This window comes from Saccopteryx leptura, chromosome 5 (genome assembly GCF_036850995.1).
Source record: "Saccopteryx leptura isolate mSacLep1 chromosome 5, mSacLep1_pri_phased_curated, whole genome shotgun sequence".
Taxonomy (NCBI): domain Eukaryota; kingdom Metazoa; phylum Chordata; class Mammalia; order Chiroptera; family Emballonuridae; genus Saccopteryx; species Saccopteryx leptura.
The window spans coordinates 83,454-210,448 of record NC_089507.1 but is presented as its reverse complement, the minus strand read 5'-3'; the positions used below and the strand labels follow the sequence as shown (position 1 = coordinate 210,448).

Below are 126,995 nucleotides of genomic sequence, written 5' to 3'. Positions count from 1 at the left end.
CCCAGCTCCGTTCTAGGCACTGAGGCTCACTGAGGTGCCCTTTTTCCTTAGAGTGGTTTGTTCCAGCGGCAGGAGGCAGATTATAACTACAAAAGCCACGGGGTGATTTCTTCTGTGGAGCACAGCATGCAGGAAAAGGGGTCAGAGAGGAGGGTGAGGCGCTGTTTGATCTGAGGGGTGATGTGTGCAGACAGCCTCTGGGAGAGAGAGAACTCCGGGCAGAAAAACAGACACTCCAGGGTCCTTAGGCAGAGGTGGCCATGGCCCCCGCTGACCACGATGGCCTTGTCCTGGAGACGTGCTTTGGGCCGCACTGAAGCTGGCAGTTTCCTTCCTTTCTGGGCATTTAACTATTGTGACGAAGCCGAGCCCACTGCGTCCTGGCGCCCTCCAGAGCCGTCCTCACTGCGCAGACAGGTTCCCAGCCCTCTGAGGACCTCGCCAGCCGCGGGGCGCAGCCAGCCCCAGGCAGGGCTGCTCAGGAGACCTGTGAGCTGCTTGAGCCACAAGTCACTCACCATCAAGGTGTCAGGACACATTTTTAAAGGTCTGGCAATTAAGAACCATTTGTCTAGTTTTGCTAATCCGCAGCTAGACGAAACCTGCTATCCACAGTCGCAGCCAGCGGGGTGGGCGAACCCCGGGTCCGCGCCACCTGTCCGCATTGGAAACGGCTGCACTCGCTCCTCGGCCGGTGCCCGCGGCTCGGGCACCCGCTTGGTCCCCGGGAGCCAGGCTCGGCTCAGGCAGGGCCGGGGAGGCTGCCGCGGGGCTCAGCTAGTGTCGGCCCGGTCTCGTGGCCCCCAGGACGGAATGGCCTCAGGACAGGACCCCAGACCAGAGCCACCATGCTGGGCGCCGAGAGGAGGTATCCGGGCCTGCGGGCCCGAGGACGCGCTGGGGTCCCCAGACCCGGCAGTCCCCCCAGGCCCCGCCCCTCCCGCCTGAGCCAATCAGCATCTGCGAGATAGACCACCGTGATTGGCTCCGAGCGGGCCACGTGGAGGGAGCCTGGCCAATCGGAACCGGGAAGACGCCAAGCCGGGCGGGTAGCACGCGGAGGGTCTCGCGGCGTTCTCTGTGTCTCCCGAGAGCTTTAGATTCCAGTGTCTGTCCGCCAGAAGTCAGCCTGTCCATACCTCCAGGCCCTGGCCATGGAGCCTGAGGAGGAGAGGGCACACCTCTTGGCCCCCTCCCTCCCTCAGCTGTCCAGGACTGGGGCCCGGGAAGAGAGGCTGGGCCTGCCTGGCTGGGTGGACAGGGCAACACGGGTGGGTCATGTGCTCTTCCTCCCCCAAACCCATGACCCCATCTTAACTATGAAAACAAGTATCAGAGTAGCAACAACTGAAGGACGTTCTACAAAATAACTGATCAGCACTGCCTAACATTATCAAGGTCATTAAAAACAAAGGATGTGGGAGAAACTGTCACATCCAGTGCCTAAGGAGATAGGATGACTATGTCATGTGAAATCCCAGGACAAAAGAAATCGCAATAAGAATGGACCTTATTTAATAAAAAAGGTACCTGTGTTAGTGCATTTGTTGCGACACTGCCATTGTAATGGGAGATGATCGTGTCGGGGAAATTGGTGCAGGGTACATTGGGAACACTACACTGTAAATTTAAAACTGCTAAAATTTTACTTAAAATTCAGCTGGAAAAGGCACAATCCAACTCAACTAACATTAAAAACAGCAGCTAATGGAAGATACAAGAAAGAGGGACCTGCGGGTTCAGCCCCTACGCAGTCCAGCCGCAGAGCCTCAGAGCCACGTGGGAGCGTGGACGGTGCTGGGCTGCTGCCTGAGCCCTGTCCCTTTCCCACCTCCTACTGGTAGATGGGAGCTGCTCAGGGGGAGGGACACAGGCTGACACCTGGTAGAAGGAAGGCTCCGAATTCCTGCTCCAGCAGTGAGTTGTACCTGACAGCTGAGGCTGCCCCCTGGCCCAGGGGAGCTCTGTCCAGCCCCTGCCATTCTCTCAAGCCACAGAGGGGAGCAGGATTGTCAAAACCCCTGCAGTGCTCCTACCAGTGCAAAAGAAAGAGCAAGTGGAGCTTAGAAATTGTGGGAAGAGGGTAAAACCTCACCACACACTATCACAGAGGAGTCTAGCAGGGGCTGAATGGGGAGAGCCAGTAAGTCTTCACATGGACGTTTGCTTCCATTTTTCTGGGTAAGCGTCTTGGATGGCATTGCTGGGTCCTCCGTTGGCGTTCATGTAACTGTAGAGGAAACCGCCAAACTTTCCCAAAGTGTTCATAGCTGCAAAACATGAATAATAAGCAAAATACCTTCAGCAAACACTTGGTGTTAGTGTCTGTCTCAGTCCGTTTGGGCTGAGAAAAATACCACAGGTTGGGGGAGGGAGGTGCTTAAACAGCAGACATTTATTTCTCATGGTCTAGACTGGCAGTCTGTGATCAAGGTGCTGGCATGTTCGGTGTCTGGTGAGGCTCCTTCCTGGTTCCTAGACGGCATCTTCTCACAGTGCCCTCACAAGGTACAAGGGGTGAGGGGCCTCTCTGGGGTCTCTTTTATAGTCAGGCATACTAGTCCCATTCATGACTTAACTACCTTCCGAAAGACCCCTACCTCTTACTTTTTAAACATGTGAATTTTTTTTTTTGGGGGGGGGGATGCAAAGACTCAGTCCATAGTCCTTCATTTCAGTCATTCACGTCTGCAGTGGAATCTCATCTTGGCTTATTTGCGTTTCCCTAACGGTGAGCCCTTCTTCCGGTGCTGGGGTGGCCACTGCCAATCTTCAGTTCGAATCTTTTGTAGTCTTAACAAGTTGGGTTATTATCTTTTTTTAAATTAATAGACTTTATTTTTTAGCATAAAGATCATGACTTCTGCCCGCCAGAAGTCAGCCTGTCCATACCTCCAGGCCCTGGCCATGGGGCCTGAGGAGGAGAGGGCACACCTCTTGGCCCCCTCCCTCCCTCAGCTGTCCAGGACTGGGGCCCGGGAAGAGAGGCTGGGCCTGCCTGGATGGCACTTCCAGGCTGGGTGGACAGGGCAGTTTTAGGTTCACAGAAAAATTGAGTGGAAAGCACATAGCATTTGCATAGACCATGCCCATCCCCCTCTGGCTTCCCCTATTATTGACATTTAGCATTAGTGTGCTACATTTTATAAATTGTGAACTGTCACTGATACCTGGTTACTAACTAAAGTTCATAGATTAGAGTTCATTCTTTTTCTTGTACATTCTATGAGTTGGACAAACCTGTAACGACATGGATCCATAAGATAGTGTCAGGTAGACTAGTTCCACTGCCCTAAAATTCTCGTGCTCCTCCTGTTCAAATCCTTCCAACCACCTGCTCTTTTCACTGCATTCGTAGTTTCGCCTTTTCCAAGATGTCACATAATTGGAACCACACATTGTGCAGCCTTTTCAGATTGGCTTCTGTCACTCGGTAATATGCATTTAAAGTTCCTCCATGTCTTTTCATAGCTTGGTAGCGCATGTCATTTTTACTGCTGAATAATATTCTATTGTCTGGATGTAACACAAGCTGCAGAGGGACAGCTTGGTTGCATCCAAGTTCTTCATAGCTACGAATAAAATTTTTCTAAACACTTATGAAGTTTGTGTGGATGTAAGTTTTCAACTTTATGATTGTATGGTAAGAGTATGTTTAGTTTTCTAAGAAATTGCCAAACTGTCTTTCAGTGTGGCTGCACCATTTTGCATTCCCACAGGCAATGGATGAAAAGGTCCTGTTGCTTCCATGCCCTCGTCAGCGCTTGGTGTTGTCAGTGTTTTGGATTCTGACCATTCTGATAGGTGTCTCTGTTTGAGCAGTTATTCATATACTATTTGCCATCTGTATGTCTTTTTTGGCAAGGTGTCTGTTTAGGTCTTTTGCACACATTTTAATTGAGTTGTTTTCTTATTGTTGAATTTTAACAGTTCTTTGTATATTTTGGATAATAGTCCTTTAATAGATGTCAGTGATTTGCAAATATTTTCTGCCAGTCTGAGGCTTGTCTTTTCATTCTCTTAACAGTGTCTTTCCCAGAGCCGAAGTTTAAATTTTTAATGAAGTCCAATTTACTAATTTTTTCTTTCACACTTTTGGGATTGTACCTCATTGCCAAACCCAAGGTGATCTATATTTTCTCCAGTTATCTATTAGGAATTTTATAATTTTGCATTCTACACTTAGGCCTATAACCCATTTTGAGTAAACTATTGAGAAAGGGAGTAAGGTCTGTGTTTGTTGTTTGTTTATTTATTTATTTATTTGTATGTACTGTCAGCTCTGCTCTCTTCTGTTCCACTGATCTGTTTGTTTTGTTACCAATACCACACTGCTTTCACTACTGACCCTTCACAGGAAGTCTGGAAGCCAGTCAGTGTTCATCAGTCCTCTTTCTTATTCTTTTTCTTTTTTGACAGAGAGAGTCAGAGCAAGGGACAGATAGACAGGAAGGGAGAGAGATAAGAGGCATCAATTCTTCTTTGCAGCTCCTTAGTTGTTCAGTGATCACTTTCTCATATGTGCCTTGACCAGGGGGGTACAGCAGAGCGAGTGACCCCTTGCTCAAGCCAGCGACCTTGGGCTTCAAGCCAGCGACCTTTGGGCTCAAGTCAGTAACCGTGGGGTCATGTCTATGATCCCATGCTCAAGCCAGCAACCGCTTGCTCAAGCAGGATGAGCCCATGCTCAAGCTGGCGACCTTGGGGTTTCTAACCTGGGTCCATTGCATCCCAGTCCAATGCTCTATCCACTGCGCCACTGCCTGGTCAGGCTAACTTTCTTCTTATCCTTCATTTTGTGTTGACTGTTCTGGGTCTTCTGCTGTCAGATAAAGTTTCAAATCAGCTTGTTGATATCCACAAAATTACCTGCTGGGCTTTTTGACTGGGATTGCATTTAACTAATAGATCAAATTAGGAAGAACTGACATCTTGACAATATTGAGTCTTCCTGTCCATGAACATGGAGTCTCTCCATTCTTCCAGTTCGCCTTTGATATTTCATTGGAGTTTTATAGTTTGCCTCTTACAGATTTTGTAACCTTATATCTAAGTATTTCAATTCTTTTTAATGTTAATGTAAATGATTTTGTGTTTTAAATTTCACATTCCAATTGTTCATTGCTGGTAGTTTTTTTAAACATATTATACATTAAGACAGACTTTTATTTTTAGTTTACAGATCTATAAATTTTAACATATAGAACTATGTAACTGTATAATATTAATGTATAGAACTGTGTAACTAAATAATACTAATGGTGAAATACTGAATGCTTTCCCCCTGAGACCAGAACCAAGGTAAACATGCCCTCTCTCATGACTCTTATTCAATGCTGGAAGTTATAGCCAGTGCAATAAGGCAGGAAAAATTATAACAGTAACATAGATTGGGAAGGGAGAAATAAACATTCCTTGTTCACACACCACATGATTATTTACGTAGAAAATGCCAGACTAACTTAAAACTATAACAACAAGGTCACAGAATAACATATAAATATCAGTCTTATTACTATATGCAAACAATAAAAAATTGGAAATTAAAATAGAATATAATAGCCTTCTTAGAAGAGAGAAATAAAGAAAGATATAAATCTAACCAAATGTATTCATGATCTTTATGCTAAAAACTACAACATGCTGATAAAAGAGAGTAAAGACTTAAATAAATGGATACATCACATGCTCACGGATTGGAAGACTTCCCAAAGTTCCAAAAACTCCAGCAGGACAGTTTTTAGAGATGATTCGAAACTTAATATGGAAGGGTAAAGGAGCTCAGACAGCTAAAATAAATCCTACAGAAGAAAACAATTTTAATGCTTTCTATAAAACAACAATGAAGACAGTGTGGTTGAAATGGAGAGTCCAGAAGTAGTCCTACAGAAATATGGTCGTTTGATCTGTGACCACTGGGCTAAAGCAATCCAGTGAAGAAAGGACAGGTCTTCTCAACAAATGGCGAACCTCAACCTGAACCTGGACCCTGCCAATGAACTTAATATAAATGAAAAACATAAAACTATAAAATGTATGCAAGAACACAGAACAACGTCTTTGTGACTCAGCATTTGGCGAAGAGTTCTAGACTTAACCACCAAAAGTATAATCCATAAATGAAAAAACATGACAAACTGGACTTCATCAAAATTAAAAACCTTTCCTCTGCCAAAGACAGTGAATGTCTAGAGAATGAAAACAAGCTACAGACTGGGAGAAATACACACAAACCATACATCCTACTTATGATATGTGTCCAGAGTATATAAAGAATCTCAAACAGTGCCTGCCCAATGGTGGTAGAGTGGATGGAGCATGGACCTGGGGTGCTGAGGTCCCAAGTTCGAAACCCCAAGGTTGCCAGCTTGAGCATAGGGTTGTTGCCTTAAGTGTGGGATCATTGACATGATCCCATGGTCACTGGCTTGAGTCCAAAGTTGCTGGCTTGAGCAAGGGATCACTGGTTTGGCTTGAGTCCCCCTCCCCCCAGTCAAGGCACATATAAAACGCAATCAATGAACAACTAAAGTGATACAACTATGTGTTGATGTTTCTCATCTCTCTCCATTCCTATCTCTCTCTCTCAAAAAAAAAAAATCTCAAATGCAACTGTAAGAAAACTCAATTTCATGAAAATATTAACAAATGAAAAAAGCTGGGGTAGCAATAATTATACCAAAGTAGACTTTATAACAAGCAGCAAAGAGGGACCCAGTAATTCCAGTTCTGGATATTTATCTGAAAAAAAAACCCAACCAGAATATTAATTAAAAAAGACATATGCAACTATATGTTCACTGCAGCAGCCAAGAAACGGAAGCAACTAAGTGTCCATCTGTAGAGGAGTGGATAAAGAAGCTTTGGTACCATCTATAATGGAAGATCTGTCAACTACAAAAAAGAATGAAATCGTGCCATCTTCAACAACATGGATGGACCAAGACCAAGAGGGTATTACACTAAGTGAAATAAGTCAGACAGAGGAAGGCAAATACCATATGATTTCACTCACATGTGGAATCTAAAAAACAATGCAAATTAACAAAACAGAAACAAACTCATAGATACAGAGGACATTTTGACGATTGGGAGGTAGGAGGGGGGTTGGTGGCTCGGTGAAAAAGGTGGAGGGATTAAGAAATGCAGATTGAGAGTGGCCTGGTGTGTGGAAGTCCCGGGTTCAATTCTCAGCCAGGGCACATAGAAGTGCCCATCTGCTTCTCCATTCTTCCCCTTCTCCTTTCTCTCTGTCTCTCTCTTCCCCTCCTGCATCCAAGGCTCCACTGGAGCAGAGTTGGCCCGGGGGCTGAGGATGGCTTCATGGCCTCCGCCTCAGGCGCTAGAATGGCTCTGGTTGAAACAGAGCAATGCCCCAGATGGGCTGAGCATCTCCCCTGGTTGGGCGTATGCGGGAGTCTGTCTGTCTGCCGCCCCCCCCCCCACGTCTCACTTGGCGGGGGCAGGGGAGGAGGAGAGAAGTGCAGATTAGAAGTGATTGGCCCTGGCCGGTTGGCTCAGCGGTAGAGCATCGGCCTAGCGTGCAGAGGACCCGGGTTCGATTCCCGGCCAGGGCACACAGGAGAAGCGCCCATTTGCTTCTCCACCCCTCCGCCGCGCTTTCCTCTCTGTCTCTCTCTTCCCCTCCCGCAGCCAAGGCTCCATTGGAGCAAAGATGGCCCGGGCGCTGGGGATGGCTCTGTGGCCTCTGCCTCAGGCGCTAGAGTGGCTCTGGTCGCAACATGGCGACGCCCAGGATGGGCAGAGCATCGCCCCCTGGTGGGCAGAGCGTCGCCCCTGGTGGGCGTGCCGGGTGGATCCCGGTCGGGCGCATGCGGGAGTCTGTCTGACTGTCTCTCCCCGTTTCCAGCTTCAGAAAAATGAAAAAAAAAAAAAAAAAAGAAGTGCAGATTGGCTCTGGATGAGTAGCTCAACTGGTTAGAGTATCCTCCTGATACCACCAAGGTTGCAGGTTCAGTCCCTGGTCAGGGCACATACAAGAACCAACCAATGAATGCATAAATAAGTGGAACAAGTCGATGTTTTTCACTATTTCCCTTTCCCTCTTTCTCTAAAATCAATTTAATAAATAGTTTTAAAGTACAGATTGGTAATTACAGAAGAGTCACAGGAATATAGTCAATAATATTGTTTTTTTTTTAAATTTTTTTATTTTATTTATTCATTTTTAGAGAGGAGAGAGACAGGAGAGAGAGACAGAGAGAGAGAAGGGGGGAGGAGCTGGAAGCATCAACTCCCATATGTGCCTTGACCAGGCAAGCCCAGGGTTTCGAACCGGCGACCTCAGCATTTCCAGGTCGACGCTTTATCCACTGCGCCACCACAGGTCAGGCAATAATATTGTAATAAGTATATATGGTTCCAGGCGGGTACTAGACTTTGGAACAATCACTTCATAAGTTATTTAAATGTCTACAATCACTAGGTTGTTGAAATTAATATAATATTGTACATCAAATGTAATTGAAAAATATAATAAAAATTATTTAAAAAAATTAAGGTTTGGAGCATAGTGCTATATTTCCCCTCCAAATGGTCTGTGATGGTTAATTTCATGTGTCAACTACACTGGGCCCCTTGGGCGCCCAGGTTAAAACGATTCTGGGTTTGTGTGGGGCTGTTTTGGATGAGATGAGCATTTCAATCTGAGTCTTGCCCAGGACATCACTGAACTCCTCCAGTACCTGAATAGAATGAAAAGCCTGAGTTAGAGGGAATGCTGTCTGCCCGAGTGCCTCAGCTAGACCTGATCTTCTCGTCCCTGGCCTGCACTGCCTGGGCCGCCTGGGCCTCTCCTGGGCAGATGTGAGACCACGGGGCTCCAGCCTCCACAATCCTGTGAGCAAACTCCTCAGGGCCAGTCTGTGTGGACAGACCTCTGAATGTGATCTACAGTCTCCTGTTGGGTCTGGTCTTCTGCAGGACGCTAACACGCTACCAGAGCGAAACACAGCCAGCCCGTCCGTCAGCCCCCCGCGGGGTTCAGCAGGTTCCAGGTGGTGTCACTGGCACCTGCAGCTCTGAAGCCCAGCAAGCTCCCTCCAAGCAAACACAGGCGCAGGGACTTGACGACAGTTCCTGCCAAACCCCTTGCACCAAACACTGGACCAACTGATGACGCTTTGCATCCAAGGTGGCACTCACAAATGCCACGTGGAGCAGCGTGATGACGGTGTGGACCTGTGAGGGTCCAGGCCAGGGTGTGCGCGGGCTGGGCTCTCATTAGAACATTAGGCTCCTACAAATATTTTAGATGATAAACTTCCAGCCTGAGAGAAGTTAAGTTTTTCTTTTGCTTTTATTACAAGCATATAATATTAATTGGCAAAACACTGAATACAAGCTTCACTGTCATAAAATCAAAACATTTAAGCAATATTCCAAAAAAGATTTTAGACAAAAACTAGCCACCAATAGTACAAAAATTACACACCAACACAAAGCATAAAAAATGTAAACTTTCAAATTAAACAGTCAAAAATATGTATCTGCATTGCCATCTCCATAACCCACAACGGCGTTGTTGTCGCCTCACGGGGCAGCCACCGAGCCCGACCCCACCCGGGAAAACGTGGTTTTCTTACACCTGATAAGGCGTTGGAACAGACATCTGCACCAGTGCTACACACTTCAGGGGGCACCTCGTGTGCGGGGACACGGCGGCCGTCCTCCCTGCCTGGCAGGCACGGGCTAAGGTTACGGTGTGGCCTGACCGTTGTCTCGTCGACTTATCCCAACTCCCTCTGTTTTCTTCAAACCGAGGCAGACACACTGTTCATGGGGCTAAGGTCACAGGTGATGTGTGGGGTGCATGTGGGTTCCTGAGGAAACAGAGAAACTGACTTTATCTGCACTAAAGTTCCTTTTGATGTTCTGAGATCACGTCAAAATATTGACATACAATGTAGAAATCGGCTGGCTTATTCCTAGAATATTCACACCAATGACACGTGTAAGTCAGTGGAGACGCCTGTGTGCTCTGAGAAAATGGAGTGGTTCCTAGAGGCTTCTAACAAGGCTGCCCTGGGGGGCTTGGAGGCCTGGCAACGTGTCACTGTCACCCCTGTGGTCGACACAGGGGTGGTGTCCGGGCCCAAGCACGCAGGATCCGAGGCCACAAGACCCCCGGGGGGCCACAAGGCTGATCTAGTACTCTAGGATGGTGCCACACGTCACCTCATGGCTGCCTGCCGGGTCACTTTATTTGTAAATATTGCTGACAGGCACACGCACAATCCCAGGAATAGCATTCTCAGAATAACAATGGAAAAGGAAAAACCAAATAGCTTAATGTACAGATTTTGAAATTCCACTTGCATTCCTTTTCAATGTAGCAAAAGAGATGCTACTTACAACTTAAAACAGATGTCTAATAACGCATGTTGGAGCCTATTGCACAAAAGCATAAAAAGCATGAACAATGCTCTTCATCCATATAAACAAAAACATACAGGTTGAAACTACTCAAAGTAAAAAGAAGAAGCTTGCAAAACATCTCACAATTTCATTTTATATGCCCGTAAATAAAGCCGACCACTGAAACCGAACAACTGGATGGGAAAATAGGATAGAAGGCTTAAAATAGAATAAATAATTTTATAAAGTTTTCTTTTTTTTAATCCCCCAAATCTTAAATTCCATATTATATATCTATCTGAATTTTCTGTGTTCATGAAAACTGTACGGTGAGTCCCACTGCCGCTGGAGGGGCGCAGGTCCCTGCACGCCCCGAGAGCCAGCGGCACAAGCACATGTGAAACGACTTCACAGTAACTCCACCTGTTAAAAACCTAACAGGATTCAGTCACTAACCGACCCTGACTTTCATGCTGGAAAAAAAATGAAATTCAGCCTTTTGATGTAAACTGAAAGGAGCCCCGAGCGCCCCTCCACGGTGGGGCTCCCGCTGCTATGACGCGGCTGCAGTCGGACCAGAGGCAGGTCACCAGGGACCACCCTGCATGAACAGTCTGCACGAGGAAATCTTAGAAAAATAGGTACTTCTGCTGCTGAGGTTTCATCCGGTTTACGCGGTTACAAAGGCGGGATCACACCAGAGCGGTCGGCAGCCTACCTCCATCTCTCTGTATGTTTAAATGTATCAACTTAGCACCATAGCAAATTCAAGTGATTTCAAAGAGAGCTACAAAGTTACAAATGTACATCAGGAGATTGTTACAGACCTTCCGGTGAGTCTGAGCTGGAACCAGTTTTGTTTGAATTTGGATGCTCACACTGTTCACCCCCCCTCGCTTCACCACACGGGAAACCCCACATCCTCACGTCACACGGAGACCACACTGTGGTCCTCTGTGGTTTGACAGACGCATCAGCAGTAATGTGCGTTTTGAGGTAGACAGGTCATATTTACTCATACACATCTACTCGATAAACCCTCAGAGAGTAACAAAAACGATTTGGATGAATAGCAAGCACTGGGAGTTAAGGAGTGAAATAAAGAGTGAATTTTGACCAATTCCTAACAAAGTATTTTGACATTTTCAAAAGGCCTTACATTAAAATCACTTGGACTGAATTAACTTGTTTTTTCTCCATGATCGGGGCGTGTTCCTGGTGCCTCTGACATTTAAGAACATGAAACAGGAAGAAGCACAAGCAGAGCTTCTGGATCTAAACCGAGAAAGCACTCTTGTCACTAAAGTGAAATACTCAGGGAAACCCAGTCCTGGGCCCAGCAGGCCGAGTGCAGAGGTCACCAAGGGACCAGCGGGGACAGAGGGGAGCTCCAGGACAACACTGTCACCACCGGAAAACGAGCCTTTCTCCTGATCTCGCCTTCACGCGTTTCAAGGTGCTGTTTTAAAGGAACACGTTTATGTGCTGGCAAAACGTTTATTCTCTAATGCCACAAAATGTTAACACGTGGGAGGAGAAAGTGTGTGTTACCTGTGGCTGGTTTTAGGTCATTCAGTAACTGAAGAAGCCACCTCAGCACAGGGGCCCCGTCCTGTGACGCTCGGTGGGACCCTTCCTGGTGAGCGTCAGAGCAGAAAATGGGATGGTGCTGCCCCTTTAAGGGTGGACGGCTGTGGCAGGGACCTGGGGTCTGCAGGGACCCACAGGCTCTGGACCTTCTCTGATGTACGGGCCTTCTCAGGAAACGTCCCAGAGGTTACCAGCTCCCTCTTCAGCAAAACAAGAATGGGGAAGAATAAGTAGGAAATTAAATGGTGGCACTGAATTATTGGTGCCCTATTTAATAATGAAAGTGATTTCAACAAGAGTGTTCTGCAAACCAGCATCAGTTCCCGGTGTCCCAGGGCCACCAACGCCCAAAGGACCAGCAGGTCAGAGAGCTGTGGCTTCATCAGGTTTCACAAGGGGACATTAAACACCATGGTTAACGCATAGTATGAATGGCAACCTCTTTTGGTATTATTCCTTTAAATTAAATTTTTATACATCTTCTAAGTCTTCAGGAAGCTAAAGGCAACATAAATATCGTCATTCACCATGAAAAGATAATTTTTTTCAATAACTTAGGAAGGATTTAATAAACAAAAAAGTATTTTTGAGGCTTACGAAACCTAATTCATAAACGAAACCAAAAAGATGAGATCTGAAGACCTGAAAAGCAGGCGCAGGCTGTGCACGAGGGACAGGTGCCCTGCTGTGCCCTCTGGTCTGCGAAGCCGAGGACAGGATGGACGGCCAGCCGCGTGAGCCTGTGAAGTGTGTCACCACCTTGTCACCGTGCTGCTGGTAGTGTCTTGATGAGTGTGAATTCTCTCGTACAAAAGTGATAAATATTCTCTATTCAGAAGTCTGGTCCCCAGGACACCCAAGGCCCCTCCCAGGGCGCCATGGTCCTGCGCCCGTGCCCCAGGGCTCGGGCCAGTCTGCGGCGTCACAGCAGGTCCATCTTGGGTCTGTAGTGCAGCAGGAGCGGTGCCTTCTGTAAGACAGTCCGGGCATGAGGACGGGGTGCAGACACCCAGCAGGAACCAGACACTGCGCCTACTGTCACGGCCGGGACCCAGGGAACCTACACCCTGCTCCTCACCGCCCCTCAGACCTTGCCCCGGCCCCACTTCCCTGAGGACAGGGTTCCACCCATCTGTCCCACCTTCACAAAGAGCCACTCAAAGGCTGAAGGCAATGGCCACTCCCACCCCAGTGAATAGCCCACCACCAGGAGTGGGGAGAGGGAGCTGGCCTTGGGGCTGATTTCAGGGTGACTGTGCTTGAAGTCCTTATTTCTAGACTCTCAGATAAAAATGTGCACAGAAAAGTGTTGTCATTCGTAGCAGAGTCTGAAAATCAAACACATTGCAGAGTGACTGACGTGTCTCACCTTGAATCTCCATCTCGTAACAACCACAAACTTGAGTGTGTGGTCCTTGCCCAGGATTTCTTCGTTGCATAAAATGTCCAGCTGGTGGGAGAAGAAGCTTTGGTCAGTGGGGCCGAGGGGAAGACCTCTGTCTACACCAACAAGGCTGCGTGGGTCCCAACGCCTCAGTCGGGAGGCACAGGCGCCTCGTTTCCGGCTGTGCAGGTGGAGGGAGCCTGAGGAAGCCCGTCACTGGGCTCAGTCCACACCCCTGCGGCAGCCCCCAGCGTGCCCTCACCCACAGCACCCTGTCCCCCATCCCTGGACTCCTTGGCCAAGCTTGTCCCTCTCTCCTCAGTAGAAAAACATAATGGGCTCCACAGTATTTTAACTTTTTTATTTTTGTATTTTGGAAGAGAGAAAGGGGAAGGGGGAGCAGAGGAGGAAGGGGAGGGAGACAGAAAGAAGCATCAACTTACTCCACTCAGTTGTGCCACTGATTGCTTCTCATGTGTACCCTGACTGGGTCTCAAACTAGCAACCTCCAATCAAGCCAGCGCCTTTGGGGTCGAGCTCCAAGCAGGGCTTGAACCAGTGACTTCAGGGTAAAGCCTGTGCCATCTGGATGGAGCTGGCACCCTTGGGTTGGAGCCAGCGACCTCAGGATTGAGCCAGCGACCTCGGTGCTATGGGACGACACTATCCACTGCGTGGGCCAGGGCATTCCTCTCTCTTTCTCTCTTTAAAGATTATATTTTTAGAGCAGTTATAGGTTCAGAGCAAAATTGAGCAGAAGGTACAGGCATTTCCCACGGAGCGCCATGCTGCCCCTGTCAGCACCCCCCCCCCACACACACACACTATCAACATCTCCACCGGCGGGACACTTGTTACTGTCATTGAACCTATACTGTCACGTCGTCACCCAGAGTCCACAGTGCACATCAGGGTCACTCTGCTGTGGCACATCCAGTGGGTCTAGACGGAAGTGTAACGGCGTGTAGCCACTACGGACTGTCACACAGAGAAGGTGCACTGCCCTGAGGTCTTCTGTACTCCTCCTCCCCCCTCCCCCCCAATCCCTGGCACCACCGAGATGGTCAGTTGCCACAGTGTGCCATGTCCAGGACGTCACACAGCTGGGATCAGTGTGCAGCCTTTCAGATGGGCCTCTGTCACTTAGTAACATGCACTTATGTTCCTCCATGTCTCTCCACGGCTTCACAGCTTATTTCCTGTTAGAGCTGAGTAATATTCCACTGTCTGGATGGACCATGGTGTGCTTATCCAACACCTACTGAAGGACATTTCTCTTGCTTCCAAGTTTTGGTAACTGTGAATAAAGCTGCTGTAAACCTCTGTGCAGGTTTTGTGTGTTTAAGAAGCTACCAAACCACCTTCCAAAGTCACTGCACCAGTTCACCTCCCCCAGCCCTGAGGGAGCGTTCCTACTGCCCCCACCCCCGCCAGCACTTGATGCTGTCTGGATCCAATTTCGGCCCTTCTGATAGGAGTGCAGTGGTGTCTCACCCTTGTCTCAGTTTGCATTTCCCTGATGTGATATGACGTCACCCAGATGGTCTTTTAAACGTCTCGTTAGGGCCAGGGTCTGAAGAAGGGTTCTGAGTCTGGGTGAAAAGCCGGTCACCTGCCCCAGACCCCCAGACGACACACAGGCAGACCTCAGAGCTCTGCATGCTGGGCTACACGCTGGGTTCAGCGAGTTGTAACCCTTCTGTGGGTGGAGGGTTCACCCTCAGTCTGTAAGAAACACTGTCTTACACCCCTCTGCCTCCTTGGTGTGTATCCACTTTTTATTGCTTTAAAAAAATGCAGTAAAATACAGATAAAATTCACCATTGTAACCATTATAAATGCAGTGTGGTGGCATTAAGGACACCCACACTATTGTGCAGCTGTCACCTACACTCGGCTCCAATTCTTTCATCTTGTAAAACCTGTCAGAATTTATGGCAGACCTCACCTGGGGGGGGGGCTCGCCACCTTCACCACTGAGATCCCTCCGCCCTCAGTGGGCTCACCTTGTCAGCACATGCCCATCACAGTCCTTCCCGTTTCCTGAATACACCTTTTTGGTGACGGAACAGCTGGGTGACTCTGCTCATAGTCCACTTGCTGGGGCTTGTCCAGCAGCCAGAGAGCCCCCCATGGCCATGGGCTGGGAACTGGCAGGGCCGGTGCCACAGCCGCTCAGCGCAGCCAGCTGCCCAGTCCCGAGCTGGAGGCAAGTCTCCCAGAACCAAGTTTCTGCCTCTTGTGCTCTGAAGCTCGTGGGGTGAACTGGGAACCATGTAGAGGGGTCTTTCGGTTGTTAAGAGGCTGTTTGTTCAAGAGCTTGGACAGCAACTGGCCTGACTCCGTGGGAGCCGCTGCTGCAAGCTTCCTGTCTGACCCTACTGGGACCGGGTTGTTCCCATGGTGATGGATGGCTGCTGGTCCGATTCTGGCTGGAACCAGACTGCTCCATGCAGCCTGTGCTCGCCATTGGCTGACCCCAGCATTGGTCTCTCCTCAGGGACGCTGGCTGGCTCTGAGCCAGCATGGCTTGGGCTGTTTTAGGTCACCTGGGTTCCTGTGCCAGACAGAAGCCTTGAGGAATGGGGCTCCAGTTGTCTGAGTGTTTTCAGATGTCCCTCCTAAAGGGACCCCATATTTATGTCTAAAACTGTGATCTCTCCTCAGGTGTATTTTAAATTTTTATTGAGTTTTAAAATATATCTCATTTTAAAAATTTATTTATTGAATTTAGAGAGAGAAAGGGAGGGAGGGAGAGAGAGAGAGAGAGAAGAAGAAGAAGAAGAAGAAGAAGAAGAAGAAGAAGAAGAAGAAGAAGAAAGAAGAAGAAGAAAGAAGAAGGAAGAAGAAGAAGGAAGAAGGAGAAGGAAGAAGGAGAAGGAAGGGGAGGAGGAGGAGGAGGAGGAGGAATAGAGATAGAAATAGAGATAGAGGTATCTATCTTTTCCTGTGTGTGCCCTGACCAGGGATTGAATCAGCAACCTCTGCGTATCAGGACGATGCTCTAACCAACCGAGCCATCTGACCAGGGCTCGTGTATTTTTAACTAAATGGACTGATCTGACCAAAAGTAATTTAATGTCAATAGCCATTATAGGATCCCCAAACTTACCTTTTTAAAAACCAAACTGGACAACCTTTACACTGAATCACAATGCTGAACAGACTGCCTGTTTCAAGAGGCACCCTGAAGCTTCCAGACAGGACTGGGGAGTCGGGTGCCTCTTTGCAAACAGTAAGAGTTAACTGAGGCTACTGGACCTCCAAGGACAGAGCAGACATCCATGGAACCCTCCTGCCCCCGCTGCCTGTTCCGCCACACGTGGCTCCCTGCCCCTGGCTCCCTGCCCCTGGCTCCGCCCCTGGGGCCACCCCGAGTCCTCTCTACTGCCTTCTAGAGTGAAGCCTTGGAATACCCTATTAGACCCCAAGCTGTGTATGTTCCCTGCACTGAAGCTGAACTGCGAGCCTTGTTAGGGGTTCACGCAGAGACGCCGGCATGTCCGACAGTCACCGGCCGGCCAGCGGTGCTCTGCTTCCCATCAGCTGGTTCTTAAGCCTGTCGCTGAGGGCAGCGCAGCACTGGAAGAGACTTGCCTGATGAGACCGTCCCGAAACGGGTTTAAAGAAACAAACCTCAGGATTTGGGGAAATGTTAGAATTCTCCCTGGAGACCTCCCCTGAGAAGGTACAGTAGCTTTCCCAAAGCCTGTTGATTGGAGCAAAGTTCAGACCTGCTCAGAGACGGCAGTCAAGCCTGGTCATGACTGTGGTGACTTCAGACTTTTCAAAAGCAATTCTGGTCTTCCTTCGGTGGGCGACTCCACCCGGGGAGCCTGCCCCTCTGTGTTTATCAGAGGCTGAACTGAGACCTTCCTGTTAGTTAAAAGTGATCAGGATGGAGGGGAAACCATGCCCACTCAGGATTTGGGTCACTTGGCAAATCAGCTGGCTTGCACCCTCCACGAGCACCTAGAAGTGAAACTCTTGAGATACCTGATTTTCAGGCTCAGAATTATTATTGCAACGCTTCTGCCATTATTACCAAGAGCCAGGACACTAGAAAAGAGATCGCCTCAAATGTAAGCACTTCAGGGGCCCTCAGCCATCAGACCAGCTTCCCAAGGTCCCCTGATCCCAGTGACGGGGCTCTGAGATCCAGCGACACCTCCAGTCCTCCCTCTTCACCGGCTTGGAGAAACTTTTCTCCAAACTGGGAATGCTCTCTGTCCTGAGTGACACAGGGCCACTTGGTACTCAGCAGCACGGCCGGCAGTTCACACACTGGGGATTGCAGGCTCCCGTCTCTGAACCCACCCCCTCTGTTCAGGTCCCCGGAGAGGTCACCACCTTCTTCTCCTCAGTTATTAATCTGAGACTTACAGACACGTGTCATGCTGGAGTTTCTTTCTGCTAAAAGGGGGCTAAGTCCTAGAATTTGACAGTAGCAGTCAGAAAAGCCGATTGGTTCCTCACAGATGTTTAACACCGACAGGTCACCTCCTGCATCCGGCGACTCCTCAGACAATGCTGATTTCTCTTGGTTCACAATGGTCCACAGTTAAAGAGTGAATGTGGTGAGTACCATGCTGTAACCCTCTGGAAGTAGAGAGAATCTTCACGTAGGCTACGTGGCCCAGCGTATATGGGCTGACATATGCGCTCGCACCGGGATGTATTTTGTCCAAGGCCAAAGCGGCCACCTTCTCACTGAGTAGCCCAGCTTCAGAGAAGCACACAACTTTGGGAAGATGTGGGGCCACGTGGCTTCCTCACCTCCAGTGGAGACAGTTAGGAACGGCCTGTGCGTTGGGGAATCACTGGACGCAGTACTTGTACCTGCTGGGTCGGCTGCTCGCAGAGGCCCAGCACATTCTAGATGTGAGTTCCTGGAAGCTAAGCGAAGTCACCTTGTGACACTTCTGCTAAGAAAGCTGCCCTTCGCGAACCAGCAGCAGTCACACCTCTGTTGTTGTCCAAACGGATATCTTTCCAAATGATAATTTAGAAAAATTGTCCAGAGACACCCAACAATTGGTTCCAGGAAAGGGAAGCAAGACTGGAAAGCCAGCAGCTGGTCTGATGAAAAGAGAAAGCTGCCCCCCAGGAGACGCCAGGGTCCTTCCTGACAGCTGCACGCGCACCAGCCACGGCCCACCGACAGGACGGCACACTCGCGAGTCTGCCGTGGGGGGAGCTGGAACACGGCCACAACAGGCACCCACCTCACTGTCCACCTGTGCAAAGCACAGCCCAGGGAAGCCTGCTCACATGGCCCTGGACACTTCCTATTGCCTCCTGGACCATTGGAGGTTTGGCCAATAGACTTCAAACAGCTTCCTCATCTCATGGATGGAATGTGACTTAGATGTGGTCGGTATGTCCCCTCGCTGGCTGGACACTTTCAGGGGAGATGGTCCCACCTGGGGAGCCCCTGGGACGGCACAGCAGTCCCACTTTACTGGTCAGGTGCTTCAATACGCCTGGGCTGTTTGGCCAGTTTTTCATTTTCATGGCACTAACCATAGTCCTCAGGTTTAGTCAAAGGCACCAAAGGCATCATGAAGATTCAACTGGCAAAGTTTGTCGAGACCCTCCACACACCTCAGCCAGAAGACCGCCAGATCCCGCTCTGGGCTTGTGAGTTCTTGCCTTTGAGGTAACTCCAGGGCACCTCCTGCGTCTGGCTGCCGCTTCTTCCCATCACAGCTGATGACAGAACACACATCGCTGTTGTCACAGCCCAGCCACTTCTACTGAAGACAACCATGTTCTGGTCGAGCAATCCTGTGGCTGTGCTCCACAGAGATGACCACCTGACCTCACTCTGCAACCTGGGGACACTGTTACCACAGCACACGCCCCGGGTCTGGGGACACTGTTACCGAGGCACACGCCCCCGGCCTGGGGACACCGTTCCCGCAGCACACGCCCCCGGCCTGGGGACACCGTTCCCGCAGCACACGCCCCCGGCCTGGGGACACCGTTCCCCGTTCCCCGCAGCACACGCCTCCTGTTCCCGCAGCACACGCCCCCCAGTCTGGGGACACTGTTCCCGCAGCACACGCCCCCCAGTCTGGGGACACTGTTCCCGCAGCACACACCCCCGGCCTGGGGACACTGTTCCCGCAGCACACGCCCCCCAGTCTGGGGACACTGTTCCCAGCACACGCCCCCGGCCCGGGGACACTGTTCCCGCAGCACACGCCCCCCAGTCTGGGGACACCGTTCCCGCAGCACACGCCCCCCAGTCTGGGGACACTGTTCCCAGCACACGCCCCCGGCCCGGGGACACCGTTCCCGCAGCACACGCCCCCCAGCCTGGGGACACCGTTCCCGCAGCACACGCCCCCCAGTCTGGGGACACTGTTCCCAGCACACGCCCTCCAGCCTGGGGACACCGTTCCCGCAGCACACGCCCCCGGCCTGGGGACACTGTTCCCAGCACACGCCCTCCAGCCTGGGGACACCGTTCCCGCAGCACACGCCCCCGGCCTGGGGACACTGTTCCCGCAGCACACACCTCCAGTCTGGGGACACTGTTCCCGCAGCACACGCCCCCCAGTCTGGGGACACTGTTCGCAGCACACGCCCCCCAGCCTGGGGACACCGTTCCCGCAGCACACGCCCCCGGCCTGGGGACACTGTTCCCGCAGCACACGCCCCCCAGTCTGGGGACACTGTTCCCAGCACACGCCTCCAGTCTGGGGACACCGTTCCCGCAGCACACGCCTCCAGCCTGGGGACACTGTTCCCGCAGCACACGCCCCTGGCCTGGGGACACTGTTCCCAGCACACGCCTCCAGCCTGGGGACACTGTTCCCGCAGCATACGCCTCAGGTCTGCCTGGAAGGGTCCTTCGGTGTTGGATGCACCCTGGTTGCTGAACTCCAGGGAGCCGACTCTTGGATGCACGTGTCACATCCCAGGAAGTCACCAAACCCCAACTGGAGCTGCACATGTCCTGGTGACCTGACTCCACAGCTGTCTCAAGACCGAGGCAGGTGGCTCTCCCAAATGACCAGAGCTGGTGGGACAGCCCTTCTTATGGAAGCTTCTTACTTCATTTCCCTTTCTCCTTCTTGGGAGGGAAATGCCCTTCTCCACATTTCCCAACCTACTGTGGAAGGGGACCTCTGTGCTTGCTGGATCTGTGATCAGGAGCTCCAATCTGGCCAAGACAGCAAGTCCTATGTCACCACCGACTGGTCTGGGCTCCTGGTTTAGAGTCAACATATTGACTAACTGCTGAGCATTCTTGCTGTTAAGCTGCACACCTGTCGTTGTCAAACCTGGACACCAGCTGTTGATGTCCCTGTGTCTTCCCTCTCACGTGAGACTCAACACCCAGAAGAGGCCCTGCTGTTATCCAAGAACAAAAGGCTGCTGAAACCGGAGGACCTGACTGTTGGTGACACTTTTAGAGCAATATTTTGATCAAAGGGAGGAAAATGTCAAAATTCATGACAGAGATCTTGACCTGGACAGCAGTCAAGAGGGCCCGTGGGAGGGCCTCTCACGGCATGTGGCATGTTTACAACAGGGCTCGATTTCAGAGCAGCCCAGCCCCCAACTTCCTCTCCCCCTCAAGGGGCTTCCCCTGCAGCACAGGGCTGGGGCGAGCTTTCTTTTTCCCCAATTCACCCTTTCTGGTGATGGAATACCTAGACAAGTCCTGTTTATGGCTGACAAACGGAAACTCTCTCCATTAACCACGAACCCCTCATCCACCCTGGCAGCATCACCGGCTTCCTATTTCTGCAACTTCACAGCTAAGGACCTTCTCACGGGAGACCACACAGTGTTCTGTGCCTGGCTTATCTCACTCAGCGCAAGGTCCTTAAGGGTCATCCAAGGCATTGCAGGTGTCAAAATTGCCTTCCTTTTCCTTTCCTTTTTAATTTATTTATTGATTTGAGAGAGAGAGAGAGGGAGGGGGGTAGAGAGAGAGACAGACACACAGACAGACAGAAACATCAATCTGTTCCTGTTTGTGCCCTGAGCAGGGATCAAACTGGGAACCACTGTGCTTCAGGACAAAGCTCTAACTAACTGAGCTACCGGCCAGGGCAGAATTCCTTTCCTTTTTAAGTATCCGCTGCATGGATTGACCACATTTTGCTTGTCCATCCTTCCATGGAGACTTGGGCTGCTTCCTGTTTTAGCTACTGTGAATAACGCTGCTATGAACATTTGTGTTCAATATTGCTTTCAGACCCTGCTTCCTATTTTTTTTATAAATACCCAGAAGTGGAGTTGCCAGCTCAGATGTCAGATGATAACTGTTTAATTTTTGAGCTCTTCCACACGTTTTCCACAGTGGCTGCACCATTTTACAATCCCACCAACAGTGCACAGGGTTCCAATTCCTCCACGTCCTCGCCAGCTCTTGTCACTTATTTTTAGTAGCCATCCCAATAGTTCTCGCTGTGACTCTGGTTTGCATTTCCTAATGACTGGTGATGCTGAGCACGTCGCCCAGTGTACACCTTGGGAAAATGTCTATTCAGACCCTCTGCCCATTTTTTAACTGGGTTGTATTTTGTGTTGAGTTTTAGGAATTCTCCATGTATTCTGGATAGTAATCCCTTCTCTGATATATGACTTGTAAATACTTTTTTCCTATTCTCTACAAAATTTTAAAATTTTTGTTAAATCCAATTTTTCTCTCTCTTTCTTTGTTGCCACCTTTGGTGTCATGTCCAAAAAATTACAGCCAAGTCCAATGTTGTGATGGTTTTGTCCTGTGTTTTCTTCTCAGAGATTTAGTTTTAGCTCTTACATTTATGTGTTTTGAGTCAAGTTTTGAGTATCTTGCACGTGGTATGGGTAAGGGTCCCACCCACTTCAGTCTCTCTAAGGGGATCTCCAGTTTCCCCAGCACCATCTATTGCAGCGGTTCTCAACCTGTGGGTCGTGACCCGGCGGGGGTCGAACGACCAAAACACGGGTTGCCTAAAGCCATAAATATGTATTTCCGATGGCTTTAGGCGACCCCTGTGTTTTGGTCGTTCGACCCCCGCCGGGTCACGACCCACAGGTTGAGAACCGCTGATCTACTGGAAAGCCTCTCTTTCACCCTGGCCACATACGCAAGGGCTTATTTCTCGCCGTTCCACTCGAGTCTGCAGGTCCTTCTTAATAGTACACACGTTTGGGTTACAGTGAGTTCTGTAGTAAGTTTTGATATCAGAAAGTGAGACCTCCAGTTTTCTTCTTTTAAGGATTTTTTTTTTTTTTTTTTTTTGCTATTTCGGTCCTTTGAGATTTAGAATGAGTTTTTTATTTCTGCAAAAAATGTCAATGGGATTTCGATAGGGAATGCGTTGACTCTGCAGTTCAGTTTAGGCAGCACTGGCCTCTTAACAATATGATGTCTGTCAGCCCAAGAGCATGGGCCTCCACTCACGTGTGTTGTCTTCAACTTCTCTCACAACTGCTGTAGTTTTCCTGTACAAGGCTCCCACCTCCTTTGTCAATTCCTAGGCATTTTAGTCTTTTTGATGCCACTCTAAGCGGAACTGTTTTGTAATTTCCTTTTCATGTTGTTCATTGTTTGAGCTTAGAAATAAAACTGATTTTTTTATAAAAAGAGAAAGAAATGCTAGTGATTTTTGTGTGTTGATTTTGTATTCTGCTACCTTGCTGAACTCATGTATTAGTTCTAACAGGGTTTTGTGTGTGTGTGTGGAATCTTTAGGGTTTTCTATATATATGATCGTATCATTTGGAAACAGAGATCATTTCAATCCTTCCTCTTCAATTTGCATGTGTCTTACTTCTTTTTGCCAATGGTTCTGGCCAGGACTCCAGTGCCATGTGGGATAGAGGGCGCCCTCCCCTTATTCCTCATCTTAGAGAAGAAGCTTTCAATCTTCACTGAGAATAATGCTCATAGTGGGTTTGTCATACATGCTTTTGTTTTATGTTAATTTCACCTGGCTTCTATTCTTAGTTTGTTGAGTGTTATCATGAAAGGTGTTGAATTCTGTCAAATGTTTTTTTCTGCATCAATTGAGAGGATCATGTTCTTCTTCCTTTGTTCCATTGATGTGACAAATTAGTTATTGATTTTCTTATGTTGACCCACCCTTGCATTTCAGGAATAAATCCAGTTAGTCATGGAGTATAACCCTTTTAACACACTAGCATTTTGTTGAGAATTTTGCATCAATGTTCATAAAGGATGTTGACCTAGAGTTTTCTTGTAGTGTCTTTGACTGGTATTAGGGTAATGCTGGCCTCATAAAATGAGTTGAGAAGTGCTCCCTTTTCTTCAAGTCTCTGGAGATGTTTAAGAAGGGCAAGTATTGGTTCTTCTTAAAAGTTCAGTAGAATTTACCAGGGAAGCCATCAGGACGGCATCCCATGACTGTTGGTGCATTGTGGCCTCATATTCAACCAACTCGAAGTATTTTCTAATTCTCTTTGATTTCTTGTTTCACCCACTGATTGTTTAAAAGTGTGTTGCTTTCAGGCCCTAGCCAGTTGGCTCAGTAGAGCATCAGCTTGGCGTGCAGGAGTCCCAGGTTCGATTCCCAGCTAGGGCACACAGGAAAAGCACTCATCTGCTTCTCCACCCCTTCCCCTCTACTTCCTCTCTGTCTCTCCCTTCCCCTCCCGCAGCCAAGGCTCCACTGGAACAAAGTTGGCCCGGGCGCTGAGGATGGCTCTATGGCCTCTGCCTCAGGCGTTAGAATGGCCCTGGTTGCAACAGACGCCCCAGATGGGCAGAGTATCACCCCCTGGTGGGCGTGCCGGATGAATCCCGGTGGGGCGCATGCGGGAGTCTGTCTGCCTCCCCGTTTCCAACTTCAGAAAAAAAAAAAGTGTGTTGCTTCATTTCCACAGTGTTGTGAATTTTCCTATTTCCCTTCTGGGCTCTCATTGGAAGGGTCTCTACTATTCCTGTTTCTACCAACACTGCTTGTGGTGATGTGCGCCCTCTGCAAAGCCCCTGTGACCGCACTCTGCACCTGCTTCTGGGCTGTCACCAGCATCATCTTTAAAGGCCATTTTCCCACTAACTGTCTCTTCAAGGTGCTTGGGGCTTTTTGAATTTTCTCAAAATTCTCCCAGCTTCTGTTACCCTATTCCAAAACCACATCCATACTTTTCACTTGTTAAGCAGCATTCCACTTTCTTGTACCAAAACCTATTTTGGTTTCCTGTGACAACTGACAAAGAACCACAAACTTGGTGGCTGAGAATAACTGAAATGTACTCTTTCACAATGAGGAGAACAGGGGTCCAGAGTCACGGTGCTGGCAGGCAGCGCTCGCTCGACAGGCTCTGGGGAAGCCTTCCTGTCTCTCCCAGCTCCTGGTGGCCCCAGGCATCCCCGGGCTGTGGCCACACCACTTCAGCCTCTGTCTCTGTCTTCACATAACCTTCTGTGTGTCTCAAATTTCCATTTGTCTCACTCTTGTGAGGATACTTGTTGTTGGATTAGGGGTCCACCAGATAATCCAGGATTATTTATCTTGAGATCCTAAGTTGATGACACCTGAAAAGATCCTTTTCCCAAAACAGGAAAACAGGTCACCTTTACAAGTTCTGGGGGTTAGGATATGGACATACCTTTGCTGGGGCCACTGTTAAACCCACTGCTCTAAAGAGTAAGTTGTCTGTCCCCTCCTCATCCTCATCACCATGACACCCTGATGAGTCTCTCCTGATACTCTTTTTTTTTTTTTTTTAAAGTTTTTTTTTTTTTGTATTTTTCTGAAGCTGGAAACGGGGATAGACAGCCAGACAAACTCCCGCATGCGCCCGACCGGGATCCACCCGGCACGCCCACCAGGGGCGACGCTCTGCCCACCAGGGGGCGATGCTCTGCCCCTCCAGGGCGTCGCTCTGCTGTGACCCCCGCGGCAGAGGCCAAGGAGCCATCCCCAGCGCCCGGGCCATCTCCGCTCCAATGGAGCCCTGGCTGCGGGAGGGGAAGAGAAAGACAGAGAGGAAGGAGGGGGGATGAGGGGTGGAGAAGCAAATGGGCGCTTCTCCTGTGTGCCCTGGCCGGGAATCGAACCCGGGTCCCCCGCACACCAGGCCGACGCTCTACCGCTGAGCCAACCGGCCAGGGCCTCTCCTGATACTCTTCCACAGACACCCCACGGCTCTTCTGGCTTCCATCTCTGTACCCCAACAGTCCAGTTTTCTCAGCTGGGGGACTATTTTAAACTACAGCTCAGGTCACGTACCCTGAGGACAAGGCCTGTCGACCTCCCTGCTCTCATTCACGCATAGCCAGCTCCTATGACCCTCTCCACCTCTGCACAGGGCTGCACCTCGGGGCTCCTGATATGCCCCACTCACCCCGCTGAGCATGCCAGGTCACAGGCTTTATCCTCAGCACTTGTTACAACCTGTGTACCCGCCCACCCATCCCTCTGTGAGATGAAATAATTCTCCAAGATGAACGCCTTTAACACATGCTAACAATCTCGTCACCCCCTGGCCCTTCAGCATTCTCCCGTCAATAGTGGGTCCCCCTGTGCATGGCCCCTGGACTGTCCACTACCTCATGGCTGTTTCCTATTATACATTTTAGGGGCAGGCAGAACCAGCGGAGGGTTTTTTCCTAATTTAAACTCTCCAAAGAAAATTGTAAAAAAAAAAAAAAAATCGAAAAATTCAGAAACATCACTTTATAAACAAGAAGTGGTTTGTTGTAGTTCCTACTTATGGTGAATGGTTACCTCATTGAAAGACGAAAGGTTTAGCTTTTTGGCGATGAACTTCTTCAGGTGCAGGACGGTGGCCTGGGCGGAGCAGCGGATCCACTTCCGTTTGAGGCCGCGCAGCTTGCTGCTGTTACACTCCAGGCAGATGCTCACCTTCGGGGGAAAGACAACGCTGGGCCGCCTCGCCACCAGGCGGCAGGGGCTGGCTCACCAACCCTGTTAAGTCCAAGAGGGCTGACAGCTGTGGCAGTGAGGCTGTGCCAAGCACTCGGGGCGGGGCCGCCCCAACCAGCACGACACGGCAGGTGTTGTACAGGGAGGGGTGTCCTGCGCCCTGAGAGAGGAAAAGGTGGTCTGGGCAGTCTGTCGTTCACGTTATCTTTGAACCGTCAACAGTACAGTGGGATCAGAGTACGTGGTGGGCAACAGGAACCACAGGAAACAGAATAAGTAAAATTGATTCTGGGGTCCTGGGTGGCCATCTGAGGAGGGACGACCCCAGGCCACACAGGGAGGCTGAAAAAGCCCCACCCGAGACACGGAGCTTATAGCACAGACTTCTCCAGCACCTGCCACAAACAAGGGCCCAATCACACCCTGAAATTCAGATGAGAGAATCGACAAGTGAACTAACTGAAATATGTACATGTCTAAAATTACTAGGGACACAGCCCTGGCCGGTTGGCTCAGTGGTAGAGCGTCGGCCTAGCGTGCGGAGGACCCGGGTTCGATTCCCGGCCAGGGCACACAGAAGCACCCATTTGCTTCTCCACCCCTCCGCCGCGCTTTCCTCTCTGTCTCTCTCTTCCCCTCCCGCAGCCAAGGCTCCACTGGAGCAAAGATGGCCCGGGCGCTGGGGATGGCTCCTTGGCCTCTGCCCCAGGCGCTAGAGTGGCTCTGGTCGCAATATGGCGACGCCCAGGATGGGCAGAGCATCGCCCCCTGGTGGGCAGAGCGTCGCCCCATGGTGGGCGAGCCGGGTGGATCCCGGTCGGGCGCATGCGGGAGTCTGTCTGACTGTCTCTCCCTGTTTCCAGCTTCAGAAAAATGAAAAAAAAAAAGAAAGAAAAAATAAATAAAATTACTAGGGACACAAAAGAATTACTTAAAAGCATAACACACTATGAATAAAGAAAAGCAAGATACAAGATTACCCAACATAACTTCAAAAATAAAAACATGTATTTACTTAAACTGAAAGCTCAGCAGATGGCTGAACTACAGGTGAATCTCAGCTCAGGCAGATCAACTTTCTAAAAGACTGACTGGAAGAAATCACACAAAGACATCGATCAAAGTCATGACCGATGGAGAGACACGAAGACTGGGGGTCTGACGAGCACGTGAGACAGACAGGTCCTGGAGGAAAGAAAAGGAAACACGGGAAAGGCAAATTTAAGAGAGAATGCCTCAGGGTCTGCCCACAATAATGAGAAACATCAACCCTCAAATTCAGGAAGTGGAAGAATCCAAAACAAAAGAAATAAAAGAGAACCTGCACTGAGACAGACTGTGCCACCTCGGGGCCCCTTCTGCTGCAAGGGGCCGACCTCCCTCAGCAAGCTGCTCTGGGACGCACCTGCAGGGGACCTGCCAGTGGCCATCCGGCCCTGCGCGGGGGCCAGTTCTGTCTGTCCAGCTGTCCTGGTGGGTGTGTGTGTTGCTCCAGATTTGTATTGTGAATATGCTGTGTGAACAGTCACGTATAACCTGACACAGCTAGGAAGAGAGCTGCCAGGGTGTATGGTTCATTTATTAACCCTTTGTATGCTTGGTGAATTGTCTGCTAAAATCTTTCACTCGAGAATAACTGGATTATCTTCTTACTGAGTTATAAGAATTTCACATTCTAGATACAAGTCCTTTATCAGAAATATGACTGCAAATATTTTCTCCCAGTCTGTGGCCTATCTCTGCATTTTCTTTCTTTTTTTTTTTTTTTTTGTATTTTTCTGAAGCTGGAAACGGGGAGGCAGTCAGACAGACTCCCGCATGCGCCTGACCGGGATCCATCTGGCATGCCCACCAGGGGGTGATGCTCTGCCCATCTGGGGCGTCGCTCTGCTGCAACCAGAGCCATTCTAGCGCCTGAGGCAGAGGCCCCAGAGCCATCCTCAGCGCCCGGGCCAACTTTGCTCCAGTGGAGCCTTGGCTGCGGGAGGGGAAGAGAGAGACAGAGAGGAAGGAGAGGGGAAGGGTGGAGAAGCAGATGAGTGCTTCTCCTGTGTGCCCTGGCCGGGAATCGAACCCGGGATTCCTGCACACCAGGCCAATGCTCTACCACTGAGCCAACCGGCCAGGGCTGTATTTTCTTAATGGTGTCTTTGCAATGCATCATTTTTCTTTCATGGGCTGGCTCTTGGTGTTCAATCTGAGAACTCCAGGCCTAACCAAGGGTCCTAGAGATTTTCTCTTGTGTCTTCTTGTAGAAGTTTTAAAGTTCTAGCTCTTACATTTTGAGTTAACTTTTGTATATGGTGTGAGATAAGGACATAAATTCATCTTTTTGCATGTGGATGTACCCACTGCATCTGTTAAAACACTACCCTTTCCCAGTGAAGAGCCTTTGCACATTTGCTAAAAACCAAATGGTCACAAATCTAAGGATTATGTCTAGACGCTAGAGTGTGCTCCATTGATGAAAAGTCTCCCTGAAAGCCTGCTATACAATGTTTTGATAACTGTAACTTTTTAGTAAGATTGAATGTTTACAATTTTCAATACACACTTTTAAAAATAACCTGTGGGTGAAAAAAATCATAATGAAAACTTTAAAAGATTTAGAACCAAGAGGTATAGTCAGAAAATACTCAAGAAGTTAGAAAAGGAACAGATAATCTCAACTTTCCTGGAAAATAAAAAATGGGAAAAGAGGGACTCCTGCCGGCCATGAGACTTATGTGACCTTGACACCAAACACACACGGAGAAAATAAACCACGACCAGTCCCCGTCTGAACACACAGACACACTCTTACGTAAATACTAGCAAACCCAGAAGTATATTTCAAAATCATGATCAAATTTAGCTTATCCCAGGAATGATTATAAGGATGGTTTTAACAACAAAAAAACATTCATGCAATTTATTATCAACTGTACAACAGATGCAGAAAAGCATCAGATAAAACGGAATCCCCACTCACAGTAAAAACTCTCAGGACACTGGGGATGGAGAGGAAGCTGGGACCTCACAGCCTAGTGTCAGGAACCTTCCCTTCTCTCTGTGGACCAGAACTGTCACCACCCTGCCCTGAGCCTGGGGGTCCACAGAACAGTGAACCAGACAGAGAGGGCTGTCAGGTCGCCGGCTGCCAACCTGGGCACCGACCTATCAGTCTGAGCTTTGCAGAGGGGCACACCCAGTCCCCACAGAGCAGCTGTGCCTGTCTGACCCCCAACTCTCAGCCCAAGCACGCACTCGCAGCCTGTGGACCTGGGCAGCAGAGAGGCAGGCAGTTTTCTGTGGGGGACACTGCAGCTGTAGGGTGGAGGGGCAGGGACAGTGGGTGCACAGCCCTGCAGCCACCAGCTGACGGTGCTGCTACTCAGCTGACAGGGAGCCCAGGAAGGCACGTGAGCCGTGGGCCCTGGAGGTGCCGTGCCCTTAGAGGTTCGTTCTTTTCTCCACTGACCTGAAACTGAACTTACGTCTCCACACAGACACGCTCATGTTTTTGCAATGCTCACGGTAACTGTTCTAACAATACAGAAGTATATAGACTGGGAAGTTAAGATTCTGTTATTCTGTAATTGTACCCAAACAACACTAATTTAATGATGTCTTTAATAAATATACACATACACATATTTATGTGTATATTTTAGTTATTACATCTGTAGGTATGTATAAGAACACATGTGTAGCAAATACTTGTGTGTTCCATACATACTCTAACATGACCCATCCCCCAGTTCTCACGGCTGTCCTAGTTCTTGACCTTGTCCTCTCCCAGGTGAGCTTCAGAAGCAGCTGGTTAAAATCCCTAACAAAGTGAGAACTACAACCACTGAGATGAACTTGGGGAGAACCGAAACCTTCCCATCCAGAAACATCCAGTTACGCAGACCTGCCTCCACGTACTCTCTCTGTGAACCTCACAGGTCTCCTGCTAGGGTATTTTAGCATTCTTGTTAGTTCTGAGCATAAGGTACCCACTGATTACTGCACACTGACCTCATCACCCTGTGAGCGACCATGAAAGCCAACAGCTGACACATCCTAGGTCTGACCTGAAGACGTGGTGTGTCTCACAGGCATCTCATTAAGTTTCTCAGTTGCCTGGGAGCTAGATTTTCAAACTCAGGCTGAGGAACACCTTTAATGGACATCTCCTTTGTCTATATTCTTGAGAATGATTCTGTTTCAACATAAAGAGTGAAGGCCGTTACAGCTTCCAAGTTACTAAGAGTTCAACAGACGTGGACATGGGATTTTATCAAACTCCTTTAAAGCATCTCTGTGACTGCTCACCTTTCCCGCGGTAAGCGATGCAACAGGCTCCTCAGTGTGACCTGTCGCGTTTCCTCGCCCTGCGCACTGGGCTTCACGGCCCTGTGTGAGCCGCGAGCACTGACAACACCCGCACCACCGTCCACAGGGCCCTGGGCCTGGGCTGCGCAGACCCATGCTGGGTGCGAGGCGAACTTCACTTCTTTACGTTTAAAATGTTTTACAATGAGTTTATATTACTTTGATCATTAAAAAAGAAAGAAAAATGAGCTGGCAGAAGAATAAGAAAATCTATTAGCACTTTATATCTCTCGTTTCTTTCCCTCGTGGCCTTTTTTTTTAAACAGGCAATCATGCCACAGAAGTCTGGAAACACGTCTCCGCTCCTCTAGGAAGCGCGGCAGCACGCAGGGCCCGAGCCACCGACCTGCTCGTCGCTCCGGTGGTAGTCGTTGTCCTCCTCCTGCCGCTCCTCGGCCGTCTCCTTGTTGGAACTCTCGTCTGCTTTGGTTTCACCTTTTGGCAAAAAAAAGGAATACACTGTGTTATTAAATCCATTATTTTTAACCCTACAGTCTACATGAAATGCTATAAAAGTCCGGGTAAAGAGCGTGCACCATACGTGCACCTGTCAGGGTGAAGACTAGCACCTGTTAGATGTGCTCCCAGTCAGACCCGGAGAAGACTCCACACGTGGTCTGTGGTGGTGAAGGCACAGAAGGCCACAACGGGGACAGCTGAAAGGGCCACACAGCAGCTATAGCCACCCCAACGCTACTCAACACTGAACACCCCACCTCTGATGCCTAGCCCACACAGCACCTAGAACTGGAACTGCTCAACGTCACTTTTAAAATGAAGATGGCACTGTGGGTGACTCAGCTGGGACAGACTCCTTGATTCCTCAGCACGTTCCCCAGGGGCCTGGTGACTCCAGCAGAGCTGCAGGTGACCACAGGGCCACCCTTTCTCCTCAAATGGTTCAAAATGCACAGGCTGGTCTTAAGTTTCTTAGGAATTTGTTTGGTCCACCAGAAAAATACCATGGCTTCAAAGATTTCAGTAATTTGTTATAATATGTACAGATTTAAAACTCCATTAATGTTACATCAAAGCCAAAATGTTACTTTGCCATTCTACAACAAAAAACACAGAGCACAGTCAACGCCTTCCTTGTCTACCCCTCCCCCCCTTCCCGAAACTGGGCCGCTGGGGGCGCCCCCAGGACAAGGCCGACGGAGTAGAGCTCACCGTTCCGATGGGGGTCAGAGTGCTGCTTCGCAGAGCCAGTCTCCCCCTTGATGTCTCCAGGCACCTCCATGCCCAATTTGTGGTAGAATTCCCTCTGTTTTCTCATTTCCGCTATTAAAAATTAATATATAGCCTTTAATCATAAGTAGGTAATGAGTTATATTCACGTTCTGTGCAAAAACATCCCATGAAGAACACAGATGATGATTACAAAATTTATAAGCTGCTACAAAAAGAAATAAACTTGAACTGTGGTTCCTAGAACTTCCGAGCAGTTCCCAGCTCTGGAGGCAAACGGGGTTCTTGACATGACTTGATTCTTCCTACGTTTAAACATTTAAAATATTCTATAGTAACTCTTACAGGCATCGGTATTCCATTCTGATGCATTCTTCACCTTTCCCAGGACTGAACACTTGTCTACATTTACTCAGGAAACTTCAGTTCCCATGTGAAGGAACCCTGAGCAGCAAAAGACTTGAACAAGGTGTCCCCAAGTTATACATATAGTAAAGGCCAGACACAAGCTCTCCTGATCGAACACAGTAGCTTTATTTTATGTTGTAACCCTCTCCTGAAACTTAACAGATAAAACACAGAATTCCTAACCTCGTCTTGGACAGAGCACCCAAGTGTCACCAGCAGGCAGCACCTGCCAGTCTACCGCCCACAGGAAACGGAGTTCTGACCCGTGTTCCTCCTCCCCCAACAGGGGCAGTGACAGTCTCAGTGTTCAGAACTGCACGAAACTTTTAAAAGAAAGGCCATTTCCACTTTCAGGATATGTGTAGTACATAATGTTTCTTTTAAATTCTCAGGGAGATTTGACTTTTTCTAAACAGTTACACTTACTGGCATCCTTGTGCCCCCAGCCCAGACAAAGTGCTGGCACACAGGATACCCACACCAGGGCTTCCAGATGAAGACACAGACAAGGGACAGACAACGGATGAGACCAGCCCTGAGATGCCAGTGAGCTCGGAGCAGGGACAAGCGATGGCGTTTCAGCCAAAGGAGCCTCTTGTCCAAACCAGACCACTGCAAGGAAAGGCACTCTGAGTCCAGAGTGGGCATTCTGACACATACCTTCCTGCAGGCCGGGAACCAACTTGTAAACAATGTCCTGCATGGTTCTGTCATGACTGGCAATGAAAAACAGAACAGGGGCATCAGCCAGAAAGGCCGTTCCATAATTCTTGCACATTTTCCACTTAAAGACGAATTAATTCACCATCTGAATCTGTGTTCTAGCTGCTTACAGAGATTTCAAATGGCAACACAGACAGGATCATTTTGGTGACCAATGCTCTCTGCCTGATGGACTTCTCAAGGTCTGGTGGATAGCAGGCTTTAAAGTTCCCAGGACAGCTGACCCCGTGCTGCGCAGACCAGAGCAGGGCTCGCACACTTTCCCGCCCACGACCCACCCAGCGCACTGCTGGCGACTCGGGCGACAGCCCCTGCGGCCAGGCCCCCGGGCGAGGAGGCTGCAGGCTCACCCGATGTACTGCAGCGGGTGGCTCTGGTGGATGACGATCCTGCACGTGGGGCAGGTGTTGTTCTCCTCCAAGTACTTGACCAGGCAGCTGCGGCAGACTGGGGTCAGAAGCACACGCACGTCAGCACACGAACCCAGGTCAGGGCCCTGAGGGGTGCCTCCCTGCAGGCTGGGGAGACCAAGGAGGGGACGAGGACCAGGGCCAGGAAAGCCCTGAGCACGTCTGACCTCGGGGCTAAAGGTCAAACGTTCCGTCACTCAGCCTGAAAGACCACAGGGTTTTCTTTGTACACCAAAATTCAGTGCAAGGCCTTGGCCGGTTGGCTCAGTGGTAGAGCGTTGGCCTGGCGTGCAGAAGTCCCGGGTTCGATTCCCGGCCAGGGCACACAGGAGAGGCGCCCATCTGCTTCTCCACCCTTCCCCCTCTCCTTCCTCTCTGTCTCTCTCTTCCCCTCCCGCAGCCGAGGCTCCACTGGAGCAAAGATGGCCCGGGCGCTGGGGATGGCTCCTCGGCCTCTGCCCCAGGTGCTAGAGTGGCTCTGGTCACAACAGAGCAACGCCCCGGAGGGGCAGAGCATCGCCCCCTGATGGGCAGAGCATTGCCCCTGGTGGGCGTGCCGGGTGGATCCCGGTCGGGCGCATGCGGGAGTCTGTCTGTCTCTCCCCATTTCCAGCTTCAGAAAAATACAGAAAAAAAAAAAATTCAGTGAAAATAACATATACTATGCTCACCATTACCTAAAAATACAATTAACTTTAAAATAAAAATCCTATTAAAATTGGAAAATATTTTCTGAAGTGGAAAGCACAGGATGAACACTTACAGGTGTGACAGGTTTTGTTTAGCTTAGAGACCCTGCTAAAGACAGAGCTTGTCTCAACAGCTTTACAATTAGGTTTTGAGGTAAACCACGAAGTCTACTTTTCAGTTGAGACTATGCTTAAAAAATAAAAAAATCCAAGTTCAGCACAAACCAAGACTCTTCTAAAAATCAAAACACAGAAGGAGTGAACCATCAGAGCCCTCGGTGTAAAAGTCTAAGGCAGGGGTCCCCAAACTTTTTACACAGGGGGCCAGTTCACTGTCCCTCAGACCGTTGGAGGGCCAGACTATAAAAAAAACTATGAATAAATTCCTATGCACACTGCACATATCTTATTTTAAAGTAAAAAAAACAAAACGGGAACAAATACAATATTTAAAATAAAGAACAAGTAAATTTAAATCAACAAACTGACCAGTATTTCAATGGGAACTATGGGCCTGCTTTTGGCTAATGAGATGGTCAATGTGCTCCTCTCACTGACCATCAATGAAAGAGGTGACCCTTCTGGAAGTCGGCGGGGGCCAGATAAATGGCCTCAGGGGGCCACATGTGGCCCGCGGGCCGTAGTTTGGGGACCCCTGGTTTAAGGAGATGAGCATTTCTGCCCAGCAGCAATAAATACTCTGTCACACCACAGTCCCTAGTTTAGCTGTTCTATGCAAATAACTAAATTATTCTCGTGTTTAGTTTGCTTCAATGATATCTCTATTGAAATTAACCACATAATTTTTAATTTGAAATGATTCTCATTTATCTTCAAGATCGTTTTATTCCTGCTTCTGTGTTTTGCCCTGTGCTTGAGCTAAAAGCTTTTAGTAAAAATAAAAGCCAAAGTATCAAAGAGCAGACAGCTAGAAACTGGCAAAGACCATGTTCCAGAACATTTTCACATGCACACAGATGCGGACACTTGGTCAGACAGTCCCACATGCACACGGCTTTCTGGAACATTCTCACATACACGTGTGCAGACACTCGGTCACCGTGGTCGCGTCGATGAGATACCCGCTGCACAGGCGGCAGGTGATGTGGGCGTTTATGTCCCAGAGTTTAATCTTTCTGGTCAACATCTTTGGCTTCTGAAAGAGAAAAATGCACATTAATCAATATCTGAAATACTCGGGTGTATTTCATCAAAGGTTCAGGATCAAGGTAAATGAAGTCACAGGACGTCCCTCCAGGAGACCTCCACGGAAGGTGGGGGCTGGCACCACACCTGAGCCGGGCGCTGCCCAACCTTCCACTCTATGGGCATGGTGGCAACTCAGCTGGTCCATGGGGGACGGGCTGCCCCATCAAGCACCCCAGGGGGCAGCACTTGGCTGCAAACACACTGCCCGCTCTTCCTGTGCAGGACTGAGCAGGGAGTGGCTGGTGAGCGGGACAGCGCAGGTGAGGGGAGCAGGCGAGGGGAGCAGGCGGGCTGGGCCCGGGGAGGGAAGCTGAGGGGACAGATGACTGCAGTGGAGGTGAGGCCCCTCTTCCACTTCGGCCTCCAGATCCCTGGAGCCGAGTAACACTACCGAGGGCAGCAGAGCCTCCCAAACTGAAGCTGAATGCCGATGTGAGGTCACAGCAGGTGTCACTGCCATTAAAAAAGATGGAGAAGAGGGCGGGACGGAGGGCTGCCAGCTCGAGGTGCCACGGCTGGAAATGTAACACCTGGATGATTTCGAAAGACGTTCACTGCAGTTGTTCAAAGTGGAAAACACAGAAACGCACCCTGGCGAGGGGCGGGGGAGCTGCAACACTGGCTCACTGAACCAGCAGGGGCTCTAACCATCCTCCCCGGGACCAGGACCCAAGCGCCCCAGGACCCTGCCCTCACTGGGGCCGCAGCAACCCTTGGCCTGGGGGCACCACTGTCCCTGTCACTTATCCCATGGGACACCAGTGCAGCATACAACGTGAGCTGGAAAGCCCAGATATCTGTGCACCCAGGTGTTGGCACGTTCTGCCTCAGGGGAGGTGCTGTCTCTCCTGCCGGGCCCCAGGGTCCACGAGGCGGGGTCTGTCAACACATCCCGAGGCCGCAGGAAAAAAGCCCCGAAGTTGTTCAGGTCTTACTCCAAACCTGCACATCACTTCACATGGCAAGAGGTCCTCGAGATAGCACATGACCTGGTCACTCGGATGGACCCCATGTCATCACAGGGTACTTTTCAGGGGAGGCAGGAGGGCCACACAGAGACCCTGAGACGTGGCACTGCTGGCTGGAAGGTGGGGCCGTAAGCCAGGGATGTGAGCGCTCCAAGGCTGGAGCCTCCAGGAGCCAGCCCACAATACCTGGACCTTGGCCAGTGAGGCCCCTTTTGGACTCTGCCCTGTAGAACAGCCACAAGCTTATGGTGATTTGTAGTGGCAGCAGGTAGGAACCAACACAGATGCCTCCCAGGGAGCAGGGCTGCAGGGACACTCACTGAATGACTGCTCTGAAAACAAGCATTACTAGTAGAATTCTGTACAAAAAGACCAAAACAGATAATGCAGGCTGTCAGAGTCAAAGGCCAAAAGGGCTAGTGATGTCACCAAGGGCAGCTGGCTGCACAGCACTCACGGGAGGGACGGCAGCCAGAGAGCACACCCTCACGCACCGGCCACAGTGCCCACGCTCACTGTGCAATGCCACTGAGAAGAGAGACAAGAAAACAAACCGCCCAGAGAACAACAAACACTTCCGTTCAGATGAGGTATGAGGGGAAAACCTGGCTGTGCCCAGCACGGGGCAGCATGTCAGGGAAGCGGAGGCAGGGCCCCAGCGCCAGAGGAGGAGGCAGGACCCAGAGGAAGGAAGTCTGGAGACAGCTGTCCCTACACTCAAACCTGTGGGAATCAACGAGCCACCAGTGAAGCAAGCTCTCAGCAAGACCGCCCGACTACCTCTACTCACAAAACAAAGTGCCTGCAACCAGCAATAACACTGTCAACTGTGCACAGAAGGCAGGTCACAAGAGCGACACTGTTGGTGGGTCACCCTCATTTCTCCTCCTTCCCAAAATGGCCCTGGGAGTTGAGCCTGCCCGCCACGCTGGAGGCAGGCACGGCCGTGGGACAGGGTTCCTGCTCTGGTGGCATCTCAGTAAAAACTGCATGGAGTCAGCCAAGGCTCCTGCTACACTAACGCCACAGGAAGCGACGTGTCGGCCGCTGCAGCTGCTCTGAGCCCTCCTGGGTTTGCATGTCGTCTCCACCAAGTGCTTGCAAGAGCCTCGGCCAGGTAACTCTGACCTTCCGGGAAGTGGCCCACTGAAGAGGGACCCAGCACCACCTTGGAGAGCTGGAAGGAAAGGAGACAACTCCCTAAGAGAAGATCACCCTCAAACATTCCCAAGCACAGCCCTGGCCGGTTGGCTCAGCGGTAGAGCGTCGGTCTGGCGTGCAGGGGACCCGGGTTCGATTCCCGGCCAGGGCACACAGGAGAAGCGCCCATCTGCTTCTCCACCCCTCCCCCTCTCCTTCCTCTCTGTCTCTCTCTTCCCCTCCCGCAGCCAAGGCTACATTGAAGCAAAGATGGCCCGGGCGCTGGGGATGGCTCCTTGGCCTCTGCCCCAGGCGCTAGAGTGGCTCTGGTCACGGCAGAGCGATGCCCCAGAGGGGCAGAGCATCGCCCCCTGGTGAACAGAGCTTGGCCCCTGGTGGGCGTGCCGGGTGGATCCCGGTTGGGCGCATGCGGGAGTCTGTCTGACTGTCTTTCCCTGTTTCCAGCTTCAGAAAAATACAAAAAAACAAACAAACAAACAAAAAAAACATTCCTAGGCAGAAACGGGAGTGCTGACTTGCAGATACTGTCCTCTGACACTGCCCAGGCGTGAGGTCCACTAGCTGGCCTGGTCTTTACGTGCTGGCCACAGAGAACACCAGGACATGCTCAGCAATGTGCAGATATTCCGCCCACACAGCAGTACACTCAGCAACAGATGTCTCCCCAACACCAACCGACCAAACTGCCAACAAAAACTTAAAGCCAGAAACAAAGTCCGCAATCACACCGACACAAGGGGGCCTCTGGCCTCAGCGGGGAGCAGGGTCCGCGCCTTCTTTGCCGGGGTTGGTGTTCATGTCTCCTTTGCTGGGATCGGGGTTTGTGTCTCCTTTGCTAGGGTTGGGATCCGTGCCTACTTTATGGGGTCGGGGCCCCATCTCCTTTACTGGGAGCAGAGACCGCGTCTTCTTTGTAGACAGCAGCGTGCATGTCTTTTCTGGGGACATGGCCAGGGGATAGTGGTCAATAGATCCACGTACTCAGCCTCCATTATCCAGCTGTCTGCACCCAGTCCTGTGTGTACACACCACTGTCCACCCTGAGGAACGGGGTGGCTGGCCATGCAGCTGACCCTAGGCTGGGCAGGAAGGCAGGACCTAGAGAGCCCTGTGCTCAGAGCATAGGGGACCTGAGCATGAAGATGAGCAGTGACTACCGCCTGGGGTGAGGGTCAGCGTCAGAATAAATCAGACTATAATCTCGAGAACAACACAGAAGCCAGGAGTCCACACGGAGACAGAGAAGAAGTGACAGACTTCCTAGAGGGAGAACACCGCTGATAAACGTGGACGAAGCAGAAAGTCACGGCCCACGACAGTGAGTGCAGACACAGCATTCAGGAGTCCTCAACGGTGCTCTCAGCGCGAGACCTTGCTGAGCAAGAGAAGACTTGTAATCTCACGGTGCCCCCGCCAAAGAGCCACAAAGGCAGAGGGGGCACAGGGGGGAGGAACCCCACAGAATCACTTACTGAATGTCCAAGTGACACCCAGGCAGGGACCAGATGGAGGGCAGGTCTGCCTCCTGACGTCACAACCCGAAGAACACAGTGCCCGTGACGGGACTCCTGCTGAAAGCACACAGCCGAGTCTCACCGCCAGGAAACACAGGATAAGCTCTGAGTGAGGAAGGTCACCTTCAATACCATCAGGGTCATAAAGGGCAAGAAAAGAGGGAGGGAGAGGGAAGCCCTGTGCAGTGCCCGGCTGAGGCCCAGTCCAGAGCAGCCTTGAAAAGAGGCCCTGTGCCCACTGACCACCCACATGTGGAGACAAGACCAGCCTGTCTCCAGGTCCAGGCTGGGTCCTGCAGGCTGGGCCCCATGACCAGCTGCCCTCTTGCCCTCAGGAAGTGCAAAGGCCACCAGTGTGGCAGATGCGGCCCCTGAGCAGCACTGCATGCTGGACACCTGACCCCAGCTGGGCCTGCCCACCTGGACCAGGGGGCTGGGGGGGGGGGGAGTGACACGAGGCTCTGGTCCCTGTGCCCGTCCGAATGTCTGAATGTCCGAAGCACCCGCCTGGCGGCAGGTTCACAGGCGCTTCCCAGGGTGGAGACGGGAAACCCCAGCAGGGACTGAACTCAGCCCCTCGAGTGCTGACGCCCCCTCTCCTCACCTCCTCTAGACGCCGTCTGTCCCCTCCCTCCGCCTCCGCATTGGCGTTCAGGCTTCAGCTGTGACGCTGTGACCCCCTGGCAGCCGCGTCTCCACACTCCACGTCCCTGCTTCTGCGCCTCCCTTCTGTCCTTTGCTGATTTTCCATTTTCTAGCACAGAAACACACCTGTTACTTCATTTCATGTCATTTACATGGGACACAGTCCCATAATTAAGTTCTTACTAGAATTTCCAGAGTCCCACCAAGCCAACAAACAGCAGGACAATCAAAACTACTGACCAGGAGGAAATGTGAACTTATGTGGCTCGCTGAGCCCAATCAGCTCTGGAGCACTCAGAAATATGCTTTAAAGGCGTTCTAAAGAGCTGACTTTGTCTCAGGCTACAATATGCTCACAAAAAATAAATCGAGGTAAGAGAAAGATCAGAGTTTAAGCTGCATTTACCTGGATGTGGCAGCCAGGAACCCTCTGCTACATTTTGAGGCCTGTGGAGACAGAAGACAGGAGAGTGTCACCCAAAGATGCTGCCCAGAGCCCATGTCCCTGCCACAACAATGGCTTTGGCCTCGCTCACTGAACATCTCTGTTCCTTGACTTGCTTAAAACCAAAAGGAAAACAAGAATTAATGGCAGTGAAGAGCCAGCATTGAGCAGAGAGACACAAGTAGGTCTTTGGGGCAGTTGGTGTCACTGAAGCCCAGGGGCTGCTGGGTGGGGGAGATAAGGGTGTGCATGGGGGTCCGTGGATAGGGATAGGCTCCATCACATGCTTTGGTGTCCCAGGAGGCAGGATGGAGGTCTGTGAAAACTCCAGAGGAGGGAAGAATTTCAGAGATGACTTGGTGGGAGGCTGGTGCCTTGGGCAGGGACAGGGAAGAGCTAACTGTATTATTTAACTTCTGGGTAAAGAGCAGGGTGTCTCTCAGGGCCACTCGCCTAATGACCACGTACCAGGGTCCCTTCCTCGTAGGCTCCAAGTCAGGCTCTGGGCCACCGTGGGGATGAGGGCAGGCAGCTCTGACTGGAGACAGACAACAGACACAGCAACAAGCACACGACGTGTGTCGGGACCTGGGAGGGGCCTCTGCGAGGCTCACGTGGGGCCTGGGGTCTCACCGAGCAGGAGCCACGTGAGTGCCGATGGGGGTGAGGGCGAGGGGCAGCCACACGGCAGCGGAAAGGGCAGTGGGTGCTCACGTGGGGCCTGGGGTCTCGCTGAGCAGGAGCCACGTGAGTGCCGATGAGGGTGAGGGCGAGGGGCAGCCACACGGCAGCGGAAAGGGCAGTGGGTGCTCACGTGGGGCCTGGGGTCTCGCTGAGCAGGAGCCACGTGAGTGCCGATGGGGGTGAGGGCGAGGGGCAGCCACACGGCAGCGGAAAGGGCAGTGGGTGCTCACGTGGGGCCTGGGGTCTCGCTGAGCAGGAGCCACGTGAGTGCCGATGGGGGTGAGGGCGAGGGGCAGCCACAAAGCAGCAGAAAGGGCAGTGGGTGGGAGGGTGGGTCGTCTGAGGCTCTGGAAGGTGCATGTATTGAAGTCAAGGCCCTGAACGCCACAGGAAATGCTTGTGGTTTAACTGCAGTGGACAAATAAAACCTGGAAGCAATGGGCCACAAAACACCTAAATGATATTCTTATAATACCCAGTTTATACCATGTCTACTCCAAGTTTTTCCATAATTGCATTTTTACAATAAACTAACTACTCTTTGAAGTTCAATTAACTTTTGCAGAACAGGCGGGAGGGAGGGAGGCTGGCCAGGGAGTCAGCTGTGGGGAGTCAGCAGGCTGCTGCCCTCCCAGAGGGCTGTACAGAGGCGGCTGCTACATACCCACTGCCCCCCGTGGCAGCCACGTGCTCGTGCACCCCGGCTGGGGTGGCGGCAGCTTAGCCATCACAGTTACGGACCCCATAGCAGTGGGCGCACAGGGAGCCCTGACGAGGGGGCACAGTGTGTCCATGCAGGAGGTGGCAAGTGCTCAGAGTGAGAGCGGGGATGGTGTGCAGCAAGTGCTTCCCTGAGGAAGTGACATGTGAGCAACGGGAGAGTATAAGCACCTTTATGCCAACAGGTTGCCAATTTGTATAAAATTGATACATCCCTAGAAAAATAACGTTAGAATCGAGGCTGTAAACACATAAAACCAAGAACACCTGTAATATTGTCAACTTATCAGCAAAGCACTCAGGTTTTGGGTCTCAAGGGCAGCCCCTCTGAATAACCTGGGATCGACCCAACCTCAAAGAGCACTCTCAGAGAAGCCATAAAGTATTTCCCAACTTGTTTCATGAGGCTGTCGTAACACACCCACCAGACCAGACTGGGATGGGGAGCATGTGCCTCGCTCCCTGCCCGACAAGTGTGAGAATCGGGAACAGTCTCTATAGCAGCTCAGGTGACAGCCCAGTTGTGCTCGTCAAACCAGGTTTATCCCTAAAGTACAAGGGGGTTAACAGAAGCAGTAAATGTAATTTATGACAAAAAAGGAAAAAAAAAGATAAGATCTTCCCCCAGATGCATAAAAATCGTTTGATAAAATTAATTTTCCATTCCAGGTTTTTAAAAAACTTAGCAAATTGGCCCTGGCCAGGTGGCACAGTGGATCAAGCGTGGCTTCAACCCTGGTCGGGGCACACAGGGGAGGCAACCAATGAGTACACGACTAAACGGAACTAACGAGAACAAGGAGTTGATGCTTCTCTCTCTCCCTCTTACACCCCCTCTTTCTCTCTCTCTCTCAAATCAATGGTGGGAAAAAAACCTTTGCAAATTAAGAATGGAAGGAAATGTCTTTAACCTAATAAAAGATCTGTTTAGGAGGAGCAGCTTCCCCAGGAGCCATGTGGAGACAGGCTACGGACAGCTGATAGGAGACAGGAGCAGACCATCGTCCATCAGGGACCATCGTCCATCAGGGGGGCACGGGACACGGATGCTCTGAGCTGGAGAGGAGCCTGGTGCACAGCCCGTGCCGTGCACATGCCCTGGACACAGTCCAGGAAGCAGCTTGGGCTGTGTGGGAACTGGCAAGGAGGCTCGTGGGGCTGCTGAGGGGACAGAGAGCTCTGGGTCAGGACTGCGGCCTGGTCACATGACCAAACACTCACCAAAGGACACCATCCGAACTATAAAACTCTAACTTCAGGTTGTGACAACTGTATCTCCAAAAAAGGGGTATTTTACAATTTAAAAAGTACAGTGAAAATTATTCCTTGAGATGAAATTGGGGGGAAAAGTGCTAAACTCCTACCTTATAGCAGTGTCTGGCCCACCCTTACCCCAGATGATCAAATCCAGGTAGGTGAAGACCAATGTAGAGGTGCAGTTTTAAACCTTTAGAGCAGTGGTAGTCAACCTGGTCCCTACCACCCACTAGTGGGCGTCCCAGCTTTCATGGTGGGCGGTAGCGGAGCAACCAAAGTATAAATAAAAGACAGATTTAATTATAATAAGTTGTTTTATAAAGATTTATTCTGCCAAACTTAGTGAAAATCTGACATAAAGTACTTGGTAAGTAATTATCATTATATGCTTTAACTTGCTATAACTCTGCTTTATAAATTTTATAAAGTAACGTGACTTCCCTACTTTATAAATCACCATTACTGTGGAACCAGTGGACGGTTAGAAAATTTTTCTACTAACAGAGATACAAAAGTGGGCGGTAGGTATAAAAAGGTTGACTACCCCTGCTTTAGAAGATAGTAGGGGGTCTCATCATGACCTCGGCGAGGAAGACAGAAAACAAAAAAGAAGAGGCACACACACCGGAGATCGCTAGTAAAATCAACTTGTAAAGACAAGTACATCAACCATCAGAACCCTGGGCGCAGAAAGCCACAGCATGGCAGGGCGTGCCCACACACCAAGGACAGCAGTCCCCGGCTTGGCTGAGCGCCCACACCTGTGTCCTGCCTGCTTTGGAACGAAGGCATTTCAACATCGCATGGCCACCAAGCTGCAATCTGCTGCTGGCCCTTTAGAGAAGAGGGCTGCCAACCCTGCTCCAGCTGTAAAAGGAACGGGACAGGCACTTCACAGGAGAGAAACCCAAATAAGCATAGTGTAGCCTGTTCACTTTTGTCAGTGACCCACCAGGAGACACATGAGAGCCTGACCACGCTACCCAGAAAGTCTGCTGCGAGACCAGACCCTCCTTCTGGGGCAGCAGTTGGCTTGATCGGCCTTCCACTGCACGGCTGCAGTCCACCGGGGTGCATGCACTACGGAAACTCTTGCACACATGTGCGCGTCTACGTTTCAGACACACAGGTGCTCCCAGCATTCTGCTTGAACAACCCCAAAGTGAAAACACTGTGCCCCCAACAACAGAGGAAGGAGTATGAGTAATGTGTACGGCTCAGCAATGAGCTGGAGCCTACAACCAGCTCCTGGAGGTGGAGTGTCACAAAAGGCCGCACGCGGGAAGGGCCACAGCACCCCCCACACGGAGCCGTTCACCTTGGGGCACACACACCCTTGGGGCACACACACCTTGGCCGTCAGAGCAAGGGAGCCCCCCATCTTCTGCTTGGCCTCCAGGAGGGGTGCATTTCCCTGACCTGAGGTTTATACACTCAAGTCTTGTCAACACCTTCTCACTGAGTCTTAATTTGTCAATTTCCTAATTTGCATAAATTTACATGAAATTTTAAAATGGGAAAAGAAACATTATAAACAGAACTTGGTCCCATACTGCTAACAGTGGACACTCCCCTCAGTCCTCCCTCTTATGCAGCCTCCAGTCTCATGCTGGAGACTCAGTTTGCTAGGCTGCTGTCCTCATTAAGATAAACTGAAGACGTGGCCTCATGTGGCCACAGTGAAAATGACCCTGCATCAGACCCCTGCCTGTCCAGACACCACCAATCAGAGCTGACCAAAGAGGTAAAATGCCACAGACCCATTACATACTCATTGCCAAACAGGCCAGGGTGATTTTTCATTGAACATAACTGTGTATGTGTACAAAAAAATATTTAATTTTATCAACACTAAAGAACAATTTCTAATAAAAATAAAAAACTGGAAACAAAATAGAACATTTTGGACACCGCCAGACTTTGCACCAGTTGGCAGTCTGTCCCCTCCCCAAACCTGTTACCTTGATACCAGTGCTGGCCATGGGTGCGGCCCAGCACGGTGGCCAGTGTGGTGAGGCACTGAATCCCACCCTCCCTGGATGACAACCAGGTCCTGTCCTTGGAGAAGCCAGCAAGTGGCCCTGGGCTGGCACCTGGGAACCTGGCTGGTGACAGTTCCCCAGGTCGGCTGAAAACCTCCCCGAATGGCAGGAGTCGCCCGCTGTAACTAGACATTGGAAGGGACAACCAGCATGCCTCTGCGAGCGGCTTTCTTCCAGCCTGGAGTCCGGAGGGAGCCAGGCAGGGCGCATCCAGGACACACGTGGGACACACACGGGAGCCAGGCCTCCACACATGCTGGCTGCAGCTCGGCAGGGAATTCACAGGACTGTGGAGGCAGCACCTGGTTCCCCCCACCTCGCCCAAATGCCTTTTCCTTTGCTGTGTCCTCTGTTGAGGACACAATGTAGCCATAACTTGAACAGTCATTCTGGCAGGGCACAACCAGAGTGCTCAGTGCCTAGGATGTTACCTGCAAACCCCCACTGCCCAAAGTCCACCCCCCACCCCTCTGACTCTTGGACGCCCTGGGCCTGCAGGCCCCCAACCCACAGCCCCCGGCCCAGGCCTCAGCCCCGTGATGGCCATGCTGCCTGCCCTGACACGCCCATCCCCAGTCCTTCGGTTGGCCTTGGCCAGAGTGACCGCGGCCGGGCCTCCCCCGAGAGGCCCCAACCCTGACCCCTGACGCTGCTTGGCGGCCTTCCAGTCTTTCCCAGTCACCCACCCGCTCCTGGTGACCCTGCAATCACTCAGCCCAGGCTTTCCACAGGGACCTGCTCCCTCCGCCCTGGGGGCCAGGACAGCAGCTTCGATAACCCCTTCTCTGGTCTGCCTGGGCTGATGAGGCCCCCACTCTGGACAGCCAGATGAGGCTTCGAGATGGAATGGAGGGACGGGGACAAGGACAAGGACAAGGACAGGGGATGAAGAGGCACAGGCTCAGACGTGATCCTTGTGAATTTGGAACAGGAGGCAACATAAGGAGAAAGGGGAGGGGAGGTTAGAATGAAGTGAGCAACAGAACGTTTACATAATCACAGTGATTCTCAACTCTCAGACTCAACCTTGGGGGAAGCATGAAAAACACGCAGTGAAAGGGCTGTCGGACCCCAAGATCATACTGGTGGCTGTGGACACACGCCCTCCATGAAAAAGGCTGACGTGGGGTGGAAGCAAAAGCCCAGAGGGCAAAGCTGACAGCCAGCGGGTCATCCCGACTGGAACGCACTGGGTTCCAGCACTGTGCTGGACAGTGACTCCCTGTCACCCCACCTCTCTTCTGGAACTGCGGGTGACACTTGCTGCCCTGCCTGCTCTGTGGCGCTGGGCACAGGAAGGCCCCCTCTCCAGGTCTGCAGGTACCTAGGAGCTGCGTCTCAAGGAGAACACTGACCAGGTAACCAGGGGCTCCTCGGGAGCAAGGGGCAAGTGTGCTGGGGCTGGGGAGTAGGCCAGGGGACAGGGTTCAGGGGTGGCCAAGACTGTGGGCCTCATATACACCCCTCTGCATCCTTGTTACCTAGCAACTGTGGCAAAGGGGCTTTTGAAGAGGGAATGAAGGTTCCAAATCAAATGACCTTAAAACAAGGCAAGTTTCCAGTGGCCCAACCCAATCGCTTGGCTTTCAAAGCAGAGCCCTCTGTAGCTGGTGTCAGGGGAGCAGTCAGAGGGCTGAGTCCGGCTGGCCCGGCAAAAAGCAGTATGCCATGTCAACTGCCCACAGCACTGGGGCCTCTAGCAGCTGAGGGTGTCCCCAGCAAAGGGACTCCACTAACAGCCAGTGAGCTTGGGAGAGGACTGGAGCTGCAGACAAGAGCCACAGCCCAGCTGACACGCTCCTTCAGCCTCTCAGGCCCAAGCCAGCCACACTGTGCCCACCCCAGAAGTGTGACTAATGAGGGGGTGTTGTTTTAAGCCCACAGGCTTGTAGCGGTTTGTTATGCAGCTGTAGAAAACGAACATAATGTTATCTAAAAAATGGCAGTTACTAGCAGCAGAGCCAGTTTCCCAACCATGTAAAATACAGAGTAGCTACCAACTCTGGAAAAGCTTTCATTAGGCAACAATCCTCCCAAGTCTAGAGACAAGAAACAGGTTAATAAACAGGTGGCAGAAGTTGGAGCCCCTTGGTACAGACTGAACTGTGCCCCTAAGCACAGGGCCTTTGGGGGTGATTAGGCTTAGATTCATCGTGAGACTGGAGAGGGGGTCCCGTGACAGGATCGGTGCCCTGTGAGCACACAGCGAGAAGTGGGTCCTCCCCGGGAGCCACACTGACTGGCACCTGGACCTTGGACTCAGCCTCCCATCAAGGTCTGTGGCACTGTGCTAGGGCAGCTGAGCTGCCTAACACACCCTCTTCTGATCTCTGATGGCCACCTCCTCACCAGGTGCCTTTTAACGAAAGGCCAGGGAAAATTAACCACCTCTAGCCGGGCCCATCTCTGTGGAAGAAAGGCACTTACTTGGTCTGAAAGCAAAAGTCATCTTTCCACAAACAATTTCAAACACTTTCTACCCACTAAACCATTTATAAAGTCTGCTAAAAGCATCAAAGCCAATGGGAGTGGGACTCACCCTTGTGCCCATTAGGAACGACGAAACAGCCTGTGGATGCCCCGCACAGAAATGTAACAGTGGGCATGTGGGTCTGCCCTCAGCCAGGACAAAGGCCTGCCCCTAGCCTCCTGTGCTGGACTCCAGGGCTCTCCTGCGTTGACTCCCTGGCAGACCCATCCAGCCCATAGGGCCCTGGAAACCAGGGTTGGACAGCTGTGCCCAGCAGCACTGACCCAAGGGACACCCAAAGGTGACGCAATGTTCCAGCAGCACGGCACGAAGCACCCCACACTCTACTCCGTCCACAGAGCACACTGGGGACAGCAGCACAGTGAAGCATCAGAAAAATCCAGACAGGCGGTCTTCAAAGTCCATGGTGGGGGGCGGAAGTGGGAGCCCAATACGAAAAGACAGGAAGGAAGTATGGCCCCCCAGTGCCATGCCAGGATCTGCCTGTGTCTGGTGAAGGGAAAGTCACCGTGGAAGATGTTCTGGAGACACCCAGCCAGAAGATTTAAATTGGACAGGATATTAGCAAACATGAGAAAAAGTGCCCACTTCCCAGGTGTCACAATGGCTTGCAGCCATGTGGAGACCACCCCATTCCTGGGTCCTGGTGCTCTGGAAATGTGCAGGTCAGCTGCAGCCACTGTCATGACTCAACAACAATAACTATGTATTTAGAAAGACATGAAGCAAATATGGCAACACAAACAATTATGGGAACTAGGAGAGGTGTAAGGGTGCTTGTTGTATCATTCATTGTTTTTCTCCATTCCTTTTTCCCAAATAAAGCATGGATAGAAAAGTAAAATGACATCACTTGAAATAAAAGAAGAGGAAAGCTTAACCACCCTCCTCTGCCCCTCGCTTCCTACCTGTGACTGTGCTTCCCGTGATGGGCAAAGGTGCTCAGAGCAGTCCTGCAGGCTGCAAGAATCAGGACACCCTGGCCCTGGCCGGTTGGCTCAGTGGTAGAGTGTCGGCCTGGTGTGCAGAAGTCCTGGGTTCGATTCCCGGCCAGGGCACACAGGAGAAGCGCCCATCTGCTTCTCCACCCCTCCCCCTCTCCTTCCTCTCTGTCTCTCTCTTCCCCTCCCGCAGCCGAGGCTCCATTGGAGCAAAGATGGCCTGGGCGCTGGGGATGGCTCCTTGGCCTCTGCCCCAGGCACTAGAGTGGCTCTGGTCACAACAGAGCGATGCCCCGGAGGGGCAGAGCATTGCCCCCTGGTGGGCAGAGCTTCGCCCCTGGTGGGCGTGCCGGGTGGATCCCAGTCGGGCGCATACAGGAGTCTGTCTGACTGTCTCTCCCCGTTTCCAGCTTCAGAAAAATACAAAAAAAAAAAAAAAAAAAAAAAAAAAAGGATCAGGACACCCTCAAACAGGGCCAGCAAGGGCATCCACGAACAGCGGCGTCTAGTTATCCTTTGCTGAGCACCTACTACTGGCCAGGCCTTGCTGCTAATCAGGAGCTGAAGCAGCTGACAGGACCCACAACACCCACAAGTTATCAGGGGGCTTCAGGGAGGTCTTCTGACAGCTTCTTACTGTTTGTGTTATTTCTTGCTAAACATCTGGAATCTGCTGTTAATGTAGTAAAGTCCACCAAATACTGATGTATTTAAAAAAAGAAAAAAAATTCACTGAACCTCCACTGCCTGAATTCACCTATATGTTTGTTCTCTTTAAAAAAAAAATCAACCTAAGAATCAGTTTTTAAGAACTCTATTTTCTAGTAAGTTTTAGTTCTTATCAATGACAGTTTTGCTTAATTCAATGGACAATTCTGCAAATGCACCTAAAGCAAAGGTCACACCTTAACCCTCTTGTCATATGTTGTTTCATCAGTGTTCTTTGTAATCCTGTCCTTCATACAATTCAGCTCCATAGGGAGAAACACAACTCGTCAGGAAGAGAGCCTTGTTATTTCCAAAGGTCTCACCTTTCAAAATTTAATGATAAACTATCAACTTGTAGAAGTGAAGAATAATAGTTTCACTTTTTGAAGCACAACGATTATGCAGCATTTTTGAAATACTAACAGCAAACAGCAGAAAGGTAATAAGAGACTCTTCCCAAACCTCAACATATTTCAGCAGTAAATGAAAATTACATTTTCAGCTTTAAATTCTATTCCAGCCATTAACCAAATAAAGGTCCAAATGAAATAACAAATCCTGCCATTTAACAGATTAAAGAGTAAAAGTGTAGACCAAAACAAACCCTGCTTAAATCAAACAACTCAAATAGGTAGTTTCTCCCACCAGTGGGTCCAGAGAACAGGGTGGCAGAAAGGGGTGCCTTCCGTGTCAGCCCCGGGTAGGTGCCCTTCACACCCCTGGGTTCAGCCCCAGCCCAGAACGCCAGAAAGAGGCATCGGAGTCCAACAGCCCGAGCGTCGCAACACCTAGACACAGGTTCCGGGAGCATCCTTTATTTACAAAGGCCAAACACCCAAAACATTTTGGAATCTTACATCTTATAAAAACTTCTTACAAAGGTCAGTTTACAATTTTTGGAGCAATATCATTGGCAGGAATAAAATGATGCTCTGGAAACATCTAAAGTCATTGCACTTGAAGCTATCAAAGAGTTCAACATCACTGACACCTATGGTTCAATTTGCAGGGGGACGTAGGCTTTGCTACAGGGAAATTCCAAAACTCTTTCCTATCTATAACGTACCTTCCCTCACATGTGAGCTCCAAGTACCAGTAGTTTCAGTCTTTATGGTGACATCAGAGGAACCTTGCAATTAAAGAGACGGCTGGCTCTTTAACACTTTCCTCTGCACACTATTTTGTTACTGTACCTCTGGAGTACTTACTCCTCAGGTAGAGGCCCTATATTAACTGAAACCTACCAAGTACCAGGCTTTACGATGGCCCCAGCGACCCACACCCCTTCCCAGCACACACATCCTTGTGGAGTTCCTCCCTGTCAAGTGTGGGCTGGGCTCAGTGATTCTAACAAACAGAATATGGCAAAAGGGGTGAATGTCACTGCCAAGATTAGGTCATGAAGACTGGCCTCCCTCTTGTTCACTCCCGTTCTGTAGCTGGCTCTTCTGAGAGCCGGATGGAGAGCCCCAGGGAGAGAGGAGCTACGTGGGAAGGAGCTGGCCCCTCCTGAGGGAGCCTGGAAGCTGACTCCTCCCCAATGGGGCCCCCATCAATACCCTGGCTGCAGCCTGAGAACCCCAGTCAGGAGACCCAGCTAAGTAAGTGGTGCCCAGACTCCTGAGCCACAGAAAGTGATGTTTTTTAAGGTACTAAGTTTTGGGGCAATTTGCTGGACAGTAATATATAAATAATACAACCACTCAGCATAATCACACCTTTAAAGTTCAGAAAGTGGGAAAATAGAGAACCTAACCAAACCAAAAGCCCAGTTTTACAAATCTTTTCCAAAGCATAACAGAGAAAATTAAGTTTTAAATAAAGTATTTAAAAAAAAATCAGAAGTAAACATTAAGTAAGAAGTGTAGTTATACTTGGCAAATAAAAGTTTTGAACCTGGACTGCTTGGGGACTCCGTTGGTTAAGATTTGGTCCTAGGAAACATCAGATTGAAAATCTAAAGTGCTTTCTCCGACGTAACCAAGTGATGCCGTGGCACAAGATGCCACACCGAACTGACTAGTTCGAGTGTTTCCCCTGGGAGACCATACCGCTTGGAGTTAGATGTGTATCTCATCCTACTGCCCGAGTGCTGGGTAAGTTTGCAAGCCTAAGGCAACCGATCTTTCTAAAAGTACTGCTCTCATCTGTTGGTTCACACACTCACTCAGTAAGAGTGCTGCTTGCTGACCTCGTGCCAGGAGGCCAGTCCGGGCTGGGCTGCCTTCCCTTCTCTCAAGCCCCCCAGAAGCGTCTAACTGGACACACTAGAGCCTTTCCCCAGGCAAAGTACAGAACTCACCACGCCCTGCTTTTTCATCATTTCTGAATTTAAGGAACACACAAGCAAGTTCTAGAAGAAAGTCAGAGAAGCAAAGGCCCCATCCCAAGGCCCTCTGAGATGTCCTTTTCCTGGAGTGGAGAAGGTGCCCAAGTCACCAGACATGCACCCTTGCCTGCTCCAACTTTCCTGCACTGGGCCCACTGCCCCCAAAACACACCCCGAAGCCCACACTCCCCGCTTGGACCCACCCCTCCTGGGACCTCCTGGACACTGAAAACACCTCTCAACTCTGGATAAAGGGTGGAGAATGGGGCTAGTTTGGTGACACCACCAGAGGGAGAGCAGGGCAGCAGCCGAAGGTGCCACACACTGATCACAGGGCCAAGGTAAGGCTGGCAGCCCGGGAGCATGAGCTGGGAAAATAGCAGAGTTTCCTGGGTCTGGGGAGTGGGCACACTGCTGGCCTGAGAGCCAGCGTGGACTAGGAGCCCCTCTTGAATACCCAGAGCCAGGAGGATGGGCCCCAGCCCTGCCTCACATCTGCCTCCACATCCCAGCCATATCCAGCCAGGAGGCATCTGCTGAAGGTCAGAATGTCTGTGGGGCTGGCCCTGCTGCTCAGATGTCAGGGTGCTCTGGGGCCTCATGGAAGGGGGTGCACCTGTGGGGCTGAGGTGACCAGGATCCCTGATGCCCCAGAGCTTTTATAGCATGGGGGTCCAGTTGAGTGGCCTGGGGAGATTCAGGGCACCCCTGGATCCTGTCCCAGGGCTCCAACTCCTGGGGGCCTAGCTTGGGTCCCAGTACTCCTTATGGTCAACTCGTGAGGCCTGAGTGCTTCTCAGAGACTTGTCAGGAGTCCTGGCCTCCCTGGAGACCTGTCTGGAAGTTCAGCTCTTTTCAGGGTCCTGGTCCTCCCCTGTGCGCCCGGCCTTCTTCATGGCCCTGCCCCAGCATCCTGACCCTAAGGACCTAGCTGTTCATCCTTGGAGCCTGTCACATGGCACAAGCCCTGCCTCCTGGTACAATCCCGGGGTCCCAAGCTCGCGGGAGGGGCTGTCTCAGGTCCCAGAAGGGCCCACAGGATGGTTCCAGCATCCCAGCCCTCTTTGGATCTAGGGTCCCAGTCCTCCCTGGTGGGTGTATCCCCGAGTCCTGACCTTTCCATTGGCCTGTCTCAGGGTCCCGGCCCTCCCTGGACCCAGCCCGGTCCTGGAGTCTGACCCTCCTCAGTGACGGGTCTCAGGGTCTGACCAGTGTTAGGCTCCCAGCCCTCCTTGGTGACCCGTAGTGGTCTCGGACCCTCCTCGATGCCCCCTCCCACGGCTGGACGCTGCTCAGGGACCTGTCTCAGAGTCCAGCACTTGCTGGTCCCTGCCTGCTGGGTCCCGGGGTCGGCCTTCATCGGCGCCCGTCCTGGGGTCGGTACTCCCGGTCCCTCCCCGGTGGCCGGTCGTGGGGTCCGGTCCCGAGGGTCTGTGGGTCGGTGTCGGGCACTGCGGACCGGGCCGACGAGGGCGCAGGGCACGGGCCGGGTTCGGAGCCTCCGGGGCCCGGACACGGGCCGAGGCCGCGGCCTGAGCAGCGGGCGCCGCGGGCCAGGCCGGGCGGGGCGCGGACTCACTGACCTGCCGTCTCGGCTGCGGACGAGCGGGGCGCACGCGGGGGCAGCGCCGGGAGGGGAGGGGGCGCCGCTCCCTCCGGGTTCCCCCCCAAGAGCCGGAGAAAAAAACCCGTCCGGAGTTTAAAACAAAGAGGCGGAAATGCCCGAACAGAGCCGAGCGCCGAGTCGGGGGCGCCGCACTTGGAGCATGCGCGCTGCGCGGCCCGGCTCCCACCCCGCAGCAGGGTGGGGGCGGAGCCCAGCGGGGCCGGGGCGTGGTCATAGGGCGCAGGCGTGTTCGGCCGGGACCCGGAGAGAGAAGGGTACTGGGGCCGGTACTGGGGCCGGGCCTGGGGCGGGGACTTGGTCAGAGGGTGTGGACCGACCCAGAAAGGGACGTGGTCAGTGGGAGCATCGGGACGGGGCTCTGCGGAGGGACTAGACTGGACCCTGGCGACCCGCAAAAGGAGTGAGGCGGAGGGCGGGGCCTGGCAGGGGCGGGCGCAGGTAGAGGCGGAGCCTGGCCGTGGCTGGAAGGCGGGGCCAGGCGGAGGCGGGGCCAGGGAGAGGCGGGGCCAGTGGGACCGGGTGGGCGGACAGGTGCTGCACCAGCCTTCCCGGGGCCTCTGGGACCCTGCATCCCGCTGGCAGCTCGCGGTGATTCCTGCTGTTCTTGGACCAGGGTTTCTGCTGGCCGAGGCAGTGTCGTTCTTGCATTCCTGTCCTTCCTGGGAAGTAGCACCGAGCGTCCCCCGTGCACTAGTCAGAAGCCCTGTGGACAGAGAGGAGCCCTGTTCTGTGTTCCCGGACATTCGGCTGCAGGTTTGACACCACAACTAGTTCCTGTGTCCACCTTTACGCAGGCCACGTCCTAGATCTGTAAGCAGTGACCGTGACATGTACACCCTTGTGGGGTCCATACTGTGGAGGGGACAATAACAGAGGGAAACAGCTGGATGGGGAGGCAGAGGCTGTCCCCATTTAGCTGCATTAGGGTGGATGAGAACAGAAGGGACGCAGAAGGAGCCAGCCCTGCAAATATGAATAACAAAAGAGTGCGATACTTAGCTCTGATCAGGTAGCTCAGTTAGTTAGAGAGTAGTACCAATACGCCAAGGTTGTGGGTTCTGTCTCCTGTCAGGGCACATGCAAAAATCAACCAATGAATGCATGAATAAGTAGAACAACAAATCAATCCAGCACCCAGCCAGGGCCTTGAAATATTCTTAAAAAACAGATCCTGTTGGGAAGCAGTTGTCTGTGGATATCTCCTGATTTTGTGTCTACATGTCCCAGTCTTTAGAGCAAAGTCATTCACAGCTACATTTAGAATGTTTGGGAGACGGTCCAGGGTAGACAGAAAAAAGACTCTCCCTCCCTGAAGCTTTGCTTACGATCCTGAGTAAAGAGAAGGTTTCTCTCTGTAGAAGGCAGATGGGCCTGACCAGGCGGTGGTGTAGTGGATAGAGCGTTGGGACATGGAAGACCCAGGTTCAAGGTCGCCAGCTTGAGCGCGGGGTCGTTGGCTTGAGCGTGGGATCATAGATGTGACCCTAAGGTCTCTGGTTTGAGCAAGGGGTCACTTGCTCTGCTGTAAAGCCACCCCCGCCTCTAGTCAAGGCACATGAAAATAAACAACTAAGATGCTGCAACAAAGAATTGATGCTTCTCATTTCTCTCCCTTCCTGTTTGTCTGTTCCTATCTGACTCTCTGTCTCTGTCAAAAATTAAAAAAAAAAATAAAAAAGAAGGCAGATGGATGAGTCTCCTAATGTGAGTGTTCTGAAACACTACTGTACAGGCAGGTGCCACCGGCACGCCCGTGTTGATGGGGGTGGAGGAACCAGTTGCAGGAATGACTGTTGAGTAACAGATGTTCTTTGCCTCTGGCCTGGCCTTGTGTGTCCCTGGAATGCACACATGGAGACTGTGAGTTTACCTTTCTAGCTTGCAATAGAATGAAATCTCACACCCTTCACAGTTTCTGATTTAACACACACGTTTCACACCAGACACACACATGGTGGACACAGTTCACACACTATATACCAAAGAATTAGGTATGTACTCTTTCATAATTTTGTCTAATTCAGAAAAAAGAATTAGGTAATTATTTCACCCATACATACACAAAAGATAGAGACCCATTTCACACCACACATACCAATAACCCATACAGACTTACATAACACACCCTGACACACACTAGATACCCTCTCACACCAGACACATACACAAATAGGTGACTATCGGGACTAGCATGACGATAGATACTCCTTCATCTTCTCTCCCACCCTCTCTCTCTCACAGACACACATCCCAGATAGTCCTCATACCATGCCCATTTCACACCACACACACGCACGTGCATGCATGCACACACAAAAGTGAGAAAACCAGCTATTTCCATGTTCACAGGCTGAATAGTTCTGAGCAGTAGAGATGGAATTGGTACAGTAGGGTCCCTGATGGGAGGGGACAGCAATCTGGGTCCCAGGTACTTGTCACAACTTTGGGGTGTATGTGAGCCCTTCTGTTGGCTTTCCCCTATGTAGGAGGGAAACAGAGGAGTGGGGTGACCCCAAGGGCTGCCCTCTGGTGGGGAGCACAAGTCACAATGAGCAGAGCCATGTTCTCTACTACTGGCCAGCCATGTAAACTGTTTTTGGTAGATGAGTCCCTGATTGGCCTTCTGTACAGAGAAGGAGGGAGTCATATGTCCTCTTAGAGGAGCCTGAGAGTCCAGATTCTGACCTGCTTACTCAGCTCCCTGCTGTAGGTGGTGTTGGGGTGTGTGGGCTTTCAGCAGCCATGACCTTGAGGCAAGCAGCACATGCAGGCAGGAGTGAAGGCCTGGATACTGAGAGGGCAGGTGTGCTTCTGGAATCAGGTATGCTCTGGCCTAGAATGTGTGTGGAGAGGGATGGGTCACTTGTGGAGAAACCACCAAGTAGGAGAGTGGGGCCCTAGAGGCACAAGGCAGAAAGGTCACACACCTGGCTCCTGTCCCATATAGCTAACATTCTTTTGACAGAAACAGATAAAAACCAAATGAAAGCCAACAAACAGGATGAGGCTGCGAGCATCTCCTACGTATGGTGAGGTTTCTTCCCTGACATTATCCTCAGCAAAGAAGATGTTGCCTTTGCACCAGCCTTGGCAAAGTGATGGCTCTCAGTTGCTTAATTTTAAGCAGATTCTGTTTAGGGAAGACAGCCTGAAAAAGCCACAGTTGGTGCTAGTTTGGGGTGCTGATAGGAGTCTATATTTGGTTAAGTAAAAAGGAGGTAGGCCCTGGCCAGTTGGCTCAGTGGTAGAGCGTCGGCCTGGCGTGCAGGAGCCCTGGGTTCGATTCCCAGCCAGGGCACACAGGAGAAGCGCCCATCTGCTTCTCCACCCCTCCCCCTCTCCTTCCTCTCTGTCTCTCTCTTCCCCTCCCGCAGCCAAGGTTCCATTGGAGCAAAGTTGGCCCAGGTGCTGAGGATAGCTCTGTGGCCTCTGCCTCAGGCGCTAGAGTGGCTCTGGTCTCGGCAGAGCGACGCCTCGGATGGGCAGAGCATCGCCCCCTGGTGGGCGTGCCCGGTGGATCCCGGTCGGGCGCATGCAGGAGTCTGTCTGACTGCCTCCCTGTTTCTGGCTTCGGAAAAATACAAAAAATAATAATAAAAAAAAAAGAAAAAAAGGGAGGTAAAGAAGTTGAAACAAAAACAGACAAAAAAAGAAACTGAAAGATTTAGTCATAATTGTGCATACTCAATGCTATTTTAAATAAGCCTTTAAAGACAAGTTGAAAAGCAAGACATAGGTGTTTTTTGTGTGGAGATCGCCAAAAGATCTCCTCAAGGTGTGCTGATTTCAAAGATGTGCACATGGACCTGGGCTCAGGTGAGGCGCAGGTGTGCCACCTGTATTTGAAACATGAGCAACTGAGATGCTTATGGTGAGATATTCATCCAGAATTTAAATAAGACAGTTTCACTAAAGGTAGAAAAGTTATTGTTTCCAAATGAATGTACTTTTCACATTATGTGAGTTTTAAATTTTTTATTTTCCACGGTGGCTGTAACATTTTACAGTGTTACCCACATGACATGAGTGACCAAGTTACAGCCTCACCAGCATTTGATGCGTTTTTTTACCCATTCTGAAAAGTGTGTGGTGATATCTTATTGTGGTTTTAATTTGCATTTTCCTAAAGGCTAATGATGTTAGCCATTTGTCACCATGTGCCATCTGTATATCTTCTTCAGTGACACGTTTCTTCATGTCTTTTGCCCATATTCTAATTGAACTTTTTTGTTGTTTTTACTGTGAGTTCTTATTTTATTTTTTTTTTAAGTGAGAGGAGGGGAGATAGACAGACTCCCACATGTGCCCCAACCTGGATCCACCCAGCAACCCCTGTCTGGGGCCGATGCTCAAATCAACCAAGCTATCCTCAGTGCCTGAGGCTACCGCCTGAACAATCGAGCCACTGTCTATAGAGGGGAAGAGAGAAAGAAGGGGAAGAGGGAAGGGAAGAGAAGCAAATGGTCACTTCTCATCTGTGCTCTGACCAGAAATTAAGCCCAGGATGTTCCCATGCTGGGCCAACACTCTATCCACTGAGATAACCTGCCAGGGTCTTACTGTTGAGTTTTGAGGCCTCTTTATATCTTCGAGGTACCCATCCTTTGCTGGATATGTGGTTTGTGAATGGTTTCGCCCAGTCTGTGCCCACAAAAACCTCTGGTTAGGAATTAGTGTTAAACCTATAGCTCAATCTAGGGAGAACCGACATCTGGACTACTTTGAATCTCCAGGTCCATGAGCATGGTATGCTTCCATTTTTAGTGTTTTATTGTGTCATTTGTAGCATAAAGTCCTGTGTACATTTTGCTAACTTTATATGCAAGGATTTAATTCTCTCTGAAGTAACTGTAAATGACATGTATCATTAACTTGGGTTTCCACATCCTGTTATTGGTGTATAGAAATGCCATTGTGGCCCTGGCAGGTTGGCTCAGTGGTAGAGCATTGCCTGATGTGTGGATGTCCCAGGTTCGATTCCCTGACAGGGCACACAGGAGAAGTGCCCATCTGCTTCTCTACCCCCCCCCCCCTTGATTCTCTCTCTCTCTCTCTCTCTCTCTTTTCTCCTCCTTCAGCCATGGCTCTATTGGAGCGAGTTGGCCCTAGGCACAGGATGGTTCCATGGCCTCCGCCTCAGGCGCTGGAATGCTGAAATGGCTTGGTTGTTGAGGAACAGAGCAGAGACCCCAGATGGGCAGAGCATCACCCCCTAGTGGGCTTGCTGGATGGATCCCTGTTGGGGGTCATGCGGGAGCCTGTCTCTGCCTCCCCTCCTCTCACTGAATAAAAAAAAGGAGAAAAATACCATTTATTGTCATGTTGCCTTTGCATTCTGTGACTTTGCTGACCTGTGTGCTCCACCTAAGAGTCCAAGGTCTGGGGAGGAGGCCCAGCGTTTGAGCAGGAGGGTCCCAGGTGGTGACCCCAGGAGTACAAGGCAGAGCAGTGTCCACTTATGTAAGCCCTGGGGACATCACCGGTGACCTCAGGAAGAGTTACACTGGGGTAGAAGGGAGATACGTCCTAAGAAGAGAATGCCGCCCACAGAGACAAGCTGACATTCTCTCCTCTCTGTCTTCCGGCCCACAGGTCTCTAAAACAAACAGAATACCGTGTCTCCTCCTCTGCCTCAGCTGTTTTCTCAGCTGTAAGCGCAGATAATCACCGGGTGGGGGAGGCTGTCCCTCCACCCCCACCCCTCTCTCCTGGCCGTGGTTCAGAACTTGGCACCGCCCTTGCCCTGCGCAGGACAGGCTCACCAGGCCTCCCTCTTCCTCCCGCGCCAGCGCCACTTCTGCACTCCGCCCCTAGTTCCTGCTTTCCTGCACGAGTCTGAGGACTAGTCTGGATTCCACGCTCTTCGAAAACGGACCCCAGTCTCCTCTTGCAGGCTGGCCTCTGGCTGCTTCCTGTGACTTGTTTGGACGTCAGGAATCGGGGCTGAAGGATGGCAAAGGGGACCTTTCCATGCCCCTTTCAGGAAATGCGGACCATCTGCAGGGCAGTGACTTCTCGGCGCCTCTCCTGCCGCCACCCACGTAGGCGTGTCCACCGCAGGAACCAGAGGCCGTGACCCGGCTGGTTCCCTGCGAGGAGACTCTGTCCCTGTTTTGTGGCAGAAACTTCCACCCTGTCGGACGGGGAAGGGTCTAGCTTCACTACCGGCCCCTTTCCCACTTGGCTGTGCCGTGACCCCTGACCCTCGGGCGGGGACTGATCCGGAATTCCCGCCCCTGCAGCCCCGGTCCCACCTCTGAAGGCTGCCCGAGCCCTCGCGCCGCAACTTAAACCGGCAGGCAGATGATGGCAGGGCCGGCGGGGGACGGACAGTGGGCCGCCGCGACCCCGGCTCTGGCCGCGCTGCGGGTCTACCGCGTCTACGCGCGCCGCTGGGTCTTCCTGCTGGTGGTCAGTCTGCTCAGCTGCTCCAATGCCACGGTACAGGCTCGGGCTCCTCGGGGCGGGGGGCGGGGGGTGGTGTCTCTTCAGGGCGGGAGCCGAGGCTGGAAACCAGCATGGAGCCCCTACCCGCCCTTGCCGGTGCCTTGGTGCGCCCTGTGGGCGCGTCTGCTGTGGGGCTCGAGTTTGCGGGACCCGAAGGGGCAGTGGAGCCGCAGGGGCGGGGGTGTCCTGCCACCACGCAGGTGCGGAGGCACCGGGACGGGAGCTCCTCCTGGCTGTGGCGGCGCGAGAGAAAAGGGCTGGTGTCCCCTTGCCAGCTGAGCGCAGGTCCTGTGATCTATGGTGGTTTCCAACTGTAGACAGATGAAAGGCATCCTCCAGACGTCCCCACTCCCTCCGAGAAAGTCCGCACGTGGGACAGGCTTTCACGACCTGGCTCCTGCCCAGCCCCCTTCCTAATCCTCTTCTTCTACCTGTGCCCTGACCTGGGTGTCTGATTCAATTCTGGGCTCCCTCAAGAGGCCTTCCTTACCCACCCCCCTCCTCCATAGCTCCCCAGTGGCCCCATCACCTATTCTATAACTGTCCCCACTGCTGGCAGGGAACTCAGCCTCAGACTAGGGATCAGCCAGTGAGAGTGGTCAGCCCGTTCCTGGGGCCCAGCCCCCCAGCATGCTCCTCTCTCCAGTCTATCCTTACGCTCCCAGATGCTCTGCCCAAGGCCTGTGCTCCTCTTTCCCCAGCCCATCAGTCAGATAGGAGAGAGAGCTTTTCTCCACCTGCCCTCCCCCTGCTGGGCCGCCTTCCCCCTGTTAGGCCACCCTCCTGTCCCTTGAACAGGCATCTAAGGCCCTTGAGCAGAGGGGGTGTGTAGGGGAGATCTTTCTTCTCCCTTATAGGTTTTTCTGGCTGGTCTACTAATTGACATGAGAGGTTAACAAGATAAAACAACCACACTTAATTACTCAGGTATCTGTGGGAACCCCACATACCTGAGAGAGTCGGAGACAGACAGATGCAATGAGGTAGGGAGGGCTCTTCACCGGGGGCCTCAGCGGAGAGGAAGGTCTCCACAGGGTATGCTGAGAAGAGCAGATGTCCAGCAATGGAAGTTAGCCCTGGACTACAGGTAGGGCATAAAGTTGTTTCTGGTGATAACTCATTATGGGCAATTCCCCTAATCTAAGCCCTTTAAGGAAGAAGTAAAATTTCTCTTGAGCCCACAGGGTCTCCATTGCCTTCAGCTCAAAGTAATTCACGTGACAAGTCTTGGGGAGGCCTGACTAAAAGGCCTCCAGGGGCTTGGAGCCAACCTTTTCGCCCCTGACCCTCACATGGCCACCTGCGCACGGGCCAGGCTGCACGGGCCACCACACATCTCGCCTCCCCAGTGTGCCTGGGGACCCTGTGTGCGATCCCTCAGCCTCCCCCGGAACCATGGGAACTGGTTGGGCAGAGTTTGCCACGGTGTAATTATGTAACACAAAGCAGGACCCACAGCTTGGGGAGGCCCAGTGGCCATGGGACGGTCAGAAGCACAGACTGGTGAGTAGGGATGGGGCAGGCAGGTGTGGACACAGCCTTGGGGAGGCTCTCCAGCAGCAGCATTCTTGGGAGTCATTTCACATTCCTTTTCTTCCCTTTCTTGCTGGCTGGGGTATGGAGAGCCGGCCCTGTACTGGGACAAACAGCAGGGCAGCTCAGGCCCTGGGTCTGCCATGGCCCTGATGCCTTTTTTCTCTGTGGGACGCATGGCTGTGGCTTGGTCCCAGGTCCCTGTGTCTGGGAAGCTGGAACTGGCTTTGGGGACAGTGGTATGAGGTGCAGAGCAGGGGCCTCCTCGTCTCCTGGAGCTGCTTCAATGAATCCAAGGGTGGACAGGCATCCTAAGTGACCTTGAGAAGTTCCCTGGACACTGAGTCAGAGATCTGCTGCACCCGCTTTTATGCACAAGTCGTTACAGAGCAAACAGAATTTCACCGGGAATAGCCACAATCCCTGCCCTGGTCGGCACTGTGAGCACTGACCATCAGGAGTACCCTGGCTGAGCCCACTTAGCCCCTCACTTACTCTGTGTGCAGCGGGGTGACTGAGGGGTGGGTGCAGCAGTGCTTGGAGTGAGGTCTGGGCTGGCCTTGGAGTGGTTCAAAGGGAGCCCGATGATCTGGAGAGCTGGCATGTGGGCGGCTGCCTTCGCTCAAAGGGACATCAGGAGCATCTGGCAAGGTTGGGCAGGAAAAAGAGAATTCTCGTGCAGTGGGGACAGGTGTCGTTGCCACGTTGACTTGAACATTTCAGAGGCATCTCTGCTCTGCCAGCCACGAGCTCTGGAGATGAAAATGCTGAGAGGTGGGCTCTGCTCAGCAGGGCTGGGCTGGGAGACAGACACCGTGGGGTCTCTCGCTGGATCAGGCTGGGCAGAAGGCAGCTAGGCCTGCTTAGGGGCTCTTTCTGAACCTGGGGGATCTGTCCCCTGCTCTGTCCTTTAAAAAAAGGAAGAGAGGCAGCTGTTGCCAAGGCTTGCTGTCATGTGAGGCTCTGCGGTCAGACTGTCGAGAAAGCTATGTCTCTGACCTCTGCCACGGGAGAGTGTGGCCTGAGGAGTGTGGCCTCCTAAGTCCTCTGTGAGCTGGAAGATCCTTCACTTAGATTTGTGACACTTTGGGCTTGGTACTTGCCTGGCCCGCTTCGCTCCTTGTCCCTGAAGTAAGCCTCAGGGTGAGGTGAACTCCTCCTCTCTTGGCCCACATACCTTTCAGGGACCAGATGGTGTCTCACTTCCTCCCGGAAGCCTTCCCCACTGACCCAGCCACCCACTTTGCGCTGGAGGTCTGCTGTGTGAAGAGTCCCAGAGCGTGATAACGCCTACAGCTGGGAAACGTCTCCTGCTCCCAGGGGCTCTCGCCTCCTAAACACCTGGGTCCCCTGTGGGGGAGGTGGGGCTGGCCTTGGGCAGGGCTCCCACGCAGTCCAGGTGTTTTCACCTGGGACCAAGTTTGCGGACAGGCTGGAGGTGCCTTTTGGGCTTGTCTTCTGTTCCCCCCCCACCCCTGGTATCCCTCCCATGGTCTCTTCAACTGAACCTGTCCACGGCTTTTGGTCCACCGTACCTCCTGCCTTTGTCCACCTGGGCATCTGCCGCAGGCACTGAGTATCTCCCCAGAGGTGCTCCTTCGCCCAGCCCTGCCATGAACCTGGGGGGCCACTGGCTCCCCCATCCTGACCCCTCTTCCCGGTCCTGTGCTCCAGCCATGCCTAGTGCCCACCTGCCACAGTGCACCACACATGGAGGTCCACCTCCCACTGACAGCCCTTGGGCCTTTTCCTTGGAGTGTCGGTCCTGGTGGAGCCAATTGTCCTGCAGGCTCTGGCCAGGTTGTCGGTCCCCTTCGGCCCCCAGGACCATGCCTGTAAGGATGGCACTGTCCACCGTTCAGGCATGCTGTCTGACCTCCTTCATCTGGAAACTTTCCTGGGGTTGACCAGGAGAAGACCCTGGCCATTATGGACTGCAGGACACTTTCTCTTCGGCCGGCTGGACAGGCCTAGGACAGCAGGTGGGTGTGGGGACTGTGGAGCTGCCCCTGGGCTAACGCCAGCCTTGTCTGCCCCACAGCTGTGGCTCAGCTTTGCGCCCGTGGCCGACACCATTGCCCAGCACTTCCTTCTGTCCACGGACCAGGTTAACTGGCTCTCGCTGGTCTACCTGGTGGTGTCCATCCCGTCTGGCATGGTAGCCATCTGGGTTCTGGACTCAGTCGGGCTCCGCTGGGCGGTGAGTTAGACCCACACCAGGGCACGCTCTGGGATGGGGTAGGGACCCCAGGTGTGGGCTGGAGAGCCATGGCCCCCTCCCCAGACCAGGGTCCCCAGGCAGAGCATCCAGCTGCCTGGACAGAGTGTCTGACCTTGTCCCCACAGACCATCCTGTGCGCATGGCTGAACTTTGCTGGGAGTGTGCTCCGCACCCTGCCCTACATGATCCTCGAGATTCAGGACCCGTTTGCCTTCCTCATGGGTGGCCAGAGCCTCTGTGCCCTGGCCCAGACCCTGGTCATCTTCTCTCCAGCCAAGCTGGCTGCCTTGTGGTTCCCTGAGCACCAGCGAGCTACGGCCAACATGATCGGCACCATGGGTAACTCGAGGGGACGAGGCGGAGGTCTCCTCTGGCTCAGTGTCCAGGTCCTGGCACCTGGGCACTCCTAGCTCGTAGAGGGTGGAGGGCTGCACTGGTGGGCTGGGGACCAGGCCAGGCCATGGCTGACCTGACATATGTCTCTGGCTGTCCAGCAAACCCTCTGGGGATCCTGATGGCCAACGTGCTGTCGCCTGCCCTGGTACAGAAGGAGGACGACATCCCTATAATGGTGAGGGATCTCAGGAGTGGCACCCACACACATGTGTATGTTTGTGTGGTGTGTTTGCGTGTGCACGCGTGTGTGTTTGTGCGCATGCTTGGTGGGCTCTAGTGTGCATGATGGTGTCCACACCTGTTGGAGAGAGTGTGTACCAGCGCCTCCCTGTGGCCACATGGTGCATGCAGTATTTCTCCCAGTGGGCAAGTCCTGGGCACCTTCTCAGTGTCCGGCATGGTTCTAGGGACCAGGGTGTAGGGCGAATTCCTTGGTGGGGAGAGACCTTGGTGAGGGGCGAGGCTGGCCTGACCAGAGGGCGTTTGTGGGAGGGCCAAGGCGGGAGATGAGCTCAAGCGGAGAAAGTGAGGTTTCTGTGAGGAAGAGTGTTTCTATCGGGTCCAGAAGCACTCAAGACATGAAGGGTGTGGCTGAAGTGTCCGAGAGCCCAGGGCTTTGCTCCGGTGGAGGCATGGGGCAGGCTGTGGCTGAGGGCTTGAGGCGAGAGGGATGAGGGACTTCCAGCTATGTTGTGGGTGACTGTTGGGGACATTCACAAAGGTTGGAAGAGGCCGTGCGGAAGGCAGTTGGCTGGGTGAGTCTGGAGCTGCAGGAGAGGCTGGGGTGTCTGTCCCCGTGGAGTCATCCTTGAGTGTTACTTTTTTTTTTTTTAATGTTTTATTTTTTTTATTTTTATTTTTTTCTGTATTTTTTCTGAAGCCAGAAATGGGGAGAGACAGTCAGATAGACTCCTGCATGCGCCCCACCGGGATGCACCCGGCACGCCCACCAGGGGGCGATGCTCTGCCCCTCCGGGGCGTCACTCTGTTGCGACCAGAGCCACTCTAGCGCCTGGGGCAGAGGCCAAGGAGCCATCCCCAGTGCCCGGGCCATCTTTGCTCCAGTGGAGCCTCGGCTGCGGGAGGGGAAGAGAGAGACAGAGAGGAAGGAGAGGGGGAGGGGTGGAGAAGCAGATGGGCGCTTCTCCTGTGTGCCCTGGCCGGGAATCGAACCCGGGACTCCTGCACGCCAGGCCAACTGCACGCCAGGCCGATGCTCTACCACTGAGCCAACCGGCCAGGGCCTCTTGAGTGTTACTTTGAAAGCTGGGGTTCCAGATGCAGCAGAACTGTGGGCTCACTGATGTCCACCTAGGGATGGTGAGTGAGGGTGGTCTGGAGCCCGGAGTGGCAGGCCTGAGGAGCTTGTGTGTATGTGTGTGTCTGCGAAGTCCTGTGTGTCCATCCGCAGAGCCTTGCGTGTGCATGCACACACACGTGCCTGCATGCATACCCTCTCCCCAGCTGACCAGCTACATCATCCCTGCTGGCCTTGCCTGCCTGCTGGCCACCGCATGCCTCTGGGAGAGTGTGCCCCCCACCCCGCCCTCCGCTGGAGCCGCCCACTCCACCTCGGAGAAGTTCCTGGATGGGCTGAAGCTGGTCGGTTTAGTGGGATCTGGGTCTGGGGAGGGTCTGGGGCAAGGGGTAGGCCCGGAGGGGAAGGAGCTGGGCTGGGCTCTGTGGAGGCCCTGCCTGTGCTGCGGGAGCTCCTAGGCTGAGCGGCCCTTCCCCTCCAGCTCGTGAGGAACAAGGCCTACGTCATCCTGGCTGTGTGCTTTGGGGGCGGCATCGGCATTTTCTCCAGCTTCTCAGCCCTCCTGGAGCAGGTCCTCTGCGTGAATGGCTATTCCAATGTGAGTGCCCGCCTGTCCTGGGGCCCCCAACAAGGACGGGGCTTTGGGAGCCCATCACCCTGCAGGCTTTCTGCTTCTCTGGCTCCTGTGTGTGGCTATGGAGTGGCCCATGGTCTCCCTAAGCCCTACGTGTCCACTCTTAGACAGAGTGACTTCCTGTTATGGGCACTGTTGAAATGCTCTTTGTGAAGAGTGGTCAGGTGCCAAACACGACCTGCAGATGGGGGGCTGTGGGCTGTGGGGAGGTGGCGGCTGTGCTCAGGGTAGAAAATCGGGTGGTGCTTTTCACTCTCTCCCAATGCCCCAACCAGGATGACCCCAACCCTGTAGTCTCCAAAGCAGGGTCCTCCTCTGATACTGGATGTGCAGAGTGAAGGGCCTTGGTCTGCTCACAGCATCTGTGGCTGTGCCCTCTGCTGTCTGGCATTGGCCCTGGGGGTGGGCTTGGGGCTCTGCATGTTCCCAACTCCTCACTCAAGGACCGAGGGGTGTTTGCAGTGACTGGGTCCTTCCCTTTAGCAATTGTTGAGTTCCCGGATGAGGTGACACAGGGAAGAGGCACCTGCAGGGGAGTATATGCCACCCCCTACCCCCCACATCCTACACACAACCGACAGTACAGGACGCCAGTGGTATGGCCCTGCCTGGGCCCCTGCATGGCTCAGTGACCTTGCTGTGTGCTCCCTGGTGACAGCCTATGTCCTACGGGTGGGTGTCGCCTCCTGGGTCCCTGGTGGTATGGCACCCTGATGATGAGTACCCTTGGCCTCCTGTCTTCCCCCAGGAGTTTGCGGGCCTCTGTGGGGCTCTTTTCATCGTGTTCGGGATCCTGGGGGCGCTGGTTCTCGGCCTGTATGTAGACCGGACCAAGCATTTCACCGAAGCCATCAAGATCGGCTTTTGTCTCACCTCTGTGGTCTGTGTGGCCTTTGCCCTGGTGAGTGTCCCCTCGAACCAAGGCCACCTGCAGGGGGCAGTGGGTGCTCCCGGGGTGGGCAGCTGGCAGCCCAGCCAGAACGGACATGCAGGCCTTGCCCACTCAGTCCTGCCACGCTCGGCCAGCCAGTGCTGCTGCCAGGCCCGGTGGAGCTGGCGTCCGGGGCTGCGGTGCATCTGACTGCCATCTCCTGTACGCTTGCTGCCCAGGTGTCCCAGCTGAGGGGACAGAACATTGCACTGGCAGCCATCTGCTCACTGTTCGGGCTCTTCGGCTTCTCGGTGGCGCCTGTTGCCATGGAGCTGGCAGTTGAGTGCTCCTTCCCTGTGGGTGAGGGAGCGGCTGCCGGCCTGGTCTTCGTGCTGGGGTAAGCACACACAACCCCTGCAGTGTTCCTGGGGACCCCTCACCCATCCCAGGCCACGCAGCCGTGACCTGCCTGCTCTGGCAAGGCTGGTGTGTTCCGATCACCTCCTGTGTGCAGGTGTGGACAGGCCGCCGGAGCCACGCTGACCAGAGCGCCTGGCACTGTGGGTGGGGAGCAGTGTCTGGGCAGGGAGTAGGGTCTGGGCGGGGCTCAGGGCCGCGTGGCTGTCCAGGCAGGCCGAGGGCGTGTTGATCATGGTGCTGCTGACTGCCCTGACTGTGCGCCGCACGGAGCCGTCCTTCTCCACCTGCCGGGGTGCCCAGGACACCCTGGACTGGAAGGGTGAGTGTTCCAGCCCACGGGAGCCCCGAGAGCACAGGCACGGAGAGCAGGCCTGGGTCCCCACCCCCTCCAGCCCTGGGGACCTCCCTCCAGGGACCCTTTTGCTGTCTTCGGTGGGTGGGTGCTGGGCACCCACAGAGTGAGCACAAAATGGTGTCAGAGGGCAACAGGCAGAACCCGCGGCTCAGCATGGTGGGAGCAGCCCTGAGACTCTTACAGAGCCCAACCTAAACCCTGTGTGAGTTGTTTTAAAATGAGATCAGGAAAAGAAAAAGAGACGGACAGAGAGAGAGAGAGGAAGATAAAGACAGGCAGAGGGAGAGAGAAGTGAAGTGTTGCACGTCAGGCCCCAGGGCCGGCCCAGTGACTGTGATACTGTGCTCTCGGGCCGGGGGGGCCTGGAACGGGATCTGCCCCTGGCGTCACTCTGTGGTCGTGGCTGGTGGGGTCCCCTGGGACTCTGCTGGCTCCATGGCCACACTGGGTCCCGTGGGGCGTCACTCTGTGGTCGTGGCTAGTGGGGTCCGCTGGGACTCTGCTGGCTCCATGGCCACACTGGGTCCCGTGGGGTGAGCCTCGGGCAGAACTGGTTGTGTCCTCCCAGTGTCCATGCTGCTGATGGCCGGCCTGAGCACCCTCTTCAGCTGCTGCTTGGTGCTCTTCTTCCACACCCCGTACCGGCGCCTGCAGGCCGAGGCCGGCACGAGCCCCTCCGTCCAGGAGCACCAGTGCCCGGCTGCTGCAGACCTCACGCCCCCCCAGCAGGCCCCCCCTGAGGCCCTGCCCAAGCACTCCCTCGGCCAGGACACTGCAGGAAACCCAGGGGCAGCTCATTCCCAGAGCTTCTCCTGACCTTGAGAGGACATCACAGGTGGCCCTGCTAGGCCCGTGGACTGAAAAGCCAGCCTAGGGGTGTAGAGGGACCTGGGAAAGCCGGGCTCTAGTCACCGGGGCTGTGGCAGCCACCTCCGAGACTGGGCAGGGCACTAGTGTCCCACACGTGCCTCAGGGACTATAGCAGGGCGCAGCAGGACGGCCAATGATCACACCAGACCAAGGGCAGCTGGTGCAGGGGAAGCACATGGGGGCGTGGCTGATGGGAAGATGGACAGGTGGGGTGTTTCTGAGTGCCCCCAGATGTCTGTGTCTGGATTGCACAGGTTTGGGGAGAGCCTTCCTTGAAGAGTCCATCCCAGAGCCTCTCGCAGCCTCTGGCCACCAAGTGACCAGATCCCAGCCTAGGTGCTGACAGGTGGGGCCGGGCTGGGCGGGGGGGGGGGGCAGGGGCAGAGGAAGAGCTTCACAGGAAGATGTCCCCCCAGGCCCTCCCTCCACAGACACAGGCAGGTTTGCGGGCTCAGGTTTATTGGACTGGTGGCAGCCAGGGTGGGGGAGGCACCCCTCAGTCCTCCTTCTCTTCCCCGTGGGTGAGCACATAGCTCAGGGCCTTGTAGTCCAGGTTGCCTGCAGCATCGATTTTTGCAAACTGGAACATCTGGTCAACCTGCATGCAGGGTGGTGAGGGGTCAAACCCAGGCAGGAGAGGAAAAGCAAAGGGTCCCCGAGGGCTGTAACCCAAGGGTGAATTATAGGCCCTGAACTCCAGCTGGCTCCAGTCTTGTTTCTGCGCTTGGGGCGGGGGTCACTGCAGAGTGAGGGGTGAGCTGGGGCTCAGTCTCTGGGTGTCCTACCCACACCAGTACTACATACAGCTTCTTGGGGCCAGAGCATCCCCAGCCCATCCCTGGAGTCCCAGGAGCCATGGGGCAGGAGGTGGTGGGTGCTGAGGGCCTAACCTCGTCTGCAGTCATCTTGTCTGCCTGGGACATGAGCAGCCGCTTGATGCTGAGGACGAGAAGGGAGGCACTGAGTTAGGCTGCTCTGAAGAAAGGGTCGGCACCAGAGAGCTGAACAGTGGCGAGGGAGGGGGGGCGGCTGTGTGTTCACACCACACTCCTCTGTGGGGTGGGGCTGAGTCCTGGGCACCAGGAGCCTTTCTCGACACACATGCAGGGGTCACCTCCCCTGTGGGGTGGAGACTTAGGGCAATCGGAGGCAAGTGCCCAGCGCACCAGACATGCCCATTCCCAGTGCTCGGCCGAGGGGGCCCTCAGACCCAGTGCTGGGCAGACGGATTTACCCTCAGTTACCTTGAGGGATTCAGGGTCTTAGGGGATGGGGGAGGAGGGTGACCTTGATGTCCCTCACTCTGTGGTCACACTCACTAGTCCTTGTTGATGCTGCCTTTGCCATCAGGGTCCAGCATCTTGAAGGCATTTAGGATGGTCTCCTCAGCATCCGTACCTGCCCACAAGATTCCAGTCCTGTTCCAGCCGCCCCGTGGTCCCTCCATTCTGTGCCCTCAGCCTGAATGGCCCTCCTGCTCCTGAGCACCTAGGGGACCCTGCAGCTCCTGTCCTGGGGGATATTCTCAGGGTCCCCAGGGTCCTGCCGAGGCCCGGAGTTGGGGCAAGTGCTCAGTGAGTGAGGGACAAAGACCTCCAGGGGGCAGACAGGAGGCAAGGGTGACACTGAATGTCAAGTTCACAGGCTTTGGGGTGGAGGGCATGCGAGACGTGGGAGGGCCACAGATGTGGGTCCCAGAATGCTGGTTCCTAGAGCTTTTCAAGAGATCTGAAAACTTGGATTTTTCTGTGAAACATCTGGATTTCTAAATAAATACACACTGCACTGGGCTTGGCCAGCTTGAGCGCGGGGTCACTGAAATGATCCCAAGGTCACTGGCTTGGCTGGAGCCCCCCAGTAAAGACATGTATGAGAAAGCAGTGAGCAACTACAGGTTGATGCCTCTTATCTCCCTCCCTGTCTGTCTGTCTGTCTGTCTCCCTCTGTCTCACCAGAACAAACAGAAACATGCACTGGCTGATGGCCAGAGAGCTCACCGGTCAGTTTTTCCCCAAACATGTTCAAGAACATGGTAAAGTTGATGGGACCTGTGGCTTCCTTGAGCATGGCATCCAGCTCATCATCCTTGACGTTGGTTTTGCCTGTCACAGACGGGGTTATGGGGCAAGAATGCCCCCATCCTTGTTGATGCATGTGTTGTACCCACTGGCAAGTGCCCTAGGGGGCTGCCCACCTCCATTGTTCTCCCAGTGACCCCAGAACAAAGTCGGGGAGACTGGAGAGGGAGGCCAGCAAAAGGGGGGACACCTGGCCTCCCAGGTGTGGTGGGTACAGGTTCTGCATGTCAGTAGGACCCCAAACCCTGAGCGCCGGGGAGGTAGACTGCTAAGGGGGTGAGGCCGTTTGGAGCCAGGAAGGTCTGTGATGTGCTCACCTGGCCTGAGGGGGCCTAGAGGGAGGGTGTGTCTGTGCAAACACACCCAGGTAGAAACCAGCTTATCCTCTCTGGCTTCAGGGACAGGACCACCTCAGGCTGAGAAAAGCATGTCCCCAGAGGGGGAGTAGAGGGGAGGGCCAGATGCCAGGCTGCACTGTGCTGGGGACAGGACCCACCTCAGGCTCCTGCTCCTTCTGGGAAGTAGTGTCCCTCCCTGGACCCGGTCCCAGCCTCCCCCTTGCCCGTCTGGGCTGTCTACCCACCCCAGCACGCCCTGGTGACTCCCCTGCCAGCCCCAATCAAACCAGAAGGCCATTTCTCCTCGCAGCCTGTGGGATGTCAGCTCAGACGTTAAGGCTGAGGACCAGGTGGGCCGTTACAGAGTTCTTCCCGGGCACCTACCCAGGGAGGCGTAGGTGTCTTTCAGGTCCTCCTTGTCAATGAAACCATCTCGGTTCTGATCCATTAGTGTGAAGGCCTGGAATGAGGCCACCCCACTTGAGGATAGGCACCCACCCCTACTGGCCCGGGAGCGAGGCTCATGCAGGGTCACCTGTGCTAGGGTCCCCAGGGAACCCCTGGAGCAGGAACTGTAGGGTAGGGGGCTCTTAGTAGAAGAGCAGAGCCTTACCTCCTTGAACTCCTGGATCTGGGTCTGTTCAAAGTTGGAGAAGACATTGGAGGAGGCCCTCTGTGCCCTGAGGGCTCCCCCTTCCTTCTTCTTGGTCTTCCTGCTGGCCTGAGATGAGAACACTGAGGCTGAGGGTCCCCCAAACCAAGCGCTTGGGAGATTTACTGCAGAGGATGGGTGGATCACTGCACGCAGGTCCTGGGTCCCCAGGCTGGAACTGCTTGGTGAGCTCAGGGGCCCTGAAAAGTCCCTGACCACACAGTGGCCAGGGTTCACCTTACAGGGATCCCCAGACTTTTTACACGGGGGGCCAGTTCACTGTCCCTCAGACCGTTGGAGGGCCACCACATACAGTACTCCAGTACACTGACCACCAATGAAAGAGGTGCCCCTTCCGGAAGTGTGGCGGGGGCCGATAAATGGCCTCACGTGAGGGGCCGCATGCAGCCCGCGGGCCATAGTTTGGGGATGCCCGATGAACCTTGCCCTGCTAGATCTACAGTTCGGCCAGGGGCCAACTGGGTGTCCAAGGAGCAAATGGACTGTGTAGGCGGCCAGCAGGCATGCAGGCTTGTTCTGGGTGTCCTGCTGTGAAGGCCAGGACCCTCTCCCACTCCAGATTGTCACTGGGGCAGCCACGGGGCATGGATCTCCCCTGGCCCCCAGCACACACACATAAATCTGCACGCATGTGCACAAACTGACCTCGTGTGCACGTGCACTCTCACACAGTCACACTTGTGAGGACACACATGCACACTCACACGCCCCCGCCCAGCTGCCTGTCTGGGGCACACTCACCATGCTGGATCTGCCTGGTGTGATGGTCTGTGCTCTCCTTGCCCAGGTCGTCTGTCTTAAGTTCCTGCCCAGTCCCCCAGGACGGCTCTCACTCTGTCTGTCACTCCCTACAAGGACAGGCTCAGGACCCCCCAAGGGATGAGACAACTGCAGAATGAACTTTGGCAGTCAGCAGTGACTCAGATGCCCCATTCTGTCCTACCCAGCAGGGCCCTCAACCTCCCAGGGACCTCCCACCAGCCCGTTACCCAGGAGCCCTTGTTATCCTGAATTCTGTGCATCTCCTGGGCCACCTGCATGTGGGCTGAGGGCCTGGTGGCCTGCAGGAGCCAGAAAAAAGGAGTGCTTTTCCCAGATTTTCACAAGGGCCCTGTAAGTGGACCTAGTAACCAGTCACCATGCATTACCCAACTATACTCCGTGTGCCCTCACTTCCCTGCCTTGGTGGCAAAGAGATCCCAGGCCTCCAACCCTGGTGCTGGGGCCACCCCTCCTGTCCTCACTGCAGGAGGGGACAGAGGGCCCGATGGGACAGCTGGGGCCAGCACTCAGCCTGGTCTTCCCACTGTGCCATGGTCCTGTGGGTCCCTTTCACCACAAAGTCTTAGTCTGGGTGCTCTGGTCCTGGGTAGGAGCAGCAGCTGCAGCTATTGGTGTGCAAGGATGAGGATGTTGTGGAGGGTCTGTACAGCCACAATAGCTAGGTAGGTGACTCTGGAGCCACGTCTCTGAGTCCTCACCTCTGCTGCAACTGTAGCAGGGGTCCAGCTCTCGGGGGCACACCAAGTGAGTGGGACAGCAGGCACCCTGAGGAACCTGGGGAGGTGTGATCCACCTGCCACGACTCGGGGGTTCCCAGTGTGCTCTGCCTAGAGGACTACTAGAGGAAGAACGCATGACTGATGTGGGAGACCTGGCCTGGGCTGCACCTCGAACAGGGACTCCACTGCCCCCAGCGGAGCAGGGTCGAGCTGGGCCTGGAGGGGCCCTGGCTGGGCGGCAGGAGCGGGGAGTGCCACACCAAGAGGGCAAGGCATGTGGAACCTGTGCTCACAGGCCCCTGAAGGGGAGGGCCAGCAGCGCCCCTCGGGAGGGTTCCTGGCGCCAGCCAGGGCTGACTCCATCACTAAAGATAGTCTTGGAACCTGGCTCCCTGGAGAAGATCGGGATTCGGCATGGACAGCTGGCCTTGACAGGTGCAGGGAGTTAGCAGGCGGTGCTGGTGTCCTGAGCCAGGTGGGACCCCATCCCTCCAGGCCCCAGAAAGGGCAGTGGGCCAGGGTGAGTGTCCTTTGGCTTCAGGGGTCTTCCCTGGGTGGTGGTGGTGGTGGTGTGGGTGGGTGCCTGTGTGGGTGCTCCCTGGGTTACCACCTTCCACCCAGTGGGAGCTACTGGTATGTGGTCCCCCACCAGCACTCTGGCCCCACCTTTGGTCCCAGAGACACTTATTTTTGATTCTGGAAGCAGCAGTTGCTGAGGAGTCTGGTTTATTTTAAAGTCCAAGGAAGGGTAAAGACGTTTGTCACCTGAGGTCATCTGCCCAACTGCTCAAGGGAAGAACGTGTGTATGCCTATGTATGAGGCACACTCAGCATGACCATGCAGTCTGTTGGCACAGGGAGTTTATCTTGTACCTTGTGGTCAGTGAGTGCTTACACCTTCCTCTGGTGCTCAGAGAGGCCTGCCCGGACCCCAGACCCTCCACTTAGGAAAGGGCCCATGACCTATAGGACAGGCCTCGATGTTCCTGCCCCAGCCCAGAAAATAGTTAGGTGATTTTCCAGTTTTCCAGCTGAGACACTTAGAGCCAGGACTGCAGAGAAAGCCAGGAGAAAGCATCTTCTGCCCAGGCCCCTGGAGGTGGGCCTCCCTGTCTTCCCTCCACAGATACAATGATTACTGAGCCTTCAGAGCCCTGCATTCTACTCTCTTTAGGCTCAGATCCATTCTGAAACACATGGGTTTGGTGAGGAGCAAGAAGTGGGCTCCCCCTGCAGCAAGGCAGGGACCCTAGTGAGTCCCAAGCCTGGTTCTTAGGGACCTTCTCCTAGGCAGCACGGGGCCAAGGGGTGGAGGGTCCACTGGACAGGTGCCTAGCAGGCAAGGTTGAGAGGCTGTCTGGCCACTATGCACCATTTCTTTCTTTTTTTTTTTATTTTTGTATTTTTCTGAAGCTGAAAACGGGGAGAGACAGTCAGACTCCCGCATGACCCCGACCGGGATCCACCCGGCACGCCACCAGGGGGCGATGCTCTGCCCCTGGGGGAGGGTCGCTCTGTTGCGACCAGAGCCACTCAAGCGCCTGGGGCAGAGGCCAAGGAGCCATCCCCAGCGCCCGGGCCATCTTTGCTCCAGTGGAGCCTTGGCTGCGGGAGGGGAAGAGAGAGACAGAGAGGAAGGAGAGGGGGAGGGGTGGAGAAGCAGATGGGCGCTTCTCCTGTGTGCCCTGGCCGGGAATCGAACCCCGGGACTTCTGCACGCCAGGCTGACGCTCTACCACTGAGCCAACCGGCCAGGGCTCTTTTAATTCTTTTTTAAAAATTCATTTCTAGAGAGAGGAGAGAGAGAGAGAGAGAAGGGTGGGGGGAGGAGCAGGAAGCATCAACTTCCGTATGTGCCTTGACCAGGCAAGCCCAGGGTTTCCAACTGGTGACTTCAGCATTCCAGGTGGACACTTTATCCACTGCGCCACCACAGGTCAGGCATCCACTGCCCCATCTCTGGGCAGCCCCTCTGCACATCTGGATGTGGCCTGGTGGTGTTTTCAGCAGTGCTGACCAGAGATCTGGGGGAAGACAGGTGGCTACTCCGAGGGGGGTACAGAGGTGGGGTGGGGTAGGGTGGGGTAGGGTGGAGGTGCTGGTGGTGGTGGTGATGGTTTACTCCAGGGCCAAGGGTATGGGGTGGGACCCCAGCAGGTGTGACCACGTCTGTCCTTTTCTTCTGCACATGAGGTATGGGGGTCAGCGGTCCCTGACTGAGGTGGACCTTGGAGCTTGGACTCTGCAGGATTCTGAGGGCAGGAGTCAGGAGAAGCAGCAAGCAGGTTCCACTGGGAGCGGGGAAGGCGTCTTCCCTGGAGGACCCCAGTCCCTCCGCCGGAGAGGCTTCTGGGATGAGGAGACTCTCTCTGCTGGGGGACTGGACGGCGGTAGGCTGGAGACGTCACCCGAGGGAGCGCGGTCGCAGAAGAGTGGACCAGCCACTGCCTCCCGCCTCCACTATCCGAGGGGCCTGGGGGTAAGGGGACCTGCCCAGGGGGAGCCGGCCTGCATTCAGGACACTCAGTACCCGGACCCCGGACTCCCTTCCCGGGCCGTCCTCGGGGCTGCGGACACGCCGGTCTGCGGCAGCGGCTCCCTCCTCGACTTTCCCGCAGAGATGGGAGCCCCCGGTCAGGGGGGAGCGCGCTCTTTGCGCACTTTGTCAACTTGACTTAAACTTTTCAAATGTTTGGACCAATGATGTGCGGCCCTCGATTTCTGCTCGATCTCGCCTGGAGACGTTGCGGCCGCAGATAGTTGCTCATCCACCCGCGCCCACCCGCGCCGCGGGCCAGCCTCGCTTCAGCCGGTCACCGCGCACGCGCAGCCGGTCGCGAGCCGCGCTCCGCGGGCCTCGCGCGCGCTAGGTGACGTCATACACGACCCGTGCGGGCGCGCGCCGTTTCCCCTCCAGCCGCCAGGGGCGCTGCACTCACTCGTCGCCGACAGCGCATGCGCTCGCCTCGTACACTTTCGTGACTCTACGGCTCTCCCCGGCCTGTGGCGTCCTTGTCCGCCCAGGATTGTGCTTCCGGTGCGAAGGTCACGGACAAGATGGTGCCGCCGGTGCAGGTCTCTCCGCTCATCAAGGTGAACTAGGGTCCGCGGATGCTTGCCGGGGCTCGGGTCCGCGTGGGCCCCGCGTGTGCGACCCTGCGGAGCCAGGGACCCCCGCCCCACGCCCCTGACTCCTTACCCCGTCCACCGCGCCCCCGCCCCGCGCATTGATTCCCGGACCCTGACCCCCCCGCCTCTGACCGCCCTCTCCCTGCAGCTCGGCCGCTACTCCGCCCTGTTCCTCGGCGTGGCCTACGGAGCCAAGCGCTACAGTGAGTGTCCTCCGGCGCCGGGGGCTTGTCGGGCCCCTCAGGGCCCCGCAGTGCCGTCCAGTAAACCCGGCGGAGTAATCGCGCCGAGGGCAGGAGGGCGGGTGCAGGCGCGGGCCCAGAGGCCCAGGGCCGGCGTGTGGGTCGACCCGGGAGCAGCTCCGGCGGGCGGGACCGAAGTACGTTCCGGTGTCTGCACCGCCCCGGGAACTGGGCAACGGGTGGTGGTTGTCGGCTGGTGCGAGCAGGTGTGCGGGAGCCGCCGTCTGAACCGAGACCCCGGGCAGCGCGACCCGGCACCGCTCGCTGGGTGGGGCTCTCTGTTGACGGTGATCTGGACCTACATCCAGGTAAAAGGGAATTAACAGCAGGGACGATGGGGTTCGCAGGGACGATGGGGTTCGCAGGGCATCCGCAGGTAACCCTGCGTGTGGACGGAATTGCTCTGTGCAACGTTTCAGTAGAGAAGTTCATTGACAGCACCTCCCTTGCCGCGGTTCCTTACAGGTTACCTGAAACCTCGGGCAGAAGAGGAAAGGAGAATAGCGGCGGAGGAGAAAAAGAAGCAGGATGAACTGAAACGGATTGAGAGAGAATTAGCAGAAGGTACTGGTGTTTGTGAATCTTACAGATTTGTCCTCCACCCAGATTTTTAGGAAATCTGCTCCTGGTGACCCACAGTGGAGGAGAGGGGCCACCCCTTTTATCCAGCGCTGGCCAGAGGGGTGGTCCAGGGGGCACATGGTGACATCTTACTTTTAGTGAGGCCCAGGTCCCTAAGCCTTGCAGGTTAATTGTCTGGGAGTGTGAACTGGCCAGGCCTCCCTTAGAGAGGCCCCAGGAGCAGCACCTGCACACTTCTCCCGCTGACGTGGAGGGATAAGGACCGCCAAGGATGGGAGTTTAGGCAGAGCATAGTTGGACTCTAGTGGAACTAGACGTGGAATGTTGAACACCAAAAATCTGAAGTGCTCCTTTTGAGTTGGTTGAACAGGTAATAATGCATGTTTTCCTTTAACCTTTCAGCCCGAGATGACAGCATACTGAAGTGAGCCGGCCTTTCTCCAAGCATTGTGCATGAATAAAGTTTTCTGTGTTGTATGATGCTCCGGTTCCTCACTGTCCTCCATTTGTGTGGGGTGGGAATGGGAAGGGCTTTCAGAAGAATTATCACCCACTACAGATGCAGGATGTTTGTATGAGGGGAAGCACAGTTACTCTGTCACCTGTTCTCTGGGGCATCCAGGTGGGAGCCCCAAAGGGTGCAGTTTGTAATGGAGACACAGTTAGACTGGACATCATGGTGCTATGTGACCTTTTGTTCTCTAATGTGGCCTAGTCCTGGAGGTGCAGGGCTGGGGGTTGAGGGGGCCACAGTGCAAATATGGGGGTGGGGTTGGGCTGATACCCTTAGAATTAAGAAGTGGATTTCCAGCCTCCCCTTCATGATACTTTCCTTTTTTTTTCTTTTTTGTGACAGAGAGAGGGACAGGCAGACAGGAAGGGAGAGAGATGAGAAGCATCAATTCTTCGTTGCGGTGCCTTAGTTGTTTATTGCCCGCTCATATGCACCTTGACCGGGGGGCTACAGCAGGCTGAGTGACCCCTTGCTCAAGCCAGTGACCTTGGGCTCAAGCTGGTGAGCCTTGCTTGAACCAGATGAGTCTGCACTCAAGCTGGCGACCTTGAGGTTTTGAACCTGGGTCCTCCCAAGTCCCAGTACGACACTGTATCCACTGCACCACTGCCTGGTCAGGCCCCTTCATGATACTTTTCTTTGATCCCAGGGAGGGAATGTGGCCCAAGAACCAGGACAGGGTGCTGCTTGGGCCCTGGTACCTGAGGGGACAGTCAGGTTCTGCTTTTTCTCACCCAGTTTCATTGTAAAGTGAGTTCACATGCAAGTGTAAAAGAACATAGGAAGTAGTGTGCCAGCACTTCAAAGCTCTGGTTTGGTTAGGGTGCTGAGTGAGTCCACCTGTGAGGCTGGTGAGTTCCAGCCTAGAGCAGCCAACTGGTGCCGAGTTCCTCTGTGAACCTGGAGTGGCCTGGGCCCCAGTCACAACCTTGTCAGCAGGTATCACTGACCATTGAGACAAACTGAAACGCTCTGTCCTGTGAGGCTGGGCTGTGTAGTGCCTGTCCTCTACCCCATCCTGTCCCTGCAGGAATCATGGAGGGAGGTCCTGAGTGGCATCTGAATTGGCCTTGTAAGAACTGGCCTAAACCCCTGCTGAAGAGTTAACCATGAGGTTAAGTGTCATCCAGTGTTGGGGGCAGGAGGAGATGTTTGGAACTCGCATTAGGTGTTAAAAGTCCTTAATTTCGGCCCTGGCCGGTTGGCTCAGTGGTAGAGCGTTAGCCTGGCATGCAGGAGTCCTGGGTTTGATTCCTGGTGAAGGCACAGGAGAAGCACCCATCTGCTTCTCCACCCCTCCCCCTCTCTTTCCTCTGTCTCTCTCCCCCTCCCGCAGCCATTGGAGCAAAGTTGGCCCGAGTGCTGAGGATGGCTCTGTGGCCTCTGCCTCAGGCACTAGAATGGCTCTGATTGTGGCAGAGTGACGCCCCAGATGGGCAGAGCGTCGCCCCTGGTGGGCGTGCCGGGTGGATCCCGGTCGGGCGCATGCGGGAGTCTGTCTGACTGCCTCCCCGTTTCCAACTTCAGAAAAGAAAAAAAAAGTCCTTAATTTCTGCCAGATAATTAGTGCCTGTCTCAAGTATGTCCTGTCTCCTAGTTTGGAAATGACTATGCCTTTCTTTCTGGTTCAGACATTAAGCCATTGGAGGCATGTGATGTTGCAGTAAGGGGACTGCAGATGACATGAACTGGAAGGCCTGCTCTGACCTCTGGGTCCATGAGCAACAACATACAGAGCCTTTATTACAGATTATCTCTGCACAGCTCACTAATTGCTGGGCTACTCACAGCCTCCACGTTTCAGCCAGAATTCTGTAATTGGTTGTATACTATGTGCCCTCTGCTGTCATTTCCACCACAGAAAAAAAAGGGCAACTTGTTTTCATTTTATTCTAAATTTCTGGTCATATATGTTTCCTAAATTAGACGGGAAACAGTGTCTGTATCTATCTACCTACCCATATACACATAAATACATGTGCAGAGGTTCTCATACACCCAGTGCTTCAGATACACGCACAGACTTTCAAAGGTTGCTGGTATTACTATGTATCCAAAGGTGGATGAGTGAAAGTGTAGGTTAGGCTACACTGTAATTTGTAGTTGGCTTTAGTTTATAAAAACAAACACCTTAAAAATATTTAAAACACCCCAAATTGTCTCCGGTCATTCTCTCAGGTTTCCTAACCTCTTGTATCAAGTGGTTAGAGACCGAGTCCCAGTGGGCACAGGGATATGAGGGAGCCATCAGATCCCACGAGTGGCTCACAGGATGCAGCAGGTCGAGGACTTGGGTGCTGGGCCACCATTGCAGATTTCTGTGCCTCCTGCAAGAGAAGACAGTACGGTTAGTGGGAGCTGTGTGAGTGCCAGCCAGGCTCCTTGTTGGCTCCTGTGTCCTCTACCAGCCCTGCAGGAGAAAGGGCAGAGCCAGGCATCTATGGTCAGCCTAAGCCGATTAACTGGGGCTTGGCCTTCTTTATCTTAGCCCTCGGTGGCACTTCAGCCCTGGCCTCCCACAACCCTGAAACTGTCTTATTTATGTTGATTCCCTCCCCATCCGAGGAATTGTAGGGAACAGCAAAAAAAAGTCCCGGCATTGAGGTGGCCGAGTGGAAACAAGGCGCCACTGTCACGGATGCCAGTCTGGGGTGCGCTGAGCTGCTCCAGTGCAGCCACACTCCCACAGCGTAGCACGAGCAGGTAAACACACACTTGACACAGCACAGGGAGATGTTATGAGCACTCGACACCTCGCTCTTATTTTCCTCTGTGTGTGTAGTATAGATAGATTTTCTGAATTACTTGGGAGGGAACTGTTCTTTGAACAAAAAATCTGTTAAGAGTTCATGATATTTTAGTAGGACTTTCTCCTGTTCATAAAGGAATGAACACTCAGTTATTACTTCCTTGGAGAAGATGAGATAGTTTTCTGGCTAGGACCAAGAGGAAGTCCTTTCCATCCAGGCTTAGGAGCTGCTCTATCAGCAGGCCCATTCAGTGGACGGGCCTCCCCCTGTGGCTGCCTCTGCAGTGAGGAACCCAGGAGCATTAACCACAGGGCTGTCTGAAGTCTGCCTCTTCTCCAAATTCAGTCCTGTTGTCTAATTGTCTCTTCACACACTCTGACCATGGATTAGCTAAGTGCCCAACCCGCCATCTGCATCCTGAGTCACATGGACCCAGACCTTTCTTGGCTGCTGTCTTCTCCTCCTGCTTCTTCTTCTCCTCCTCCAGGGCCTTCACTTTCTCCTCATATTCATCAGCCAGGGCCTTCCATTCTTTCCTGTTGTTCTGCAGTCGCTCTAACATGGGCAGGATCTCCTCGTGAAAGCGGGAGAACTCCTAGAGAGGGAACCGAGATGTTGGGCTGCACCTCCCGACTGCTCCTGGGCAGATGGGATGGGTCATGTCCCCATGCCTCAGCCCTTGGTTTGCGCTGAGGAGAACCCTGAGGGGGCCTGCCTGGCGGAGGAGGAAGGGCCACTGAAATGCCACTTCCCAGCAGAGCTGTGAAAAAGGAGAAGGCGTCTGCGTTCTTGAAATCAGAATGGGAGCTGCGGGTGTAAATGCTTATGACACATGCAGTTGTAGTGGGGCAAGGATCCCAAGAATAGAGTAGAAAATGTCAGTTACAAGGGACATGGGCAGACATGCAAGTCCTGTGCTCCTGTCTCATACATGCAGCACACACAAGCACACACCACACACAACACACACACATCACACATGCACATGGACACACAAGCTGTGCGTGTGTGGGTGCAGTTGGGTAAGGGATGCCACAGTGGGGCTGTGACCTGTGATGTCAGGACTGCAGTGCATATCCTGGTCCTGCCCCCCACACCCACCCTGGCACTTCAGCTGTGGAGGCAGGAAAAGCGGCTAGAGTTTCAGTGAAGGGAAGTGTGGTGACATGGGGGCCAAGATGTGGGTGGGAATGGCCCAGTCAGGGATGACGTCACTCAGAACCAGAGAGCATCCTCCTCAGAATATGGGGTTTGCCCTGCAGCCTCTTAGATGGCAGGGTGGAGCCCCCGGGCATGCTGGGTGTCATTGGGAAGGGGCTGGGCAGTCACATTTCCCATGTCCTTGGCCAGTCCCCTGAGCTGTGACATCACAGCTCCATGTCTTTGGTGTCCAATTGTTGCCTGTCAGTTATGCAACAAGTGTTTGCTGGGTGCAGCACACTCAGCTGTGAGGGGGACCCGCCCCTGTTCCAGGGTTCACAGACGCCAGCAAATGAGGCCACAGACGCACTGTGGTCAGAGCTCCGAGAACAATGTTCAGGCCCTGGGAGGTGCCCAGGTGGGTTTTGGGGAAGGGACATTTGAGGCAAGACCTTGAGGTGACTGAGAGGACATCAAAAGGGAGAACGCCTGGCGAGAGCTGAGGAGCTGGCCGGGCGAGGTGAAGGTGGGAGGGATTCAGTTGGGCTGATACTGAAGATTTCGGATTTTAAGTGAAGAGGTGAGGAGGGTGGCACTGAGCAATTGGTGACCCCACAAAGGCCTTGTCCTCTTGGAGCCGGCTGGCCCTGTGCCGCCCACTCACCTTGTACACGAAGGTGCACACGAAGTCGATGAAGCCAACCTGCAGCTTGGGGAGCTCGGCCGCCTTGTTCCGGTCCATCATCGGCTTTGGGGGGAAAGGGACACAGTGCAGGGCTGGGGGCAGTTGTGCCAGACACATCCTCAAGCACCAGGACAGCCCCACCCCACTCAGATGAACATCTTCACCAAGACACACTGGAAGGAGCTGCACCCTCTGGCCCCAGGGCCCAGCCTGCCTGACAGACGCTGGCCCTAGGAAGGGGAAAGCCAGGAGGCCCCATGCCTTTTTGAGCCATCAGACCCTGGACACTCCTGTCAGCGTCCACAGTGCTGGCTTGTCCTATGTCACCCATTGTCCAGGAGAACTGCCCTTCCCTCCAGCTCCCCGGGAGCTCTCCATGGTGCTGAGCCAAGACCCGCAGTTCCCGGAGGGGAACCCCAGGCAAACTTCGAGGAGCTGTCCTTGGTGTTCACACACTCCGGACCCACCAAGTCGCTTCCTGTCAGTCTCTTCTTCACAGCTACCCGTGGTCTGGAGCTTGGCCTGGTGAGGGTGAGCTCAGGAAGGATCCTGAAGGACCGGCCCAGAGGGGACACCCAGCTACTTGTCCTTCCCCCAGGAGACTTTGCTAGTTGGTCAGCACACCCTTTCCTGCCACCTGTACCTGGCCCAAGGCCTTCTCAAGCCTGTTCTCAGATAGCTGTTCACTGACTGGAGTTGATTTGTGAGACAAACCCTCTTTCCATCCCTTTCATATTGTTGCTAGACACCACTATGCTGTGCTTATCCCTTTGGTTCCTATGCAGGTGACATCGTGGTTGATCAGCATATTCCTGACTCCACAGTGGTGACCTATAGACACCAGCATAATCCATCTACCATGGTATGGGCCCCTGGACTCTAGCCCCTGGCTCTCTTGCCCAGCACTCTCTCATGGGCCAGGTCTGTCCTGCCCAACTGTGTTCACTGCAGAACTGTCCGGGCTAATGGAGCCTCTAAGTTATAAGCCACAGCTTGGTTCTGCCAATTTCTATCTCTACATGGGCATTACAGCTTTACCCGTATCCTCAGCCACCTAAATTTATATGACCCACATAGTGAGATCAAGGCCCTAGGACCTCAGGAGGCTCAGGGTTCCCCTGTCTGCACCAAGCCAGGACTGAGGCTCTCAAGGGCCACAAGGGGGACAGAGGGTTCTGGAAGCAACACTCACAATGGGCTGCTGATCCAAAACTGTCCTTTCTAAGTCACCTTGTTCCCAGAACTCAGCTGCTACCAGCAGAGCGACCTGGGGGGTAGAGAAAAGGCAGTCATCCCATGGAGTTCAGCATTGATCAGAAACTGTCCTGAGAACCTGCCAGGAGGCTCCAGACCCTTGGGCTCCTCCACCCTGGACCCTCTGGGAGCCCGGCTGTGTGGGCTGGCCCAACCCACGGCTAGAGCAGAGGCCCCTTCCACAATGGCAGCCATTGATGACCAGCCCCAGAGCAGGGCAGTGCCCTCAACACTGCTTGCAAACCAGGGGTCTGACCCCACGTCAGGCTCCCCCTAGGTGCAGTCCCATGAAGGAGGGAGGTCGCGCCCCACGTGACTTCTGACCTTGCTCTGGACTTCCCAGGGCTTGGTGATGGCAGACAGGTCACACGCCGTCATCATCATGGCCCTGTGAGCAGATGGAGCTACAAGAAGGCCCAGATTTGGCCTCCCTCCCTCTCCATTCTGGTTCCTTCCTGCCTGCATGGCCTGGTGACCATGGGGCAGAGGTCCAAGCCCCGTGTCCTTCCAGAAGTGATCAGCCAGGGCACACCCTCTCCACCTCTGCCTCCTGTCCCCTCCCCCTTGCGCCACAAACTGATGTCAGCAAGTATTTATCTGGTGCCTTTTAAGTGCCTGGTTCACACACACACACACACACACACACACACACACACTTCCTTATCAGATTTCTGGGACAGGCCTGAGGGAGAAGCTGAGTCTCCACCTTGCAGATGAAGTAACGAAGGCTCCTAAAGTGAGTCAACTTTTGCCAAAGTCCACAAATTAAGGAGCTGGCCTGTCTGACCCCAAATCTCAGTGTTTCCCTGAAAATAAGGACCAAGATGGAGCATCTGTTTTGAGGCCTCAAGGCCAGCAAGAGAGGTATTGTTCTTACTAAAGAACGTGAGAGGACCTTTGGTGTCTGGGTCCTGTAGGAGGTTTGCAGGAGTAACCAGCTGCCCCTCCCGCGACTGCTCACATGACTATCTCCTTCCGTGTTGTCTCCAGGGACAGGTACTCCGTCCAGCTCTTCCTGTCCTCGTAGTTCTTAGACTCGTCCACTATCTTCTGGAACATTGTCCTTTTCCTGAACCCCAAGAACAAGTGGAGAGAGTCGACCTCACCCCCTCACCCCAGGCAGGACACCCGCCCACACGCGTGTTCCTGACCCCCCCACTCCCACCCTTCCAGCAGAGGAACCAGGCAGAGTCCGGGCCGCCTGGGGCCGCAGGAGTTTTCCTGGATGCCCCGGCCCTGGACGGGGTCCCGCGGGGCGGAGCCCACTTGAAGTAGAGAGCCAGGTCTGTGGCGATGATGGCGATGTCCATGAGGTGGATCACGTGCTCGTGCTGCCTCCGGTTCAGGTTTTGGTAGATGTTCAAGCTCTGCGGGAGGGGTGTGGTCTCAGGTCGGTCCTGGGACCGTCTTCCAAACCCGGGGTGCGGGCGTGGCTGGCCGACTTCTACTCGTGGGTCATGAGCACCAGACCTAGGTGACCTCCTACTGGACAGAGCCCACCCACCGCGTGAGAGCCTTCCGAACGCGAATCTCGTGCTGCACTGGAGCTGGGCCTGCCCCCCTCTCCGGCCTACGGGCCTCTGGCACACGGTCGGACCTCCTGTCCGGCGAGGAGGCCGCGGGGCGCTGCCCGCTGCCCAGGGTGCGCGCTGCAGTCACCCGCCAGGAGATGCCACCCTGAGTAATGCGGGGACACGAACCTCCTCCGCCAGCAGGAACTTCCCGAACTCCAGGTGATGTCGTTCCAGAATCGAGGAGCCGTGCAGCTTGGCTAAGGGGTTCTGGGACCTGTCACAGTTTCATGAAGAAACAAGCAGGGGTCAGAAGTCTCCAGCGTGGCCGAGAGAGGGTGCCCCTCAGAGAGTCCCGCGTCCCCAGCCTGGCTGCACCGAGGCCCCTCCCTAACACACCCCTGTGCGCGCGCAGGGGCGCGCGCGTCCCTAGCCACCTACTTCATCTGGTACAAGTTGTTGGTGCCGCGGTGGTCAATGTCGTGGCACAAGCCGGCCGTCACCATGGCGAAGGCCTCCAGGTCTGTGTAGTAGCTCTTCAGTTTCCCCGTCTGCGGAGACAGATGCCCACGTTCCTGCCACCTGGCCAGCACCCTCGCCCACCCTCCTGTGGCCGCTCCAGGGGGCGGGGGTGATGGGGTAGGCGTGGGGGCTCGGCCTCACCCAATGCCCCTCTCAACCCTCCATCTGCTTTCTTGCGTGGGCGGGCACAACCCCTGCTCTGCCCTGGAAGGCCCCACGTCCTACACGAGGAGCCCCCACCTCTAGCGCCCTGGGCCTGTCCTTGGAACAAGGAGGTTTTCACAACCCTGGTTGGGTGGATGTAGTTTGTGTGTATGTGTGTGTGTGGGGGGGACCTGCCGCCCACCCTGGCTCCGGGGCGCTGCGCCCCTGCCCACCCACGCACCATGAGCAGCGTGAACATGGTCTGGGCCACGTTGAAGCCGTGGCGCCAGTTGTGGTAGGTGATCCTCCGGTACCCTTTGCTCACGGAGAACAGGAACCTCACCAGGGCCTGCAGAGGTAGAGACGTGAGTCACGCCAACACGTTAATTGAAGGTCACCCCACATTCAGTCTCCTCAGCCCCCTGGACAAGCCCCCCCCCCCCCCGCCCAGTGGATGAGGGCTACCACAGTCTGACGAGTCCATGCTCAGTTCAGAAGGGCTCCAGCATTCCTGGGGACGTCTGGAGTCTCCCTTCTATTTCTAGCCCAGTTTGGGAAGAGGACTCTAGCCAGGGGGTTGGGGTATTTTAGAAGAAAAGGTCCACAGAAAGCATAGGTATTTGAGTGGGGCAAGATTTGTGGGCACCTGGTACAGGTGAGGAGAAATAAGATGGAGGCTAAAGGTCCAGAGAGGGATGGGGGGCCGGGAGGTGAAGGGCAGTTATCTCTGGACAGCAGAATGTAGGCCCAGGCGAGCCTTTTAGTGTTCTGTGATTTTCAGGGCCAGAAAATTATTGAAAATAAGTTTGTTTCTGTTAATATTTTCTATATGTTTTTTCTTTTGGGTTTTTCTTTAGTATTTGATCAGATGTCTCCTGAAAATGCCACCTGCTGCCCTGATGTAGGGGCATGAGGAAAGATGGTCCCCTTATGTGGGCGGTGGGAGCAGATGCTCTGGGTGTGAAGGAGAAAGCGCAGGACAGTAACAGAGCTTTGGCAGCGTGGGCCACCCCCCACACCAGGTGTTGGCAAAGGCCTGCATTCCGGCTGAAAGGATCGCATGTCCTCACAGGTGATGGGCTGCTTCTGTTCCCTCTCTGCCCAGCCGAACCCCCACTATTGCCCAGTGATGTATTCAATGATCAAATTGCCTGGAACTCCTATTTAGCAAATGTTCTGTCCAGTCATCCAGCCATCTGTCCATCATGCAGTCCTTCCTTCCAGGCAATTCCAACTATTCACTGCCCGTGTGACCTGCCTGCACTGTCCGTTCTGTAATTAACATGCCGGCCCCAAACTTTCTGCAGAACCTGGGACCGTGACCACATGTCTCCCACCTCTGGTGGTTCTGGGAAACCTGACTATGTCGCCATACTGCAAGGGGAAGCTGGGACCCCTGACCAGGCCCCTCCATACTTCCTGGGGGCCTGGGGCCCCCACCAGGCCCTTCCACCTCTCGGGGGATCTGAGACCCCCGATTGTGTCCCTCCACCTCCTGACCACGACCCTCACCTCTTGGGGGAATCTGAGGCCCCTGGTTGTGTCCCTCCACCTCCTGACCACGACCCTCACCTCTCGGGGGATCTGAGACCCCTGGTTGTGTCCCTCCACCTCCTGACCACGACCCTCACCTCTCGGGGGATCTGAGACCCCTGGTTGTGTCCCTCCACCTCCTGACCACGACCCTCACCTCTCAGGGGATCTGAGACCCCTGGTTGTGTCCCTCCACCTCCTGACCACGACCCTCACCTCTTGAGGGATCTGGAACTTCCGGACCACGCCCAGCTCGTAGTACATCTGGATCCCACATTTGACCAACTCCAGCTCAGTGCACTCCAGGTCGGAGAAGTGGAACTCGTAGATGTCAAACTTGGTGGGCCCCGGCAGTATTTCCTTCTGTGGGAGGGAGTGTGGGCCTGAGAGAGGCAGGCCCACCAGGCCCCCCTGGTTCCTCGTCTCTTCTCCTCCCACGACCCTCCAGGGACGCCTGCCTCCAGGTCGCTCTGGCCTGTAGCCTGGAACACGGGTTCCCTGATGGCTCAGCCCTTTCCTTACAACCTGCGGCCCAACAACAAGAACCTGCCCAACTGGCCAGACACAGTGATGTTGTCAGGAAGACAAGTGCAAAGATGTGCATGTACATGACAGGTGCACACACACGACAGCAGCCGACATCACAGGACAACACTGCGCTTAAGCACACACAGCGTCCTGGGAATAAAGAAATCCGCCCCCCACCCTCAGGCCCTTCCAGCCTCCACCTCTGGGTGGGGGTCAGATTCTGACCAATATTTTCCCCAGCTCCTCTTCCTCACAGTCGGCCGGCTCCTTCCCCAGGCGTTCTCTTGTTGGCTGACAGAGAAAACAGATGTGTTATGAAACAGTGTTATCTGTACCCTTGTGTAGGCTCACATTCCTGTGCATCCTGACTAATGGAGTCCTCACAGCACAGCCAGGAAGGTGCTGGTCACCCCCTGCTTACAGCCAAGGAGACTGGACACCAGGAAGGGACCCGCCATGGGGACTCGAGGATGGGCCACAGCTCCTGGGTGCATGTGTCCCCACGGGGCAGGGAGGAGCCCAGGAGGGAGGGGGGCAGTACCAGGACCAGCTGGATCTCGTCCTTGTCGCATTTCACGTGGTACAGAACCATGTCCTGGGCGATGTCCTTGCGGTTTTCCAACTTGTTCATCTTGTCATAGGTGTCAGTGTTCAGCACTGACCAGCCCAGGAACTGTGTGAGGGACTGCAGACAGAGCAGTGTGTCACCCAACTGAAGAGTATCCACTATCCAGGTGTTCAGGCTCCCAGTGCCATGAGTGCTTCTAACAGGGCAAGCGGGGTACCCACCAGAGACCCCCTGGCTCCAGGATGGGGCCTCACACTCCGCCTGGTCCCCACCCTCCTCGGACCCAGTGCTGGGTCAGGGGGTGAGAGCAGGTGGGGTGTCCGGTGCTGTCACACAAGCATCATGGTCAGAGCGGCACCAGGGACAGGTGTTTACCTCCATGAGGACTTCGTCCTGTTCATCAAAAGGCTTCCCGTCTTTCCTGTTGTAAAATGTGGCAACCCCCACAATCTCTTCCTTCTTGTTGACGATGGGCATGGACAGGACATTTTTGATGACCCAGCCAGAGTCGTCCAGGGGGCCTTCCTGCGGGGACAGGAGTCCAGAGGTGACTGCTGCTCGGGGTTTGGCCCTGGCCTCTCAAACTGCAGAGTCTTGGTCATTGCTCCTCTGGAGTCCGACCAGTCCCCTCCCCTGCCCGCATAAAAACTGTCCGTCCACGTTCGGGTTGTGCCCTGTGCCACAGAGGCAGCGTGCATTGTCCCAGCGTCGGTCACACAAGGTCCCACTTACAAGGCTCTCGTGCCCCACAATCACACAGCTGGTTTTACCTCAATGCTGCTGGTTGGTGTCTGGCCAGTGAAATATGGACATATTTCATATAAAAGCTCCTGGAGGAGCCTTTAGAGACAAAGCCTACTTCAGCCAGGGCACTGGACCCTCAGCCTCTTCCAGAAAAGAGCCTTGGTCATGTGTGCCCAGGGGGGAAGACACGGGAAGGAGCCCTGAACCCTTGCTGGGGTCCAGCTGTACCCAGCTAACCCACAGACACATGAGCCTGGGATATGTGTTTGCTGTTGTCACCGAGACTTTGAGGTTGTTAAGTAGCAAAAAAAACAATTTAGACCATCATTTCTGAATCACACTGTCTTCTTTCCTAAGTGCAATGCATTTTTCTCTTAACAAATAGATACCTGAAATTTGAACATTTCATCAGCAGGGGCATTCATAATGTTGCAGATCTGAAAGCAGAAAGCAATTTCAGCTGAAGCAGCCAAATAGTGTGATTCTGAAAACACTGTTCACCCTGGGGGTTTCTACATGGGCCAAGCCAAGCGCAGGGAGCTGGCAGAGACACACGGGCTGGTGGGAAGGCCGGGGTGCAAGGGCGGGGCCCCAGGGAACTCACAAAGCCACTTTCTGCCACGTAGGTTGGAAGGCCACTGGCCAAGGCCCAGTGATCAGCCGGGGGTGTGCTGGGGAGAGAAGCAGAGGCTCAGATGGACCAGACACCGGGGTTGTGAAGGGTGTGTGTGTCTGTGATTGTGGTGCAGTGTGTGTGTTCACACTTGTTCCATTCCCTGAGCTCTGGGTGGAACAGGGATTTTGGGGTGGTGGGGTGGGGCGGGGGAAGTAGGGGAGGCCCTAGGGAAGGGAGGAGGGGGGCTGGGACATCTGTTTTGCCTCATTCCTCCTTCTCTGCCTAAGCTGAGGCCCTTTGTCCTTCCCTACAGAGGCCACATCCCAGACTCTGGAACTGAGTGTTGGTCGCCTGCTCTGTGGGCCTGGCCCTGACTCAGGAACCCCAGGTCCCCTGTGTGGGACCTGCTGGCTAGGGGCCTGACAGGTGGGGCCTGGGACCACATGGCCAGGTGGCTGTAGGGCTGGGACTCAGTCTCTCTGGAGTGGAGTCCTGTCCTGAGCTCCACCGGGCTGTACTGCTCACTGAGCCGGATGTCGCCTCCTGTCCCATCGCAGCTAGGTACACAAAATCGGCGCTTCCGTTCCAGGATCTCCACCTGCCCAGGGTGGCTGGGCAAGCCACGATGAGACCCTGAGGTTCTCCAAGGTTACTTGCTGCTGACAGGGTCAGCTGAACAGCTCTCCTGACCCCCTGGACATCCACCGCTGATGTTCATGGTGCCTCTGCCATCACCACCTTCCTCTCCCCCTATCCACTTTCTCCCAGGTCAGTGAGTCAGCCCCTCTCCCCACCCTTCTGTGTGGCACCCTCTACTGTCCACAGGCACTTACGGGATGACCTTGATGTCTTCCTTGCCATGGAGGATGTAGTCAATGACTTTGTAGAAGATGATTTCCTGAGAAACAAACCACAGTAGTAATGAGGGACTCCCGGGCCAGCACCTTGATGGGAACCTCTGGGAGATGAGGTGTCTGTTCCTGGCTCCACACTCCCCGCCCCCCCCCCCCCCACAGCCCACCCCCACCCCCGCTCCCTCTCCACTCCTGGGTTGGGCTGGGACAGGCCCTTCCTGCCCTGAAGTTGGATCTGGGGAAACCGGGGTGTGCAAGCTGCTCCCTCCCTGACTCACACGGCCATCAGGTGTGCGTGGGCCTGAGTATGGCTGGGCTTCTCCCATCAGAACAGGCCACACGTCAAAGAATTCCTAGGCAGAGAGGAGAGGGCGTCAGCGAGTCAGCACCGAGCGGGACCAGGCTGGCCAAGGGCCCCGGAGGAGCGGAGGTCTCACCTTCTCCTTGGTCATGTCCAGGAGGCCTACTGAGTATCGGTCGCAGTTCAGATAGGCCCGCACGGTGTAGAAGGCCTTGTGGAACTGCCTTTCAATGTCCGTCAGCTCCTCAAACACCTTGTTGGCCGACCAGAGCAGCACCTACGGGAGTGGTGCACTGTGGGCTGTGTTCACACCCACACACCTGTTTGACTGCAGCAGCACCCGGGCATAAAGTCTTATACCTGAGACACACACATGCACACACATCTGCCCACAGAGCCCAGCAGGTCGCTAACCCACTTGCCCCTCCCAACAGTGTTTCTAAAGAGCGCCACCACCGAGGGCTGTATCCAAGCACCTGACCCTGGAGCCCTGGGAATCTCCTGCAAGGTGAGGCCTCTGGGCTTTGGCCACGTGCCTGCCCTTCAGTGCCTGGTGCTGGCTTCATGTTGGCTTAGCGAGTGAGTGTGGTTGAAAATTGAAATCGATTGAAAAGCTGGAAAGGGAAAGACTTGACCAGCCAGCCTCCATAATCAGATTCTGTGGAGCGGGGCTTTGAGAATATGAGCTCATTGTTTCCTGGATGTCAGACCCTTCTGTGGTCTCAGCAAAAAGAGTTGAGCCCTGGCCGGTTGGCTCAGCGGTAGAGCGTCGGCCTGGCGTGCGGGGGACCCGGGTTCGATTCCCGGCCAGGGCACACAGGAGAAGCGCCCATTTGCTTCTCCACCCCCCCTCCTTCCTCTCTGTCTCTCTCTTCCCCTCCCGCAGCCAAGGCTCCATTGGAGCAAAGATGGCCCAGGCGCTGGGGATGGCTCCTTGGCCTCTGCCCCAGGCGCTAGAGTGGCTCTGGTTGCGGCAGTGCGACGCCCTGGAGGGGCAGAGCATCGCCCCCTGGTGGGCAGAACATCGTCCCTGGTGGGCGTGCCGGGTGGATCCCGGTCGGGCACATGCGGGAGTCTATCTGACTGTCTCTCCCCGTTTCCAGCTTCAGGAAAAAAAAAAAAAAAAAAGAGTTGAGAGTAACGATATATTGACACGCCCCTTGAGGCCCTGGCCTGACCATGCCCTGGACATCCACCCCCGCAGACCCCAGGCTGCTGTCCAGGGCTGATGGCTCAGACTAATTCCGTGGGGCTCCCCTCCCCATTTTCTTCATTTCCTTAGCCGGTGCCCACAGGCAGGTCACCTCCAGGCCCCACCTTGTCACCCCCTCCGCATCCGTCTTCTGGCCTGTGAGGAGCACTGTGTGGTGCTGGGCCCCTTTTCCTCCTCCAAGAATGTCTCTGTGTAGCTCCCTTCCTGTCAGCCCCCCTCAGGGACCTCTGCAGCTCCCGGTTGTCAGAGGAGGAGCCAACTCTGGAAACCCCACTTACCCTGGAGTCTTCTCGCCAGGAGGCAGCCCTCTGCCCATGTAACCACAGTGTTCCCAGTGGTGTGGCCCCAACCCCTGTCTGCCTACCGGTCTCCACTGGTGGACAAGGCTTTCTGGGTGGCATGGCCCCAACTCTGCTGTGCCCACCTCTCTCATTTCCCTGCGCCCTCAGTGCTCACATTAAGCAAGCACAGGGCCTTTGCATAGGCTCTGTCTTCTGCCTTAACAGCCCTCAGCCCAGGCTGGCGTCTTAGCCCAACGTCATCTCTGGAAGGCTCTCCTCCAGCCCCCGTGGAGCGAGATTCTCTACAGCACCCGTTTTGTCCCCAACCTCAGGATGTATAGTCTCAGTGTTTCTTCACTTGACTACAAGTTGTGTGAGGTCAGGCGAGAGCAGGCTGACTCCTGAATGTCCTAGAACTTCATCTTAGTGGCCTCACTCAAGGCCTGTGCCTTGTCCCTTTGTCAGTCACAGTGGTCCTGCCCAAATCTCCTCTCCTCCGTGGGTGGATCCTGAGCTGTTTCTGTCTTGACTGCTATAGATTATGTCTAGATGGGACCAAACCTCTCTGGAGAAGCCAGAAACTCAGATTCTTATGTAGAATCTCGACTTTATTGTAAACCTGCTAAATCCAACTAAAGCGTTTGTGTCCAGTGACACATGCTTTCCTTTGGGGTGCAGCTCACCCCTGACCTGTGAGTCTTTAGTACTTGGACCCTCCACAGGGAATGGTGACTCCTCTGGACCCTGAGCTTGCTGTCATCAGCACACATGTCACGTGAACGGACCACCAGGAGTGTGGGTCAGCCACAGACTGCAGTGTTGCCCTTCCTGGTTTCATTAAGTGTGTTCTGGTTAACGGTTCCATAAAAAAGTTGGAGGATGGCCTGACCGGGCGGTGGCGCAGTGGATAGAGCATCGGACTGGGATGCGGAAGACCCAGGTTCGAGACCCTGAGGTCGCCAGCTTGAGTGAGGGCTCATCTGGTTTGAGCAAAAGCTCACCAACTTGAGCCCAAGGTTGCTGGCTTGAGCAAGGGGTTACTTGGTCTGCTGAAGGCCCGTGGTCAAGGCACATATGAGAAGGCAATCAATTAACAATTAAGGTGTTGCAATGCACAAAGAAAAACTAATGATTGATGCTTTTCATCTCTTCGTTCCTGTCTGTCTGTCCCTGTCTATCCCTCTCTCTGACTCTCTCTCTGTCTCTGTAGAAAAAAAAAAGTTGGAGGATGTTGAGGGGTTACCTTGGGACCTTGAAAATGAGGGGCATCCAACTACATGGAACAAACAACGCAGATAACAACACAGACTTCTAGAAGGCCTAATGTGATGCTCAGACCCCAAGAAGGAGGTGTCAGAACACCCAGAGGGTAGGCAGCAGACAAGAAAAATGAGCCCAGTGACTACCCAGTGGTCATCTCATGACAGCTAGTTGTTGAGTGTTCACAAATTTTGGGAGCCAGTTGTTAAACACTGCTGTTACTAAAGATAATGACATACGTTTAAAATTTAAGAAAAGTTCATCAAAACTCTATGTATCTATTCATATAGGTAATCATACTCCATTACAATTACTCATCTTCTTTTAACAGGCCAAGAGCATAATGATTTAACTGGAGCAGTTTAACAACACTAAACAACCCCAAGTCAGACCAACTTTATGAAGCAAACTTGTCTACGTGGCCAACAGTGAGAAGATTTCCAGGTGGAGGTGAGAAGACTCCCAAGCCTGGTGAATAGCATTGCAGCTCAAATGTAAATTTTCTAAAATTGATAATTTTAATAGAAATTTAAATGCCCATCTTAAATGGTACAGCCTTTAGCCATAGGACACAACCTTTATTAGTAAGTACAAAAAATGTCATAGTTGGCTTCAAAGAAACCACCAACGAAGAAAGCATTGGAGCTCAACAATGCAATTATTTTAATTCCAATAATAAACATTAACTAGTGTTTTTACCTTGCACCATTCTATTATGTGAATTCCACCCAATGGGATCAGCATAAGATCATGAATTCTTCCTGGCAGCCATCACATCCCTGGTATTTGACCTCGAAATCATGCCTCTCTTCCCGTTTCCTGAGCATCCCACGCTAACAGCCTCAAGACCATCCTCACCAGACACCAGTCCTAACTTCTCCATTAGCCGTTCGTTTACCGATGAATGAACTCAAAAGGGGTAGAATGAACTGAATACTGATAATGAAAGGAAAACATGACTGTGACTCTTTAAATCATGATTAAATTCATAATTACCAAGTGTCTGGTTCACATTGCACTATAACAGCTTCTGCCGTGTCCCTGAGAGGCTTATTGATACACTGGTCATGCTGAATATTGTCCTTAATATGCTTAGAGGAGATAATATTCTCAATAATCATAGCAGTAAGGGTAATCACCTGCATACCTAGCCTACCTTAGCTGGTATACCAGTTGTCTCACTAGTATCTACAGCCACTACCTCTCAGAGTAGATAACATTTTTGGTGGTGACGACATATAAGCTCTCAACGTTCTCCAATGCTAAAATTATTTCTTCTTACAACTATTTGGTTAGTAGCAGTTACATGATTATGAAAAAACATTATACTCTGAATACATATTATACGAATATATAATATTCATATCAAAAGATACAAATACAGTTCTCACAGCTGCACCACCTAAACTAGGGCCATGTTGAGTCACCGCCTAGCCCTCCGCAGGCACATGGGACGGTGGCTATAGTGGACGTGGCAGAAAGCAGAGTCCGGAATCGCACGCTGCTTTCCACCCAGAATACTGTTCTGCCCAGAAACTCAAATTATGCACGAACTCATAGCTCAAAGCATACACACAGTTCTCCCTGTGATGGAGCTAATATTGTTATTACTGCCCTCAGTCCCCTCTACATCCTAATTATAAGATAGCAGGGAAAGCACACACCACGATAACCAGACAAAACCATTGTTTGCATGATAAAATACCCTCCTAACAATTGGTATTCTGCACTGCCTACTCCTCCCCAAACCCAAAAATCATTTTGTGAGCTTTTTACTTGTGCATACAGTTTAATAGAAACATTAGATGTGACTCTAATGACAGAAAGTAAAAATTGTTATTAACCAAAAAAGTATGCAAAAGTTGCTAATTCATGCCTTCATGTATAATGGTATGGACTTTTCAAACCTTTAAAGGGTGGGAGGCTCCATTTGTGTTAGCAGATAAAATACTGGAAGAACTCCAAATAAAAGTAATAAACCTATTTGCCTCCTCAATAGTAATTTCACTACTTATATTAATTCTACCATCATACCAACCACATATAATATTTATAAAAGCAAGACTTATCCACATTACATAAAAATTATAATTTTATATGTCTTTATCACGACCATAATGCCAGAGTAATATTTATCCACTTTGTACCAGCTGGGTCCAATCCATATCTTTCTGAGTCGAAATATCAATTCGTATATGAATCCAAATATGATCTGTATAATTCTCACGGCAATTAAGTACGTTGGCCTGGCTGAGAGGAGGATGCACCCCTTGCTCATGAAATAAAAAGGGAGCCAGCAAACATGGGCACAAGGAGAGCCCCTCCCAACCCCATTCCCAAGGGAGGGGGCTTCATCTATCCAGGCCGGAAGTGTCAGCAGACACAGTATTTGAAGATTATGGCTAGAAATTCTCCAAATTTGATGAAAGACCTGACTATGAACACACAAGGAGCTCAACATAGTCCATTGAGGGTGAACTCAAAGCCATCCATCCCACGGCACATAAAAGACAAGTACAGTCTCAAAAGCAGCCACAGAAAAGTGATTTGTGCACATACGAGGAAAACTCAATGAGCTTGTCAGCAGATTCCTCTTCACAAACTTTGGAGGTCAAAAGACAGTAGGCTGACATTCAATGTGCTGAAAAACACCTTTCAATCCAAAGTCATACATAGGGCAAACCTATCCTTCAAAAGTGAGGGAGAAATGAACACATTCCCAAGTATACAAAACCTGAAGGAGTTTGCTGCCACTAGAGCTTCCCTGTCATAGATACTCAGGAGCCATGCAGACACGAACTCTAACCCACGTCTCAGTAAAAGTAAATGCATGTGCAATTCTAAAACCAAGCATTATTGTAACAATGAAGACTATGTTATAAAAAACTGAAGAGGATGTAAATACATAGAAAGACTTAACGTTAAATCTCAATACTGCCCTAGGCCATCTGGATAGGGATTGCAGATTTAGTGCAGTCCCTAGCAAGAGCTCAGTGATGTTTTGCAGATACAGAAAAGACCATCCTAAAAGTTATATAGCATCTCAACAGACCCTGAATAGGCAACACAGTCTAGAAAAAGAACAAGTGTAGAGAACTCACACTCCTGATTTGGAAACATTTTACAAAGCTACATTAATCAAAACAGTGTGGTACCAGCATAAAGACAAAATTATAGCTCAATGGTCTAGAACAGAAAATAAATCCTTGAATATATGGTCAAATGATTTTTGACAATAGTGTCAAGACCATTCAATGAGGAAAAAATAATCTTTCAACAAATGGTGCTAGAAAACTGGATACCCACATGCAAAAGAATGAACTGGGAGTCTTACCTCACACCATGTGCAAAACTTAAGCAAAATGGGTAAAAAAATTAACTGTAATGTCTACAACTATAAGACTCGTAGAAGAAAGCATACAACAAATTCATCATGACATTGGATTTGGCAATGACTTTTTACATAGGACACCAACAAAAAAACACGCAACAAAGAAAATAGACTTCCTGAAAATCATAAACTTTTGCGCATCAAAGGATATTATGACAACCCAAGGATGGGACAAAGTATTTGTAAATAACATATTTAATAGAGAGTTAATATTCAAATATAGAGAACTCCTAGACTTCAACTAACAGATTAAAAGTCAGCAAACATCTTGAACAGACACATCTCCAACAAAAGGGTACCGGTAGTCAATAAGCACGTGAAAAGGTGTTCAACATCACTGATGATTAGGAGACTGAAAATCACAAGTACAATATTCATCTTCACACCATTAGGACAGTTTCCATTCTAAAAAAGAAATACAGAAAACAACGAGTGTTTCTGACGATATGCGGACATTGGAAGCCTGCGCGCTAATGGTGAGAATGAGAAACACACAGCCGTGGTGGAAAACGGCATGGCTACTCCTCAAAAATGAACACAACCAGACGTGAAAAGTCTGGACATTGAAAGTGGTCCTCGTTGCTCATGTGAATGTGCTTACTACCATTGAACTGTAAACTTAAATATGGTGAACAAATTAAATTTTACGTTACATGTTTTATACTACAATAAAACTATTGGGGAAAAAGTGGAGAGATGGAGAACTAGGTACTATTATACACAATTAAGGGAAAGTGGAGTAGCTATGTTAATGTTAGTCAAAGCAGACTTCAGAAGAAGGAATTATCAGGGGTGCAGAGGGCTGTCACACAATGATTAAAGGGGTCATTTCTCCAAGAGGACATCACAACTCTTTTTTTCTTTCTTTTTTTTTTTCTTTTTCATTTTTCTGAAGCTGGAAACAGGGAGAGACAGTCAGACAGACTCCCGCATGCGCCCGACCGGGATCCACCCGGCATGCCCACCAGGGGCGATGCTCTGCCCACCAGGGGGGCGATGCTCTGCCCATCCTGGGCGTCGCCATATTGCGACCAGAGCCACTCTAGCACCTGGGGCAGAGGCCACAGAGCCATCCCCAGCGCCCGGGCCATCTTTGCTCCAATGGAGCCTTGGCTGCGGGAGGGGAAGAGAGAGACAGAGAGGAAAGCGCGGCGGAGGGGTAGAGAAGCAAATGGGCGCTTCTCCTGTGTGCCCTGGCCGGGAATCGAACCCGGGTCCTCCGCACGCTAGGCCGACGCTCTACCGCTGAGCCAACCGGCCAGGGCGACATCACAACTCTTAATGTGTGTGCACCAAGCAGCAGAGCATGAAGTTACATAGAGTAAAACCTGATAGAACTGTGACGAGCAATTGGTAAATGCACAATGGTAGCGGCAGGCTTCAACTGTCTTCTTTCACTAATTCATAGATCGGCAGGCAGAAAATCATCAGGAAAATAGTAGGAATAAACAACACTGGATAGCATGGCTTTGTGAGGACGACTTCATCCAGCCACAGCAGACCACACATTCTCCTCATTCATGTGAGGACTCACCAAAATAGACCATGTTCCAGCCACAAAACACATCTCAGCAAAGTTGAAAGAATAAAAATCATTCTTTTTCATACCACAGTGGAATTCAACCAAAAAAAAGTAACATAAACAGAGCTGGAACATTCTGAAGTAGATTCAAGAACAGGTTTCTACACCCCATGTGAGTCAAAGAAGAAGACTCAAAAGAAATTTATAAACACTTAGAATTAAATGAAAATGAAAATAAAACTTATCAAAAGTTGTGGGACACAATGAAAGCCAGGGTTGGGGGAAAGTTTACTGCATCACATGCACATGTGACAAGACAAAAAAATAGCCAAACCTAATAATGTAATCTTAGCAAACTAGAAAAACAAGACCTATTTAAACCTAAAGCAACTGGAAAAGAAATAAATGATAATTAACAACTCAGTGCCACCTAACCTGATAATTTAGATAAAATAGAATAGATAAAATGGATTTTTCAATGCCTTGAACATGAGAAATAGAATAATTGGAACAAAACTATAATGACTGAAGACATTGGATCAATAATTAATAACCTTCCAAAAAGAAAGAATCATGCCTGATGAGTTCATTGGTGAATTCTACCAAACAGTGAGGAAAGAAATGATGTCAAGTGACCACAGTCTCTTCCAGATCACAGAAACCGAAGAACCCACATCACTTTTTGAGGTCAGCATGACCCTAATACCAAAGCCAGAAAAAGACATTGCAAGAAACAAAAACTACAGACCAAAATCTCTCATACACACACATATAAAAATTCTTTTGTGTGTGTGTGTGTGACAGAGACAGAGAGAGTCAGAGAGAGAGACAGACAGACAGGAAGGGAGAGAGATGAGAAGCATCAATTCTTCATTGCGGCACCTTAGTTGTTCATTGATTGCTTTCTCATATGTGCCTTGACCAGGGGCTACAGCAGACCAAGTGACCCCTTGCTCGAGCCAGCGACCTTGGGCTCAAGCTTGTGAGCCTTGCTCAAATCAGATGAGCCCGCGCTCAAGCTGGCGAACTTGTGGTCTTGAACCTGGATCCTCCGCGTCCCAGTCTGATGCTCTATCTACTGCGCCACTGCCTGGTCAAGCCAGATGCAAAAATTCTTAACAAAATTGTGACAAAACCAATTCAATAATATATAGAAATAATTATACTTCACGACTGATTACTATTAACCTGCCTATTCTTCCCAACTAGATGTACAGATTTAATGCGGTTTTAATGAAACTATCAGCAAACTACTTTGTGGATGTGGACAAAATTATTCTCAAGGGTACATGAAAATGCAAACAAACAGAACACACAGATTAGCAAGCAGAGCACTGCAGGAAAAAAATATAGTGGGAAGACTGATATTCCCAGCTTCAACACTGGTGATCAAGAGAAGATGGTGTTGGTGAAAACAGACACATTACCAACAGCATAAAATGGCCCAGAAACAATATCACAGACACGGGGACAGTGTGATGGGTGTAGTGGTGATCAATGGTGGAAGGACCTCCTGTTCATTCGTGTAGCTGTGACAACATCAATCACGTGCACAACAGTGTATCCAGACCCAGACCTGACACCTCGCGCTGGAGTGTACAACACAAAGCCATAGCGCTTCTACAGGACAGACGGGAAAATCAAGGTGACTTGGGTTTGTTTGGTGATGCAACATTCAACTATAATCTTTGAAGGGAAAATTCAGAACTTGGACTTTATTATAATTAAAAACTTCTGTTCAGCCTGATCAGGCGGTGGCGCAGTGGATAGAGCGTCGGACTGGGATGCAGAGGACCCAGGTTCGAGACCCCGAGGTCGCCAGCTTGAGCGCGGGCTCATCTGGTTGAGCAAAAAGCTCACCAGCTTGGTTGGACCCAAGGTCGCTGGCTCGGGTCCAACATATAACAGCAAGGGGTTACTCGGTCTGCTGAAGGCTCGCGGTCAAGGCACATACATATAAGAAAGCAATCAATGAACAACTAAGGTGTTGCAATGCGCAATGAAAAACTAATGATTGATGCTTCTCATCTCTCTCTGTTCCTGTCTGTCTGTCCTTGTCTATCCCTCTCTCTGACTCACTCCCTGTGTCTGTAAAAAAACAACAACAACAAAAACAAACAAACAAAAAACTTCTGTTCTTCTAAACACACTATTAGGAGAATAAAAACACAAGCTACATCCTTGGACAAAATATTTGCAAAACACATGTTTGATAAAGGACTTACATCCAAAATTTTACCCAAAACTCTTAAAAGTAAACAATTAAAAAAAACCCAGAAACCCTAATTTAAAAATGGGCAACAGATACCTCACCAGAGAATAACATATACAAATGGTAAATAAGTATCCGAGAAGATGCTTAGTAGCATCATCTGTCATTAGGGAATTGTAGAGTAAAACAATAATGAGATACAGCTGCTAGAAGGACTAGACTCCAAACAAGTGACAACACCAAGAGCTGCGAGGACGCAGAGAGACGGGAATGTTCGTGGTCGATGGGACCGCAGAATGACAGGGTGGCAGCTGCTCACAGGGTCAGGCACCGTCACCCCACAGTATCCAGCAGGCACCCTCCTGGGTACTTATTTACTCAACTGACTTGGAAACTTAGGTCCGCACAAATGTTTATAACAGCTTTATTCATAAACGGCCCCAAAGTGGAAACAACCAAGGTGTCCTTCAGTGTGGCCCATCCAGACAATAAAATATTATCCAGCACAAAAAAGAGTCATGAGCTGTCAAGCCAGGAAGAGACGAGGAGGGACCTAAAATGCACATGACTGACTGACCGAAGCCGACAGGAAATGGCGGCACGCCGTGTGGTTCCCGCGATCGGCATCCCGGGCAAGGCGGCACTATGGACCAGGGGTCCCCAGACTGTTTACACAGGGGGCCAGTTCACTGTCCCTCAGACCGCTGGAGGGCCGGACTATAAAAAAAAACTATGAACAAATCCCTATGCACACTGCACATATCTTATTTTAAAGTAAAAAAACAAAGCGGGAACAAATACAATATTTAAAATAAAGAACAAGTAAATTTAAATCAACAAACTGACCAGTATTTCAATGGGAACTATGGGCCTGCTTTTGGCTAATGAGATGGTCAATGTGCTCCTCTCACTGACTACCAATGAAAGAGGTGCCCCTTCCGGAAGTGCGGCAGGGCTGGATAAATGGCCTCAGGGGGCCGCATGTGGCCTGCGGGCACGGCCATAGTTTGGGGACCCCTGCTATGCACACAGGGAGAGAAAAGTCCAGTGGTTGCCGAGGGTAGGTGAGGTGGGGGTGTGACTGGGTGGAGCACGGAAGTTTAGGGCAGTGAAGTTATTCTTTATGATACTGTAATCGTGAAGATACTTCAGAAGGCATTTGTCAAGACCTACAGAAATGTACAGCACAAAGAACGAACCTTAATGTATGCAAATTAAAAACATCATTTAGTAGATTGGCAGAGTCCAACAAAGGACATGAACTGTGGCCCAGGGACCGAACTATTGAAATGCAAGGCCCCTCTCTGAAGGGGCTGGAGGAGGAGATGCTGACCTCGGCCACCAGGGTGAGCAGAGTTGGGGACACCCAAGGCAAAGAAGCAAAAGAATCTGTTCATGAGCCCTGCACCCCAGTTCCCTGGGGGACATCAGCCAACAGCTCTGACATGCTCTACACGCAAACTGGAATCGAACTGTTAGACACACGGGTGACACGTGACAAGAGCAGGAGTCTCGCTGCTGGAGTGAGATCTGCACACAGCAAGGGAGGGAGACGACAGCGAGAGCTCCTGTTGAATTCAGGGTGGACGCAGCGGCTCTGTGCACAGCAGGACACGTGTGTGTGCGCGAACTACCTGCTCACACCTCCCCTTGCCGGGTGAAGGGACAGGGCCTGGAAGCTACAGCAGCTCAGGAGCAGTGAGCACACCCCTCTCCAGGGAAAGGAACCAGGGCTCCTTGAAAAACGGCTGACTCTACCACGGGCGGGCGTGAAATGCAGAAAGGGGCCCGGAGCGTCTGCTGGCCCCTGGAAGTCAGGACGTCAAACAACAGCTACCAAACAAAAGCAACCCCCCTCGCAGGAGTGGGACCAGCGGGGAGTGAGGGTCAAGGGCATAGGAAGCACAGTCGGAACAAGCTGAGCCACCCCATTCGTCACTGTGCTGGGTTATAACCGAAGTCACTTAACCCTGAGTCCAGACTGATAGAAACAGATAATTACACAAGTCAACAAACAGGCCAGAAGAGACAACTGTCCCGTGCAAACCCGTTCTTGCCGTGTGGGTCTTAGCAACCCCGTCTGAGCAGCACATTGCACCCCATAGCCAAATGCAGCCCTGGCCATGTTGCTCGACCTCATGGCCTTTCCGTTGACCCTGAGCCCGGCCTCACACCCGAGGCCCCTGCTGTCGACCCCCACACTCAACCCCCAATGGCCCACTGGCTTTCAGTGGCTGGGTGGCCTCAGGCCCTGACCACAAGCTTTTCTCGGCCCAGGACCTCCCCAACCCTCCCTACCAAGTGTCCTCCCTGCCTCTTCTGCTTGGGCTGCACGTGAACACCAGGACGCTGGACCTCATCCCCCCAGGGCTGAGGTCCCAGCCCCACATGGTCCTGACCCTGGGAGGTGTCTCTCCTGGAGGGTTTTATCACAAGTGGCCATCGCGGGAACAGCCCGTAGTTAGGAGAACCTCCTGCCCAGGCTGCTCCTTTTAAAGCCCCCGAGTCCAAAGGAATCCCCCAAAGTCAACCTTCTCTGCACACACAGAGACAAGCCCAGGCACCTTCCATCACTTTGGACAGGTTTACAGCGTGCGGTCAGGATGCAGACGGCACCCAGACAGAGCAGAAACGGGCGTGGCATGGAGTGGCCTGTCACCCTCTGTGTCCTCTGTGGCTTGGCCGTGGCACGGGCAGCTTCTTCAGCCCCAGCCCCACAGAGACTTCTGTCCCCTCTCACACTCTCTATTTATTCAGGTCTCACACGGGCAGGGGGCACGAAGGGGACCGACCCTGGAGGGCCCATCAGCTCTGCACCCTTTCCCACAACACAAGGCCCTGCCCTGCTCCCTCTGGCCTCCACGCCCCATGCTCTGGGGGCAGCAGATGTTGTCCGTGTCCCGAGTGGCCGGGGCCAAACCACCAGGGATCTCGGCCTGCAAGGTGTTCCCACCATCAGTCCACAATTCTCCCAGAGAGGGTTTGGGGCAGCTTGCAGGCGTGGCAGTGCCCTCAGTACGTGCAGGTGTTCACACCCACCCCAGGGAAGGGGCTTAGACCCCAGTGCTCGGGCGTGGCACACATCAGCTCTCTGCACACGCGGCGTCACAGCCACAACACAGATGCCGCCAGCCTGAGAACCTGCCCAGGTGAACACAGCCCCGCCCGCTGTCCAGAGAGAGCGGGGGGAGGGGGGGGATCTGGACACCCTCCCTTGCGGGGCCAGCGCGGGCGGGTACCTGGCCTCGGCGTGTCTCACAGTTGTGCAGGTAGCTCAAGTGGTAGATCTTCAGGTTCAAGGCCCCGAAGTTCAAGTACTTCAGGAAAACCTGGAACAGAAGTTGCAACAACAGGAGTCAAAGGCTGGTTTTCAGGCGGCCCCCCGCGGTGCGCCTGCTGGCCTCAGCATGGTGGTGAGGATGACACACGGGTGCTCGCTGGTGAGGATGACACACGGGTGCTCGCTGGTGAGGATGACACACGGGTGCTCGCTGAGGTGCCTGAAGCTGTGCACAGACAGACAGACGGACGGACATTGATGACCACACACACCCCTGGCGCAGGGCACAGGCCCTAGACACTCACGTCTTCATCTTCACTGGTGAAGCACGGGCCGTCCAGCTTGTTCAGGGCCATGATCACGGCCACCACGTCCTTGCCGTTCATGATGGGTGTGGCCAGGATGTTCCTGGTCACGTAGTCGGTCAGCTCGTCAGCGAAGGAGCTGAAGTGGGAATCCTACGAGGTGACAGGAGAAAAGACGGAGGCTGTGGCTCTGCAGACCTGGGGTCGGGGTGACCTCCGCTGAGGCCCCCAGGCCAGGGCTACCCGGGGGCCCCTCCCCCGGCATCAGGAGCCCGGGGACCACACGAGGACAAGGCCACCGGCCTCTCTGTCCTTGGATGCCAGCCTGGCTCAGTCTCTGTTGCCCCACCTTGGAGTCCATGACCCCAGCTCTGGGTTCCAGGTCCTGCGGAGTCCTCAGGACACCTCCCACCTTGCACCCCACCTGGGTCCACCACAACTGTTCCCTGGGGGCCTCTCCCCAGACCCCTCCTGCCCCAGGCTTCAGCTCCTCCTGCCTTCAGCCACCTGGGCCGGCCCCAGGTGCTCCTGCCCAGAACAGAAGTGTGAGCTGAAAGAAGGGTAAGCTCCAGTCTGATGGGTGGTGTGTTCATGGGGCAGCCAGTAAGTGGGGGGGTCAAAGGTCCCTTGTAACCCCGGGACCTGTCCACAGCCCCTGGGGGTCTCCAGGGCCTGTGCTCCAGCTGGCGCCTGTCTCTTGGGGCTCACTGCCTCAGGAGGACAACTTTGTGCACCTCTGCCCCAGGGTGGGCCCCACCACTCAGAGTGGCTGCTCAGGGCCACTCCCTGAGGGCCATGGAGGGGCTCCCAGCTTCTCTCCCCACAGGGAAGAGGTCAGCAAGCCCTAATTTGGCCCCAGTTCAAAACGAGGCTCCCCCTCCCCAGGTGACTTGGACTCTTGCCCTTCACAGTGGATGCGACCCTGGCCCTCTGTGTTCCGAGCACTGACATGTTTATACCTGAGGCCAAAGTGATGTGGTGTGGCGGCAAGATGTTTTAGGGCCTGCATTACTTTGGGTGGGGGTGGGGGGTCGGAGATGACCACAGAGCCAGGACCGGGGTATGGTCCTGCCCAGGGGCTGGTGGCCATAGCTGAGCCACATCCTGTGTATGACCTCCCACCCAGCTGCTTTGCATCCGCCTGCCTGAGTCAGGAGCTGCAGGTGAGTGCTGACATCACCGTGCTGCAGGCTCTCCACCCCACAGTGGCCCCACAGTGGCATGCACTGGCACACACCTCGCTCCAGAAACACCCCCAGCTGCTCCTGCCCTCTGAGCAGGGTGTTGGTGCCTTCGGTGGGATGAGGCTCTGCCTGTCTCCTCTCTGTAGAACCACCTGGAAGCCACATCTGGCCATGCTTAGGGATTTTTGATGCACTTAATGGAAATGGGCTCTTCTGTGGGTTTGGACTCTGGTCTCTGATCCACTGCATCGGAGATGAGTCAAACCCCGTGTGGCCCCAAGGATGAGGCCAATGTTGTGCCCTGCCCCACGAGGACTCACCCAGTGTAGCTGGGCAGCTGGGGGAGGACATCTGAGGGAGGCTGGAGGGGTCCAGGGACATAGCCCTTAGGGCGGGGGACATGGCCTGAGCCGAAGACGGAAACAGACCCTCAGAGCAGCATGAGGCACCCACAGCACAGGCTTGGGGGACAGGCGGAAGACACACCCCTGGGGCCGAGGGAACCAGACACCGTGGGGAAAGGAGGCAGGCTCCCCGCTATTGAACTCCTCTGTTTTCAGGAAATTCATGTCCCTGCTATTCCGATTCTTGGGTGACCCGTTTCTTAAAAAGGAAGTGAAGATGAGGTTAATCCCAGAGATTACTCTATTCAGGTCGCAGGTTGGGGACTGGTTTAGAACAGACAGGTTTAAGAGGATTGCAACCCGGCTGTTTCCTTTCCAGGTGCTGTTGGTCTGGGGTTCCGCGCACACGTCCGTTTGTCTCCAGGGACAAGCAGACAGCAGCTGCTTGGGGGCTGAGCACCTCTGGACTCCCTTTCACGGGAGCGGAAGAGGCTGAGCCAGACTATGGCTCCTCAGAGGCGTGGAGAAGGCAGCCAGGTGCTGGCTTCTTCCTGCTCCGCCCATTGCCGCGGCCCTAAGGCCCTGCCTCCCCCACGTCCCACAGGTGCATCAGACTTGTGCCTGCGTCCCAGACAAGATCACCCCCAGTCCCACCACTCTCCTACACCCACAGCCCCGCCCCCTGGAAGCAGCTCGCTCCCAGCGGTGTGGTCCTTACCCAGTTCCTTCCCACCCATCAGCACTTGTCCCCACTGGGACCTCGTAGCTCCCGCACTGCTGTCCACCTTTCTGCCCCCACAGCCTGCCTCCCTGCCGTGTACACTATGACCCCTTCCTGCTCAAGCCCGTCCAGGGAGCCTCAGGCCCAGGGGGCAGCCTGAGCTGACCGCCTTCCCAGGCATATCAGGGATTTCTTCTTCCCTGCAAACTCCCTTTACCTGCACCCCAGCCACCTTCCCACGCACCCCCACACGGCCATGGCTGCCCTGGGGCCTGCGGGGCCCTCATGGCCCCTGCGAAGCGCAGCCCAGAACCCACCTCGGTCACGTCCTTCACGTTCACCATCTTCTTCGTCTGAGCCACGTGGCCCACGACCCCGATGTCCAGCGGGAAGACGATCTCGGAGTCGGGGGGCACCAAGCAGTCCTCCAGGACGCTGTCCGGCCGTACGCTGAAGAGGCGCGTGGCGAGCTCGGCCACGCCGTTGCGCTGGCGGTACATGAAGAGGCTGCAGCAGTCGGCGTGCAGGATGGAGCAGAGGCGGCGCAGGATCTTGAAGAGCACGCGCTCCATGTTCACGTTCTCCTGCATGTCCTTCACCAGCTCGAACAGCGCCACACTCTCCTCCACCTGGCACAGCTCCCGGAAGCTGCTGCAGCCCGCCGGGAGCCCGTCCTCGCAGGCCCGGGCCACATTCTCGGGGCTCAGCTTCTTCCCAAAGTACCGGTCCACAAAGCCAGGGTTCTGGTCCAGGTACTGCCTCACCTGCTCCTCACTGAGGCTCATGGTCTCCGGCTGTCTGTCTGTCCTGGGAAAGCTGCCGGTCCCCAGGCACACATGGGCTCCCCGCAAACACTGTCATCAGCAAAGCCTTTCTTAGTGATGATTAGTCCTGAGAGGACACCAGCTGACTCGCCCACGCCTGCCCCCTGGCCTTCAAGCCTTCACTTCCTGCCTCCCCTGGAAAAATGGGGGCTTCTGGTGACAGCTCAGGGGTTCCTGTCTGTGGCAGGGGTCAGGTGGGGGGAGGTGGCCCTTTGTGCCTGGCCCCCCAGGTCACCTTGGTGCCCAGACCTGGGATCAGGTCTGCTGGGCGGGTGCTGTGGCACCAGCCCTGCCTTGGGGAGATGCACCCCAGCCCCAGGCAAGGATAGGGGCTCTTCTGAGGGCGCAGGAGGCCAGCGGATACAGCTTGGACCCCAACCCCACAGAGGGAGTTAGGGACAAGAGAGAAATGTGCCCCTTTCTCGGGCTTGGAAGTAGGAGGGCCTCACAATACTTTCCCTGTCTCCGCTGGCAAAGGGGCAGCCTGGGGCATTCAGTCCTCCAGGTGAGGGGTCTGCACCGGACAGTCGGTCACCGGACACACAGCAGTGCTTCTTCGTTAAGACAAGGGCCCTTAGGTCAGCTGTCTGGTCGAACCCCACCTCCTGTCTCTCCTCTGCTTAATTCCTACTTACTGTGCACCTCTGTCTGTCCACAGCCACATCGTTGTGTTTTACAAATGAAATTGTTCCTGAACACCCAAGCCTGAAACAGGGGTCCATGCGCATGGACGACAGGCCCCTCTTGCCACGGCCTCTATCCATCTGCCCTGGGCATGACCAGGGGTTGGCTTCTCTGCGAGCCGTGGTGTGGAAAAAATGGTTGAAGTACAAAAGGACAACTCACCGCCTGTCTGTGTCACACTCCTGCTGCAGGAGTGCCCTTCACAGGAAAGAGCGAGGAAGTGTGTACCTGCGTCGGTGTGCTGGGTGTGCATGTGTAGGCCCACGGACTGCTGGGAGGCTGAGGGTAGGAGCTCTGTCGATGGTGTGAACCGACGTGCCATAGCTCAGCAGAGCCCGGCAGCACTGGGCATTCAGGACTTGCCTTCCGAAGCAGCAGCAGTGAACGGTGCAGAGGGACGGCAGACGGATCTGGGCCCCTCACAGACACGGACCTCAGCGGAAGGAAACAGGCCACAATTGCTTTCTCTTCTTTGTGTAGCTTGTGTCTGCGCTGTGACCATAATTTTCACCTGGACACGGGGTTTGTGTGTGATTCTGACCTGTACTGAGCTTGGCTGGTAAAATTGTGTGTGTGTGCATGTGAGTGTGTGCACATGGGGCCCAGGGGCGCCTCTTGTGCTTGGACAAGTTTTCTCAGCACAGGCTCTGTCCCAGGGACCTCTGGGGAGCTCTGGGCCCTGCAGCTGTGACAGCCACAATGGGCCCAGCTGGCTGGTCGCAGACGCGGGTGCTGTGACGTTCCTGCCTCCGCTGAGTCATCAGCCAGTTCCTTTCAGGGAACTGCTCCAAGGTCCCCCACTTTTCCTAAAAATAGTGGATTCTGACTGGGGGGTGGGTCCGGGGGGGCACTGTGCTTGGATCCGGGATCTGCAGTCACCTCGCTCTGAATTCAGCCCTCCAACAGCCTCCAGAGCATTTCCAGGGCCTTGCTTCCAGGCGCCTGGTGTCCAGACCCGGGAATGTGGGACAAGCGATGAGGCACCGTCACGCGGAGTGGCCAGGGAACTGGGCCTGTGGGGGCACTTCCCAGCTCCTCGTCCTCGGCTCGTCTCCGCCCTGAGGCCCACTCTGGGTGCTGCAGCCCACCCTCCAGACCCTGACAGCCACCCACCTCTGTTCTCTCCATCTTCTCCGATGGAGATGGCCAAGGAAAACAGCATAAAGCGCAAGGGGGCTGCAGCAGGCGGAACTCATAGACTGGGCTCACAAAGACGGTGAGCTCACGGGCATGTCACCCTTGTGACTGACAGAAGTCTATAGAAGGAATGGCCTTGTGTGCCGGCTGGTGGCCTTGTAACTCTGCCCGCTGCTGGCTGGCACTGGAAGGAGCCCACACTGACCTGGCCCTCAGCTGACATAATCCAGGGAAAGGGGTTAAACTCTGTCAGGCTCACAGAATTCTAATGGTTCTGCCTCACTCAGTCAAAAAGGACCAGTGCTTGGATCACCAGCCAGGTAGTGCTCAGCCTCCATGAGGGGGGCTGCCAGGGTGTCGGGGTGCTTGGGGGGGCAGGGGAGCGGGAACAAACGCCTCTCAGTACCCCAAGGGACAATTAACTTCTACCTTTTGTTTGTTTGTTTTTTAACCTGGAATCTGGCAACGTGACCTCATTTGTAAATAAAGTCCCTGCAGACGTAACCAATGTGAGATGAGGTTATTTGGGATCATACTAGGTCCTAATCCCAGACTGGTGTCTTCGCAAGAAAAGACAGAGAGGACGAGACCACTCAGGATTGGAGGCAGAGATGGAGTGATGTGTCTAAAAGCCAAGGGACTCTAAGTACTATACCAGTCACCACGGGAGCTGGAGAGAGGCCAGGACCCAATTCCCCCTCCGGTCCCGGAGGAAGCCAGGGAACCCAGCCTCTGGGCTGCCTCCAGGGAGAGAAATAGCACATTTAAGTCCCCACGTTCAGTCTGTGGGTAGGTTGCCCTCGGAGACCAGTGTGGACAACGAGTGGGTCAGGTTCGCCTCTGGACTGTTGTCTGCCACCACAGCCTCATCGTTTTAGCCACTGACTGGTTGAAGACCAGCTCTGGACCATTCCGGTGGCTTTCCGACAACTACCAGCAGTGTAGAGGAGACCACCTAGCAGCGGTGGCCAATCAGGGTCCCTCCCTTCCAGGTACGCACAGGGGCTGCCTTGGTGCACCTGTCCCGGTGAGGGCAAGTCCGAGGCAGAGCCAGGGCCACAGAGGGCAGAGTGGGAGGATGGTCAGGGACAGAGCGGGACCGCGCCCTTCTCCGCGGTTGTCCACGTCAGCCCTGCGAGCAGCTCCTCTGCGCCCCGTGCAGGTTTTGTACTCGGCAGGCCACCCTGAGGAAGCAGAGCCAGGGCCACAGAGGGCAGAGTGGGAGGATGGTCAGGGACAGAGCGGGACCGCGCCCTTCTCCGCGGTTGTCCACGTCAGCCCTGCGAGCAGCTCCTCTGCGCCCCGTGCAGGTTTTGTACTCGGCAGGCCACCCTGAGGAAGCAGAGCCATTAGCACAGAGAGGGAAGGGGGACATTTGCAGGGACCGTTGAGGTGGCTCTGGAGCTGAGACGTTTCCCATCTGCCATTTGGAGACTGGGGGAGCCAGCCGCGTTCCAGCCCTCGTGGGGTCCAGCTCAGCTTCCTGCCTCCCACCTGTCCCAGCCTGGCCTTGTCACATTGGGTGAGGCTTTCTGCTTTCCTGAACCCACCCACTCCCTGCTACTCTCACCTGGGAACACCCTCACTAAGCCACCCAGAATAATGTTTAGCCAAATACCTGGCACACCATGGCCTGGCAGAGTGGATACGAAAGTCACAGTTATGTAGAGGTCAGCTACTAGACCCCACCAGGCCAGCTCTGATCCCCAGACCTCTGCAAGTCGGACTCAGAGGCAGTGCCTTCTGCTCTGACATCAAACACAGTCTGCCAGGGGCAGCTGCCCCTGATGCACCTGGACACAGGGGCTGGGGCTGAGCTGGCCCTGGTCCTGGATGGGGTTATTGTCCCTTCTGCTCAGTCGTCCAAGTAGAGGCCCCCAGCTCCACCCTGCCCCGGACCACCTGAGATCACTACCGGCACCACACTCACAGGATGGGAGCACTATCACACCACATGGGGCAGCCTCACAGACGCGGCTGGCGGTGCCCAGGTGGCTGTCCTGGAGCAAGCTGTGGTGAGTCGGCACCCGGCCATCCCCGCTGTGGTCAGGTCCTGCTCAGAGCATCCAGGACATCAGAAGAAACCAGCTCTAACAGCCTCAAACAGTAAGGAGACGTGTTGTCCCATGCACCCCACATTCAAGGTTGAGTAACCAGTGTTAGATGGCGGTCCCTGTGGCTCTGGGGGTCCCCTGCTGGTGGCAGTGGCAGTCAGGGTTGCAAGTGCCCAAGTCAGCCAGGAAACCCCATGTGCCGACTGGCTTAACCTGGGCCCCCAGGCAGTCACCGAGTCCAGCTGAGCCCGCCTCTAAGCTGGGAGGGACTCCAAAGAGTCATGGGCTTCATGCAATGGGTTGCTTATAGCCCAGCCCATGTAACGCAGACTCTGTGGCTGCAAAGCCTGAAACATTCACCATCTGGCCCTTGATAGAAATTGTTTGCTGGCCGCAGGTTGAGGTTAATCAGAGCCCTCCCCTGAGCTACCTGGACAGGAATGGAGTCTGAAGGACACTGGGTCTTATCAGCATCCGTGGCATCTGCCCGGCGGGCCCTGAGCAGATACTGTGGCACCCAGGGGGACTGGAGTTCACTGCAGGTGTGGCTCCCCTTGCCGTCCCGTCTGTCAGTCAGGCAGGGAGGTGGGCACGTTCTGAGTCTGGAATCTCAGCCTGGGACTCGTCGTAGGAAGTGAGCCCAGGAGATGGACTAAATGCCTTAGAGAACAAGAAAAAAAGGAGTAACTGCAGTGTGACAGGAACTCTCCAGTGATTATCACAGACCCAAGGACTAAGAGGGACGTTTAAAAGTCCCGTGACTAAATATTCTGGCTCAAAGGACCAGTCTGCTCAGAAGAAACTGTAGCCGGAAGTAAGGAGGCCTCAGGACCTGGAGCTGGAATAAAATATTGTACTACTGCTCAGCTTGGATCGCAAAGGCAGTGACTAACTCTCCGCTAAGAGGATTAGGCTCCACCCCCTCCACCCTCACAACTGACCTCCGCAACTGACCTGTGGCTTTGGCTAATGGAACAGGAGAGGAAGGGAGACTCACTTCTCTATAGCCATGGGGTAGGTCCATCATGGCCCTTTATCCCTTGTTCATAAAAGCATGGCCATTTCCCCCTGTTGGGGTCCTAGGACAGAGAAAACATACCACAGCTCTGCAACCATGAAATGTGAGTGAAGAATAGTTTGGTTGTTGTTAGCCAGAGAGTTGTGTTAATCATGTTCTCCAGTTCTTGAGACATCATCGTCAGTGTGCCTGCATGTTCCCTCTTTTGTCTTATTTTATCTCTCCATCATAGTTATCTATCTACCATCATCTATCCATTCACCATCCATCTACCATCCACTATCTGTCTATCCATCCGTCCATGCATCCATGCATCCATCCATTCATCCACCCACCACTGATCTATCCATCCATCAACCATCCACCATATGCCCTCCCAGCTCCTGTCTTCAAGTTCGACTAACCTGTCCAGCCTCTGCCATCCCAGAGCACCTTAAACATCCTGGGGGGAGTATAACTAAAAAGTGAAATTTTTTTGATAAATTTAAGTTCAAACTAGGAGATTCAATTTACTTTATTGTTATTTTAAGTCACTATACAATGTTTATAGCACAAAATGATTATGTAAGAAAAGAACTGTCTCAAATCAGAACTAGAAGAAGAGCCAAGTAAAGCCAAAGTAAGCAGAGAAAAAGACAATGATAAAGAAAAGCATAGAGCCTGACCAGGAAGTGGCACAGTGGATAGAGCGTCAGATTGCAAAGAATAGGATCCAGGTTCGAAGCCCCAAGGTCACCGGCTTGAATGTGGGCTCATCTGGTTTAAGCAAGGCTCACCAGCTCAAGGTCGCTGGCTTGAGCAAGGGGTCACTCAGTCTGCTGTAGTCTCCCCCCGCCCGCCACCGCACCCCGGTCAAGGCACATATGAGAAAGCAATCAATGAACAACTACGGTGCCACAATGAAGAATTGATGCCTCTCATCTCTCTTCCTTCCTGTCTGTCAGTCTCTATCTGTCCCTCTCTCTGACTCTTTCTGTCTTTGTCACAAAAAAATGAAAGAAAAGCGTAGAGATCAATGAGACAGAAAATAAAAACTAAAGGAAATAATAAAAACCAAACACTAACTTCTTAAAATTTTTAAAGAACAAGTAAATTTATTTCTTTATTTTTTACAGAGACAGAGAGTCAGAGAGAGGGATAGACAGGGACAGACAGACAGGAACGGAGAGAGATGAGAAGCATCAATCATTAGTTTTTCGTTGTGCGTTGCAACACCTTAGTTGTTCATTGATTGCTTTCTCATATGTGCCTTGACCATGAGGCTACAGCAGACCAAGTAACCCCTTGCTGGAGCCAGCGACCTTGGGTTCAAGCTGGTGGGCTTTTATTCAAACCAGATGAGCCTGCGCTCAAGCTGGCGACCTCGGGGTCTCGAACCTGGGTCCTCTGCATCCCAGTCCGACGCTCTATCCACTGCGCCACCACCTGGTCAGGCTAATTTTTTTTTTTTAATTTATTAATTTTAGCCAGAGAGGAAGGAGGAGAGAGAGAGAGAGGAACATAGATCTGTTCCTGTATGTGCCCTGACCAGGGAACAAACCAGCAACCTCTGTGCTTCGGACCAGTTCTCTAACCAACAGCACTATCCAGCCAGGGCCAAAACACTACTTTTTAATGATCAAATATATTAATAGGCCCTCCCTGGCCGGTTGGCTCAGCGGTAGAGCGTTGGCCTGGCGTGCGGGGGACCCGGGTTCGATTCCCGGCCAGGGCATATAGGAGAAGCGCCCATTTGCTTCTCCACCCCCCCCCTCCTTCCTCTCTGTCTCTCTCTTCCCCTCCCGCAGCCAAGGCTCCATTGGAGCAAAGATGGCCTGGGCTCTGGGGATGGCTCCTTGGCCTCTGCCCCAGGTGCTAGAGTGGCTCTGGTAGCGGCAGAGTGACGCCCTGGAGGGGCAGAGCATCGCCCCCTGGTGGGCAGAGCGTCGCCCCTGGTGGGCGTGCCGGGTGGATCCCGGTTGGGCGCATGCGGGAGTCTGTCTGACTGTCTCTCCCTGTTTCCAGTTTCAGAAAAATACAAAAAAAAAAAAAATATATATATATATATATATATATATTAATAAACATATAGACAAATTGATCAAGAAAAACCACACAAATTACCAATATCAGAAATGAAAGAGGAAATTTCACTAGATTCTAGAGGTATAAAAAATTAAAATAGTTTTTAAAAACATTTTATTTCTTCAGTTTGGTTTTGTTTTTTGTATTTTTCTGAAGTTGGAAACAGGGAGGCAGTCAGACAGACTCCCGCATGTGCCCGACCGGGATCCACCCGGCATGCCCACCAGGGGCGATGCTCTGCCCATCCAGGGCATCGCTCTGTTGTGACCAGAGCCACTCTAGCGCCTGAGGCAGAGGCCACAGAGCCATCCTCAGCGCCCAGGCCAACTTTGCTCCAGTGGAGCCTTGGCTGCAGGAGGGGAAGAGAGAGACAGAGAGGAAGGAGAGGGGGAGGGGTGGAGAAGCAGATGGGCGCTTCTCCTGTGTGCCTGGGCCAGGAATCGAACCCGGGTCTCCTGCACGCCAGGCCGACGCTCTACCACTGAGCCAACCGGCCAGGGCTATTTCTTCAGTTTTATTGAGGAATATTTTCATGCAATAAAAATAACAGCTTATAGGGGAATAACGTGGACAACTCTATGCCAACAAATCTGATAATTGTAATGGACAAATTTCTCGAAAGACACTACTAGCATTCATTCCAGGGAAAGAATACATAGCCTGAAGAGCCCTAAACATATTTTAAAATTTAAATTTGTTAAAATTATCCCTTAAGAAAACTTTAACACCAGTTGGCTTCACAGGTGAACTGTACCAAAGACTTAAAGAAGAAACAATACCAACTCCACAGTCTCACAAAAAACAGAAAATGATGAGTCCTTCCCAACTCATTTCACAAAGTCAGTATCCCCCTGATACTAAATTAAGACAAAAACCGTACACGCAGAGAAAACTGTAAATAACACTTCTCATTAGTATAGACACAAAAATCCTCAATGAAATAACAGCAAATAAAATTCTATTTGTACAAAGGACAGTACATTACGAGTATCAGGAAAGGCAGCCACCTGCGTCTGGTCTTCCCACCCTTACTCAGCTGTGCAAGAACTGGCCTGGGCAGAGCACTTCCTCCCCAGGAGGCCCCTGTGCTGAGCTTGTCACCTGGTGTGGGAATGTCATGGCCTCCTTCAGACTCAGAGTGCTCTCTCGTTCTGGTTCAGCACGGGCACCCCCTGGCACCTGGCCAGCGGCACTGCCATGTCTGTGTGGTGCAGGCAGTGGACAGGTCTTCCTGCTGTGGCACAGGAAGGTGCACACCGGCTCCTGGCCACGAACCAGCTGCAGGAGGGCCTCCTGGCCCTGGGGGAAGGACACGCACAACAAAGGACCCTGTGTCACGTCTCTGTGTGAGAAGAGTTTGGCCGAGTTCTGTTTTCTTGTGGGCAGAAGTGTTTCTCCTCCTCCTGATGACAGGCGACAGATGCTACTTGTTTGACCATGACCAAGTGGGATTCACCTCAGGAATGCAAGGTCGGCTTAACACCGAAACTCAATAAACATAATTCACCATATTAACAGATTGAAAAAGAAAAAACATACAATAATCTAAATGTATACAATCAGAATTTTTTGACAAAATTTACTGATAAAAATGCTTAGAAACTAGAAATAGATTTCAACTTTATAAAAGTTATCTACATAAAACCTACAGCTTTCATAAGGATGAAAAAACAAATGTCTTCCCACTGAGATCACTCTCACTGCTTCTGCACCAGGGCCTCACTGAAGTGGGGAGCAAGAAAAAAAATAAAGGTGCCCAACCAGTGGTGGTGCAGTGGACAGAGCATCAGACTGGGATGCCGAGGACCCAGATTTGAAACCCCAAGGTCGCTGGCTTGAGTATGGCATCACTGGCTTGAGCATGGGATTATAGATGTGACACCAAGGTCGCTGACTTGAGCAATGGGTCACTCACTCTGCTACAGCCCCCCACCCCCTACCCTGGTCAAGGCACACATGAGAAAGCAATCAATGACCTACTAAGGTGCCGCAATGAAGACTTGATGCTTCTCATCTTTTTTCATTCTTGTCTGTCCCTCTCTCTCTGTCTCTGTTGCAAATAATTAATAATAATAATAACACATTTTAAAAATAAAACCACAATTAAGTATCATTGCAAATGCATCAGAATGGTCATTATTGTTCAACTTATCCACTGCTGACAATACTGAGGTTTGAGAATGAATGCAGCACCTGGAACTTAAAGGGCTGTGGATAGACACTCTGGAAGTTTGTCAGTTTCTTAAAAAGTTTAAACATAAACTTTGATAAAACCAAGTAACCCCACTTCTAAGTATATAAAGTAAAACCTATGTTCACAAAAGATTTATACATGAATGTTAATAACAACTTTATTCACAATAACTCCACATGAGGAAAAACTGTAATGTCCAACATTTTGTGAATAAATAAACCAATTTTGGTGGAATTCTACTCAGCAGTAAACACAGATGATTAAAAACAAAGCACTATGCCAAATGAAAGAATCCAGACATCAAGACTACAAGCTTTATGACTCGAGGTGCATGACATTTTATACTAAAACTATAGCAGCACAGAGCAGATGGGCCAGAGGAGAGGATGACTGAGAAGGGAAAGTTTGGGGTGAGGTGGGTGGGACAGTCCTGTGTCATGAATGTGGTGGTGACTAATATCGATGTGTACAACTGTCTAAAAAATCATTGAATTACACACTTAAAAGCACTGATTGTTATTTCATTTATGTAAATTGTATCTTAATTAAAAAGGGCACAAAAAGCTGAATGTATAGGTTACTCATGATTCCACCACAAATGCATGCCCAAGTGCGTCTGTGCACATGCTTAAGAAAGTTACAGGCCCTGGCCGGTTGGCTCAGCGGTAGAGCGTCGGCCTGGTGTGCGGGGGACCTGGGTTCGATTCCTGGCCAGGGCACATAGGAGAAGTGCCCATTTGCTTCTCCACCCCCCCTCTTTCCTCTCTGTCTCTCTCTTCCCCTCCCGCAGCCAAGGCTCCGTTGGAGCAAAGATGGCCCGGGCGCTGGGGATGGCTCCTTGGCCTCTGCCCCAGGCGCTAGAGTGGCTCTGGTCGAGGCAGAGCGATGCCCCTGAGGGGCAGAGCATCGCCCCCTGGTGGGCAGAGCGTTGCCCCTGGTGGGCGTGTGGGGTGGATCCCGGTCGGGCGCATGCGGGAATCTGTCTGACTGTCTCTCCCCGTTTCCAGCTTCAGAAAAATACAAAAAAAAAAAAAAAAAGTTACAATAACAACATTCATAATACCCTCAGACTAGACACAGTCGAACAGTGAAATGGATAAACTGTGGTAGTGAAAGTGAGTGAGCTACAGACTCGAACAACAATGGGGATAAATTTCACAGGTGCCAAGTCGGATGAAAGAAACTGGGCACATAACAATCATGCTCTATTGGTCGACGTAGATCAAGTTCAGAAACCCAAACTAAAACATTCAGGGGTACCCACCCAGGTGATAAACGTATAAGCAAACACAAGGACGTGGTTCCAAATGAGGCTGGCAGAGCCTTTGCTCGGTGGGAGGGTGGGCCCAATACTGTTTCTCGGTTTGGTGTTAAGTCTATAGATGGCCATTTACAAGCAAGCTGTTACATGTAGCTTCGTGGGCTTTTCTGTGCATCTTACATTTCACAAGATAAAAGCTTTAAAAATAATAATTCAAATACATTCTTGTGTCTTCAAGAACTCACTGTCCCTGGTTTTGCAAGAGTGAGGTCTTCAGATTAATCGTCACCTGTGCGGACTTGGCACGGGGATGCACGCACCATCTCTGTAACTGAAGGTCAGTAGTGACCATTCCTGGATAAAAGGGGGCTGAGAGTTAACAATGAAAGAAATTTTTTTTTTTTTACAGAGACAGAGAGAGAGTCAGAGAGAGCAGAGAGAGGGATAGACAGGGACGGACAGACAGGAACGGAGAGATGAGAAGAATCAATCATTAGTTTTTTGTTGCATGTTGCAACACCTTAGTTGTTCATTGATTGCTTTCTCATATGTGCCTTGACCGCGGGCCTTCAGCAGACCGAGTAACCCCTTGCTCGAGCCAGCAACCTTGGGCTCAAGCTGGTGAGTTTTTGCTCAAACCAGATGAGCCCACACTCAAGCTGGCGACCTCGGGGTCTCGAACCTGGGTCTTCCGCATCCCAGTCCGATGCTCTATCCACTGTACCACCGCCTGGTCAGGCTGAAAGAAAATTTTTGAGTACTTAGTTAAAAAGATAGAGGAGAAATACACTGAAAGATAAATGATAAATTAGAAAAATAATTGGAATCAGCCAAATTAGTTGAAGTCAGTACTCTACGAGACTGGATTTCAAACAGTAATAGATATGTAAATATTAAAATGTGAATTAAAGGTGAAAGGGAAAATATTCCCTACTTGACACATGATTACCATCGTAAGTAGGAAAAAAACCCACATGGTGGTTTATTTTTTAATTTATTTTTTATTAAATTTATTGAAGTGACATTGGTTAATAAAATTATATAGGTTTCAGGCATACAATTCTATAATACACCATCTGTCTATTGCATTGGTATGTTCATCACCCCAAGTCAAGTCTGCTTCCAACACTACTTATCCACAATATAGGGGAATAAACACCCGACAGTTTAAAAGCCTAATCTCTGGGCTTGGGTTTCCTGTGTGTAGAAGGGCAGTGATGTGTCGTCCCACATGGCAGTGCTACAAGGGTCCCTGGAAATGTGCTTGGCACATAGTGGGCTCTGAGATTTCTACAGTAATCTATTTCTCTTTGCCCAACAACCAGTAGAAAGTCATTTTTCACTAGGGTGGTGCTTCTTTCTCGAGCGAATGCCCTAATCACCCAATTGTGAACCTCACCTGTCTGAAGTCCCTCTGGGCAGCTAAAAAGAGGGGGCGCTGTGCTGCAGGTGGCTGGGAGGGAAGAGGCCTTAGCTGAGTGGAGGTTGGGAAAACATTCCTCCAGAAAGCAAGGGAATCAGTTTTCGAAATGTGCATGGTTTGTTTCAATTTACACCCCTGGTTATAGGTGTCTGAAAGCAACAGCGGTCCTCATGGTGAAAGATGGGCAGTTATAGGGTCCCTGTGAATCCAACAGACACCCTATAAGGAAGCTTTGTATGACAGGATCACAAACTGCCACCCCCTCCTCCTGTGGACACAGACATTCACTAGGGAAGACAGCTGACTCTCAACTGAGTGCCAGGCAGTGAGGGGGGCAGTGGTAACCCCAAGGTTGCAATAACGGTGACGAGCAGCATGATGGGGACAGGGCTCCACCTGTGCCCCCCACGCATGCCTCCATTTCCCCAGCCCATGTGGCAGTGCTCTGTCTAAAACACACACCGACACCCCTTGCCTTTCCAGGGTCTCCCCATTCTCAGGATGAAGCTGAACTGGCACAGCTCAAGGGCATTCATGATGGAGCACCTGCTGGCCACCCTCAACCCCAACTTTTCTCAAATTCCTCCCCTCTCCCCAGGGCCTTTGCACTCTCTCTTCCCGGCTCCCTCACCTCAACACCAGGTGGTGCTTTTCCTATCTGCTGGCCTGGCGGGTGTTACCTGGCCCTGTTCTCCCTGTGAGAACTGGACTGACATATAGATTCTGTCACATGACAGAGTGGCCTCTCAACCACTTATTTGCTTATCCATTCATTCTGTGCGTGCAGCCAGGGCAGCGAGGAGTCTTGATGGTGTGTGCAGGGGAGGCAAGCTGGATATGGACCCTGCCTGCACTGACCTCCCCACCTGGTGAGACCACAGTAAGATCCTGCCTGCAACCTGTGGGCTCTGCCAGGGCCTGAGGGCAGGGAGCTAGTGGGGGAAAGTGAGATGGGGTGTAGGGATGGAGTGGAAGCAGGGGAGCAGGAGGGGCAGGGAGGTCGGGGTTCCCAAGGAGGCGGTGTAGAGGCTCCACACCGCAGACTTATTCAGGGGAAGAAGCCGCTGTGAAGTCACCAGAGCTACTGCCTCAGAGTTTGTTCAGACTGAGTAAGAAAGCTCACACAAAGCATGTATTACAGTGTCCGGAGGAGAGCAGGCACCAGACAGAAATTAGTTACTCTTAAGTGAGGTCATGCTAAGATCTAAGACCCGAAAAGGCAGGAGAGGGGTGAGGACGTGGCAAGGGGAACACACTGCAGAAAGAGAGAACACAGCACATGCGAAGGCTCTGTGGCAGGAAGAGGCTGGGTGAGGATGCGGAGCAGGGAGGCGGTGTGTGTGGAAGTGTCTAGTGGAGTGTTTGGGGGGTTTGGCGCTGGAGGAGAGAGAGGCCAGACCTCCTGCCCAGCCTGGCGCGGGTCTTGCTGCCGCAAAGCCGCTCCCTGCAGCACCCCTCCCCCACCCGCAGGGTTCACTTCCGCCCCCAAAGCCTAATCGATCTAGCTGCGGCGGCAGCGTCAGGAACGGAGAAGCTGCTTCCTCCTTCTCCACCGAGGTGCCTGCAAACCTCGTCGCCCTGGAAACCGAAATAATCTTTGCAAGTCAGCTCATGGCAACTCCGCTCACCCGCGTGGGTGCCACGATTATTAAACAAGCTGATTTACACACTGTCCTTTTAAAACCCATACGCCCCAAGTGTGAAAGAAGGCTCACTATTCCCCCTGTTCTGGGAAGTCGTCACGCGTGAGGAGAACAGAACGAGGAGATTCGGTTGCTGTTCTAAAATCTGCAGTCCCTGCTAAAAATACTGCGAAACCTGCTCTTTCCCGCTGCGACCGCCGTTGGAGTCAGTCCCCCGCAAATGTGCCGAGAGCCACGGAACGGCCTTCGCAGATTCACGGGGCAGATGGTTTCCGTGAAAGGTGGGCGAGGGGCCCCTGCGCGCGCGCTGCCCGGCTACTGTGGGCGCGGCTTTGTCCAGACGCGAGGAGCCGCGGGGGCTGTGCCCCTGCTCACCGGGCACCAATGATACTCTGCGCGTGGAGGGCGTGCGGCTGCGCGTTCTGGGGGTGTCTCCAAAACAGAACTTGCAAGTGGGTGGTAGGAACGGAGGTGTGTTCTCACAGCACCCCTACACAAACGCGCGCGCGCGCACACACACACACACACACACACACACACACACACACACACTCAGCCGCGTTCCCTCGCTGCAGCCACGCCTGCCTCTCCAGCACAAAGTTATTTAACGCTGCAATTAGCAGGCAGGGTGAGTCACCCGCTCCCCCGGCCTCCGGCTGCGGCGGCAGAGACGGCGTGGAAGGACCGGGCGCAGGCCCAACCTCTCGGCCCGGTGAACCCTCCGAGGGCCTTCCAGAGACCCCTCCCCAGGCCTGCCTTCAGGAAGAGGAGGGAGTGCCCAGAGCGGCCTGGGAGAAGGCCATCTCTCCCGCCCCACCCATCCCCACGCCCATCTTGAGATCTCTCGGTCGGAATGAGGCGATTTTACCACCCCCTTCCCAGTTCCCATCAGAATGTGAACTGCCTTCTAATGAATTAACTCACAACCACTCCCGTCCGGGGGAGACTGCTGCGTGACCCGGGGGAAGGGCTTATCCAAGGTTCTTCTGCCTGAGGTGTCACCTCTACCCCCCCCCCCCCCACACACACACACATCACACACGCTTTTCAGGCCGCGGCGGCGGGTCTCAGCCCCGCGCTCCTCCTCCCCCACCCCTGCATCTACACTCACGCCCCATCCCCGTAGCACCCTTGCCGACCCCTTTCCCGGGCTCCCTCCCCCTTTCTCCAGACTCGCCCCATCCTATCCCGCAACCCAACTCTCCCCCGTGGACCCCCGAGCACCGCGTTCCTCTCTGCCCCGTTGCGCGTCACCCCTGCCTGCTAACTTCCTCAGGCTCCGTGGCTGCTGGCAAGCGGGTGGCCCGGGAGTGCGGTCCCCGCCGGGGACGCGTAGACGTGTCGGCACGGGAGGTGGGAGGTGTTGGGGGTGGGGCCTGGGGGGCCCTGAGTAGAGTCCCGGGGTTGGGAGTGGTGTCGCCTAAGCGGCCAGGGGCGCCCACACCCGAGAAAGGTGGAGAGACGCGCGGGGTACACCTTTCCTTGGGGAGGCTGCAGAGGGTCGTCCTAGGGGCTGCGGAGCCCGGGGGGCGGAGGAGGGCGGCGCCTGGGCCGAGAGCTCAGGGCCGCGGGCGGGGTGCCGTGAGCGGAGCGTCCTGGGAGGGGCGCCGCGGGCTGGGGAAGGGGCGCGCGCCCTGCGGATCTCTGCGCCGCATCGGTTCCCGGCGCGGGGCCGCGGCGGCGGCGGCGGGAGGCGGAGGATGCGGGCTCCGGCGGCGGCGCGGGCCCGGGAGGACGCGGGAGGATGAGGAGGAGGCCGGCGGTCCGGCCGCGCGGCGCCGGGAGGAGGCGCAGGCGGCGGGGGCGGCGGCGGGCGGCGGCGGGCGCGCGGGGTGCGGGCCGGCTCGGGCGCGGAGGATGAAGTGGAGCGTCCGCGGGGCCTGCGCCGCGCTCTCCTCCTGCCTCCTGCTCGCTTGCGCGCTCAGCGCCGCCGCCGTCGGCCTCAAGTGCTTCTCGCTGGGCTCGGAGCTCCGCGGGGAGCCTTTCCGGCTGGGGGCGGCCGCCGGCGCCTTCTACTCGGGGCTGCTGCTGGCCGCCGGCCTCTCGCTGCTCGGCGCCGCCCTGCTCTGCTGCGGGCCCCGGGACGCGCCTCTCGCGGGGCCGGGGCCAAGCTCGGGGCTCGGGGTCCCCGCGCCCCCGGCAGACGCTCCAGAGGCCGCGTCGGGCGAGCCGGGGCCGGTGAACAGCCAGAACCTGCTCCTGCTCGGCGTTCTTGTCTTCATGCTCGGGGTCCTCAGCGCCTTCGCGGGCGCCGTGATCGACGGCGACACCGTGTCCCTAGTGGAACGCAAGTACTCCCACTACTGCCTGCCGCCTCGCGCGCCGGCCGCGGCCCCAGGCCCTGCGGCCGCCGCCCCCGGACCGGCCCCGGGCGCGCAGCGCGCGCGCAGCACCCTGGACAGCGCCACGTCCGCCAAGTGCCGCCAGCTGAAGGACTACCAGCGCGGCCTGGTGCTCTCCACCGTCTTCAATGCGCTGGAGTGCCTCCTGGGCCTGCTCAGCCTCCTGCTGGTCAAGAACTACAGGTCGTCGCAGGCCCGCCGCGGCCGGCGCGGCCGGCGGAGGGGAGGCCGGGCCCTAGCGCGGCCCCGCGGCGGCCTCGGGCTCCGCGCGCAGCCGCCAGCCTCCCGTGTGCGGCGTGGCCGGCGTGGCCGGCGGGGCCGGCGGCTGCAGCCGCGCCCGAGTGAAGCTTCTATCCTGTCTCCGGAGGAGTCGGACTTCACTGCCCCGGGGGACTGTGCGAGCTTCGTGGTGCACCATGCGGTCTCCTACATCAACGTGGGCGTCTTCCACCCGTCGGACGAGGCGGGTGTGGAGGTGTGCTGCGGCGGGCACCCGTCCGTGGAGCTGCCGGGGTACGCGCCCTCGGACCCTGACCTCGATGCCTCCTACCCCTACTGCTGCCGGCCGCCCTGCGAGGCGGCGCGCCCCTGGGAGCCGAGCCGGGCCTGCTGAAGCGCCGGCCGACCCGGGACGGACGGCGCCCGCGCGCCTCCCCACACGCCACCGCAGCGGGTGGGAACCGGGGCTGTCGGGGCGCAAAGTCAGGACTCCCGTGGTGTCACATCTCCAGAGGCTGTCTGGACCCGCGCCCTCCTCCAAGGCCTCCCCGCCACGAGACTGGTCCTCCAGTATTATCACTTCTGTGTCTGGGAGGTTCCTCTTCTTTTCTGTGTTCATATCCGGATTCCATTTTAAAGTTTACAATACATGTTTGGGGTTAGCGCCCCCATCGCACTCCTTTTGGCAAGTCCGTTCCCTGGGGCGATGCTCCCAGGTCCCCGGGTAAGAGTTCACCGGGGCGAGCGAGGGTGATTCCTCCGGAAGGAAGACACCTCGCCTGAGAGGGACAGAAGGACCACTTCAGGAATGAAACACGTGAGAAGCACCCGACAGCAACACTTTGTACACGGATGTGCCTGCTTTTGTCAATACTTTCTTACTGTAAAGCTCCATAAACAGTGAAAATGTTTGGTAAATTTATTGCAATTTAAAATTGGTGAGTTCATTTATTAAATTAATTGCTACATTATTGGAGTTAGAGGGTATCTACACACAGATCAGTTTGGGGGGAAATTATTGAATTCATCAGACAGATGTGAACTCTAACAGTTGTATTTGGCTTGCAGGTTGACTAAACCCAACTTCTTTTTGAAGTGAACTTTCTGTGCATACAAGGTCCCATACATGTCTTTTTTTTGAAACTGGTGATGAGGTTTCTACAGCAAAGCTGAGCTTATTTTTGGTTAAGACACATGACTAGCCCAGTTCTATTTTGGAAAATCACAGTCATAGTTTTTCTGGTAAAGATTATTTTTCTGTTGATTAATTCACTAATCTCGTAATTTGAACATTATAACATTTCACTTAAAATGCATCCCTTAATTGATGTGAATGAAGGTCATAGTTTTAAATCATTAGGCTATATGTGTGTACATATTTATGCACACAGTATGAAATTAATTCCAAATGATGGCGAAGAAGATGGTGAGGTGAGGGTCCATCCAGTCTGGTTGGCTGGTTCAGAGTCAGGCAGGCCCAGAGTTGCAGGGAAAAGACGATTCTACTTCCACAAGCTGGAATTGTAGTGTCAGGCAGATATGCTCTTACTCTGAACTTGCCCAGAGGAGACCCCACCCTGACCAAAGGGTACATGACTCATGCCAGTCAAGGTGGGGTCACACCAGTGCTCTGCCCTTGAGGTGAGAAAAACAGAAGAAATAATGTTTATTTATGGAGTTTAGGGTCTACTTCTAAATGTGAGAAAGTACCCAAATTTAGGGATGGAGGTGGAGTTTCCAAGTGCAGACTCTAGCATGAGACCTCTCCTCATCTCCCAGGAGTCCTGGCGTTGGCAGGTCACCTGGACTCTGGTGACCAAGGTCCCTGCCTGGCCGGGACCTGGTCGGGCTACCCAGCTGCAGAAGAGGCTGCTAGAGAGGAGTGGAGACCTGTCACCATTCAGCGGTGACAGACACAGCAGCCTGATGCTTAATTACTGTCAAACTCAGATATCTGATCAAAGAGGCAATGAGTCAATGTCCTCTCCTTTAGACACTGATGTCACCCAAGGAGACAGGGTCATTCATGTCCAGTTTCCTAGGTTCTCACCCACAGGTCTCTTAGATGCTTGTCTATATTAGTCCTCTGGATGTAGCCAAGCTGAGGGCATAGACCAAGCAGTCCCCCTACTTGGCCTCTACCCTGCCCCCATATCAACAGCCCACTGGCCATCAACCTAAAGTCAAATGTGATAAGTGGCAGCAAAAGTGCTTTAAAAGCATTTTTCCCATCTGCCTAAGCCAAACCAATCAGGATCTGCGAGGCATCTCCTGCTTCCCAAGCAAGGCTTCTCAAAGCTGCCCAGCAGAGGTCCCAATGTGGACCCAAGGTGGGGGCGCAGGGTCCGGCCGGAGCACACATGGGAACAGGGACGTAAGACAGCAGACCTCCCCAGACCCTTGTTCTCTGAGATGTTTCATTTTACCCGATCTGTGCAGCTTGCATGTTAGATGCCTTATGAGTCCCAGACTTGCATCAATATCAGTAGCCTCTCTAAAGTTTCAGACTTTTCTTGCAATGGAACAGAAGGCAGAGCTGATGGGCAGGCATGGTTGGTGCTGGAGCCAGCAGCATCCTTATGTCTGGGCGTCTGGCTGGGCACCAGGGAGTGTCTGGGCCCAGAGAGCTGCTGGGCCCCTAGTCAACTTCTATGTGACCAAAACACTCGGGGACATTTTTAAAGACGTAAATGTTTCTAACTTCACAAATACTTTTCACCTCACTTTGTAGAGACTGATAGAATGACATGCGATATCAGGGTTTTATTTTTTAAAATCTACAGGAAACAAAATCCCAAATAGCCCTAAGCTGAAGTTGTTCCCGAGACCAGCACCCAGGGAAATGGGGGAGATCATAGGCTTCCGAGCCGTTGTGTAACCAGGACCAGCCCCCTCGTGGCCCCACTGGGCTCGTGAAGGTTATTCCATTGAACGCAGCGCTTGATTCGCACCCATTCCACTCTCTGAAAGTTTAAGTTACTTGTTTAGAATTGATTCTTTACGTTTTTTGGAAAATAATGTCAGTTTTTGGACCCTCCTTAGAATAGGTCTCATTCTACTTCTCAGAATAATAATCAACTCTTGGTCTCGGCTCCACCAGGCCAAGAGTGTATCATTACGATGAAATACCAAAATTAAATACACTTTAGCATTTTTACATGGCTTAATGCTGAGATTGTAAGTTGTTATTTTAAATATAAAAGTTGTTTACTTTTAAGGGAATAATATAATTAAGAAAACACATGATGTGGTCACCACACAAACTACACTATCTGCAGATAGACGGACAGACGCTCCCAAGGTCTCAGGCAGCCGGGTTCACATGCTTCTTAGAGGGAGTGCTCTGCCCTTGGCAACACAAATCTGAACCACACAACTGAATTTTTTTTACTAAAATTCAATTATATTTTTAAATTAAAAATCATTTAATTTAAAAAATAAGTCAAATGGTGTTTATGGTAAAGATTGAACTACTGGTGATTAATTTTTTTATTCCTGGCTGGTGTCAAGACCCAGCACAGGCAGAAGCCTCAAACATGCACACAGACACACACACACAAGTGCACACCCACACACACAGAAGCACACATGCATACACATGAGACCGTGCACATGCACACATACACAGGAGCACATACAAACACAAAACCACAGGTGTGTACACACACATACACACATGTGCACAGCACACACTCATATACACACATGCACACACACACTGCCTCCTGGCCATGTCAGAGGGCCAGGCCAGCAGCCTTGCCCGGGGCACCCAGGACTCCAGTGCAGCCTGTCTGGAGGGGGGGCCTGGCTGTGGACTGCACACCCCTGCCGCAGCACCGTCGGATAGGGACATGTCTTGGAGGGTAGCTTGCTGGAGTGGAGCTGCCTGTTGGCCTGCACTCTCTGTCACAGCCAGGTGGCACAGGCTGGTGGGGTGCCCCCTCTCCTGGATGCCAGCACAGACCAGCACAGCAAACCGTGTTGGAGCTACACTGGGGTCAGGGTAAGTGGTGGGGGCCAGGCCTCTGGGTGGGTCCATGTTGCACAGACATGTGCTTGTTTACTGCTGACTCTTGTGGTCACCTTCAGGTCCAGCTCCCCATCTGAACAAGGGCTGTGTACGTGCCACACTGTCCTGCGGTGCCCTCAAGGTTATTATTGCCCCAAAGCACTGTTTTCTCACCAAGATGTGAAAGAAAATCAATAAATGACAGGGACCTTAAGAAGATGAGTTTGGGGCCCTGGCCGGTTGGCTCAGTGGTAAAGCGTCAGCCTGGCGTGCAGGAGTCCTGGGTTCGATTCCCGGCCAGGGCACACAGGAGAAGTGCCCATCTGCTTCTCCATCCCTCCCCCTCTCCTTCCTCTCTGTCTCTCTCTTCCCCTCCCGCAGCCAAGGCTCCACTGGAGCAAAGTTTGCCCGGCGCTGAGCATGGCTCTGTGGCCTCTGCCTCAGGTGCTAGAATGACTCTGATTGCGG

General features: G+C 53.2%; 6 protein-coding genes across 9 annotated transcripts; 3 read left to right on the top strand and 3 right to left on the bottom strand.

Annotated features, from left to right (window-relative positions):
• Window positions 1-9,324: 9,324 nt before the first annotated feature.
• PCGF3 (polycomb group ring finger 3) lies at window positions 9,325-52,878 on the bottom strand. 2 transcript variants are annotated; one of them, XM_066387002.1, is made up of 11 exons: window positions 52,686-52,876; window positions 39,892-39,932; window positions 39,445-39,594; window positions 35,027-35,144; window positions 33,240-33,336; window positions 32,827-32,882; window positions 31,741-31,851; window positions 30,917-31,005; window positions 26,053-26,190; window positions 13,337-13,417; window positions 9,325-12,937 (listed from the first exon to the last, which is right to left on the bottom strand). In XM_066387002.1, the coding sequence occupies exons 4-11, from the start codon at window positions 35,133-35,135 to the stop codon at window positions 12,890-12,892; spliced, it is 729 nt and encodes a 242-aa protein (XP_066243099.1). In that variant the 5' UTR covers window positions 35,136-35,144; window positions 39,445-39,594; window positions 39,892-39,932; window positions 52,686-52,876; the 3' UTR covers window positions 9,325-12,889. The 2 variants fall into 2 exon arrangements, with proteins under 2 accessions (XP_066243099.1, XP_066243100.1); XM_066387003.1 differs by lacking the exons at window positions 9,325-12,937; window positions 13,337-13,417 and adding an exon at window positions 24,637-24,842 and having other exon boundaries at window positions 52,686-52,878.
• Window positions 52,879-53,113: 235 nt separating this feature from the next.
• Window positions 53,114-68,164, top strand: SLC49A3 (solute carrier family 49 member 3). Of its 3 annotated transcripts, XM_066386998.1 has the most exons (13): window positions 53,115-53,129; window positions 53,343-53,539; window positions 55,695-55,758; window positions 58,322-59,170; window positions 62,751-62,909; window positions 63,056-63,269; window positions 63,425-63,501; window positions 64,791-64,928; window positions 65,066-65,182; window positions 65,967-66,119; window positions 66,329-66,486; window positions 66,719-66,828; window positions 67,433-68,163. In XM_066386998.1, exons 4-13 carry the CDS (start codon window positions 59,033-59,035, stop codon window positions 67,678-67,680), a joined length of 1,512 nt encoding a protein of 503 aa, XP_066243095.1. In that variant the 5' UTR covers window positions 53,115-53,129; window positions 53,343-53,539; window positions 55,695-55,758; window positions 58,322-59,032; the 3' UTR covers window positions 67,681-68,163. The 3 variants fall into 3 exon arrangements, with proteins under 3 accessions (XP_066243098.1, XP_066243095.1, XP_066243097.1); XM_066387001.1 differs by lacking the exon at window positions 64,791-64,928 and having other exon boundaries at window positions 53,114-53,129; window positions 67,433-68,164; XM_066387000.1 differs by lacking the exon at window positions 53,115-53,129 and having other exon boundaries at window positions 53,343-53,482.
• Window positions 68,165-68,184: 20 nt separating this feature from the next.
• Window positions 68,185-71,582, bottom strand: MYL5 (myosin light chain 5). Its single transcript, XM_066387004.1, has 7 exons — window positions 71,565-71,582; window positions 70,764-70,871; window positions 70,535-70,610; window positions 69,732-69,836; window positions 69,054-69,132; window positions 68,625-68,673; window positions 68,185-68,332 (listed from the first exon to the last, which is right to left on the bottom strand). The coding sequence occupies exons 1-7, from the start codon at window positions 71,565-71,567 to the stop codon at window positions 68,231-68,233; spliced, it is 522 nt and encodes a 173-aa protein (XP_066243101.1). The 5' UTR covers window positions 71,568-71,582; the 3' UTR covers window positions 68,185-68,230.
• A 3,679-nt stretch (window positions 71,583-75,261) lies between these two features.
• On the top strand, window positions 75,262-76,760 carry ATP5ME (ATP synthase membrane subunit e). Its single transcript, XM_066384862.1, has 4 exons — window positions 75,262-75,418; window positions 75,603-75,657; window positions 76,162-76,260; window positions 76,681-76,760. The coding sequence occupies exons 1-4, from the start codon at window positions 75,383-75,385 to the stop codon at window positions 76,704-76,706; spliced, it is 216 nt and encodes a 71-aa protein (XP_066240959.1). The 5' UTR covers window positions 75,262-75,382; the 3' UTR covers window positions 76,707-76,760.
• Window positions 76,761-78,825: 2,065 nt separating this feature from the next.
• On the bottom strand, window positions 78,826-106,621 carry PDE6B (phosphodiesterase 6B). Its single transcript, XM_066385406.1, has 22 exons — window positions 105,973-106,621; window positions 103,407-103,559; window positions 103,061-103,150; window positions 90,079-90,219; window positions 89,920-89,994; window positions 89,621-89,685; window positions 88,776-88,842; window positions 88,561-88,608; window positions 87,803-87,952; window positions 87,401-87,544; window positions 87,085-87,150; window positions 86,548-86,694; window positions 85,040-85,147; window positions 84,574-84,683; window positions 84,322-84,409; window positions 83,888-83,988; window positions 83,583-83,690; window positions 82,946-83,009; window positions 82,560-82,634; window positions 81,347-81,430; window positions 79,981-80,137; window positions 78,826-79,119 (listed from the first exon to the last, which is right to left on the bottom strand). Exons 1-22 carry the CDS (start codon window positions 106,438-106,440, stop codon window positions 79,058-79,060), a joined length of 2,571 nt encoding a protein of 856 aa, XP_066241503.1. The 5' UTR covers window positions 106,441-106,621; the 3' UTR covers window positions 78,826-79,057.
• A 15,171-nt stretch (window positions 106,622-121,792) lies between these two features.
• Window positions 121,793-123,369, top strand: TMEM271 (transmembrane protein 271). Its single transcript, XM_066385316.1, has one exon. The coding sequence runs from the start codon at window positions 121,815-121,817 to the stop codon at window positions 122,910-122,912; it is 1,098 nt and encodes a 365-aa protein (XP_066241413.1). The 5' UTR covers window positions 121,793-121,814; the 3' UTR covers window positions 122,913-123,369.
• Window positions 123,370-126,995: the final 3,626 nt, after the last annotated feature.

Excerpts from the sequence above, each read along its gene's own strand:
- PCGF3 (XM_066387002.1), bottom strand. The coding sequence starts at position 35,135 with ATGTTGACCAGAAAGATTAAACTCTGGGACATAAACGCCCACATCACC. Across the intron at positions 32,883-33,239 it reads CACCCGCTGCAGTACATCGG|TCATGACAGAACCATGCAGG; the intron begins GTGAGCCTGCAG and ends TTTCATTGCCAG. Across the intron at positions 12,938-13,336 it reads TTACGAGATGGAGATTCAAG|AAGGCACCGCTCCTGCTGCA; the intron begins GTGAGACACGTC and ends ACTGTCTTACAG.
- SLC49A3 (XM_066386998.1), top strand. The coding sequence starts at position 59,033 with ATGATGGCAGGGCCGGCGGGGGACGGACAGTGGGCCGCCGCGACCCCG. Across the intron at positions 59,171-62,750 it reads TCAGCTGCTCCAATGCCACG|CTGTGGCTCAGCTTTGCGCC; the intron begins GTACAGGCTCGG and ends TCTGCCCCACAG. Across the intron at positions 66,829-67,432 it reads GGACACCCTGGACTGGAAGG|TGTCCATGCTGCTGATGGCC; the intron begins GTGAGTGTTCCA and ends GTGTCCTCCCAG.
- MYL5 (XM_066387004.1), bottom strand. Across the intron at positions 70,611-70,763 it reads AGATCCAGGAGTTCAAGGAG|GCCTTCACACTAATGGATCA; the intron begins GTAAGGCTCTGC and ends GCCTCATTCCAG. Across the intron at positions 68,674-69,053 it reads GGCAGCATCAACAAGGACTA|CATCAAGCGGCTGCTCATGT; the intron begins GTGAGTGTGACC and ends TCTCGTCCTCAG.
- ATP5ME (XM_066384862.1), top strand. The coding sequence starts at position 75,383 with ATGGTGCCGCCGGTGCAGGTCTCTCCGCTCATCAAG. Across the intron at positions 75,658-76,161 it reads CTACGGAGCCAAGCGCTACA|GTTACCTGAAACCTCGGGCA; the intron begins GTGAGTGTCCTC and ends GGTTCCTTACAG. Across the intron at positions 76,261-76,680 it reads TGAGAGAGAATTAGCAGAAG|CCCGAGATGACAGCATACTG; the intron begins GTACTGGTGTTT and ends TTAACCTTTCAG.
- PDE6B (XM_066385406.1), bottom strand. The coding sequence starts at position 106,440 with ATGAGCCTCAGTGAGGAGCAGGTGAGGCAGTACCTGGACCAGAACCCT. Across the intron at positions 83,989-84,321 it reads AGTTCCTGCTGGCGGAGGAG|AGCTTGAACATCTACCAAAA; the intron begins GTTCGTGTCCCC and ends CCCCTCCCGCAG. Across the intron at positions 83,010-83,582 it reads ACACGGAAGGAGATAGTCAT|GGCCATGATGATGACGGCGT; the intron begins GTGAGCAGTCGC and ends ATCTGCTCACAG.
- TMEM271 (XM_066385316.1), top strand. The coding sequence starts at position 121,815 with ATGAAGTGGAGCGTCCGCGGGGCCTGCGCCGCGCTCTCCTCCTGCCTC.